The sequence below is a fragment of the Equus asinus genome, chromosome X, assembly GCF_041296235.1.
Source record: "Equus asinus isolate D_3611 breed Donkey chromosome X, EquAss-T2T_v2, whole genome shotgun sequence".
Lineage (NCBI taxonomy): Eukaryota > Metazoa > Chordata > Mammalia > Perissodactyla > Equidae > Equus > Equus asinus.
In genome coordinates, this window is record NC_091820.1 from 59,134,701 (window position 1) to 59,278,879 (window position 144,179).

General features: G+C 38.4%; 1 protein-coding gene and 1 long non-coding RNA gene across 45 annotated transcripts; one reads left to right on the forward strand and one right to left on the reverse strand.

Annotated features, from left to right (window-relative positions):
- Nucleotides 1-9,346: 9,346 nt before the first annotated feature.
- Nucleotides 9,347-88,203, reverse strand: LOC106846994 (uncharacterized). Of its 44 annotated transcripts, none has more exons than XR_011499826.1 (11): nt 87,995-88,202; nt 77,882-78,022; nt 77,273-77,426; nt 76,746-76,848; nt 53,264-53,377; nt 48,475-48,570; nt 36,668-36,781; nt 34,164-34,237; nt 33,879-34,069; nt 22,618-22,749; nt 9,347-20,330 (listed from the first exon to the last, which is right to left on the reverse strand). It is a non-coding gene; the product is annotated as an uncharacterized lncRNA (long non-coding RNA). The 44 variants fall into 44 exon arrangements; XR_011499847.1 differs by lacking the exons at nt 48,475-48,570; nt 53,264-53,377; nt 87,995-88,202 and adding exons at nt 80,310-82,416; nt 85,489-85,745; nt 87,038-87,199; XR_011499845.1 differs by lacking the exons at nt 48,475-48,570; nt 53,264-53,377 and adding an exon at nt 21,732-21,904 and having other exon boundaries at nt 87,995-88,203.
- Nucleotides 88,204-96,236: 8,033 nt separating this feature from the next.
- Nucleotides 96,237-96,749, forward strand: ZCCHC13 (zinc finger CCHC-type containing 13). The gene has a single exon (XM_044763798.2). It carries the CDS (start codon nt 96,237-96,239, stop codon nt 96,747-96,749), a length of 513 nt encoding a protein of 170 aa, XP_044619733.1.
- The last annotated feature ends 47,430 nt before the right edge of the window (nt 96,750-144,179 follow it).

Genomic DNA, 144,179 nt, shown 5'->3' on the forward strand with positions numbered 1-144,179 from the left:
TAAGCATAATTTCCTCCAGGTCCTTCCATGTTATTGCAAATGGGGTGAATTTGTCTTATTTTATGGCTGAGTAGTATTCCATTGTATATATATGCCACATCTTCTTTATCCAATCATCAGTCAATGGGCACTTGGATTGTCTCCATGAGAAGAACTTCTTTTAAAATTTCTTGCAAGGCTGGTCTACTAGTGACAAATTCCCTCAATTTTTTGCCTGTCTGTGGAATTATTTCTCCTGTACTTTGAAGCATAATTTCATTGGATTAAGAATTCTAAACTGATGGAGTTTTTTTCTTTCAATACTTTAAATATTTCGTCTCACTCTCTTCTTGCTTTTGTGGTTTCTGAAGAGAAGCCCAATATAATTCTTATCCTTGATCTTCTACAGGTAAGGTGGATTTTTCTCTCTGGGTTCTTTAAGATTTTCTTTTTGTCTTTGACTTTATGCAGTTTGAATATGATGTGTTTAAGTGTAGTTTTTTTTGTTATTTATCCTGCTTAGTGTTCTCCGAGGTTCCTGAATCTGTGGTTTTGTGTCTGTCACTAATTTGGGGACATTCTTAGTCATTATTGTTTCAAATATTTCTTCTGTTCTTTTTTCTCTTTCTTCTTCTGATATTTTGTAATTGTCCCACAGTTCTTGGATATTGTGTTTGTCTTTTTCTTTGCATTTATGTTTTGGGAGTTTCTATTGACATTTCTTCAAGTTCACTGATTCTTTGGCCATGTACATTGTATTGATGAACCTGTCAAAGGCATTCTTCATTTCTGTCACAGTGTTTTTGATTAGTATTTCCTTTTGATTCTGATTTATGGTTTTAATCTCTTTGCTTACATTATCCATCTGTTATTACATGTTGTCCACTTTTTCTATTAGAGCCCTTAGCATATTAATTCTGGTTGTTTTAAATTCCCTACCTGATAATTCCAACATTCCTGCCATATCTGTGTCTGGTTCTGATGCTTGCTCTGTTTCTTCAAATTATGTTGTCTTTTAATATACCACGTAATTTTTTGTCAAAAGCCAGAAATGATGTACTCTGTAAAAGTAACTGAAGTAACCAGGCCTTTAGTGTGAGCTTTTATGTTTATCTGGCTGGGGTTAGGCTGTGTACTGTTTGCTATAGCTGTAGCTGTCAGAGGCTAAAATTTCTCTAGTGTAGTTGGTTTTGCTCCCCCTGTTGTACAAGAGCATTTTGGTATGGTGGTAAGGTGTGTGGTGGAGGGTGGGGGTAATGAAATGTCCTATAATCCTGTGATTAATTCTCAGGCTTTTAGTGAGCCTCTGCCCCTGGTCTGTGACCTTCACAAGTGCCTGTCAGGTTTTCCCTCCTTTGGTGGGACAGAAATGCTATGGGGGTCTGGAGTTTATTTCCCTTACACCACATGGAAGGCTAGAGCAGGCTGGAGTTGGGTATTTCTCTTCCCCTGGACCACTTAGGCTTTTGTAAAACCCTAGTCAGTTATGCTCTGGTAAAATTTTCTTTTGAAGATCAGCCTTGTTAAGAACAGAATGCCCCTGGATTATTTAAAAATAGCTACTGTCCCCCTCTACCGACTGGAAGCAGGTGGGGATTTTTCTCTGATCTTCACTGTAAGAATCCTGGAGGTAAACTCACAAAAGTGTGGGTGTTTCCCTAAGACTACATCCCCTAGTGATTTTCACTCTCAAGCTAGTCCACATTGAGCCTCAACCCTTCTCCAATTACAGTTTCTCTTTTTACCCCAACACTGATTCCTGTGGGTTTTGCTCTTGGTCTTCTAATCTGATAATTGTGTTTCTTTGTATCTGCCTGTCTTTCTCATTTCAGGGGCAGTGATTTACTCTGTGACCTCAGTTTTCTGCTGGATCTAAGAAGAATTGTTGATTTTTAATTCAGTTTTTTTGTTGTTGTTAGGATAAGAGTCATGACTTGCAAGCTCCTTACATACTATACTGAAAACCAGAAGTCAAGCTTAGGACTTTATATCAGGCAAAACTTAATTTCAAGCATAAAGGATACATTGAAACTGTTATGAACTTGCAAGAAATCAGGGAATGTTTTTCCCTTGAACCACTCCTGAGGAATTGACTAGAGAATGAACTTCAGAAAAATAAAATGACTAGAGAGACATTGACATAATGACTGTGGTGATCAACATACCTGTAGCACTATGACTAAAGGAGGCCAGAAAGGCAGAGAGAATTGTATGTAATGGATATATGCCACTATGTAGATAAAGTGTAATTGAAATATGGGGGTTGGTTCAAGTTGTGGGCAAAATGAAGTAAATATACTCCACAATGTCTATTCCAGTGAATGCAGTTATAAAACTTAGATAGAATGCATTGAAAAGCTTTTTGAGGCCTTAAAAAAGTAAATAGCAGTTGAATTTGGAAAGAAGAACAGCATTTGAAGTAGCATGAACCTAGTTATGAGTTTACCAGTTACCACTCAGGTATCTCCTGCCTGGATTCAGTGCTGCCTGAAACCCGGAAATGAGCAACAGAATAGATAGAGAGAACTCCAAGAGAAGCCCTCTAATTCTGGCATGTGAAGAAAAGGGAATCTTCTAATTCTTAGAGAGAGTGAGAGGAAATTCCCTGTTTATTTTTTTTCTCTGTCATGTCCCAGGACCCAAGCAATGCCCTGATGGCAGAGCAAGTGGCAGCAACAGCTGTGGCAATGGGGGCTCTATAGAAGCCTTAAACTCTGAGAGAGAGGCCAGCCCAGTGGCACAGCACTTAAGTGCACATGTTCTGCTTTGGCTGCCCAGGATTTGCTGGTTTGCATCCCGGGTGCAGACACGGCACCACTTGGCAAGCCATGCTGTGGCAGGCATCCCACATATAAAGTAGAGGAAGATAGGTATGGATGTTAGCTCAGGGCCAGTCTTCCTCAGCAAAAAAGAGGAGGATTTGCAGTAGATGTTAGCTCAGGGCTAATCTTCCTCAAAAAAAAAAAATAAAATAAATAAAAAAACTCTGAGAGAGAGAAATCTGTGGAGCTGTGGTCCCAAGATGGTTGGTATATTAGATCTCTATTGCTATGTAACAAATTACTATAAACTTATCAGCTTAAAACAATACCCATTTATTATTTCATAGTTGGGTAGGTCAGAAGTCCAAGCAGACTAAATTTATTTCTCTGCTCAGGGTATCACAAGGTTGAAATTAAAATGTTGGCTGGGCTGGGCTCTTGTTTGGAAGTTCTGGGAAAGAATCTTCTTCTAGGGTCATACAGGTTGTTGGCAGAATTCAGTTCTTATAGCTGTAGGACTGAAGTCTCTGTTTCCTTGCTAGATGTTAGCTGGGGGTCACTCTCAGCTCCTTAGGGCCACTGGTATTCCTTTTCATGTAGACTTCTGAATCTTCAAAGCCAGCAATGGTGCATCAAGGTCTCATGCATAACATCTCTCTAATTTCCTATTCTGCTGCATTTCTCTGAATTCCTTTTCTGCCACCAATTGGAGAACAATCTATGCTTTTAAAGAATAATCTAATTACAATGGCCTCACCTGGATAACTCAGGATAATCTTACTATCTTAAGGTCAACTGTGCAATATAACAACATAATCATGAGAGTGATATCATATTTACAGACAAAGGAAATTAGGGTGAGACATGTTTGGGAGAACATATTAGAAATTCTGCTTACCACAGTGAGGTAAGCACCCATTGTTTTTTCTCTCTGTCAACCTGTTGCTTGGTTCCATTCATGGGTACAGTCAAAGGATGTGTAGGACATGTTGGGGTAAATAAGGCCCCATTTTTTGACCATAGGACTGAAAAAAAAAAAAGAGACACAAGAAACCAGAAAGTATTAGGAAGATTGTAAAGAGGAAGCAGGTCAGAAAAGTGATCCCCAAAAGTTCACCATGAATTCTTGGGTTCACCCCTGAGGTACCCATATGTGGATTTCACCTAAATACCATAGACTTTGATAGCCTATCTATGAAATAGAATAGTGTCCAGGTCCTAGACAAGCCACCATATAGCACACACGAATGACATATGTAAACAGCACAGCAAAGTCTCTGCTAACTGAACTGATATTGCCCAGAGAAGTTAGATTGTAACTTGAAGCCTGAATTTAACTATTTTGGACTATCTGCTTAAACAAAAGTGTATACATTTCACATGGAATTTAAAAAAAGAGCTAGTGTCCTATAAGTTACTATGTAAAATATCCATAATACACTACAAAATTACTCAGACTATGAAGAACTTGGAAGATCTCAACTTATATGGGAAAAGACAATCAAGTGATGCTAAAGCTGAGATTACATAGATGTTGGGATAATCTGAAAACTAATTCAAAGTAGCTATGTATACTTGAAATTTTCTAAGAGAATAGAACTTAAGTGTTGTCACCACACACACAAAAGAAAAAATGACATGATCTCAGCTAGAGAAGCTATCCCTAAGCTAGTGGGCTGGGAGGGATTCAGGTGGTTGGTGTCAGTGAATGCAAATACTTGTGGGTGAAAGCTGGTGAAATCTGCAGGGAGTCTGTGGTGGCTGTGCTTGTCATAGTTTCTTCAATGGCAAGAGCTGCTGGGTTTGTCTGCAGAGCAGGTCACTGGGAACCTCAATCACTCCCACTACACGGCTGCTATTGGTAGCCCCTACTTTTCTTCATGAATTCTAGCTATCTCTATACATCTCAGATTTGCTGGGTTCTGGGTGGGGTAAAAATGAAGCAGGCTTTTGCGTTTCCCCAAAAGGCTGGGAAAGGTGGTTGTTCACATCACTCTTCCTTTCCCTGTGAGAGGAACTCTTTCTAGCTGGGGAATTCCCTCTTGTCACTAAGCAATGCCAGCTTGGGGGATGATGCAGGCAAAATGAAGCTGACGTTTGTTTTCCTTTTTTGGAGTTATTCTCTAGTTTTTTGTTCTGCTGTCTTGCTGGTTTCTTAAGTGGACTCCAGAACACTCCCAGGGCTGTGTTTGTTCATGGAGAGCTGTCTGTTGATCTTTGTGGGGAGAATGGAACCTGGGAAATCTCCTACTCTGCCATCTTGATGATGTCACTCAAATTCTCTCAACATTTATTTATCTACAAAAGTCTTTATTTTGTCTTCATTTTTGAAAGACAATTTTGTTGGATACAAGAGTTTTGGTTGACAGTTTTATTCTTTCTGCACTTTGAATATGATGTCCCAGTGCCTTCTGGCCTTCATTGTTTCTGATGAGAAGTCAGTTGTTAATCTTATTTGAATTTCCTTGTAGGTGATGAGTCATTTGCTCTTGTTGCTTTCAATATTTTATCTTTGTCTTGGTTTTCAGCACATTTACTATGATGTATCTGTGTATAGATCCCTATCTTATTTGGAGTTTGTTGAGATTCTTGCATATGAACATTATTTTTTTCATCAAATTTGTGACATTTCATCTATGTCTTCAAATGTTTTTCTGCTCTTTTCTATTTTTTGTCTCCTTCTGGTATTTCTGTTAATGTGTGTTGGTGTGATTAAAGTTTTGCCACATTTCTCTGAGGCTCTCTTGATTTTTTTAAATTCTATTTTCTCTTCGTCATTTAGATTGTATAAATTTTATTGATCTATCTTTGAGTTTGCTGACTCTTTGTTCTGCCACTTGAAATCTCTGTTGATATTCTCTATTTGATGAGACATTGTCTTTATACCTTCCTTTATTTCTTTAAGCATAGTTTCCTGTAGTTTCTTAAATTTCTTTGAACTACTGGTTACTTTGAAGTCATTGTTAAATATGACATCTGGTCCCTCTCACAGGCAGTTTTGTTATGTACTTTGTTTCCTGTTTATGGGTCACATGTTCTTGTTTATTTGGATTTCTCAATTTTTTATTTCAGCAGATTTTATCAATGAATAAATCCAGAGGAACTGGGTGGCTACAACGAGAGGTGGGGTGGTTTATCACAGAGGCAATAAGTTCATCTTCTTAGAATGAAAATCAGAAGAAAGGACCATGGAACTTATTTCTTTTTATTTATTTATTTACTTATTTTTATTGTGGTAACATTGGTTTATATTATATAAATCTTAGGTGTACATCATTATATTTCAATTTCTGTGTAGATTACATCATGTTCACCATCCAAGGACTAATTACCATCATCACCACACACATGCTGTGTCACCCCTTTCACCCTTCTTCCTTGCACCTTCCCCTCTGGTAACCACCAGATTGGTAACCAATCTTGTCTCTATGTGTTTGTTTGTTGTCCTTATCTTCTACTTATGAGTGAGATCATACAGTATTTGACATTCTCCCTCTGACTTATTTCGCTTAGCATAATACACTCAAGGTCGATCCATGTTGTCACAAATGGCCAGATATCATCATTCCTTATGGCTGAGTAGTATTCCATTGTGTATATATACCACATCTTCTTTACCCATTCATCCCTTGATGGGCATCTAGGTTGCTTTCAAGTCTTGGCTATTGTGACTAATGCTGCAAGGAACATAGGGGTGCATAAGTCTCTTTGAATTGCTGATTTCAAGTTCTTTGGATAAATACCCAGTAGTAGGAAAGCTGAGTCATATCGTATTTCTATTTTATTTTGAGAAATCTCCATACTGTTTTCCATAGTGGCTGCACCAGTTTGTGCTCCCACCAGCAGTGTACGAGGGTTCCCTTTTTTCCACATCCTCTCCAACATTTGCTTCCTGTCTTGTTAATTATAGCCATTCTGATAGGAGTGAGGGGATACCTCATTGTAGTTTTTATTTGCATTTCCCTGATAGTTAATGATGTTGAACATCCTTTCATGTGCCTGTTGGCCATCTGCATGTCTTCCTTGGAGAAATGTCTGTTCAGATCTTTTGCCCATTTTTTAACTGGCTTGTTAAGTTTTTTGTTTTGAGATGTATGAGTTCTTTGCATATTTTGGGTATTAACTCCTTATCAGACATATGGTTTGCAAATGTCTTCTCCCAATTGTTAGGTTGTCTTTCACTTTGTTGATAGTTTCCTTTGCTGTGCAGAAGCTTTTTAGTTTGATGTAGTCCCATTTGTTTATTTTTTCTATTGTTTCCCTTGCCTGGTCAGACATGATACTTGAAAATATGCTGCTAAGACCAATGTTGAATAGCATACTGCTTATGTTTTCTTCTGGAAGTTTCATGGTTTCAGGTCTTACATTCAAGTCTTTAATGCATTTTGAGTTAATTTTTGTGTATGGTGTAAGATAATGGTCTATTTTCCTTCTTTTACATGTGGCTGTCCAGTTTTCCCAACACCATTTATTGAAGAGACTTTCCTTTCTCCACTGTATGTTCTTGGCATCCTTGTCAAAAATTAGCTGTCCATTGATGTGTGGGTTTATTTCTGGGCTCTTGATTCTGTTCCAGTGATCTGTGTGTCTATTTTTATGCCAGTATCATGCTGTTTTGGTTACTATGGCTTTGTAGTATATTTTGAAATCAGTGAGTGTGATACCTCCAGCTTTGTTCTTTTTTCTCAGGATTCCTTTGGCTATTCAGGGGTCTTTTGTTGTTCCACATAAATTTTAGGATTCTTTGTTCTACTTCTTTGAAAAATGTTGTTGGAGCTTTGATAGGGATTCCACTGAATCTGTAGATAGCCTTAGGAAGTATGGACATTTTAACTGTTAATTTTTCCCATCCAAGAGCATGAACTATCTTTCCATTTCTTTGTGTTTTATTCAATTTCTTTCAATGTCTTATAGGTTTCAGTGTACAGATCTTTCACCTCTTTGGTTAAGTTTATTCCTAGGTATTCTATTCTTTTTGTTGCAATTGTAAATGGGAGTGTATTCTTGATTTCTCTTTCTGCTACTTCATTGTTAGAGTATAGAAATGCAACTTATTTTTGTTTGTTGATTATTTATCAGAACAAACAATAACAACAATAAACCAATATGGATATCTCATAATTTTTTGTTGAAAACTAGATATTTTAAGTAATATGTTGAACACTTGATTCTAACCCCAGTCCTCTCCAAGACTCGTTTTCATTGGTCTTTGCTGTTGTTATTGTTTGTTTTGTGGCTAGGCTGTTTTACTGAAGTCTGTTTCCTTATAATGGGAAGCTTTTGCTATTGTCCTTCAGAGGGCAAAGCCTTGAGCATGCGCATAGTCACCTTGGGATCACAGAGGTTTTAGCAATGCTCTCTTTGACTATCTCTTTCTCTGACCACTCTTTTAAGCTGTCTGTTTCACATATTACTATATTTCACCTATTAGGCTCCACTAATTACCAGCTGACTGCTATGTTTTCAACAATGCTCTGAGGCATAAATTGCTCAGCAGTCTGGTCCAATTAAATTTATGAAGGGATGGTTTTTGAAGCCAGTCTTTGTAGTTTGTTCGACTTCCAGGAGGGCTTTTTAGCCGTATCTTTCCCTGGTTCTCTCTGGTGAACTAGCTGGCCTATGGTATAGCCTCTTTCTCTTAACTGAGAGGAACTAATGGTTTCAAGAGTCCCCTTAGACTTGAACTTGCCACACTGTTTCAAATAGTCATTTGCTTTGGGTAGAGCTTTGGAGCTCACTTTTTTAATGAACGGCCTCTGTCTCTGGGAAAAACTCTCAGAAAACCTATGGATACTGGGTGGAGTGACAGTCTCTTGACTTCTAGGTTTTTTTCTCTCCATGTGTGGAAACTTTGTCCTATGAGAAAGCTGGGGAAAGGAGAAGTCAGGGTCCCAGTAGTCTAAGTCTGGCACATCTGGAGTAGAATCTCCATCCTATCAATAGGGACTGGGTGAAGGAAAGGAGCCCTTGGACTCTAGGCTGCACTAACCAGGAATTTAATCTTTTCAACTTGAAATTGGCAAGGACAAGAAATACCAGCAGACTGCCATTCCAGGTGAGATGTGATAAGCCTTGATTGGAAACTATACACAGACCTTATATGCTTTAAAAAATTTATTTAAAATAGATCATACACCTAAATGTAAAGTGCAAAACTATAAAACTTCTTGAACATAACATAGAAGAAAATCTAAAAGACCTTGGGTTTGACAATGGCTCTTTAGATGCAACACCAAAAGCATGATCCATGAAAGAAAGAAGAGACAAATGGGACTTCATTAAAATTAAAAATTTCTGCTCTGCAAAAGATGCTGTCAAGAGAATGAGAAGAGCCACAGACTGGGAGAAAATATTTGCAAGAGCTATACCAATAAAGGACTTTTATCCAAAATATACAAGAACTCTTAAAACTCAATAAAAAAATGAACAATCTGATTTTAAAATGGGCAAAAATCTGAATAGACATCTCACCATAGAAGATATACATATGGAAAATAAGCATATGAAAAGATGCTCAATATCATATGTCATTAGGGAATTGCAAGTTAAAACAACAACGAGGTACCACTGCACATCTGTTAGTGTGGCTAAAAATTTAAATACTGACAACATCAGATGCCATCAAGAAGATGGAGCAGGAGAAACTCTCATTCATTGCTGGTGTGAATGCACAATGGTACACTTTGGAAAACAGTTTGGCAGTTTCTTAGAAAACTAAACATATTTACAGTATCATTCAGCAATTTCATTTCTAGGTATTTATCCAAATGAGTGAAAGCTTATGATCACAGAAAAACCTACACATGAATGTTTATAGCAGTTTTATTAATAATGGCCCATAATTGAAGGCAATCATTTTTTATTAGACACCCTTTATAAAGATGTCCTTTAATAGGTGAGTGGATAAATTGCGGTTCAACCATAAAATGGAACATTATTCCGGGATAAAAAGAAATGAGTTATCAAGCCATGAGAGACATGGATGAAATTTCACATTGCTAAGTGAGAGAAGCCAGTCTGTTTACTTTATGAATTAGGATACAGTTTATCTTGGCAAACATTCCATGTGCAATCGCAAGGAGTATTAATTCTACTGCTGCTGTGTATAGTATTCTACAAATATGTTAACAAGTTGAATGTAGTGTTGTTTAGATTTATTATTAACGTTCTAGCTAATCATTCTATTAATTCTTAAAAGTATTGAAATCTCCAAATATAATACCGGACTTGTCTGTTTCTCCTTGTAGTTCTAGCTATTTTTGCTTCAAGTTTTGTTATATCTTCTTGGTAAATTGCCATCTTTAACCTGAGAATATTGCTTCTTCTGAAAGCTACTTTTTGATATTAATATAGCCATTCCACCTTTCTTTTGATTAGTGTTTGCATAATATAACATCTATGTATTTTTATTTAAAGTCAGTTTCTGGTAGAAAGCATATATAGTTGGGTCTTGAAGAAGATTTGAATGACTTAAATTAGCATAATATTTTATGTGACTATTCAAGCTTTCTATTTTTTTCTTGAGTTAGTTTTAAGTTACACTTTTCGAGGAATTTGTCTATTTCCTCTTAAATTTTCAATCCTTTTGGCATAAATTAATAATATTCCCTAATCTCTAGGGTTTTTGTTCCCCCCTTCTTTCATATTACTTCAACGTATCTTTTCTTTTTATCTTGAAGAAACTGTCAAATGTTTATTAGTTTTGTAAAAGAAACAAACGTGGGATTTTATTATCTTTCTTGTGTCTTTGTTTTCTATTTCATAAACTGATGCTTTTACCTTTAACACTTCCTTCCTTCTACTGTCTTTTGACTTTTCCTGTTGTTCCTACTATACTCTTAGCTTGGAGACTTAGCTCATTAATTTTCATCCCCTCTTCTTTTCTAAGATAACTATTTAAGGATATAAACTTTCCTCAAAGCATAATTTCACCATGTTTCACAGGTTTTTTATATGTAGTATTTTCATTATTATTAAATTTTAAGTATTTTAAGATGCCTCTCATTTCTTCTTTGATCCACAAGATATTTAGAAATGTGTTTTAAATTAGGAAATATATGTAGATGTTTTATTTACCTTCTTTATTAATATATAACTTAATTGCAGTGTGGTAAGACAACATGATCCTATGATACCAATAATTTAAATTAGTAAATAATTTGTTATGGTCTAATGCAGAATCAATTCTTGTAACTGTTCCAAGTGTGCTTCAAATGAGTTATGCTTTCGGTAATTTTTTGAAGCAGAAGCATATATATTTCAATTTCTATTTCGTGAGGCTTATATGTTGTGTTGTTTAAATCTTCTGTATGCTGTTGATTTGTATATGTGATTTCTCAATAACTGAAAAGAACTGTTGAATTCTCTCACTCACTTGGTGGATTTTTCAACTTCTCCATAGACTTCTATCAATTAATGTTTTATCAACTTTGAGGCTATTTTTAAGTGTATATGTAATATTATGTACCATTTTCATGGAAATGATATCCCAACCCCTTTGCCATTATCCTATTGGTTAGAAGCAAGACACAAATCCTGCCTACATTTAAGGGGAGAAGATTACACAGTGTAAGGATCACAATGGATCTTTCTTTTAGATCTACCCCTAGAGTCATAATAAATATTTGTTATTATTAAATATCTCTGGGATAATATAAGTAGCTAAGAATATTTCAACTCCATTTATACCCATCCCAACTTATATTGTTCATCAAATTAAAAGGCACTGTTAATAGAATGACAAGCCACAGACTGAGAGAACCCATTTCAAAAAAATCTGACAAAGGACTTGTATCAAGAATATGTAAGGAAATCTAAACACTCAACAATAAGAAAAGGAAGAACCCAATAAAAAAGAGGGCAAAAGATTTGAATAGATTACTCAACAAAGAAGATATTCAGATGGCAAATAAGCATAAGAAAAGATGCTCAAACTCATCTACCATTAGAGAATTGCAAACTAAAACCAGAATGAAATATCACTACACGCCTAGTTGAATGGCTAACATTTAAACAAAATTATGGTAACACCAAGTGCTGATGAAGATGTGGAGCAACTGGAACTCATTTATTTGTGATGGGAATGCAAAGTGATAGAGAAACTTTGGAAAAGTTTGGCACTCATTCCCACTCCTAGGCATTGACCTTCTAGAAATGAACATTTAGGTTAACTCAAAACCAGTATCTGAAAGTTTATAGCAACTTTATTCATAATCACCAAAACTGGAAACATGTCACATGTTCATCAATTAGTGAATCGATAAAAAATTGTGCTACATCCATACAATGAAGTACAATAAAAAGGAATGAACTATTGACTGACATAACAAATGACATGGATGAATCTTAAATGCATATTACTAAGTGGAAGAAGCCAGACCAAAAGGTCTACATATTGCATGATTCCATTAATATGTTCCAGAAAAGGCAAAACCATAGGGATAAAGAACATATCAGTGGTTTCCAGGGGTTGGGAACGGGGAAAGGGGCTTACAACAAAAAGAGCAAACGAGAGGAATAATTAGTGATAGAACTGTTCTGTATGATACTGGAGTGGCAGAATACATGACTCTATATTTGTCAAAACCCATAGAACTATACACCATAAGAGTGAATTTTACTGTATGTAAATTAGAAATAAAAATCTCTAAACCAACAAACGTATATTTCTCTCGAATGAGCAGAGATTTTTAAAAGGTCATGTTTTGATGAATGTGTGGAGAAATACGCACATGTATACACCACTGATGGGAATGTAATTTGTACAACTATATTGAAGACAATTCAACAACCTTCCAGGTACCCTAATAATGCTCTCATCATTCAAACTCAGTAATTCTAATTCTAGAAATTTACTCTAAAGAAATCATTAGAGATGCACATAAAGATTAACGTACATTGATGTTCATTACTTCAATTTTATAGGCAAAACTGGTAATATCCAAAATGTCCAGCAGCATGGGATCATCTAAATAAATTGTTAGATCCATATGAAATACTATGTGAGAGCTAATACTGTGTTTTCAAAGAATGCCAATGACATGGAAATATGCTTATTTATTTTCAAATGAACAAAGTTGAAGAACAACATGATATGATGCCAATTTTGTTTTTATATTGTGTTATATGCATTTTTTCTAAAAGTGAAAAAGGAAACACTCTAATTTTATGAGTTACTATTTCCTGGGTTATAAGATTATAGGTATTCTTTACTTTTTAATCTATACCTTTCACTATTTTTTTTTTTAACAATCAGCAATTACTTTTATCATCAAGGAAAAAAACCTGTTCTTTATTTTGAAAAAACAAACAAGCCCAGCCCAATCCAGCCAAGCCCATGATCTTTTCAGTTGCTATCTTCACTCAGAAGGCTACTGTTGTCCCCTGGATGCTTGTTGTCCTCTTGCTCCTTCAGGTACTGGACTCATTGCAGATGAACACCTGTCAAAGTGAGAGAGATTGGGAGCATCTCTCCAAGAGCACAAAACCTCTAAGTTAAACTGGCCTAGTCAGCCACAGGCTGATACTGGTACCAATCTCCATGACCCATGTAGAGAACAGATGTCTTTGAAAACTATAATACCCATGTTACAAAGTTGAACATTTCCCCTCTTCTAAATCTCTTCTATGAAAGAATCCTTTATTATCCTTCTCCAAAGCAGCTCTTCCTTTTCTTTTAGATATTCCATCATGCTCTGAGGAATGACAAATAACAGCTAGAATCATTGACCTTTCATTGTACTGTTTCCTTATGCCATATCTGGTGTTTGGGGTTGCCTGTAGCCATTCTGCTTACTGCCTCTGGCCCAGCCAGCCTATTAAAAACAAAAAACTGAGCTGTTTGATACTACTTGTCCTACCTCCTCTGTCCTCACCCCCTTTAACACCCTGTCACTGAACCAGAGTTGTTCTAAGTTGCAAACCTTGTACTGGGATGCTTTTCAAGAAGGGTCAACAAAAATCTCCACAAATGCAGCCCTACCTGAGAAGAGTGGTTGGCAGTGACTCTTACAAGTAGCAACACAAGCAGTGCAGTGCAACAACTTATCTTCCATCCACCTTAAAAAATTATAGGTTTATGAAGCGAGTCTCACTGACTCCTCCACTGAAGTAAAGGATTTTATGACCCCCCCCCTCACTTTTCTCCCTCGTCCATTCCTAAGGGCAGTAAGGAGTTCACTCCCAGTTTCACTCACAAACACCAGGGATCTCAGGTTTGCTTCCTTCATTCAGGTAGGCTTCTAGGTCCAATATCCACTAAAATGTCAAGCATTTGTTATTCCATTATGAGATTTCATAGCCTTCCTCTCTTTCCTCTCTGCCCTCCACTCCTTCTCTCTCCTTATATGGAGAGAGAAAGATAGGTGTCACTTGCAACACTCACTGAGGCTTCATTCATTCATTCACAATAAGGTTCCTCCCAGATGTGGGCTGTCACAGACATGGCCTGGGGTAAGGAAAGGAAAAAACACCTGATGAAACCTATCAGGGTGGGGCAGGAAATGAAAACTGGTTAGTGAGAGCAAGGAGTGCACTAGAAGGACTCTGAAGAAAGGAGACAAAGCTCAGGATAAGGCATCAGAAGGTGTGACGAAGGGTGTCATGAGGAATCACCTTAGGAATGTATTTGAAAGGCACAAGACTTTCCACTTCCCCCATGCCCTATTCTGCCCATCCTCAAGAGAGACAAAAAGTAACCAAGACTCCTGATACTGTTACTATTAACCCATAAGATTTCTGTCCTTAAGACGAATGGATAAAGAAGATGTGGTATAGATATACAATGGACTACTACTCAGCTGCAAAACAGAACAAAATCATTCCATTTGCAATAACATGGATGGACCTTGAGGGAATTATGTTAAGTGAAATAAGCCAGAGAGAGAAGGATAATCTGTGTATGACTCCACTCATATGAGGAATTTAAAATTATGGACTAAGAACAGTTTAGTGGATACCAGGGGAAAGGTGGGGTGGGGGGTGGGCACAGAGGGTGAAGTGGTGCACCTACAACACGAATGACAAACATTAATGTACAACTGAAATTTCACAAGATTGTAACCTATCATTAACTCAATAAAAAAAAAAAGATTTCTGTCCTTATATATCATAAATCCTAAGACAAGTCCTAACCTCTGATGACTAAGTCAGAAGGGGGGTTGGGTTGGGGCAGCACTCTTACTGGTTATTTCATAATCAGTTGAGACATCAGGGATAAATCCTGGGGCTAGAGTCCATAGGGTTGCTGGCCTTGGCTACAGCTTCTCCAGTGGCTGCCATTAGATCAGGTAAGAGTAGGTATCAGGCTAATTAACATGAGTATCGCCCAATTGCAGAGGTAACTACGACAAATTCAACCCCAACCTTAGCATTCATGGCTCTCTGGGTCTTAAGAGATGGGAAGAAGGAGGTTCTAATAAAAGAGAGTGACTTCCAATGACATATACATGGGCCAGAAAAGTACCAGTGGAAGGAGAAAGTCATGGCTTTTGTTTGCTTCCATCAGTGATATTCATGTGGCTGAAGGAAAAAGAAAGAATATGAGCACAGGGGGTTACTTTCAAGTCAATTCACTGCCTTCCTTCCATGAAGCTGGGTTTCTTTGTTGCTGAAACCTAAACTCATCTCTGGTAGCCTGTATTCCAGCATTGGAGACCCAGCAATTTTCGACTGTTGGACACCTAACAGGGCAAGAATTATGCCATATTTTAGGGATTTTTTTTTTTGCTGTGAACATGGAACACTTTATGGGAAGTAATAGTTCGTATACATACATACAGTACAACTTCTGAAAAAAGAAAGGAGCTGAGAGGGCTAAGCATGAGATTGAAAAGAGCAACCTGTGGTCTGGAGAGTCTCAAGAAAGTGATCCCTCTGTTGAGTCATGCTTTGTGATGCTGAGATGAAAAGAGGCTGCAGTCATCCTCTGCTTCTTTCCTTTTCTTCTCCCTCACATGAAGTCTTCTACCAGCTCCTCCTGAGGAATAAATATAAAGCAGCCCCCACAGGAGGGGTTGGGATGTCTGAGGGCCTGATCACTTAACACGGTGGCTCTAAACCTTTACTGGAATATTGACTCATTTGAAGACATAACAGAAGAAAAATGACTATATGCAATGTCAGAGGGCTCACAGAGACTCTCTTCTAAATTTTACCTTCCGAGTCCAAGGGCCATCTCTCCACATCAATTTCCAGCCCTCCTTCCCAACAGCACAGGAAGCATCTACAATATGGCCAGTAAATTGGATGTATCCTGAACCTAGAATGGCTGACCAGTCTGGTGCTCTTTCAAAGACTTGGAGATGGCCACAGGATTCCATCAGTGCTAAGGGCCAGCAGCTCCCCTAGCTGTCCTTGCCTGGCATTGCTGCTCATTCTCTCACACCTGAAATGTGACAGACCCAAAAGGGATAAATGGCAAGGTGCCAGGCTAGAGCAAACACTCAATAAAGGAGGGAATCATTTCAGCTGGGCTTTCTGCCAGCCAACATCTCAGTGCAATGTACAAACTATAGTTTTTGTATCTCCTAATAATCCCCACCACTACTCTGAGGCTCATACTATCCCACTACATCCTCTTCTCTTGCATCTGCACAGCTGCCATGACCAACCTCCAGATCATTCCTCACTGAAGCCTATCGTACCTGGCCCAGTGTTCATTACCAGCCCAGCATTTGCTGTAATCCTGGGTCACCTCAATATCCATGTAAATGACCATCTGACATCCCAGGTTCCCAGGCATCTTGACCATTCCAGTTTTGAAATCTTAACATTCCCAAATTCACTCTCTGATTACAGGTCTCATCCTGTTTTCCAACTACTCAACACCCATCTTGATCGCACTAAGGCCTCTTTTTATTCACAGACTCTGGGCTCACTTCCAACTTTCTTCCATATAATCTGGATTCTCAAATCCATTTCTGTGTAATTCCTCTCTTGTTAGCTGCCCACTCCTCAATCAAGCTAAGTTACAGGCGACCAAATGTTACTTGTGACAATGGCCCAAGATCACTTCATATTTTCCTGAGTTTCTAATCAAGTTTCAAACTAGATTCTCATTATAAGCTCTCCTGTTAATGGCCCCACTCCAGCCTTTTGGCCTGGATATTCCTGAGAGACTCTGGTTTGTCTTCATAATCCTGTCCCTGGTCAGCTTCCTCTCCATCATCTACCTCTACAATTACAAATCTTCAATACTCTTATCAAGTACTCTCTCTTAACTCCTATCCCTATCTCTATGCTCCAATGAAGAGGTAATTCCTTTCATCTAAGGCTAATCCTCCACTCACGTTCTAGAGCCACAGGTTTCGCCTTCCCACCTCTACCTGCATCATCTTCCAGGATCTCATTTCATCTATCATCTCTCTCTCCCACATCTATAATGACTCCATTCTCAGTTCTTCCTGCCCCACAGCCTGCAAGTATACTCAATTTTCTCTCATATTAAAAGGGAACTTATCTGATTCATTGTAGGGCCCTGATGGAATGGTTAACTTGTATTTTAGTTGTCACATCTTCTGATGGAAAGAAGCTTTCTCATGGAGCAATAATGATTAATCACACTAAATAAGAAAAAGGAAATATGAGCCTTTTGAGTGGTAAACAGAAAGTGGAGGCCTACCTGTCATTGTAGTAAGGGAATATAGCTGAAGTAAAGTTGAAAGGGGAAAACTGTGAATACCAGCCACAGCAGCAAACCCGAGACAGTGAGGATGAAGTTTCTGACCAATGATCACTCTGGTCCTACCCAAGGAGCAACTGGCAGCAATTGTAGCAGCAGCAGCAGCCATGCAACATCTACAAGTAGCCAAGACTAAACTGCAGGCGTAGAGACAGAGTATTTCATGGAAAACACAACATTAAATGACATATACGTGGCACTTGTGCTGCTACTCCCCCTTCTCCCACCCTCAGCAAACATCACTAATTAGTTATAACCCTCTTTCACACTAAGCTGAGACCTAGCTTCAGAATCCTTTTTATAAGACATAATCAAGGCAGGCACTATTAATCAATTGGAGATGGTGTTTGAGATGAAATATATTTGCTATCCTTGCACTACACAGAAAAGTCCTCAGCAAAAGAATTAGAAGATAGGAGTAAGCTTCAGGAGGGAGCATACTGAAGACAGCTTGTTCGTTGTAGGCAACTGGCGGGGACAAGCTGAGCTCATGGAGATCACAGAGCAGGCGCCCAATTAATGTCTGTTGATGATTCATTTTTTCATTCAACAAACATTTAATGAGGCCTACAATGTGCACTGGATTAGGTACTGTGAATACAAAGATGAATAAGGCACCATCCTTGCCCGTAAGGAATTTAGAGTCTGGTAGACGAGAGCCATAGACACGGACAATGATAATACAACCTGATAAGTGCTAGGACACTTAGCAGGTTGTATTATATCCATCCGAGTAGCATTTCTTCAGAAGAGCACAACTCCAGGTTGCTGTTGGATCCATGATGTCCTCCCAGCCACCAGGGCCTGCTGTTGTTTCTGTCATGCGGTGAGTGTCCCAAGAACTAACAATGATAGCTGTAATTTAGAGTGCTTCTAACATACACTTTACAAACATCCTCATGGAAATTCTGAAAATTAATTACCATATTAGATGAGGAAAGTGAGGTTCAATGACGTTAAGTAACATGCCTTAGATCACACAGCTTAAGCAGTTGAGTCAGGTTTCAAATCCAGTTTTGACCAACTCAAAAGCATTTTTCTACGTTTTTAGGATAACCTTTATTCAGGTGTGACACAACTTTTCACAGCTTTCTATTTGGAAATAAGAGCAAAGGCAACAGATTAGTGACCAGGGCATGGACAAAATTCATCTGGTTTCCCAACCTATTTGGCAAAGAAAAAAAAGAAAGGCAGAGAAGTGAATTCACACTAGCATACCACTGAAAATCCTGAGATCAGTTAGTTTTTCTTTCTTTCTCAAGCTCCAACATCCTCATTGATGATGTAAAAGCACTTCTAGTTTACTATCTCCTTTTAATCCTTGTCATGGTCAATATCATTATCAGTAGCAACTACAGGTGATACAGCATTTAGCATAGTCCAGACCTGTTCTAAGCAATTTATGTAATCCCATTAAATCCTTACACGCCACGCCCCCCACTGCCCCTGCCAATCATTGCAAAAAGATACTATTCCTATTTTACATAAGAGGAAACAAAGTCCCAGAGAGGTGAAAAACCATGCTCAAGACCACACTGGCAAATGGGAGAGCAGATCTGAGCTCAGGGTATCTAGTCCCAAGGCCCAAACTCTCCCAATCTTTCTCCCTACTGCCCTCCAGGATGGCTAGTTACATAAGGTTCACAGAAAATACATAAGGTCAACTTAGAAATAATCTCCCATTAATCAGTCTAGTCAAAGAAAGCCATTTTCTGAATTCCCAGGGTCACTACTCTGAATCTTAAGTGAAGAATTTCCCAAAGAACATTGTGTTTATGTTGCTTTGAGAAAAGAGAAAATAAACAATGGATATGTTTAGATTTTTAATTATTGAATATATTTTTTACTTGGAGCCGTAACCATAGACATTTTTAAACCCCTAAGTAAAATAAAGCAGTTGAGACAATAACAACTAAGGCCATTTCTTCCCTGAGTGGGTTTCAGGTATAAAAGCCTCCACATTTGGAAAAAATACGTTGGGAGACATGACAGTGAGAGCAGGCCTGCTACTGATGAAGACCAGGAATTTAGTAGTACTATAAGAGGTCTGCAGCTATTCAGACGTCTTCCTGAGAATCAACATTTCTTAAACAGCTGCCACCCAAAAATAAACTTGCAAAATCTGTGCAGCCAAGCCCTGGCCAAGAAGGAAACAACAGCAACACCCATTTAAAGAACAAAAGAGGATCTTTCATCAAGGCCAGGGTGGGGTACGGGGAGGCACATTTGCCGAAGTCTGAAAGCCTTGATTTTTCCCTCTCCACTACCTTAATTTTCACGTTCTATTATTTCTGTTTTTATAACCTCTTATTTAAGAGGTTATCTCCTCTTCTCTACTCCCACTCCTTCTGGCCTTTGATCATTGATCATCTTAACTACTACGGTATCCTTCTAACTGATCTCCCTGTCTAGATTTGAGAATCTTCCAGAACAGATTCCACACTACTGCGAGAGACCATCAAAAGCATCCCCTTCTTAAAACACTCAAAATGAGATCCAAACTTCACGGCATAGTATATAAGGATCTATTCCCAGTCTACATTTCCAAGCTAATTTCATGAACTACTTGTAGCTCCAATTCAACATTCTGTCTCCAATGTCCATGCTTTTGCTTAGAAAGTCTTTCCCTTTGTTTTCTGCCTAGTCAAACTTTAAAATCAACATAAGTAAGTTCCTCCAACCTCTGGCATCTCCAGACTCAATCAAATGATTTTACTTCTGAACCCCATAGTGCCTGGTACATACCTCCATTGTAGCGCATACCATACTGTTGTAATTATCTGTGTACATGTCGAACTCTCTCACTAGACTGAGAACTCCTTGAGGGCAGGAACTGTGTCTAATTCGTCTCCATATTCCCATCACCCAGCACAGTGCCTGGCAGCTCAAAAGGCAGCACAGAGAAGAAGCTGAAGGTGCAGGAGAGAGAACAATAAAGCAATATTTTTGAGTTGGGGAACAACAAAGATATGCTGAATGAGTTGAAGCTGTAGAAAAACATATTTCAGCTCAATATTGCAGAGGTCTTGAAAGAAGAAACAAGCTGACGCTGGAAGGAGTTTCCCATCACTAAATGCAGCTACTCAGAGGCTAAAAGACCATTTGTTGGATATATTATAAAAGGACTTGAATTAGGGTCAACTTAAAATAAGCTGTTTTGGATATGAGACTGTTTTTTACTTTTCTGGTGAGGAAGACTGTCGCTTAGCTAACATCTGTGCCAATCTTCCTCTATTTTGTACGTGGGAGGCCACCTCAGCATGGCTTGATAAGCAGTGATAGGTCCACGCTGGGATCTGAACCTGAGAACCCTGGGTCAAGGAAACAGAGCGTGAACTTAACCACTACACCACTGGGCCAGCCCCAATATGAGACTTTTAAGGTCTTTCCATCTTTGAGGTTCTAAATCTACAACCTATGCTATAATGTGCTATAATCAAGATAGCCATCACTCTGAGCCTGTCACACTCATGAGCAAATGGTGGCTCCCAGAGTTGTGGGCAAGAGCTGAGGTCCCATTGCCATCCATACTAGACTGATAACAAACTTATAATATAACCCATTCTCCAGAGGCCTGCTTCCCAGGCCTGAGCCTGGAGCAGGAAATACTTTAAATGCTTTCAAAGACTCCAAGGACCTCCTTACCCACTATCTTCCACAGCCTGCTACCTGAAGCCTTAAATTTTACCTATAAAATAGACACACAGAATCTGTTCTTTCAATTTCACCAGATTTTCATAAGGATAAGAAATAAAACCATGTTTCTGAAAGGCTTCTAAATGATACAGTGCTACACAAATTTAAGGAATTACTATTGCAAATTAAAGTACATGGGAGGAGAGAGATAAACTAAGTATGCTCTGCCATTAATTAGATGAGTTACTTTAGCAAACTTATTCTACCTCTCTAGGATGTCTCAGAGGGTTGTGGTGACGATTAAATGGGAACATGTGAAATACGCACACAACAAAAAGCAGTTTTATTTGACCTGATTGAGACAGAATCTCAAGAATAAATGTGACCTTTAGGGGCCGGCTCCGTGGCCGGGTGGTTAAGTTCGCGCGCTCCTCTGTGGCAGCCCAGGGTTCGGATCCTGGGCGTGGACATGGCACTGCTCGTCAGGCCACGTTGAGGCGGCGTCCCCCATCCCACAACTAGAAGGACCTGCAACTAAGATATACAACTGTGTACAGGGGGGGTTGGGGAGATAAAGCAGAAAAAAAAAAAAAAAAAGATTGGCAACAGTTGTTAGCCCAGGTGCCAATCTTTAAAAAAAAAAAAATGTGACCTTCAAGTACATGTAATCCAACCTCTCGTTCCATGCAGGGAGATCCTCAAATTCCATGCCAAAGTGGTCATACAAGCCACCAGGTATCACTTCTGAGTATTTTCATCTTCAGATAGTTCTTAAATCTGCTTCTTTATTAACTAGAACTGCCTTCAAAAGCAGCAAAAAACAACTATCTCCGACTTCATAAGAGATCTGAAAACAGAACATCAAACCTTCCATTTTGGAGGAGTTGTCTCCCACAATCTAAACAGCTCTAATTCCTATGATGCTTCTCATAGGATCTAAGTTCAAATCCCTCTCTGTATCCTGAACATTCTCTTCTAGCTCTATCTCAGAGAGTTGCTCTTAAAATTGAAAAATCACCAAGTGGAACAGGATTCTTACCTCTCTGATTCTAAGCTTTTGTAGTAAGAACAAAAAGCTAGCTCTGTATTAGAGGGGTTGAAGGTCTTCAATGGGTACATATCCTGTGAACAACGAGCAGTGAGGCCCCAGAAGATTGCAGGATGGAGGAAGCACTTCTAAATGGGAAAGGGGAGGATCAAAGGGATGCTGACAGCACTAAAAATAAATGGCTTACTACGTAATTTCTCTAATATTAGCAATCACCTCTGTACTCACACTAAACAGGGATATGGAACATTATAAATAATGCAGGCTCCTAGGGCCATCTGGAAGAAATGGTAATATCATATCCAAAAACTGGATTTTGTATAACCTTCTATACTGAAGTCTAGTCCATGCAGATGACATCTTCTGTACTTTCCCCACCAGAATCTCAGTTCCTAAAACATTTGCCTATTTCTTTCAGAAACTATGAAAAAAATATTGAAGAAAATAAGTAGGATACAAACACACACACACATACACAAATACTGAAGACCTGAATAAAAGGAGAAACATACCACATTCATATGTATGAGAAGATTATAAAGATGACAGCTCTCCAAAAATTAATCTATACATTCAATGCCATTCCAATTGCAATTCCAATGGTATTTGTGGTGAGAACTTGACAAGTAGTTTCTAAAGGTCTCCTGGAAGAATAAGTACATGAAAATAAAGAAGTTTAAAAGAAAAAAAAAAGAATGACAGATTTATCTGACCAAAGTTGTTATTAAAAACTAGGCATGTAGGCAAGGACAGCACCCACATTGTCTAATTACAATGCAAAATCACATATATATATATATATATATATATATGTAGTTCAAACCAAAAACCTCAATATGAAGCATCACAATAAATAACTACTGGGTCAAAAAAACAAATGTAAATTATAATCAACCATATTTAGCAAACAACAAGACAACAACACTACTTATGAGATTCAGCCAATACAATATATAGCCTTAAGTTCTCTTATAAGACAATGATAAAGAATAACTCTCAATAAACATAACAAACATAATGAGTGTCAAACAGAGAAGAGAAGGAGACAGAAAGAATATGTGAATAAATAATGGCCCAAAACTTGCCAAATTCGATGAAAAAATATTAATCTATACATGCAAGAAGATCAATGTATGCCAAAAAGGATAAAATCAAAGACATTCAAATCTAGACTCATGATAATCAAACTGTCAAATTGACATCAGAATCTTGAATGCAGCAAGAGAAAAACAACTCATCATGTACAATGGATCATCAATAAGTCAAAGCTGACTTCTCATCATAAACCATAAAGACCAGAAAACAGTGAGATGGTATATTCAAACTACTAAAGGAAAAAGAACATCAACTGAGAATTCTGTATCCAGCAAAACTATCCTTGATAAATGGAGAAACGACATTCTCAGATAAACAAAAATTAAAAGAACTCAGTGCTAGCAGACACGCAAAAGATACAAAATGGAGCCCTTTAGGCGGAAATAAAAAGACACTAGACGATAACTTGTATACATGAAAAATAAAGAGCACCAGTAAAAGTAACTGCATAAATAAATATAAAGGACAGAGAAAATCTCTTTTTATTTGTAACACTTTTCTTCTCATTTCTTACTTTAAAACAGTAGCATAAAAGAATAACTAGAGAATTGTGTTGATGTGCTTACACTGTACACAGATGTAATTTATACAAGAAAAACAGTGGGAAGGAAACAAAGATATACTGGAGCAAATTTTGTACACAATTGATATTAAGTTCATATTAATTTGAAATCAATTATTTTAAGGTAAGGCTTTAATTGAAATACCAGAACCACCATGAAAAGAATAACTCAAAACAATATAGTAAAAGAAACAAGGAAATTAAAATGGTACTAGAAAATGTTTAACACAAAAAAAGGTAGTAATAGAGGAAGAAAGGAATAAAAAGACATAAGACACATGGAAAACAAACGGCAAAACAACAGACATCAGTCCTACCTTACCAGTAATTACATTAAACATAAATAACAAATAATCCATCAAAAGGCAGAGTTTGGCAAAACAGATTTAAAAAATACAATCTACCTATATGCTATCTACAAGACATATATTCTAGATTCAAAGACACAAAAAGTTTGTAAGTAAAGGATGGAAAAAGACATACCAAGCAAACAGTAAACAAAAGGCAACTGGGGTAGCTATACAAATAAGAAATAGAATTAAGAAAAGATTGTTACTAGAGATAAATAAGGATATTTTATTATAATCAAAGGATCAATCCATCAAGAAAATATTAAGAGCTGTAAATATATATGCACCCAACAAGTCCACCAAAAATAAGAAAAAATGGCAGAAAGAGAAAAAAATAGATAATCCAGCAATAATACAGTGATGCACCACTTAGCGATGGGGCTATGTTCTGAGAAATGCGTTGTTAGGTGATTTCATCGATGTACAAACATCAGAGTGTACTTACACAAAACCAGATGACATAGTCTCCTACAAACCTAAGCTATACAGAACTAATCTATTGGGACCACCATTGTATATGTGGTCCACCATAGACCAAAACCTCATTATGTGGTGCATGACTATAGTTGGAGACATTATGCTACACTTTCAATAACAGAACAACTAGGCACAAGATCAATAAGGAAATAGAAGAGGAACAACTCTATAAAACCACTTGACCTATTAAACATCTATAGCAACTGCAGAAAAACAACTATAGAATACATATTCTCAAATGCACATGGAACATTTTCCAGGATAGATCATATGCTAAGACACAAAACAAGTTTCAATAAAGAATTGAAATCATAAAGTATGTTCTCCTATAATGAAATGAAATTAGAAATCAGTAATGATGAAATCTGGGAAATTTGCAAATATGTGGAAATTAAACAACAAACTCCTAAATAACCAACAGGTCAAAAAAGAAATCACAAAGAGAATTAGAAAATACTTTGAATGAAAATGTAAACAGAACATATAAAATTTAGGGGATGCAACAAAAATGGTGCTTAGAAGGAGAATTGTAGCTGCAACTGTCTACATTAAAAATGAAGATCTCAAATCAATAAGCAAAATATCTACCCTAAGAAATTTGAAAAAGAGCAAACTAAACCCAAATGAATCAGGAAGAAGGAAATAATACAAGCTAGAATGGAAATGAGTGAAAGAAAGAATAGAAAAAAATAGAGAAAATCAAGGAAACGAAACTAGTTGTTTTGAAACAATCAAAAAAGAATAGACAAACCTGTAGCTAGACTGACCCAAGAAAAAAAGAGAAAACTCAAAGAAATATGACCAGGAATAAGAGAGGGGACACTATTATTAACCCTACAGGAACAAAAGGAATTACAAGGGAATACTATCAAAAAATGTATGCCACTTAGATATCTTGGATGAAATAGATACTTTACTAGAAAGACACAAACAATCAAATCTGACTCAAGAAGAAAAATCTGAATAGACATATAAAAACAAATTTAATAATTAATCTACAAAATTCCCACCAAGAAAAAGCCCATGAACAGATGATTTCAATGGTGATTCTGTGAAATGTTTAAAGAAGAATTAACACCAGTCCTTCACATAATGTTCCAAAAAATATTAGAGGAGGAAATGCTTTCCAACTCATTCTATGAGGACAGTATTAGCCTGATACCAAAACCAAAGATTGAAACAAGAAAACAACAGAGCAAGCTACATTATGAATATAGATGCAAAAATCTCCAATAAAACAATATAAACCAAATCCAGAAACAAATATAAAGAATTATACAACATAACCAAATGCGATTTATCTCAGCAAAGTTGGTTTAATATCTGAAAATCAATGAATTTAATACACCATATTTACAGAATAAAGATTAAACCTCATGATCATATCAACAAATGTAGAAAAATCATTTGACTAATTTCATGCCAACCATTCATGATAGAAAAACAAAAAGCCCTCAACAAATTAGGAACAGAGGGGAACTTTCCACACTTGAAATACAGCACCTATAAAAATTGTACAGCCAACATTGTAATTAACGGTCAAAAACTAAATGTATTTTCCTGAAGACCAGAAACAAGACAAAGAAAACTGCTCTTGCCAATACTGTAAAGGAGATTTTAGCCAGGCTACTTAGGCAGGAAAAAGAAATAAAAATCAATGAGTTTGGAAAGAAAGATATACAATGATCTGTAATAATAGGGGATATAATCTTATACATAAAAATCCTAAGTACTCCACCAAAAAAACACCCAAATATTAAAACTATTAGAACAAAAAGAAGCAATCTAATGAGTTGTGAAAGGTTGGAAGATACAAGATCAACAGAAAAATAATTTTATTTCTATACACTAGCAATGAATCAAAAATGAAATTGAGAACAATTCTATTTTCAATATCATGAGAAACAGTAAAATACTTGAAATAAATTTTTTAGAAGAAGTACAAGACTTTTTACACTGAAAATTACAAAACAATGTTGAAGGAAATTAAAGAAGACTGAATGGGAAGACAGTCCATGTTAATGGACTGGGAAAATTAATAGTTAAGTGTCAACACTCCACAAAATGATCTACAGATTAAATGTGATCCCTACCAAAATTCCCGATCTTTTTCATGGCAATTAACAAAATGATCCTAAAATTCATATGGAAATTTAAGGGTCTCAGAATAGCCAAAACAATGATGAAAAATAACCAAGTTGGAGGATTCTAGATTTCAAAATTTACTACAATACACACACACTTATTACTACAAAACTTACACACAAAATTTACTACAATACTACCACACAGTCCAAACATAAGGTATAGAGATAAATGAAATAGAATTTAAAGTCTAAAAATAAAACTCCTGCATTTAGAATCAATGAATATTCAATACGAGTGTCAAGATAATTCAATAGTAAGTAATCTTTTCAACAAATGGTGTTGGGACAACTGAAAATCTACCTGAAAAGGATAAAGTTGATCCTTTTATCTCACACCACATACAAAAAGAAATGCCAAACGGATCAGACCTCAATGTAAAAGCAACAACTTAGGTTAGATAATGGTTTCTTTATTACACCAAAATCAAAAGTGACAAAAGGAAAAAAACAGATAAACTGGATTTCAGCAATATTAAAAATGTCTGTGCTGTAAACAATGCCATCAAAAAAGTGAAAAAGCACACAGAATGGAAGAAAGTATTTGCAAATCACATATCCAATAAAGGTCTATTATCCAGTTATATAAAAAACTCTCACAACAAAATGACAAAAAGACATATAAGCCCAATTCTAATGAACAAAGGATTTGAATAGATATTTCTCCAAAGAAATACAAATGGCCAGTAAGCATATGAAAAGTTGCTTGACAGAAATACTAGTCAAAACCACAATGAGATACTTCACATCTACTAAAATGGCTAATATAAAAGACAAAAAATAACAAGTGAGAATGGGGTTAAATTGAAATCTTCATACGTTGTTGGTGAGGACATAAAATGGAGCAGCCACTTTCGTAAAGTTTGTCAATTACTCAAAACATTAAAGAGTTGTCATATTACAAAGCATTTCCAATGAGAAGCGTACACCCAAGGAAATGAAAATATGTCCACATGAAAACTTGTACACGAATGTTTATAGCACCACTCTTCATAATGGACAAAAGGTGGAAACCTAAATATCCTTCAACTGATGAATGGATAAACAAAATGAGATTAATCCATAAAGTAGAATATTATTCAGCCATAAAAGGAATGAAGTACTATATATTATAGTATGGATATACCACCCAAACATGCTAAGGGAAAGAAGCCAGACACAAAGGTCACATATTGTACTATCCCATTCATAAGAATGTCCAGAATAGACAAATTCACACTGACTGTTAGATTAGTGGTTTCCACGGTTGGCGTAAGGGGGAAATGAGGATTGATTGCTAGTGTGTGTGGGACTTCTTTCTGGGGTGATGAAAATGTTTTACAGTAAGACAGTAATTACAGTTGTACAACTCTATGAATTATACTAAAAACCACTGAACTTTAAAAGTGAACTTGATAGTATATGAATTAAATCACAATTGTTAAATAACAGTTGTTATTTTTTAAAAGAGAACTAACTTACCTTATTTAGAGTCACACTGATTAGCAGGGTTGCTAAGATAGGTGTTCTTGCTATAAAACATTTAATCTTATTATAGAATTGAGATAACACTTGTTAGCTATAAATCCATTGATAGGTTGCCCCCACATAATGGTTACCAGCATCTTGGCCATGAGTGAAGGTAAAATATTTGTACCAGCAAACTACCCATTATGTGTAGGTGTAACACATAAACATGTAAACAAAGGTAAGAGATAAAGGAATACCACAAGGAGATTAGCCCTACCACTGGCGTATGTTCATCTACTAGGAGATGGAAGTTTTCCAGTGACATCATTAAGTCCAAAGATGATCCTATAATACAGTTGGGCTAAATAAGGATCTAGCAGAGAAGCAGAAGAGGTAAGACTCTGCAATGAACAGCCATGAAAGAGCCTCAAAAACAGAAAGTAGGTACATTTGACCACAGGTAGTGAAAAATCTTAGAACCACATCTACACTACAGAGGGACTGCCTAGCCAACAACTAGACAAAATATAATTTTATTAACAGATAGGAAAATATGACAACTCATTACCAATACAAGGCAGTGAAAAGCCAAAATTTTCGTAATGGTAGAAAAAGTCTAAGATCTACAAAATACATTTGAATCACCTTGGTAACTATGGTGTAGACTAATAGTATTCAACAACAGCAAGAGAGAAGCAATGACAACTCACCATGATAAAATTATGGGATACACTTTTTTTTGGTGAGGAAGATTGGCTCTGAGCTAACACCTGTGCCAATCTTCCTCTATTTTGCACGTGGGACACCACCAGAGCATCGCCTGATGAATGGTGTGTAGGTCTGTGCCCGGGATCAAAACCCACGAACCCCAGGCCACCAAAGTGGAGCACACAAACTCAACCACTACACCACTGGGCCGGCCAACCCCTGAGATACACTTTTTGATCAAGTGATTAAGTCAACATGGGCAGTATAACAAATCATGGACCTATGGTTTCATAATATGGCAAGCAACAGTACCTTCAGAACCACTCAACCCATGGTTGGCAGATCCTAATACCTAATGTTCTGCTAACAGATGAAATTCCACGGAGTCAACTAGAGGGGCGATAGAAGGTTTAAATGGTTAATACCATTAGAATATAATCAATCTAAACAGCAACATTGAACTAAAAGTAAACAATGAACAGTTACGCACGTAAAGCAATATAATGTGCTGAGCAACCCAGGTGACAACACTCAAGTGGACCACCTAAAAAAGTTTTGCCATGAAAAGAAAAAATTAAAACCAAAAGTGAGATGCAGCTCAAAGTACTGTTAAGCAAGCAATATGGTTGCTTGAGAATATCAGCAAAATTAAAACACCACTTGTCACCGCATCGTAAGTATGGACAGTAGATAATTTAAGAAAATTAGAAAATAGGGCACAACTATAGCAATAGTATATTAACACATTCTACGCTTTATAGTACCCAGGTCAGCTTATCTTAGGGCACGCGCTTACTGGAGCAATACTACATTTAACAAAAATCAGCTGAAGTTATTGCAACAAAAGTATATAAAATAACAATACTTAGAAATTTTGGAATAGTACGTTAAGCCTTTAACAATATACTCCCTCAGACATTTTTCATATATGAAGTAACACACTCCTGTGAGATTGACTGTTTTTAGGAGAAACACGATCTTTGGTACTTGATGTAAATAAGTCACCTGTACAGTTTTAATTTGGTAGTGAAATTTTTAAATTGCTAGTGATAAACCAGAATGATGAAGCTAATAGGCAGGGATATCAAATTGTACATCGGCACTACACTACACGAAAACATCAGTTTATGAGCCAGAACCCGTAACAGGACAATATCAAGACATTAAACAAGCACCCTTGAAATTTTTCAAATGTATTTTTGGCTCACTAGCAGTCATCAGGTTACTGCAATAATATTCTATCAGAACCAAATTTGTGATGCAAGCAATGCAACATCATTCCAAAGGGGCAATGCGTTGTGGACTAATGCGGTACTACAGAATATCAGGAAGATTATTCTTTGTGTCCACAAGGCGGCAACAAACCTTAAAATACTTCCTCACAATGAAAGACAAAAAAAATCTCCAGAAATTTGGGGTCAGAAGCCTAAAATTACAGGACAGTAGCCACTATAATATACGTAATAACTAAACTGACCTCCTTTAAAAATGCCAGTCACCTCAGTGAATGTGGAGATAAAATTAACGTTAGAAGCAAATAATCAGCTTTTATCAAAACAAACATTTTTGGTTCTTTAGTAAGATCAGATTGTAACCTTGCTGTTTCCTCTGACCAAATTTCTGGTAAGAGTGGTAACAGAGAGAAAAGGCATCATATTTAGAGTAAACTGAGTAATGCAAGGTGTCCACTGTTTGCTTTTTGTCCACTAAACTGCAATCTGGAGGAACTTTTCTTGGAGTTTTTAAGAGTGAAAACCCCACTCTTAACGCTACTGAGGACCTACAGTAACTGGCAAGACTAGTTTACATATCACATAACCAAAGTGAGGTATAAACAAGGAAAGCATACTACCAACCACCTATACCTAAACCTACAACAGCTGAGAATCACAATGCCTTGAAGAACCTTATATTATTGTTGTCTTCCTACCACTGGAGCATCAAATTGGGAGTAATAATCCCTAAAGGGAAATATGCAACCCACACCACTAACTGAAAATTAAGTACTAGTGAATTTCCACAATCACTGCTTATTGTCCACAGGAATGCACAAAACTTAGAGGTACACTGTGAATGGATAAGACACTACACATACCAGTAAATAGCCTTATTAATACCTTTAACAACTGAAAAACACAAACTATTGGGCTTGAAAATCCTACCAGAGTACCATTAAAATTATTTAAATGTCTAGTAACAAAAGACGATCAAAAGTCCTACAATATATTAGTGACTCAGAATGGAGGGATCAGACGGTAATGCTACTGGAAAATTGGGGAGCAATTTCTATGTACTTATTTTGAAAGTGTGCTGCCATGTGGACAAATGAGGTACTACATAAAAGCTACTGTGATGGTTATCTTGTGTTCACAACTCAGTGTCAAATTCCTACCAATCTCAGTATTTCTGTTTATGTACCAGAAGAGTTAAAATGCACTGCAGGAGCCGGCCCAGTGGTGCAGTGGTTAAGTCCGTGCACTCTGCTTCAGGGGCCAGGGGTTCACAGGTTCGGATCCTGGGTGCAGACCTACACACTGCTCATCAAGCCATGCTGTGGCGGCATCCCACATACAAAATAGAGGAAGACTGGCACAGATGTTAGCTTAGGGACAATCTTCCTCAAGAAAAAAAAATAAATAAACAGGAAGATTGGCAACAGTTAGCTCAGAGCCAATCTTCCTCACCAAGAAAAAAGAAAATTGCACTACAGATGGCACTAATTTCCTAATTCATGTGAACTGCAAATCAATAAATTCCCAAAGGGCGATGATGCATGTACCGATTTGGTAACATACGATTTTGGATCAGCTCCAATTTGTCTGCAGTTCAGTAACAAATCTGAGAAGGCTCAATACATTCCAACCTATGAAAACTCCAGACTATTATACATATAGCTAATAAGCAGTGGCACTAAAGATGAAACACTGGTCATAAGACAATATTGGAGCCAGGAGAATCAGGCATACATTTATGACTAAATTTACCTATATACTTTGGCCCGTCAAAGGTCCTTCAAAACCAAACTTAGATTGCAAACTCTGCACTTGGTGAACAGCGATGCCATGTGGACAAACTTAGAACAAAATTACCAAATAATTACCTGAAACAGTGCCAAATCTAAAATTTAGAAATATGCCAGGATAAACACTACCAATACAGGGGAGGGAAGTGTTGTAAAACTACTTGCAAATGGCAGTGGTGATAAATACGTTCATGAAACATTCAGGATAAAAGCATATATATCCCTAAATTTAATGTAAAATTGTTACTCCATCAAATGCCTTTACTACTAAATTGCTGGTTTCCAATGCTTCAAGTAGTGCATTATTAGGACTTTTCTACTAATTCATCTAATAAAGGATGACGCCATGGGAACAAATGAAATACTACACAAGATCCGTGGTAATGGATCTTTTTCTCCAACACAGCACCAAAGTTGGTTAAGACACGTGAAAGATATGATGGGCAGTGGGATCCTACTGAACGTTGCCAAAAGTGCACATGCAAATGACTCCCCCAAAAAACTCCAGTCCCTAAGGATTTGCAAATAAATTACACCGAATTTTATTTTTAAAACCTTAAAAAAAGAATCAAGAATCAAGGGATCATAATGAAAATGCAATTGGAAAATATCAAGAAGTTGGCATGTAACGTCACCTCTAAAGGGGCAACGCAGAGTAGACAATTGGAAAATTCCATAAATCCGTAGTTATTTGTAAGCCACTAGGCAGCATCAATAAAAGGTAGGTGACCAAAATTCTAAGCATGACATTAGTAACAAGACAATGTGAAGACATAAATACGGACTAGTACAGCTATCGAGGTTTGCAGTATGTGTTCTATTGCCAGATCAAATTTCCCACAGAAAATTGGTATTTGATAGCAAATGGCTACTTTATCACACTACAGATTTGTCAGTGGCTCAGGATTTCAAAAATGGGTGCCAAATCTGTAATTTTATTGGGTAGCTGATTGTACTGCCTATTTGTACAGAATGGAAATAACTAGGAAATAGCTGGATTTCTACGTGAAATTAAACATTGCATCTAAAAACAGTGCAACTAGTGTTATCACTGCGTATGTGTATATGTGAGCATGAATAGATAGTTCCTTCAAAGGCCCTTAAGATGTATTTTTTTTGTTGTTAGTAAAACTTTAATAGGTCCAAACTTTGGAACAGAGAGCTCTGCACCAGAGATTTCCAAAAGACAAAGCCATGCAATTACATACGAAAGATTTCCTTGCTTCTCATTTGTCCATAGAGAAACCAAAACTGGAAATTCATTACAACCATACGCATGGAAAAATCATCCATTTGCTGAGTTTAGCTGCCATTTGAGTGTCAAATCTTATCTGAAGAACGAACTAAGCTAGAAAAACAGAGTAGAGCCATGTCTAAGATGTTTATCCTCCCCATTTCAGGACAGCAGGTCTCCAGCAGTGCCTGTCAGCAACACAACAACAAAGCAGTGTCTACAGGAGCATACTTAAGAGGGGCAGATGGACAATCAGAAGGCATCAACACACTTTAAAGAAACCAAATACTCCAAAGGCATTTATTGAAAAACTGCTAAGAAGGCTTAGCTGCACTAATGTATGGTATTGTCTGTAACATTAACTCTATGAAAATTTAAGCAATATGTCCTAGGCAGCAGAATGCTTGAAAGGAATAGTAACAGCTACTAATAGTAATAGACATGAACCAGGAAAATACAACCCAGCCCATCAAGGGATAGTTGAGAACCACAGCATTTAGAAGAACCCGAGCTGGGTAAGACAAACAAGTGCTAGCGCTATACTAACACAGGTTCTTGTCCACTTGCAGGGAAACTATCCTTAAAACCAACGGGTGGAGATTATATTGTAAATATATGGTTCCCAAAGAGCAGGGGCACCACACGTGACAAAACTATATCAGAACATTTTCAAATAGCAAATACATTGACGACAGGCACTAATACTAATTAGGCATTAAAGAATTTCACTACCTAAAAGATTGTGGCGTATTTGTTGATAGTGATGGCAAGCTCCCATCTGAATTTTGCCTCCTAGTTCACTTTAGGGTACACTTTATCAATGTTGTCATTAGGCAATCGACTTCTTAGTATTGGGCTGCTTGATGGAAGGTACTCCACAATGTGCTGAGAGGTCCTCGAAAGGGCCTTTGTATGGATGGTGTCTAGGACAGACCATAGAGAGACATATGTGTCTCTAGTTCACGAGCTCTAGTGCAAGGTGGGGGGAGGGGGGGGGAGCAAGGAAAGTGAACTAACCTTAACTTCCAAGGATGAGAAATCTTCTGTGCCAAGAAATCTTCTGTACTGTAGCATGAGGCTCCTTCGAATCACTGTAACAGCCACGCAGGAAGTGTATTCATGAAATTCATGAATCCCACCCATACTCCAAGGACACGGTAAAAAGTATTTATTCCTCCCCTCTTGTGGAAAGTTTGCCAGTTTGTAGTTCCCCACATAAAACCAGATGCTTTTCACTTAAAAATGTCATTTTTTTGTGCTGGAGTCTGAAACTGACAATTCAGAAGATGGTTTTATTCCCACCTCTGCCAGTATGTCACTTTTACAGCTTAAAATAAACCAAATCTTTCCTTTCTTGGCCACTTTTAACATGTGATTGATGGTGAGATGTGAACCAGAAAGGGCAAAGGAAGTCTTCAGGGCCCTTTTAAAAACTAAGCACCTCATCCAAAGGACAGATAACTCAATATAGGGTACTGAATACAAGGTACAGTGGCCTTTCTGGCTGGCAGTGATCAAAGATTACCTTTATCAATGTTTGTGGGTATCACACAGCTCTTTGGGCTAAGTGTACCACAAACAAAAGGCATCAGGCTCATTCCTCCTCCCGATGAAAGCAAGGGGTAGTCTTTCTTTTCTTCATGGCAAACCTGTCCTGGGTTACCCTTGAGGTCAATGTCTACAATCATCCTTCTGGCTACAAACCATCTCACTACACCCTTTACCAGAAGCTCTAGTCCTAACATAAGGCATGGGATTTCTTCAGTCTTTTATTTTGGAGTCTCATCCAAGACCTCCTAACTCTAGAGCACATGCCGCACTGCTGCACTTAGTTAAAAGGCAACAGGGCAGTGAGTCCCCAAGATGAACACCAAGAGTTCAGCACAGCAGAATCTGTCTGGACAGCTTTCTGGTCCTGATAAGCAGAAGCCAGTGAAAAGTACAGCTCAGCCAGAGACATCCCATCCCAAAGGACAGCTGGTATTTCACCAACACATATGATAGGAGACCCTTCAGGGGACCCAGGATCTTGCCTATATGGCATACTATTCCGTGGGGAACAAATGTTCGGTGTTGGTTCCTATCGTCTTACAGAGGCATTCTCATCTTCAAAGAAATCTGGCTTCCTGTATTAGGTGAACATAGTTCCAATATTAACTAAAATTTCTCAATAAATTAACTTCTCTTAACCTTATCCTCAAGTGTAAAACATGGAAACTAAGAAGCACTTAAAGTCAAGTTACTGAAGCAGATGGACTACAATCTAATGTTTGTAGTTATATTTATTACTTAAATGTCCTGTACTTACCAGACAGTAAGATTCTTTGAGGCATGTGAAATCCACAAAAAATCTTTTAAGACCTTAACACACCCAAATCCCCACTGCAGTCCCTCCCCCGTCAACCCTCCAATTGAACACAGCGGTAGGTACTCAGGAAACACTGGTAAGACACAGGCTGGTCCATCAATCCCATAAGGTATGAGAAGCCAGGGAAAGGGTGGAGAGGTCACTTAGATATAATAATGGAGGCATCTCAAGTTAGGACTTCTATATAAATATGATGGTCCATGAACTCAATTTTCAACATACTGAGTAGTCTGGGAGTGAAACAGAGAAATGGCAAAGGACTATTTTTCAAAGTCATTGCTAATAACTACAGTGCCTGCTGACAGGGCTGGGTAATAGAGCTGCAGCCAGCCCCGAATTTGGGGGTACTTGTTAGATGACAAAAATCTGTGTCCCCTGATTCCTACAGGATAAGCACCCTTCCCTCCACGAGGCCCCAAACACCTTCTCTGTTGCTCTCCATCAGTCTGACACCACATCCCCATACCACAAGAAACCACCCTTCCCCACTGCTTTGGTGGCCTAAATGACAGCCAGGAGTGGTCCCTCTCCCAGTGCTTGAACTCATCCAGAGCACACACAATCGCCGACCCTCAAAATACACAGAACCAGAGGCAGCATTAAGGGGACACAGGTGGGGCTGCGCCTTGCCCAGGAGATGGGGTGATGTGAAGAAGGCTGCTGAGACAACATTTCTTCTTGGACTGAGGCTTGATTTCTTCGAAATACTATGCAGTCTTTTCTTCCTTGAAACAGATTCCAAATGGATCCTCCATCCCTTTCCCTCTTGTCCCAAGCCCTCAGGCCCACATTCCCTACTCAGTAACTCTCAAACAGAATTCCTAGTAGCATCAACCTGTATGACAGGAAATGTTGAGCAGCTATCCAAAATCCCACACCTACCCCCTATTTCCCTCTTGTTTTTTTAATACATGAGAAGCCAAGACTCTAAAACCCCTAAATTATCAAAAGCAAAAGTACTGGAAGGGCTCATGTGGTTTGCTTGGGATTTCAATCTAGCCCGAGGAAAGCTGGACAAGTTGCCCCAAATCCAACTGCAGATCTCAGTGTTCACACGTAAAAACTGATGGGGCCTAAGGCAATTATCTATCCAATTCTAATACTCTATAGAATATGGACTTGTATTCCTTCTCTCAAACCACACACTCCTTACCTTCAGGCTAGGGAGGGGTACTGTCTAACCCAGAACAGCTCTGGTGGTAGCAGTGGCCTCAAAGGACTTGGATCAATTTCAACCATCTTCTGAGATGCACCAGTTCTTCTGAAGCTGCAGCAGGATATCGAATATGGGAAAGTCTAATTATGCCAAATGAGCCCTTGTCCTACCACCCTGCTCCTTGGAGCTGTAAGGCACCTCCCAGATTCCGCCAAAAGCTAACTTACAACCGGTTTGGTGTGAGGGGACATTGGGCATCCAGTGGCTGGGTAAATGTAAGTGATTATAGTTCCTGGTACTTGGTATTCCTCAGGGCCAGGGTGAGACAAGGTGACTTTCTGGACAAATTAACCTAATTCATAGGCACTGTGAAATGACAGATTACTGGAGATGTGGTGCGAGGCTAAAGACAAATGGAGGAAACCTACAAAGGGCTCCCTAAATCACTCTACTCATCTTCTCAGTAGGTCAGCTCAAAAATTCCTGCTGTTGTAAACAATTCACTTACTTAACAGCCAAGCTGCTATTAAACTACAGCTGAGTCACTTGGGGGTAAAGTCCCACAGGCAGAAGCAGGGAGGCAAGGCACAGAACACAAGCCAGCGTCTAAAAACAGAAGCCTTCAACAAGTAAGCCCACCACACTCAACCACCAGTTAAGAGATAAAAGAAGTCTTCAAATGAGACAGGTGAAAGGATGGACATAGACACCAAGGGACATATAAGTCATTCTTAAAAGACTCCATAAAACTCCTCAGTTGTCTAATTCCAGACATGGACCCCAAAAAGCCAGCACAAGAAGCACCTTGTACCATCTACAAACTATAGCTCAGTCACTGACACTCCCAAGATCCCAGGAAACCATGGTCCCCACTCCCAACACACTTATATTCATTCCAAAGATAAATGACCCCACACACTCACTCCCATCAATTTGCTGAGAATTTTATGAGGATTTATTGTATAAGTCTACCAGCTTTTCTAGGCAGGTGGTTAAACTCTAAATATGAAGGATTCGAGAAGGAGGAGGTGAGAAGGAAGATTATTTAAAAACAATAAAAACAAAAAGAGTATTAGACTCAAAGTAGATAGATGAAAGGGGGCAAGATGGGATAATAACTGCATGTGTCAGGCAAAGGAGAATAAAACAGGAATATATAAGGGGCCTTACATGTAAGGAAGGGGCTAAGAGTGTGGACCCTGCAGTACGATCACCTGGGTACAAATCCCTGCTCTGCAAATGACTTGCTGTGTGACTTTTGACAAGTCACGGAGACTGTCTAAGCTGCTTCAATCTTCCCATCTGTAAAATGTGGACAGTAATACTCACAGCACCTAAAGGAAAGGGTTACTGTCAGCACTAACTGCTTTAACACATGAACAGGGTGTGACACACAGTAACTCTCCAATAAATGTCAGCTGCTTCTGAATCTGAGGTCCAGCAATCTGGGCCTATTGGTCACTGTGCTTTGTTGTTTCAGCCCTGATAGAGGGATGCTATTCTCATAGGGCCACGTTGCCAGGTAAGAAACTGGATTCAGTATTGTGCCAGGTATAAGGACTTATGCACACTACAACTGAAGTGACTCGTGCATACATGAATTAAGTGCATTTAACTTAAACCTGAAAAAACTTAAGGAGCTAGAAATTCAGAAACTTCAAGACTAAGTCAAGGCAGAGAGCCAATAAACAGCAAAAAAAGCTTCCCAATTCCAAAGGAGTCCCTAGAAAAGGAGCAAAGCCTGATTTTCAAAAAGGCTGCAGTCAACACTGGAGATGCAGGTGTGACACCCAAAGCCCACTCCCTCCGACCCTGTCAAAGCAGGTCTCTGTCAGGGCAGCGAGCGCTAACAGCCCCAACCACTGCTGCAGGAGTAGCTCTGAAGAACAGATGCTGCTCAGTTCTCCCTCTGTGCACAGCCATTTTCTTTCCTATTAAAAAAATACATATATTTAGAAAAAAACTGTCCTGTTAGGGGAGGCTAACTGCACTTCAGTTGAATCGAATGCTTAACTGCTGAGGAACCACACATATGCCCCAGAGAAATATATAAGTGATTACGGGTCATCTGCTGCCAGGCAAGTATTGGAAAATTTTCATATGTGTGAAGGTCAGCCATGCTTTTCTTCCTTTGACATGTATGAGTTAAGTGAATCCTAAACAATGCAAAGCTTTCCTTGGAATGTAAAATGCCATGAATTGAGCCTTCCAATTTAAACTGCAACTTAAAAGCATTCTGATTTTGTTAAAATTATTTTCTTCCCAATTCACACTTTGATTATCTGCACAATGTAGATGACATTAACACCAATTATAATTAACTCATTAGAGGATGCAGGGAAGAGAATATCTGTAAGGCTCATGGTAGATAATAATTAATAGGAACACAGACATAAGACAGTTAGTCTTGGCACAGTAAAGCTATGTTATTAATGAGTTTTCTTTAAAATCAACCAATTGGACAATGCATTACAGTTTAGAACTTATTCTATAGTTTATATGAATACAATTTTTCCCCTCTTACAGAGACAGCCCTCTTCCCAGCAACATTACGGCCTATGTGATGGAATGATTCCCCACCTGACTTAACTCTACAATCATCAGTGGATGAGATTGGAAGTCAAACAGAGGCTGAAGACCTGAAGGTAGCAGGGCCTTAATTTCCAAAGCTGAACCTGGAAAGAAACATCTGTGGCAAGAGTTGACTTGGTGGCAGGTTGGCTCCCAGGAATCTCTCTGCCCCGGTAGCCAAAGAAATGTACCAAAAGGCAGTTCTCTACTTGGGAAGCCAATGCAGTACTTTGGAACAAGTCTCATTCTAAAGGGCTTCTTCCACGGAGTGTGGTTAAGTTGCAAAAACATGTGTATAACAAGGTTGTTAGGATGGAGACATCACAAGAGGAAATACCAGTGAGGTGAAGGGTAATTAGGAAAGTCCAAAGATGACACTATAGTATCCTGAGGCAATTAAGAGCTTAGGCTCGTGCATCATAACAGATGGGTTCAATAAGGAAGTCTACAATTTATTGGCTGGCCATTCTTGGGTGAGTTCTGAACTTCTATTGGTTTGATAACCTGTCTTTGAAACAAAATAAAAACAATACTAACATCAGAGTTGGTGAGATTATTATATCAAGTATAAGCGATTAAAACAATTCTACGTTTAGCGATCTCTAAAACGAAACAACCTTGGGAGGAAATGGCCTTTATTAAAAGTCATTTCTGTACAGCTCGTTGTGTCTGCCATGTTTGAAAACCATGAAGACGAGGGTCCCATCCAGGTGTTCTACTGGAAAGGCATCCCCATTCATCCTGACACACCTATCCTATAAAGTGTTCTGACTGTTTCTACTTTGCTGGTCCAGCATTCAAATTTTTTTTAAAAAAAGCAATTCTTAAAAAGTTCCTGATCTTCCTAGGAACACAGTCACCACTGGACATTGAAAAGGACCTCATTTATACCTCCAACTACAGCATCATTTATAAAGATAATTAGAGCCTACAGAGCAGAGACCCTGGGGCTGAATTGCTTGACTCACTCTGTGACATTTGGGGGCAATGGTACTGAGTGTAACTGACCTCAAATACCCCATCTAAAAAAAATAGGGGATAATATTAGAATTTACTTCCTGAGCACTAAAACTGAGTTAATGCTCATGCAGAACAGGGTGTAACACTTACTATATGCTCAGTTAATGTGAACTATTGTTATCAAAAGTTATAAAAAAAGGAATATTGTATAAAACAGACTGCTGTCTGCAATAGAACAAACAGGTAAGGGATGATTAAGAGGTATTTAAATGAGGAGGAATAGTTGTATTTGGTAGAAAAGTGCTGGGAAAACAGATTAAACGGGTAAAATAATCTTGCAACCGTTGAAAGTATATCATTTGGTGACAGAAAAAGTAACAGAGCCATTTCATAACATAGGGCTGGAAGAGGAAGGCTAAGAATGGTGAGTAACAGCTGGGCACAGGAAGATCATGTTTGTCAGACGTGAGAATGAACTAAGTGTGAAGAGGTATAGGGATATATAAACAATACCTGCATCTTAAATGTGGGTCTAATTACTTTACACTTGACTTTGATCATCAATTAATCAAGAGATGCAAAACAGACAAAAAACAATAATTGGGTCTCTAACAAGTTTATAATAAATCATCAGGGAGATATACATACAAAGATATTTCCATAAGTATATCTAATTTTATGTTCTAATTTTATTTTTTAAAACTTAAAATAATCCTAATGTTTAAAAAAGAGGTAAATGTTATACAAAATAATCATGGTCCAAATGAGAGATTTGTATGCATTCATATTTAATGATAGGAAAATGTTCCTGTTAACTTAAGAGCCATCTAAAAATATTACCAATATACATACACATACTAGAAAGAAATGTACCCAAAATCTGAGTGGTTTGTTCTTTTTTTAACTGTGCTATACTTTATTTCAAATTTTTTACAATGAATACCTATGCCTTTTATAATGTTTTTATACATTGTATAATGGGGGAAGAAAACAATTCTTTGAGTGATAGGTATCAATTTGAACTTATTCCTCCCTAAAGAAACTGACTAAAGGCCCTCAGAAAATACGAAGGGAATAGGAAGGAAAAAATGAAAAAGAACAGATGTTCAGGAAGCGGATAATAATTCTACACAACATCCTATGACCTACATTAAAAACAATAGCTAAAAGAGTATTTTTTAAATCACAGAGAACTATATACCCAATTAGTGTTATTGTTTAATTTTAACCTAGGAGAATAGACAGTGATGCCAAAGGTATTGCATCTAGAATAAGAAAACATTTTTGTTAATTTTTGGGTAGCTTTATGCTATTAATATGGATGCCTCATAATTCCAGTGACCAAAATTTTATCTTAATACTCCAGAGCCAATTTAAAGATTTTTATTGCAAGAGGTAAATAATTCTCTATAGTACAGTTTACTCTGACCAACTCAATTAGCTTAATAAAAGAGGAAACAATTAACCAAAAACATTACATGCATGTTCTAGATCAGTGCTATCTATTAGATAGCGGATAAACAAAATGTGGTATATAAACAAATATATGTGGTATATAAACAAAATGTGGCATATACATACAATGGAACATCATTTGGTCACAAAAAAAAAAAATGCAGTTCTGGCACATGCAACAACACTGATGAACCTTGAAGATAATGCTAAGCACAACAAGCCATACACAAAAGGACAAATAGTGTATTGCTCCAATTACATGAGGTACCTAGAATAGGCAAATTCACAGAGAAGAGACTGAAAGTAGATTAGACGTTACCAGGGCCTGGGGAGAGGGAGAATGTGACAAATGTACTAATCTAAGTACAATTATATTTTTATAATTATATAAGTACAATATATTACGTATAATTATATAAGTACAATGTATTACTACAAATGTAGTAATATAAGATGTTAATAGGGGAACCTGAGTGTGGGGTATATGAGAACTCTGTAAATTTTATGTAAATCTAAAACTGTACTAAAAACAAAAAGTTTACTTAAAAAAATTAATGAACAGAATGGCATACACCCCCAAAAAACTTTACTCTAAAAATAGGTTACCACGCATTTAGATGTTTCTATGTGCTGAAAATTAGATTTATTACAAATTCAATAAAGCAAATTGAATCAAGCTTATAATATCCTTGTGAAATGCCTGGTATGCAAGGAAAATTTTGGAAAACGTGTTTTGTGATATAGGGCTAAAATACAGGTTAAACAGTCCAGAATCTTGTATATTTCGAAGAAAAGTACTTAAGCAACCATAAAATGGTTAAATAATAACACTGTGGTATACATTAAAACATTTTTGGATGGGAAATTTGGGAAGAATGCTAATAAATAAAAACTTCATATTTTTTACCAACTTTGCAAGGATACCATATAGAAATACTCATACAACAACACATGGATCAAGTTTTCACTGCACCATTATTTTTGAAAGGGACAACCAAAAGCCTTATTAATAAGTAAACTGTGAAATAAATTATAGTATCCATGAATTTTTATTTCAAACTAAGTGCCAAGTATTCTGATGAATATAGTCCAGAGTCATGTGTTCAACGCTAAAACTGATGATTTTTAGAACATAAAATTGAATGACTTATATATGACAAAGGGCCCTACTATTTGAGCCATGCAAAGACATATGGCAAAGGCAGAGGATTCTCTATGAATATGAATATTAATTTTAAGATGTATATTTTTCTGTTATAAAGACCATATATGTATATATCATGTGACATCATTATGGGACACTTGGCAGAAAAAAAATATAACAGCAGCTGGCAAAATCAAAACTATGGGTAAAATTGACATAAAATACAATAATGAAAAAATTCAATATGGAGACTACTCTAGTAAATTGTTAAAGCAGAGTAGTCAAGAGCCATAATGAATAGTCACTGATGCAAATATTATGCAGAACCAAGAAACGTAGAGTATACAAAATGGCATCACATAAATGAATCTAAATGTGGACAGGCAGCAAGTGGGCATAGCAAACAGTAACATTTATAATATTCACACAATCAAAATAATTCCATACTGTCACAGGAAAAGACAGTTAATGACACAAACCAGTGAGTCCAGAAGCAGACTCAAATAAATTATGAGAATTTAATATTTGACAGATGTAATTTTAAATGAGGGAGCAAAAGATGGATTTTCAAGAAATAGTACTAGACAACTGGCTAGCCCTTTAAAATCAAATGTCAGATCATTATATGACTATGACATCAAAATAAGATCCAAATAGATCAATGATTTTAATTGAATTATAAAGGTGCTATAAAGAAGTATGACTTGTAGAGTCGCTCATGAGGATGCGATGTGGTTTTTTTTTGGCCTAAAATGTGGTGAATTATATTCACAGATTCCCTAAAACTGAACCATCCTTGCAAGGTTGGCATGAACACCTCTTGCTTGTCTACTAATCATGAATTTGCTCCTAGATTCTTCTCACCAAGTTTATATTCAGGCTATTTGCTTATATATCACTATCAGAGATTGGTCTACAAATTTATTTTTCAGTTAGTCTATTGTTTCTACAATATGCCGACTTTATAACAAGACTATTGACTTACACATGCAGAGACTATCTCTGAAAGGTTACACATGAAATTAGTAATAGTACTTGTATCTGGGAAGAAGGAAGCCTGAGGACTAAGAAATTAGGGGTGGGAAGAAAACTTCACCTAGATCAACTTTAGTACAAATTGAATTTTGTACTATTTACCATTTGCATATATTATTGTTTTTGAGAAAACTATTATAATCTGTGAACGACAGTAGAACTGGAACATTTTCAAAGGGCAATCTAGCAACCTAATGAATCAAATTATTAAATGTACAAACTCTTTACTCATAAATCATAAAGAATTACTAGTGCAAGTACCCAAAAACAACTGTGCAAGATACATAAAAATATAAACGAATGTTGCTCAACATCACTGATCATCAGGGAAGTGCAAATCAAAACTACACTAAGATATCACCTTACACCCATTCGAATGGCTATAAGCACCAAGACAAAAAATAACAAATGTTGGAGAGGTTGTGGAGAAAAGGGAACCCTCATACACTGCTGGTGGGAATCCAAACTGGTTCAGCCACTGTGGAAAACAGTATAGAGATTTCTCAAAAAACTAAAAATAGAAATACCATATGACCCAGCCATCCCACTACTGGCTATCTACCCAAAGAACTTGAAATCAGCAATTCAAAGAGACTTATGCATCCCTATGTTCAGTGCAGCATTATTCACAATAGTCAAGACATGGAAGCAACCTAAGTGCTCATCAACTGACTGGATAAAGAAGATACGGTGTGATACCATGGACTACTACTCAGCCATAAAAAATGACAAAACCGTCCCATTCACAACAACATGGATGGAACTTGAGGGTATGATGTTAACTGAAATAAGCCAGATAGAGAAAGCCAGATATGATTTCAGTCATATGTGGAATATAAACAAACACATGGACAAAGAGAACTATTTAGTGGTTACCAGGGGGAAGGGGAGTGGGGGGTGGGCACAAAGGGTGAAAGGGCACACCTATAAGGTGACTGGCAAATAATATGTACAACTGAAATTTCACAATGTTGTAAACTATCATAACCTCAATAAAAAAATATATAAACGAATGTGAAATATACTGTTTGCATTTAGGGGATGATACATATGTATCATATACATATTGGTATTACATTCATACCAATGTTTATTCAACGTTTAATGAGCATCTACTATGTGCCAGGCAGTTCTAAGATTTGGAAGCACAACATTCTAAAAGGACAAAAATCCTTTGTCTACAAAGACACAAATCCTTGTACATACCAGCAAGGAGCTTACATATCATCATCAGCAACCAAATTGCCACTAGGCTGCCAATCAATCAGGGTTATAGGAAAATATACTAACGCAAGACGGCAGGCCACTTTACATTATTCCAACATAAGCTGAGTCCCAAAAGTCTTAATGCTTAGTGGACTCCTACAAATTCTAAACCTCCACGAGTCTGGTAGAAATTCATTGGTTTTAAGAGGTACACATAATCTGTTCAAAGTGGCTATGTCTATATCTTACATTACATTACAGCAATGTAATTTCAGACCCAGGGTGCAATGCTTATATAATATGATACACTGATTGTATGATCCCAGGGACTAACAGACATATTGTGTAGTCTGAACTAGAAAATAATCGATCCAAAAGTATCAAATTACCAATTATAGATCAGTCACTAAAATTACTACAAGATATACTGACCCCTTGACTTCACTATATTTGGTTTAATGTCAGAGGGACCATTCTGAGAAAAACGAACCCCCAAGCAGAATTTAAGTCAGACACTTTATATTACTTCAACAGATTTTTAAGTTTCTACAAAATGAAAATAATCTGGAAATTACTCCAGGCTGCCTATCATGATTCCAAGAGAAAGGAATGGATGATGATCAACCCAAAATAAAAATGGACAAAATTTTATCTAGGGACATCATGAAAAAGGCTGCATTTATGACTGACATGATTAGCGCCCTAAAAGTACAGTAATTTTAGCAGGAACACCTAATGGACAAAATTAGGTCCCTTGGAACCTCTAATAATTGGAATTTATATTATTTGGTGGTAATATATATATAGTGGTAAGTGCACTGTCACAATACCAACAGTCGTTCAGAAAACAAGATCTCCCAATGTAAGCCCAGGTACCTGGCCTCAAAGTGGGGTTCTGCCTTAGTGTACAACTCAGGTGATAAAATTCCCTTGAGGTCCAATGTTGCAAAGTCCTCTTCTCCCTTCCTATCTTGGCTTCATATCACCTATACTGTTAGGTCACCATCCTATGTACCCTGTACTTAACTCTATTATACTTCTCCTAGCTTATTGATCTCCCTGAGAAAATCTAGAAACTACTGCATGCATAACTATATGTCCAGCGTCCATGGCACAGGAGGCATTTAAATTATATAAGTTGAATAAAAACCTAATCAAAAGGAATAAATGAGTGAGCATGGCTATGATTATTAAAAAAAAAAAAACTTATATTACAACAGAGTTTAAAGACCAGTGTGTAAAAGAAATCAACAGATAAGTGAACACAATATACCTTAGAAATATACAAAACATTACAGTAAAAATGAGGGACCGGCCCAGTGGTTAAGTTCGCACGCTCTGCTTCGGTGGCCCAGGGTTTTGCTGGTTCAGATTCCAGGCGCGGACATGGCACCGCTCATCAGGCCATGTTGAGGCAGCATCCCACACAGCACAACCAGAGGCACTCACAACTAGAATATACAACTATGCACTGGGGGGATTTGTGGAGAAAAAGCGATGAAAAAAAAAAAAAGATTGGCAACAGTTGTTAGCTCAGTTGCCAATCTTTTTTTTTTTTTTTTTTTTAAGATTTTATTTTTTTCTTTTTCTCCCCAAAGCCCCCCGGTACATAGCTGTGTATTCTTCGTTGTGGGTTCCTCTAGTTGTGGCATGTGGGACGCTGCCTCAGCGTGGTCTGACGAGCAGTGCCATGTCCGCGCCCAGGATTCGAACCGACGAAACACTGGGCCGCCTGCAGCGGAGCGCGCAAACTTAACCACTCGGCCACGGGGCCAGCCCCTCAGTTGCCAATCTTAAAAAAAAAAAATTAAAGGTGTATCTTGTCACTGGAACCTTCCAAACATATCAATTCTGCTACCCCTCCAAAAGGAAATTATACATAGAAAATTCTTGCTCTCATCCCTGGATGCACCTGCCCCATTCCCCTAGCACCTACAGATAATCATTTTTATATAAATCTCAGTGTTACTTTTTTTACCATATGTGAACATGTATATTTCACTTTTTCACTTAACAATGTATCATCGCAGAGACTGCTTCCTCGTTCATTTTTACAGCAACCTAGTATCCCCTTATGTGAATGTACCAGTTTGTCCAGTCCCACACTAATGGGCTCCTGGATTGTTTCCAATCTTTTGCTATTATAAAACACTCTGCAACGTGACATATGCAATTTGTTTCACATATTTCTAGAAGAGGGATCGCTAGATCAAAGAATAAAGGCAACTATAATTCTGATAAATATCTCCAAAGTGTCCTCCATAAGTATACTATTTTCCACTCTAACAAACATTCTGTAAATGCCAGTTTTTGCATAGTCTTTCCAACAAAGTTGCCAACTATTAACTTCCTATAGTTTTATTTTTCATTTCTCTTATAAATGAGCTTGAACTCATAAATTCTTTCATAGGTTTAAGTGTCATTTGTTTTTCTGTGAAGTGTCTGTTCATGCCCATTGCTCATTTTAAACTACAATCTTGATTTCATTTAGAAGCTTTTTATATATTAATGGAGATTAGCACTTACTAATATGTGTTGCAAATATTTTTTCCAAATTTCTCATTTTTGTTTTGACTTCTTTTTCTTTGGATTTACAGTGCTTTTTGACATGAAATATTTTATTTATGAAACTGCATTTATGAATCTTATTTTATGGCTTCTATATTTGAAGACACAGATAAAGGTGCATTTACAAATCAGTGGGCAAATGATTGATTAATTAAGAAATGGAATAATTAAACAATTGAGAGAAAAAAGTAAATCCTTTTCACTTAAAAAAACATTACGGATTAAAAGACTGGAAGAATAAGAAAAAATACATAAGCAAATATTTTGATTTGATCTCAGGATTTAGAATTTCTTTCTAAAAGTAAATCCAAAGTTAAACATTTATTTAAATACATTAAACTCAAATTTTATGTCATGACATTTATCAATCTTTTATATTAAGAATTTTGCTTTTGGTATTAGGAAAAGGACTGATATCCTTAACATTTTAAGCACTCAGAAATATTTTAATCTTGTTCTAGAAGCGCTTTCCATTGTAATAAGCCTGTCTTCCCTTTAGGCTTCTGAGCCTAAGACTACTACTCTCAATTTCCAACTGCCACCTGACTAGCCTAAGAAAGAGCCAGTAAGGATGACAGGCTGACACTTCATAAGCACTCAAGTTTTAAATATGCATAACCAAGTAAGAACTACAACTGGATCTCTAAGAATTCATGAGGAAGCAGAAACTATGAGGAAGCAGAAGCTCTAGGGTAGAGAAGGACACAGAAAGTCAAAAGGAGGAAAGAGGAAAACAATCAGAGGCAAAGTGATGATAGAGCAGAAATGCAGAGCAAACAAGGCCAATAAAAGAAACAGTGTTTCTCCAGATGTCTCCAATTCCTGATGGCTTTCTAGTTCCCATCCCAGAGGCATAGTCACTCACCCACGTCCAGTATTTTCTCATTAAGCATCTTTGCTGCAGACATCTTTGCTGCAAACATTCTCACTGCATAACTAATTGGACGTAAGGCAATTTTGCCTTAAAAAGAAAAATAACAGAAAATAAAAGAAAGACATTAAAAAGGACACAATGAAGCATGTAGTACATATCTGGACTACATTTAAATGTTCCATCACATGCCCACTCCTTATATTTCACTAAATCATCTAAGCCAGATTTTGTGCCAAATACCAGAATTCTGTCCACATCATGTTTGATGAGGATTATTTTAGGCTGGTTAATTTTAAAAGTGCAGATGAGAAGCAGACTCCCAGGACTGGAATTTGCTTGCCCTTTGATGAGAGACATTTGCATTTGTAAAGGAAGGCAGGATGGCCTTATCTCTGGAAACTCTTAATGGAGAAGGCAAGAACTTAAGTTGGTTACTGTCTGGCAACCTCATGTAACTGATTTAGAGTGGTGGCTTCTGGCCTTTACTTAATCCGATTTGATTCTTATCTAAAAGTTATGGGATCACCCAATAGCCAGACCCCACCTGCACATTTTAACTTTTTTTTCATATTCTTTCCTTTGTCTTGTAAAGAGATAACTCACATACCTATGCCTTAAAATTAGCCCTACCCTCAGCTCATTTTTGCATCAGCAGCTCTGACTGCCCATGGGTCCTGCCCCCATGCTATTCCACACTATTCTCTAAATAAGAGCACTACCGCCAGATCTTGAGTCCAAGAAATCTTTCTTTTCACTCCTCAGCTCACTGACCCTGCATCAATGTTCTCCACTATCAAATAGCAAAAACTTTTTACCATTTTCAAGAAAAATACTCATCAAGAATCATGTAATCATGTTTGGCGGGAGGGGGATAGGAGGAGGAGCTTGATTCTTTTGCCTCCAACTTCTAATATTACGTGATCAATTTGGTAAAGACAGTATTAGAGAACAAGCCGTTGTATCTAAATTTTAAGCTAAAGAATTGATAATTAATGCTTTTGAAGACTGCTGTGAATGACAAGCCACCTCTTCCATATTTGCCGTTTGGTTTTGATAGGTGGGGATGACAGTGCTCACTGAAAGATCTGCAAACTGGTATGTTATCATTTTCCAGTAGAGTATGCAATCTGGCCTTACACTCTCTTATTTTACACCTCCAGTAAGTTTTATCACCATATTTTCTAGTTGAAACCAAACTGTCAACCAGTTATTTCATCTTCTACGGCAAAATTGCCTCACAGCCAATTAGTTATATGGTGAAAATGCTCGTGGCAAAGATGTCTGCAGCAAAGATGGTTACAGCGGAAGTACCTAGAACCCCACTCACCAGTTCCTTTGGTGGGTTTCCAATAAAATCCCTATGTCCCTTACTGCTCCTCATCTCTTGTAGCCTTGCAAATTACCACCTCCTCATTGGATCTATCATTTGCGCTCCTCATAACAAGAACCTTACAAAACCAGAGGCAAAATATTAAAATGTATAATATAATAAACCTGGTCTTTATCCCCTGTTGGAGCACAGAGCTCCAAGAAGCCTGAGTGAAGGGAGTGTTCTTTTGTTATTCATAAGAAGCCCCTTTTGACCACACCTGACTTTATGCTAACAAGATGACTCAAGGTGGGCTCTCAGGTACTTACCAGAAACAGGGGATGGCCATACCAGAAAGACCAAGCATATGATTAGAAGGTTGGAACTTTCATTCCCAGCCCCTAGACCTCCAGGGAGAGGAGAGGGGCTGTAGACTGAACTTAAACAAGTGGCCAGTGACATAATAAGACCCCAATAAAACTCTGGACATCCAGAGCCTGAGGAGCTTCCTGGGTGGTGAACACTTTGATGTGCCAGTAGAGTAATGTGTCCTGAGTCTAAGGGGAGACAGCATGGAAGCTCCTTTTTCAGGATCCTCCCAGAGCTTGTCCTATGCATCTCCTTCAGTTGGCTGTTCCTGAGTTGTACCCTTTACAATAAAACTGTAATTGTCAATACAGCGCTTTTGGGAAGTTCTGGAACTAGTTCTAGCAAATTAACAAACCTGAGATAGTCATGGGAATCCCTGAATTTAGCCAGTCAGTCAGAAGGATGGGTGGTCCTAAGACTTGCTGAAGGGAAGGCAGTTTTCAGGAAGACTTTGCCCGTAACTTGTGGGATCTAGCATTAACTCGAGGTGATCAGCATCATAACTCAACAGAATTGCAGGACAGCCAGGTGACATCAGAGAACTGGTGTCAGAAAAGTATCAATCTCTCATTGTTAACCTACCAACTAACTAAATTATTAGCTTTTCTCCAACATAGTGTATTTTCATTATGAAAAAAAATAATAAAAGAAACCAAAACATCCCAGAAGAAATAACAATTACTTATGAAAACCTTTCTCAAAAGATACTCAATGTGAACACTTTGGTGTACAGACTTCGATATTTTTAACTTTACCAGGCAAATGCATTAAAGTGGTACAGCAATTCCTTCAATTTCACATAAGGGGGGAAAAAAAGTATCACCTGAATCAAATTATGCCCAGATAGCACAATCAATCCGTTTTTAAATCTTGTCAAATGGAGGGGCCAGCACCGTGGCAGAGTGGTTAAGTTTGCGTGCTCCGCTGCGGCGGGCCAGGATTTCGCTGGTTCAAATCCTGGGCGCCGACAGGGCACCGCTCATCTAGGCCATGCTGAGGCAGCATCCCACATGCCACAACTAGAAGGACCCACAACTAAGGATATACAACTATGTACCGGGGGGCTTTGGGGAGAAAAAGGAAAAAAAATAAAATCTTTAAATCTTATCAAATGGAGAGGTCTGTTATTTTAAACTAACTTTCAGTTTTCTAGTTAAATTCAAGCAAAACCATAGAACAAAAATTTAATATTCGGGGGCTGGCCCAGTGGCACAGCAGTTAAGTGTGCACGTCCCGCTACGGCGGCCCAGGGTCCGCCAGTTCAGATCCCAGGTGCAGACATGGCACCGCTTGGCAAGCCATGCTGAGTTAGGTGTCCCATATATAAAGTAGAGAAAGACGGGCACGCATGTTAGCTCAGAGCCAGTCTTCCTCAAAAAAATAAAAATTTAACATTCGCTTGGACTTCTTTCTTAAAGAATGGTTTAATGTCAATTTCTAAGTTAATGTGTAGGGAAGGAATGCCACCCAAATTTTAATATTAACACACTTCTCTCAGTTAACTATTTGCAACACTATGAGGAGAAAAAAGGAAGCAAAAGAAAAAATTAGTTAATATATCCAAGATTTTAAAAAATACCTTAGAAATAAGCTGTCACTCTTTGACATAACCTAAAAGGCTCCCCAAAGTTTTTTACATGCCCCCAAAAGAAATCATATATTTAAGGTTACTCTTATCAAAGTAGCCCACTTCCTCCCTTAGGCAGAGTCTGAATGTGATCAATTATAGAATGCTCTAATTTTGATCTATTATTATACATTCAACCCACATGCACAGAAAAGAGTTAACATGGCAGGCCTGAGACTATCCTCACAAAGGTCTGCTTGCAAGGTTGGCCTATGGCTGGCATCTGGGAACTTTATTCATAAAGAGTTCCCTACACTGATAGAAAACTTTCCCTAACTGATAAGAGTGGCTCACTGTGCCTGGCTTGGTTGTATAAACAACGTGGACCATGCTGAACACCTACTTTCCTTCTGGAAGTCTGGAATTTTGGTACGTGCTAAGCAGAAGGTGCTTACGTGACCAGCCCACAATAAAAACCTTGGCTGTTGAGTCTCTAACAGGCTTCCCTGGCAGAAACGTTGCACACATGTTGCGGCATTTTTATTGCTGGAGGATGCACTCAGTGTGACCGCTCATGGGAGGGAGAGAGCATAAGGAAGCCTGCAAAGGGATTTTTCCAGATTCCACCTGTATCTTTTCTCCTTATGCTAATTTTAGAAAGGCAGTGTACCTTTACTACATTGCTATGATAAATCTCAGCTGTGAGTCCAATTATACGCTGAGTCCTATATTCCAAGAACTCCCAACACATTATCTATTTTTTGATATTATGATGTCAGATCATATAGGCAACCTTTATTTTCCTCCAAGTTTCAAAATGCATTTCTACAACCACAATGAAATATAACACATATTGACATTATAACAATTAGATGATTTTGGTTCTAATTCTCCTCACCGTCACATTTTTTTTTAATCACTGGATTAGAACTGTCAATAAATGAGGTTACATCTACAGAACATAAACTCACAGCTTAGTAACTACTTCCGACTTCAAACAAAATGTCAAGCTGGTTTCTAAGCAAAACAATGCATTTCCCTAGCTAGACAAGTCATTTTTTTTCTGGAGAGGGTATCTTTCTCCAAAAAAAAAAAAAAAAAGAGTATTTGTTTCCTAAACTTGGTCCTAGCAAGGTATTTTTCTTCTTTAGTGATACAGAAATTCTTTTTAGATATTAAGCTGTTTTGCTCAGTTAAAATATATCATATCCTTGCTTTCAGTTAAGGACATTATTACCAAGTTCTGGGCTACTAAAAGCAGGTAGTCATACTTTTCAATTACAAATACTTCATGCAGTTCTCTCTACTTGAATGACTTCAAGGACTGTAAAAATCCTTTGGTGGCCCACTGTAGCTAATTTCCAGCAACCATGACTCGGGAGCAAGACAAAGCACATACACGCTGCTATCTCTAAACTGACTAAAGTAATTCTCTAGGTACAATTAGAAAATGAGGGAGTTTCTCCTAACAAGCTACAACTATTGATTTTATTATCTCTTTTATATTCTCTTCTCTAATACTTCCAAATGCATACTTAGGGCTCAAGCCTGCTGCCAGGAACATGTGGACATCAATCTTCAATAAGCTCTTTTTCATGGGAACAAACCATGCTTCAGGGCCCTGACAGAATTCACTGCAGCTTCTGTAACTAAAACATATGGTTGGTAAGGAAATGATGAGTCAACTGTGCAAAGATAAATTACAAGGGTATTCATCATACTGATACCGACCCTGATATCAGTTTCCCCACATTAAACACAGCATATATGGGGTTAAAACCAAAACACTCATTCCTTGCTTACTCTCTGGCTTCCTGGCTCCAGAATCCGCTATCCTCCATAGAGATAGACACCGTCAAGGACAAGCACCTGGACTACCTCCTCCCGCAAAGAGATACGGGCTGGTGGGAAAGCTGCTGACCAGCAAGGTCACAGGCTTCCTCCTCTCCGCAAGTAGTCTCAAGGCCGAAGACAGGCTGGTGGGAAAGCTCTGACCAGTAAGGCCATATGCTCCCCCTCCCCTACCTAAAACCCCAAATAAAAACCCTTCCTTTTAGCTTTTCGGGGAGTTTGGGATTTGAGCATTAGCTGCCCTCTCTCCTTCCTCAGCGCTGTGCAAAAATAAAATTCGTACTTTCTTCCACCACACCCATTGTCAGAGATTGGCTTGCTGCGGAACGGGTGAGCAAACTCACTTCAGGTTTGGTAACAATACCTGACATATAATGAGAGATAAATAATCTATAACGTGCCAATTTCTTAATTTACTACAAGAAACATACCCATCAATGTAACCAGAATACTTGTTTCCACATGAAGAGCATATTCTTTTCCTATTGCCAAATTATAATCATAAAATTGCTTAATCAGCACAGAATCTGAACAAGTGGTCTAATTAGATAAAATAAATACTCAATAACAACAGACAAAGACAGCCCAACATTCAAGAAGTCTATACACCAAGTTTAACAGTGGTTTTAGCTGAATGATGGGATTACAGCTTATCTTGACTGTATTCTTGTGCTACCTGAATTATTCATAATGTAAGGGACCTGGAAATGGCCACCCCCAGATATGTCTCTTCGGCACCAGGATGATTTGAGGCTGATTGCTTTTGATAAACTGGGACAGGGAAGGAGGCTCTGAGGAATGGAACTTGCCCTTTGTTAGCACACATTTACAAAATATTTGTAAGGTAAATCTCTATCTGTAAAAGGTGCCTCCCTCTCTGTACCAGGAAGAAAGGAGATGACCTTCTCTCTAGAAACTCTTAATCAATACCAAAGGCAAGGACTTAAATCTGCATTTTATTGTGCTTGTCTGGTAACCTCCTGTAACTGACTTCCCTCCCCGTCCCAATGTTGGCATTTCTTTAAGGATTAAGCATCTTTCCTTAAGCTGGGAACTGACTGCTGAGCTCACCTGTGACCACCCAGCTCAAGACAATAGACTTGCCTCCTGCTACTCCCTCCGAGATAGCAGACCACTACCTGCTGTGTCCATCAAGCTCTGTGCAGAGGGCAATCTCGTGACTATTGTAAAAGGGACATTTCAATCACATGTGAAACACCCTGTTTGGGGGTATATAACCACTCTGTGCACCTCACTTCTTCGGTGCCCTTTCTTCCTTTGGGAAGAAAGGCCCTGGGCCATGGTTCCTCATAAAGCTTTGTTTAATTTTCTCTTGCTATTCTGTCTCATGTGAATTTAATTCGTGCTCTGGCCAAACGAACCCACATTTGGGAAGAGGAAATGTCTTCCTCCCCTACAGTTTGGTGCAGTCGGCAGGATAAAATTTCACTGGCTGGACACTGCTTGCTCCTGGACTGCTGCGGCCAAGAGATCCTGGACCCCTGATGAGAGCCAGCAAGAGGTGACAGTTCTTACCACGTCAGTCTCCCGGATCTCTGCCAGCAGAGTCCAATGGAAGCAAGAGTGGTGAGTTCTTTTTGCTCTTTTAAATTTAGATTAGCAGGAGAAAATGTTGGTGAGGCTAGCTTTTTGTATTCAGAGACTCTAGGATTTGAGTACTCACTGGTTGTAGATCCTTTTCCTCCCAGAGATAGACTTTTCCTTGTCTCTGTCTTTCTGTTTGTCATAAGATACAGGCGTCTCTAGAAGCCTGTTGTCTGGGCCTTTTGTCTTCTTCTACGTCTTGAGAGCTTAGTTTTGTGACCTTTCTGGTCTCCGCCATCGGAGGATGCATGTACTGGCATGCATCTTGGCAGCCAGTCGAGTAGACTGGGCTTCTGGGACACACTCTTTGTCTGGTTGTATAAGCTCTCGGAGAAGTTTGTCATAAGAGGTCCCAACTGCTTTCATAAGGGGCCTTTGTCATCTCAACCTTTGTTGCTTGCTGTGCAATGAAGGCCTTTACTTTCTTGGGCTATTTTTGGGAGTGAATTTTCTGGATCTCTTTTGGGGACGCCTCTTTAAGTCCTTGGTTAAGCTTTGGTCGAGTCGCTGTTAAGGTCCTACTCGTTGGGGCTGGCCCCGTGGCCGAGTGGTTAAGTTCGCACACTCCGCTACAGGCGGCCCAGTGTTTCGTTGGTTCGAATCCTGGGCACGGACATGGCACTGCTCATCAAACCACACTGACGCAGTGTTCCACATGCCACAACCAGAAGGACCCACAATGAAGAATACACAACTATGTACTGGGGGGCTTTGGGGAGAAAAAGGAAAAAATAAAATCTTTAAAAAAAAAAAAAAAAGATCCTACTCGTCAATTCGGCCAGACGATGGATCATTCAAATTCGGAAAACTTCTAAATTGGGGAAAAAATTGTGAGAGCTCTCATAATTTTTATTGGTATTTATGAAAAAAAGCCAAATTAGAAAGGAAACACAGAAAATGATGACTAGGTTTAAACCCTGACTCAGCTTATAATTGAATTGGTGAAATATAAAGGTCTAAGTGTAGATAAGATTATAAAGGTTGGAATGCTTGAGCTGATTTTCTTTATGAAGAGGTTACATCAACTTTGCCTGAGTATGTTTTAAAATGTCTGGCTGGGAATACTTCCCTATCCAATAATAGAAGACTAAGACCTGTTGGGTCCTGTCGCCATGCTGCAGCTCTTCACTGCCCATGGGCCCTGTCCCCACGCCATTTGAATAGAGCAGCGCTACTTCCAGGCCTTGAGTCCAGGAAGTCTTCCTTTTGACGCCTTGGCTTGCTGAGCCCGCTTGCTTCACCTTATGAGCTAAAGTTCTAGTCTTCCTTGTGCCTTTCTCTTTTTCAAGGATGGACCTAAATTCACTGCTCCATCGGGAACCTTCTCGGACAGCTGTATGAATCCATGTTTGCTGCCCATGGCTACTCTATGGGGCAAATCGTGACATTCAGCCTGAAGAGAATCAGTACCTTAAGCCTGACGGTGATGGAGAATGAATTAATCCATTCCTTCCTGACTCTATCTCTAATAGACAAATTTCACATGGGCGCAGGTCGACCACTTAAGTCATTAGGATGGTCACCAATCTCCAAGACTCCCGTGACAGGTTTCTTTTCCTAAGGCTGGATTGCTATCCCTCCCTCTGGCACCTGACCACTCTCCGAACTGCGGGAAAGTCTCAAACTCTAACCTTTGGTTGAGTATGGGAACCCCTTCTTGGGAGAATGGCTCCAGGACGCAATTGGGTAGAATGTCCCCCAGACCGGCAGAAAATTCTTCACTGTTTTTGTCTGCTCTTTTATCTTTGGGACAATTCACCTGGCACTCATGACTGCCAGGCATAATAGGGAAGGTGTACAAGGGATGCAATGCACAGGGACGGCCCCATCGCCCCTTGCTATAGGAACCCCACAGGCAGAACCTAGGTTCAGGGGAGATTTTCAAGGTAATGGACCCCTTTCTTTCCTCTCTCTTAAAGTTACAGTGACTATTTTGGGCTCCTTTTGAGCTTTGCAATAGAGAAACAAGGAAATCTTTAAAGTGTCAAAGGCTCCACCCCCGGGAGCCCTCACTCTGGTTTCCGGGCCTGATCACCCCGGAAACCACGTGGGGAGCCCTCTCTTGGCGATCAACTCGTTAAGCATTTTAGGTGGCCTACTGAATTGGTTATGAGGATAGGAGACCTGTGATTTATTCTGTGAACTGTCCTGATGGTGTTGTGTGCCCCGGCACGGAAACTGCTGTGTGACCTCTATCTCAATAACCCTTGGGGGAAAGGCCATGAGGGTGAGGCCTGATCTCTTTTCCTTTCTGTTTGTCACCTCCTCTCATCACCAAGTTGAGGTTAAGTTCAGGCTGGACCTGAGTAGAACCTGGACCTTCTGTACTTAACTCTCAGCCCCAGACACAGGGAGCCCCAGCCCCCAATCAGCTCCAGGCCTTTGCCTCCTGCCTCCCTGCCTCGCCTTGTGCTGGCTCAGGGACTAAGTGCCCGGGCTAAGTGGGATTTGACAAGATCTTATAACTATGTTGATGCCTGCACTCAGGCGCCTTTGCACCCTTTCTCTGGCTGCTGTCAGTCAGACACCAGCTTTACTGCCATGGGGAATGCCTCAACCATCCCCAGAGACTCACCCCTGGGTGCATTTTAACTAGTTGGAAACGCTTTCAGTTGGATAGGTTATGCCCCAGAAACTCCAGCTTGGAGAAAACTTGAGGGGTTTCTCTGTGCCCTTGTGATGTAGTTAGACAGGTAGGTCAATCTAGAATGTCATTTACAACCCAGTAACTTCCAACTGTCCTTGGAAAAACCTTGCAAGACTGGAAATACAGCTCTAGAGGCAGTTCAGATTCCACCCAGTTCCTTTATCTCAAAAAGGATTATCATCTCCCCTCTCCAGGAACTACTATCTAGCCCATCACTAATTCCTAAGACTGAAGAAAAAAAAAAAGAGGGGAAAGGTCATAAGCATGCCCTTGCAGAGAAAAAAATCTAGCATCTTGAGTGTCTTCTCCACAAATATTAGTAAAAAGGCTCAGAACAAAATTTGGATTCATAACTAGGGAGCTTTGTATTATACCTGATTCATGGCAGTGACTTTTTAAACAATAGCTGTGGAAACTCTGTCTGTGTGTCTATATGTGTATAGTTATATATGTGTGACTTTACTTCCAGATGGTATGGCCAAAACTAAGAGCTCTGTTTAACTGGATTAAAGTAAGCACTTACATAAATTCTAAATGCAATAGAAATTAACCCATTGTCCTTTAAGTTAAGATGATATGGATTAATCTTTGGTTAATGAAAATTTAAGTTTGTTGGTTTGATTAAAATGTTTGGATATGTCCTCCAGAATTAGCAGTGGAGATGCAAACATGCAGCCTGGGTTTATCAGTCAAAGAAGTTCATGTTGTCTGTTAGAAATTTCTCAGCATAATAGCTTTAAATGCTAGCTGTTTGTCTAATGTCTCAAAGTTTTTGTGGGTAACCTAAACATCATTATTGGGAACAAATGATTTAGATAGAAATGAAATAAGAGTTTATAGGTAACATTTTTTAGCAATAATTATAGTTTATAGTATGTGTATTTAAAATAACTTCCAAAATCTTTTTGGTAACTTGAAATTTTGAAGTTTTGCTAGGTTAATTTAAATGATAAAATTCGTTGAGTAACTAGATCATTTCCAAATAAGATATTAGACATTAATTATTAAATGTAAGGTTATCTACTTTTGGCTTCTTATTGCAAAGAGGCTAAAAGCATTTGGGTCTATTAGAAAGTGTGCCTTGTTTTACTGTAAAGTGGCATGTTTCTAGAAATTAGGAAAAGTGTTTAGAATGTTCATATAAAAGACAGTTCATAATTGCTTAGGTTTTAGTTTTTTACTAGGGTCTGTAAGGGTTAAAAGTTCTAGTTAACATGTAATTAAAGCCACTGGAAATTAATAGGGAAAACGGCTCTGTATTCAAGCAGAGTAAAATGTATGTTTTCAGTAAAGAGGGTATAAAGAATGGAAATATTTTGTTTGATTGGTTAAGAAAGATAAATTTGTCCTAATATACTAGAAAGTAAGAAAGCAAGCATGGGACAAATTCTGAATGTAACAAGAAAGTTGTAGAAGGTTTGTGTAAGAGAAATTTTGAAGAGTTTTGTACCTGGTCAAGTTGGTTAAGATTGAAATGAATCTAACTAATTAAGTAAATGGGTTTTAATATGAAAAAGTAAACTGGTACAAAAATTAGAATTTGGTTTTCTCTCAAAGGATGATTATCCTGAACTTTTTGGCTGGCTCTAAGTCTACCTAAAAGACAGAATCTGTTTTGTTAAAATAATTTATGTTCAGAAAAAAAAAAAAGGCCTCTCTATTAAGGTTTTTTTTGCTGTTGTCACTTTGGTTAACTATTATGAAGCATTATTTCATTGACCCTTGTTTTACAATGACAAGATCAGCAATCTCTTGATCTTGTTTACTTTAAGTAAGTGTTTTAAAACCTTTTGATATTTTTGACAAGCTTCTCCCTAAAAAAAACAACCTTCAAATCCTGAATAAAAGCTTTCTTTTGACCTGGATGAAGGAGGAGGATTTCTCTAGGGATTTTCAGAGGGCCCCTGGGACTTCATAGAGAAATTTGCGCTCTCTTCCAGGTGGAAGATTCTAAACTAATTAGGCTTATTTGGTCTGTTAAATTACATTGGAAGCATTGTCAGATAAAGTGATGATAATCTTTCTTAGTTGGTATTATGTGGATAAATGTTACTGATATAAATGTTCTGAAATTATATAACATTCCTAAAATTCTGATCTGTCCTGGCTATCAGCCATAATTCTAAATATTATTTTAAGGTGTTGTGTATCACAGAAATAGCCAAGTTTCTCTCAATTGTCATTTTTAAGACTTTTGTTATTTACAGTTAGTTGTTTTACTCTGATGCTTTTTGCTTTTGCAAATATGTCTCATCTTCAGAGGGATTCATGGAAAGGACTCTGACACTCTGCAATACAGGTTTCTGATAAACTTTCAGATCACAGAACTGAACTGGGTAAGAAATTACAGAAATCTAATGGAGAAACTGATGACCCCATAAAACTACTAACAGAAGATTAAGATCAAGAACCGGTTATACAGGACTGAATGAACTGAGGATGATTATAATTTTTGTGACTTTTATTGTTGATTTTTTGATGTTTTGTTTTGTTTTCTCAGATTCAAGAAAATCTTTTTCTCTTATGCTAACTATGACTTATAGCAATTTAGTGAAATTGAGTGAAATTATACCTTTGTGAGCAAAACTGAAACATTTATCTTTTTCTCCCTACCTGATCCCTCGAGAATTTGGAAACTCTTTGTGAGTATGGTTATTCTGTGGCAATATAGTTATTTGCATAAGTTCAGTAAGAATCTGTTCTCCTTATAACAGGATACAATTGGAAACATTGGTTATCTTGCCAAAGCTTTGACTGGAATGTCATATTTGAGAGAAACACACAGACTTGGATATGACAATACTGTCTTTGAGGAATAAGGTTGACTTTGTGGAAATAAGCCACTTGGAAATACGGGCCTGGTACCTTGTTTACAGAGATTCCAGCAATCTTACCTGGTAAGTAAGGAAGCTTGCTTATCTGGCAGGTGCAAGGAACCTCAAAATATTTTGGGGAATCTCAAGAAAGGAGAGAAATCCACCCAAACCTGTAGGTATTGCAGGCAAGGCCTGATGGCACAAATCCTTGGCGTGGCTTTCCTGGCCTTGAGAAGTCTTTAAGGTTCAATCTGAGATTCCTCATAAAAAGTTCCAGCAAAGCAGATTTAAGAGCCTATATGATCAATTGCTATTCTTGCTGCACTTATGTAAATAATTGGGCCAAGTTTCTTGAAACTAAACTTATTTTGCAAACCAATTAGTCTTAATTTGGCTATCTTTGGCAAAAATGAGGGTGATTTTAGAGAGAAGAATTATGTTTCAGTGAAAAACTATTTGTGGATGTTGGATCCTAGTTCTGTTAATTGTCTTTGAGGTTTTTTTTTTCTACCTGTGAACTGGACTGGATCCTGAATTTTTCTACTGAAATACCTGGTTACAAATCTCCAAACTAATGTTTTCAATTTTTTTTACCTCATTTTCATTTGGAATCATTGAGAATTGAACATGCTCTTTTTCCTGAAGCCTTGCTAACTAAAGCTGAACAACTTGATAGAAACTTGAGAGATTCCTGTCCGTTGCTGTGTAAGCTGTAAGCCACTCCGAAAGATACCTGAATGCCTGATGACATCATCAGAGATGTTTCAAGCTACAAAAGATGCTTTGACTCTAACATCTAGAAGTCTTATTGACTGGCTGCCTCCTGGACTCAGGAACTAGTTTATAATTTGCTCCAACCATTAACCTCGTTTTTCTTTTTATTTCCATAGAAATACTTGTTAAATACCTGATTGCTTGTTTCCAAATTATAGGCCTAACTTTGGGAGCCCACCTGCATCATTGCCTTCTAAAATGACTTTAACTGGACTGACCTATTACCAGAACTAAGAAATGTGTTCAGTGAGATGAAACAATCTACCACTCAGCTTCTGGACTGTGAAACTTCTTAAAGTTTCAAAGGCGGGACTGTAGGGGACCTGGAAATGGCCACCCCCAGATATGTCTCTTTGGCACCAGGATGATTTGAGGCTGATTGCTTTTGATAAACTGGGACAGGGAAGGAGGCTCTGAGGAATGGAACTTGCCCTTTGTTAGCACACATTTACATTTGTAAGGTAAATCTCTATCTGTAAAAGGTGCCTCCCTCTCTGTACCAGGAAGAAGAAAGGAGATGACCTTCTCTCTAGAAACTCTTAATCAATACCAAAGGCAAGGACTTAAATCTGCATTTTATTGTGCTTGTCTGGTAACCTCCTGTAACTGACTTCCCTCTTCCTCCCAATGTTGGCATTTCTTTAAGGATTAAGCATCTTTCCTTAGGCTAGGAACTGACTGCTGTGCTCACCTGTGACCACCCAGCTCAAGACAATAGACTTGCCTCCTGCTACTCCCTCCGAGATAGCAGACCACTACCTGCTGTGTCCATCAAGCGCTGTGGCAAGGACACTTCAATCATATGTGAAACACCCTGTTTGGGGGTATACAACTACTCTGTGTACCCCACTTCTTCGGTGCCCTTTCTTCCTTCGGGAAGAAAGGCCCCGAGCCATGGTCCTCATAAAGCTTTGTTTAATTTTCTCTTGGTATTCTGTCTCATGTGAATTTAATTCGTTCTCCGGCCAGACGAACCCACATTTGGGAAGAGGAAATGTCTTCGTCCCCTACAATAACAAGCACCTTTTTACTTTATAACCAGGAAAAACAGCACTTCAATTTTGAAATAAGCTAGGAAAAATAACCAGTTACTAAAATTAACAGAAAAAAAAATCTAATTAATTGTGGCTCCATATGGCATAAAACACCTAAGGAATAACATAAGAAATACTGGGGATCCACATGATGAAAATTATGATTAGGACATAAAAAGACTTGAATAAATGTCTCTAGAAGGGGAGAAGAAATGTTGCAAACATATTAATTCTAGCCAAATTAATTTATAAATCAAATGCTATTACAACATCCCCACGTGAATTTTTTTAGATGAAGCAGAATTTTACAAAACAATTCTTAAATTGAAGTTAATGATGAATTGGAGAACAGTAGCTAAGAAAGTATTGAGAAAGAATTAACAAGAAGTTTTATTATTAACAAAGAGGGAATAGACCAGGGGTCAGCAAACTACAGTCAATGGGTCAAATCTGCCTGCAGACATTATGCATTCATTATCTATGGTTGATTCTCAGAGTGAATAGTTGCAACAGAGCTATGTGGCCCACAAGCCTAAAGTATTTACCATGCAGACTTTCACAGAAAATGTTTACCAACCTTTGCAATAGACACTTCAATTATGCTGTCATGCCCACAGTGTCTTCTCTAAGGGAATTCATGAAGGCCAAGAGAAGGCAAATTTACAAGGTACTATAATCCATGAGTACAAGTAAGCAGAAGCTAGAAGGTAGAGAAATAAAGGTCGGGCAAGCCAGTTAATAACAAAAGAAGCATGAATAGTGGTCAGGAGCTTTAAAAATACTGATGCCTGGGGCCACTCCAGACCAATTAAATCACAATATCCAGCTCTGGTTTATTTTTAAGGCTTCCCAGTTGATTCTAACGTACAGCTCTGACAGAGAACCACTGAACTAGCAGGAACACAAATGCAGAGTGGCTGAGTGATGTCAATGATGTAGTACGAGTAATGATCCAAAAATACCTGCCATTAAGGTGCCCAGAGCTGCTGGAATCCAGTTCCCATACTCAATATTGTTCTTATATTTAGATTCCCATTAAATCCCCATCTGCCACATTGCTTCACGTTTACGTATAATGAAACCCTACTAACAAGGTAGGCTGAGTGATTCATTTCTTGAGACCAAAAGAGGCAAGTACAGAAATCTGTATCAGATATGTAATTGCATGAAACAGACCCTCAGCAGAAATAGAAAACATGTGGAATTGTTAGGGTGTGACTGTAGAGTGAAAATTACACACAATCCCCTCCACATGCCAGGATGAAACAGTTTTTAGAAGTTATGTTGTGGTGTAGTCACTAATTATACAATTGCCTTTGTGACTCATACATGCATCCATTTAGGGTGAAGCTTTGAAGCAACTGGTAGTAGTTACAGCAACTTCAAAGAAATAAGCAAAGCAGGGTTTGACGGTTGTTTCTCTTCTGACAATGATGTGGGAATTCTGATATAACTGTGAGGCGCTAGCCCTGGAAAACATGATTTTGTCTCTGCTATAACTAGACATGGTCCTCAGTTACCATTCCAACAGGCATGGAATAACATGGATAAGACCGTAGGTTCCAAAGTTTGAGAACCAGTGGACTAAACACATCAGTTCAGGCTCCTACCAAACATAGACCCACTTCCTTCTTCTAAAGACCACTACCCTGTCTACTGTCACAACTGTGGCACAGCCTTTGATGACCAGGTTTTGTTTCACATTATCCAGTATTACATCCTCTCCAATGAGAACAATTAATGGGACCAATCCATACATTGTCAGCAACCTATGACATGTCTAAGCATGAAAAAGTGCTGTACTAACAAAGATAAACTAGGTCAATTAGATTCTGTTTGGCATCTGAGTAGAAACAATGAGAATTAGGTAATCAGCAGTGAAAGCTGAAGCTGAAAGCCTCACTAAAGACAGGGTAATGGCAAAGCCAGTCATGAGGAAGAAAAGCGAGAAAAAACACAGATGATAAGGCAGAATAAAGAGCTAAATCAAGTCAACAGGACAGAGGAAAAGGTCCACCAACTCCACGCACTTAAGTCCCTAGAGCCGCCACAGATGCAGTTCCACGCCACGGTTCTTCTGATTCTTATGAAATCCCTATCTTCCTTACTGTATTTCACTATGTGCATCTATATGATAAATATCAATTTCTTGAGCTAAGCCTCTGTCTTCTCTCTTGAAACTAGACATCCTTTATAATTTAGAAAATAGTATAAGGTTAGGCTACATGAACAGAACTTCAGCAGGAATGTGAAACCCAGACCTGGTTATTACTTGGTGGTGGAGTAGAGAGCAGATGCATCCTACCACAAGCCAGGCTGGAATGTTAAGAGCTTACAGGAATCGTAGCAAAGTTATTGTTGCAGGACCACCCATCCAACGAAGGTAAGTTTTGTTTGCTTTTTTTGTTTTCTTTTAAGATTTTGTTTTTCCTTTTTCTCCCAAAGCCCCCTGGTACATAGTTGTGTATTTTTAGTTGTGGGTCCTTCTAGTTGTGACATGTGGGATGCTGCCCCAGCATGGCTTGATGAGCAGTGCCATGTCCGCTCCCAGGATGCGAACTGGCAAAACCCTGGGTCTCTGAAACGGACTGTGCAAGCTTAACCACTTGGCCACAGGGCCAGCCCCTCAACGAAGGTATGTTTTGGCACAATCAACAACAACGGAAAAAATTCAAGTGGCCAAGGAAGACCAAAGATAGATGGGTGCTTCTGAAATTGGCAGATAAATTTCTAAAATGGCCCCATGGCATTACTTCAGACTATAGCATCTGGCTGTGACTTGGTTACTCTCCAACATTTCTGCTTAAGTAAGAACTGGAAACATGTAGACAAAAGCATCTTTAGAAATGAATATATGAGATGAGGGGCATATGTGCTTAGTGGTCAAGATGTAGAAATGCAATATGAACACAGCTGAATCAAGTGCTGGCCACAGTACCATCTGAGGTAAATTGTCTCACCCATAGTTCTGGAGAAGAGGCAGTTCTAGATAGCAATGAATTTTAGAATATGACCTGTCCCGTCGTCCAAAGCAGAAGGTACCTGGTGTGGGACACACCACTGAAGTGCTGTGTCATTACATGACTCAGAAAGTCAACACCCAAGCAGAAGTGAGTTAAGCCACTGAAATTCTTGCACTGAGGAATAAAGTTTGTGAAATGCAAAAGGAATGAGGCCCACAGCAGAGGGAGTTGAACCTTCAAGGACAGAACTGGGAAACATGAGATACAGCCAAGAACATTGGAGCAATAAGCAAGGTTTAGTGATGAGTAATAAAAAATGTATGAGGAAACAATACAAACAAAGCTAGGAGGTAAACTAAAGCTTGAGAAGACAATGAGGAAAGCAAAAAAGCAGAGACAAGGAGGAATGAAAACACGTGATAGACTACGTGATGTCTATAAGTTAATAATACTGTATTGAATAATAAAAATTTGCTAAGAGAGTAGATTTCTGGTGCTCTCATCACATACAAAAGAAATAACTAGTAAAGAAGTTCATTAGTTTGACATCTGACTATAGTAATTACTCCACTATATATATCAAATCATGTTGTATACCTTAAATATATACAATTTTTATTTAAAAAAATGTTAAAGGTGGCATACCGGATGAATGATACAAACCCCTGTTGCCAACATTCCCAGATCAGTCTTGGAATCATTTCCAATCCTCAAACCATTTTCCTCAGAGAGGAAACAGAACTTTATTTTCTTTATTTTTTTTTGTCATTATTCAAATATAGAATTTTCTTTATTTAGACCCTTCCCAGATCCTTACTTACCTTAGAGGCTGGCTATGCATAGCCGTGGGTGGTCCAAATTGCCTGGTTGGCCCAAGAGAAGTCTGTTTCTTGAAAATAAAAGCCTACAATACCAGAAATTGCTAACAGGATTTCAGCCACAACTGAAGCTCACCAAGAATGTGAGTTTTCTGAAACTCGTTAGGGTGTCACAGTAGGGAATAAGGAAGTGAGGATCCTGCTGCATATTAGAATAGAATGACAATAACCACTAGTAGTACAGGACAAAGCTGCTAATTAGGCATTTAAAGCCATCAAAGATGATGCTGTGAAGGATCTGGCAACTGTTACAATAGAGCGACTTCAAAGTTTTTCTGTTAATGGCCAGGTAGTGAATATTTTAGACTTTGCAGGCCATATGGTCTCTGTCACAACTACTCTACTTTGCTACTGCAGCATAAAAGCAGCTACAGCCAATACAGAAATGAACGTGTGGCTGTGTTCCAATAAAACTGAAACCTGAATTTTGTATAATCTTCACATCATGAAATATTATTTTCCCTTTGACTTTTTTAACCATTAAAAAATGTAAACACCATTCTTCACCCATAGGCTGTAAAAAAAAAACAAGCGGTGAGCCACATTTGGCCCATGGGCCACAGTTTTTTGATTTTTGATATATGGAAATAGAAGGTTGCATCAAAGATGGTCATGCAACTGTTTTTTAATTTGAAGATGTTATATTTAATATAACCAGGGATATTCTGATAGCTGTGTTAACTTTTCTGTTTAACAGACTACTCTTGTTCTATTTTTTTTAACCATCTTAACCATTTTTAAGCACAGTTCAGTAGTGTTAAGTATATTCACATTGTTGAGCAACCAATCTCCAGAACTTTTTCATCTTGCAAAACCGAAACTCTATACCCATTAAACAACTCCCCATTTTCCCCCTCCTCCCAGCCCCTGGCAACCACCAGATTTTTAAGAAACACTGCGTGGGCCAAAGAAGACCTGTCTACAGAAGGGATCTAGTCCAAAGGATGCCAGTTTGCTCACAATATTTCATTCAGTGTCTTGGAAAGTTGTTTAACCCACAGTAAGAATTACAATTACCTTGGACCGAAGGCATACTTACAAATAGCTAGAACAAAACCTTCACAAAGTACTTACCCTTTGCCAGATGGAGGCTAGTATTTTTCAATTTTATTTATATCCTATCTTAATCTGCTCTTTCCTAATCTATTCTATTCTAATCTATACAATTCCATTCAAAACTGTGACCTAGTTTTAAACACTACCCAAGGGAAACTGCCAACCTCCGGGCTGAGCTGAATGGGTAGTGCTGTACACCTATGTTTCGTACCACATGGGAAAACGGTAACTACAAATAAGCAAAATTATGAAGAAGCAGAAGCTATGAGGTTATAAAAGCATGTATAAGCACACTGTGTTGGCCTGCGGCATTTAAAAAAAACATTTAAGCTAAGAGCTCAAAATCAGGCACCTTGTAGAGAGCTGGAAATCCTGTTGATATTGGGCCACATTTCCACTGGGCAACAATCAGCAAGAGCCAAGGGGTAACAGCCTTCTCTTTTGGATGAAAGATGCATGTTCCAGTAGACCACAATCCCAAACACTCCCTATTATAGCCTCTTAGAAGCAGCAGCCGCTCTTTACCATCACGTTTGCATGCATTTTTATTTTTAGAGAAATCTCTCTTTTCCAATGACTCTATCCAAAGTAGATACACACACACAAACCACCAAAGTAGTGTTTCAAGTAAAAGAAAGAAAAAATCAGAACCATCTGGACCCTGTAGACATTTGCAATTGCGATCCCTGAAATAAAGGATGGAGAAGCCACTTGTTAACAGATGCATTAGAAGCTAGAAGAGAGGAAGCAGAATAAAAGAAGTGTAATAATCATATTAATTGCAGAACATGATTGTGAAGACCCACAAACTGCTGCTATTGGTATATAAATACCTAATTAAACTGGAATAAGTCAGGCCTAGTAAATTTGTGTTCTTAGGAATTAGAATTGAACTATCAAAAGTAATCACAGTTAGCAAAAGGACCTCACACTGGAAGAATACACAGCAAGCCAACACAATGAGAGGAGGCCATGAAGGCCACAAGCAAGCAAAACTTATGACAATGGTGAAGCCCTAAGTAAGCAGAACCTATGAATAAGCTAACAATATGAGGTGGAGAAGAAAAGATAAAGTGGATAGGTAAGCCAATAGATATTGGGAGAAATGAGACACAAAAGATCAGCAGAAAGACAGAGTAGTTCAGTTACATAAATGGCACAATCCGAACATGAAGATCCACAAACTCCTGCTGCTGAGTTTCCTGGACCTTCCTAGAACCAGGCCTCATCCCTAAGGGGCATACACCATATTAAGGTACCCCTCTATTTGGAATTTCATGTGATCCCGGTCACCATTATCTCCACACTAGCGGCCAGCCAATAATATGTCATCAGCTTACCAGAGAATTTGTTTCTAGCAATCAGAAGTGCCTAACCAATAGTAAGAAGCAGAACAGCCCCCCAGAAGGAATGCAATTCAGGGAATTGGCTACAATCTGTGGAGAATCCCCTTTGTTTTAAAGACGTTATGTGCAAACCAGCTTGCGATATCATGGAATTTAGATTTTATACTCACTAGAAGGTGAGACTTTGAGAGACTTGGTAGATGCTGCTTGATTGCAGCATTAGAGAGCTAACCCAGAGAGAATAAAGTAGACATGTCCTGGAGTTACCCACGCCCAGAATCTTTCTAAAGGGAACTATATTGCAAGCAAGCCTGGCTGAGAAAGCATTCTTGTGACCAACCATCCCTCCTCCGAATCCACGGCTGGTCAGATCAAGGGTAAGTAAGGATCAGACTCCGAGGATAGACAGACATCCACAAGCTGGTCAACAGCCTATGACTTATGGTAACATGAAAGCTGTCCCCAAACAAGGAGGAGGTGAGAAAACTAGATTCAATTTACAATTGGGGGAAACACAGAGGAACAGAAACTCAGCAGCTGAAATGAATAGATACACAATGAAAGAACATACCACAGCCTATGCAAGAATCATGAAGGATTTCAGTAAAATCAACGTAAGTAAAAGTAAGTAATCAAAGTAAGTAAAATCAATGAGTAAGCACAGGAATCAGAAGCTAAAAATAAGCAGAAACTATCCATCAGCAATAGGATAAAGAACAAAGGATGAAGAAGCCAGTTAGCAGCAGAAAGAGACTCAAAGATGTAAGGAAAGTAGGGATGTGTAGTTATTTGTGAGACTGTCACTTTCAATGATGGTCAGGTATCTTTCTGGATGTCCCATGACTGGGTTGACTTCTAGTTTAGAGCAATTAAATGATTCTGGATATACTTGTGATAGCTGAGTTCTATTAGTCTAAAGAATTTGGGGATTATATAAAAAGAAAGGAAAACATTTGCACACAGCAATCAATAGGAGAAAATGTCCTAGACCAGCCAAACAGCAAGTGCTAACCTCTACAGTCTCAGGAAACTTAACCCACAGGCAATCAGGTTCTCAAATGAATGACAACTGGGCAGCATGGAGGACAAGAGCTGAAGCAGACAGTCTGCAGAGAGAAAGATGAGATAGAATGAAGACCATGCCTATAGAGGTTACAAAGCTCAGTTATGAAAAAGAAAAATACATAAGTATTCAGTAGCTAGGAGGCAGAGGAAGACAGAGTATGAAGAAACCAGTTGGTAGTAGAAGCAAGATGACATGCAGAAAACCAGAGAAATACGCTGAATCTCATTAACAATAGTACAACAGAGCCGAGTTCCGCAAATTTCTTAAACTGATCCAAATGAGCCCACTTCTTACAATTAAATTTAGATTTCAAGGAACAGACTGTCAAAAGGAATGTAACTATTTGGGGGTTGGCCCTGGGGCCGAGTGGTTAAGTTCACGCGCTCCGCCGCAGGCGGCCCAGTGTTTCATTGGTTCGAATCCTGGACGCGGACATGACACTGCTCATCAAACCACGCTGGGGAGGCGTCCCACATGCCACAACTAGAAGGACCCACAACAAAAAATATACAACTATGTACCGGGGGGCTTTGGGGAGAAAAAGGAAAAAATAAAATCTTTAAAAAAAAAAAAAAGGAATGTAACTATTTGGAATTGGTTATATTGAAGCAACAAGGTAGACAGCCAGGCAAATCACTTTCGTGTCCCAGGACATACTAATGACATGTAAGGCATCCAGTCTGGGTACCACCTGTGCTCACGGAAACTTAAAATTGTGAAATATGAACAGAAACAGGTAATTAGTAGTAGAGACATGAAGTGAAAGAGTGCTCAAAGAGGTTATGAGGGGAGATGAGAGGCATTAACATGAGGAAGCTCACCATGACTAAGCAGAAACTATGAAAGCAGAAGTTGTAAGTGTTGACAAACTACAGTCTATGGGCCAAATCCAGCCACCATCTTTTTTTTTTATAAATACAGTTTTGTTGGAAGACAGACATGCTCATTCATTTATGGATTGACTATGGCTGCCTTCATGCTACAATGGCAGAAACAATATATGGCCTACAAAGCATAAAATATTTATTATCAGGCCCTTTACAGAGAAGGCTTGCTAACCCCTGTTATAGAGGACAGCATAGGCCAGTGGTAGCAAAACTAAGACACACAGAGAAACAGAGGCAGAGAGAATATTTAGGTCTCATTAAAAACAGGGCACTGAAGGGGCCTGCCCCGTGGCGCAGCGGTTAAGGGTGCACATTCCACTTCGGCGGCCCGGGGTTCGCCGGTTCGGATCCCAGGTGCGGACATGGCACCACTTGGCAAGCCATGCTGTGGCAGGTGTCCTACATATAAAGCGGAGAAAGATGGGCACGGATGTTAGCTCAGGACTGGTCTTCCTCAGCAGAAAGAGGAGGATTGGCAGATGTTAGCTCAGGGCTAATCTTCCTCAAAAAAAAAAAAAATTAGGACACTGGAGAAAAGACTCTGAAACTCTGCTGCGATCCTCACGAGTACCCTTACTATAACCCCCTAAACCCTGAATGCACTGGACATTTAGAAAAATTAGTTACATATAACATTCTGAAGAGATCCCCGCTGGAAAAGATTTGTATTTAAAAGTAAATAAATAAATTATGAACTGTAAGAAAATATATTTATCTTCACTATGAAATGCAAGTGAAGAATAAACCAGAAAAAAAAGATATCTGAACTACATAAAAATTAACAATTTCTATGCCAAATTGAGAAAAATATCTGCAACATATGGTAGATTAAAAATCAGTGTAAAAAAGAAACTCAAAACTAAGACCCAAGCAAGATTTTTAACTTTTTTTTTAAAGATTTTATTTTTTTCCTTTTCCTTCCCAAAGCCCCCCAGTACGTAGTTGTATATTCTTCGTTGTGGGTCCTTCCAGTTGTGGCATGCGGGATGCTGCCTCAGCATGGCTTGATGAGCAGTGCCATGTCCGTGCCCAGGATTCAAACCAACGAAACACTGGGCCGCCTGCAGTGGAGTGCGCGAACTTAACCACTCGGCCACGGGGCCAGCCCCTTAACTGTCTTATCCCATTAGGAATCAAAGAAATAAAACTAAAACATCAAGGGAGACCATTTTTCACCCTTGCAATTGCCAGATTTTTTAAAAATCATAATATAGGGGCTGGCCCTGTGGCCAAGTGGTTAAGTTCGCGTGCTCTGCTGCAGGCGGCCCAGTGTTTCATTGGTTCGAATCCTGGGCACGGACATGGCACTGCTCATCAAGCCATGCTGAGGCAGCGTCCCACATGCCACAACTAGAAGGACCCACAACGAAGAATATACAACTATGTACTGGGGGGCTTTGGGGAGAAAAAGGAAAAACATAAAATCTTTAAAAAAAAAAATCATAATATAGTGTACTGGTGAGGATATGAAAAAACGGGCATTCTCATACACTACTAAAGGGATTGTACATTTAATTCAACCTTAGGAAACAAACATGGAGACGTGCAAAGATTTATCTACAGGGATGTCCACGTTAGTATTATTTACACAAAATTAAAACGACAGTAATTGAACAAGGGCCTTGTGGGGACCTGGAAGTGGCCACCCCAAGATATGTCTCTTTGGCATCAGGATGATTTGAGGCTGATTGCTTTTGATAAACTGGGACAGGGAAGGAGGCTCTGAGGAATGGAACTTGCCCTTTGTTAGCACACATTTACATTTGTAAGGTAAATCTCTATCTGTAAAAGGTGCCTCCCTCTCTGTACCAGGAAGAAGAAAGGAGATGACCTTCTCTCCAAAAACTCTTAATCAATACCAAAGGCAAGGACTTAAATCTGCATTTTATTGTGCTAGTCTGGTAACCTCCTGTAACTGACTTCCCTCTTCCTCCCAATGTTGGCATTCCTTAAGGATTAAGCATCTTTCCTTAGGCTAGGAACCTATTGCTGCTGCGCTCACCTGTGACCGCCCAGCTCCAGACATAGACTTGCCTCCTGCTACGCCCACCGAGATAGCAGACCATTACCTGCTGTGTCCATCAAGCGCTGTGCGGACAGGGCAATCTTGTGACTATTGTGGGAGGGACGTTTCAGTCACATGTGAAACACCCCGTTTAGGGGTATATAACCACTATGTGCACCCCACTTCTTCGGTGCCTTTTCTTCCTTTGGGAAGAAAGGCCCCGGGCCATGGTTCCTCATAAAGCTTTGTTTAATTTTCTCTTGCTATTCTGTCTCATGTGAATTTAATTCATTCTCTGGCCAGACGAACCCACATTTGGGGAGAGGAAATGTCCTCCTCCCCTACAGCCTAAACATCAGATACAAATCAAATTTTTACATTCATGCAGTGGTATGTTATGTGCCAATTTAAAAGAGATGTTATTAAAGTATATTTAAGGGCATGGGACACACTTGAGATCTGCTTAATTTAAAAGAATCAGGCAAAAAGATTTCATTAATGACCCCAACGTCAACAACTGACAAAGACTGCTATCTCAACCAAAAACTCACTCTTGACCACAGAAACAAAACAGGAAAAAAAATCAAATAAAATAGAAAATAAAGTTTAAAATAGGAAATTTAGCAAACCTAATTCAAAATCATTGCAAAGTAAGAAATTTTCTTCTAGAAATGCAAGGTAGGTTCATTATAAGGGAAGCTATTAAATATAAACAAATACAACAAAATGGCCAAAGAAAAATACTTCCACGTTCAACAATCATTCACTTGATGAAATACCTGTTCCTTTGTCCAGATCCCATTTTGAGGTATCAACGGAACAATTAATTCCTCCTAATCCTGAAAGCCAAATTTAAGATTTGACATAGCAAATTACCAAAACCAGCCCCCTACCTTGACTTAAGGTAGTGATTATATCCAAAGTAACTTCCGTATTAGATTCACTTATAGGCATGGGTGGTGTAGAAGACATATGCTGGTGTAGAAAGTAAACACTAGAACTGACACTGTAAGGATAAAAACAACATAAATATAAAGACAAAGTCACTACTAAGTCATGCAAAGAAAGACCTATGGCAAAGAAGAGGATTCTTCTAAGGGATGGTAATAACATGGCCCATGAAGATTCTATCACTCTATCAAGCACCCAAGCCAACATCTAGATGACTATTAAGTCATGCACATGATGCACAGACCACAAGACACTTTCCGGTGCTGATTCAAGTATAGCTGTGTTATTGTATTACACACATTGTGAGTAAAAATCACTCTGAATGCTTGCTTGAAGTATCACCGCAAGTCTTTCTGTTCTAGTCTTCACGTATGTATACCGTAGAATGGGGATGGCATGCTACAGCCCATGGGCTGAACTGGGCTGCTATCTGTTTTTATAAATGAAGTTTTATTGGAAGACGGTCCTGCCCATTTGTTTCCATATTGTCTACGGCTGCTTTCATGCTACAGAGGGGGGAGATGTATTAAAATTAGGATAAAGTCATAATTAGGAAACATAAGTTGCAATTTTTTGGATACTTGAGAACCGCTACATTTAAAATACATTTTAAAATTTATCCCTGAGAAGGGAAGAAACTGAGGGAACCACATAGGATAAACGCAGAACTGCAACGAGGCACATAAAGCATAGTTCTTTCTGTATATATGACCCAATTTGTGAATGTGCTTTCTTTGCGAGCTTCATTTTACTGGGAAGAAATTCAGAGGCAAACTGACTACTTTGAGATTCCATACTTTCTAAGATCAGCTATAAATCCAAGTCCCACAGAAAACAAAATGGATTGGCGGGGGCGGGGGGGGGGGGGCGCTGAGGATTTGTAGACATAATACATTTAATCTACGTCAGAAGTTGGCAAACTTTCTGCAAAGGGCCAGATGGTAATGCTTCAGGCTCTGTGGACCATATGGTCCCTGTCGCAACTACTCAACTCTATTATAGTGTCAAAGGCAGCCATGAACAATCCTGAATGAGCAGGAGTGTGTTCCAACAAAACTTTATTTACAACAACAGGCAACTGGCATGTGGGCCATACTTTGCCAACCCCTAGAGTATGGTAACTGTCTGGACATTATTACATTACCAGCAACAAAATTTGTGAAAGTATTTATTGACAGGTATTCTTGTTGTTTTCCACTTGATACGAACAGAAAGTAACGTTATCAGTATTGTCTGCTAACGGAATTCCAGCGGGAGATGCTGATCTGTACAGCAGGCTGTTCCAGCCCCTGATGCACCTGGCACCTGAATTAACATCCTGCCAGTGATGGGATTTTCAGTTGTGACTCTGACTCTTGCGATTCCTTTCGGTTTGGTACAGAATAAAGGATAACCTCACAGAAATTGTCCAACATAGATATCATGCAGGAGGGTGGGCATAATAATAAAAGGCATGAAGAAAAAGATAAACAAATGGTAAGAGGCTGTGTGGGAGAGAAATAAATGCCAACCTATCCAGAGTAGTCATCTCTAAAAGTTAGAGGGACCTACACATCCTTCGTACCATCATTCTTGGGCATCTGAATCTTCCTTTGAGAATGAACCCCTCACATGTGCTCCTGTGTCTGGGCAGAAGACAGTAACGAGGACCCCACAAGGCAAGAAGTCCCAATGACTAAGAATGCGCTTGCCACATTCTAGTGCTTCAGGTATAGTGAGGTGGTTAAGATCTTTGGAGTGTGACACACACAGCTCCACTACTGGCTCCCTGTGTTACACTGGTGACATCACCTCTCTGATCCTCAGTTTTATTATCTGTAAAATAGGAACAAATCCTACTTCTCAGAGTTACTGTTAAGCTAAAATGAGATAATATGTGGAAAGCACTTGCCTAAAACATAAAAGGCAATTATAACTGATAAGTGCTACTATTAATATACATTACTTTAGAAAGGAAATTTTCAAAAGTTATGTGTGGGTGCTAGATGACTAGCCTAAAGAGAAAGAAAAAGAAAAAACAGCAGACCTGCTGTCAAAAAAGGAAAAGAGGATGGATAATGGGGATAGGAAAGTCTTAGGGAAAGAACTGTGGTTCAGACAGCAAAAGCCGGATTTATACAACCTATTTTGGCCGATACAGAGAAAGAGATAGGGAGACTTTTTTTAACAGCATGTTAACATTCATATCCTTACATGTGAACAATATCATTTTGAAATAAGTTGTGGTGGCGGACACAGAATGCAGGAATTCCCTTTGTATCAGTGATTATTCCAGGCTTCTCCTCAGCGAAAAGCCAACTTTTCTATCACTCAGGTTCCCTGTGCAGGCTAATCTACCTAATTCTGCCAATAGAAACTACCCAAACACTCCAGAGCCTATACCAGGAACATTATGCTATGAAGACACCATCTCAAGAGTATCCTCATGGGAAAAGGTGACCTTTATTACTTCCATGAAAAATGACAGATACCAAGGACTGATCTGGCCCTCAGGTATTAACTCTGGATGGAGGCACTATTAGCCTAAGATAGGGAAGGCCTCTGCAGAGATCTCCCAAGAAGAGCCATAGTATAGATGTTGCCTAGTTTAATATGAACCATTTCGTGGCTTCCTAAAGCCTATGAGGGGACTGACCCCTGAGGAACCAAAAATGAATGCCAGTCCAATTGGTTTAAGAGCAGTGCAATCTGGAAGACCATGCTGCCTCTGAAATTACTGATCCAAAATGCCATACACTTGGCTGCCACCGAAACAATGAGCCTCTGCTATTTGCTGGCTTTTGACAGGACGTATACAGCTCTACAGTCTGATTAAGAAAAAACTCTCAACAAGTCTTGTTTGAAAGAACAGACACTCCCGTTAAAAGGAGTGAATTATTGTCACATTGATGTTATTTGTGACACGCAGTTTACGCCACCTAGTTTACCTAGGAACCATTTCAGTTCTTCTGCAAGGGGTGATCATAGACTTGGTAAGCATATAATCCATCCCAACCGTTTTGAGAAAGATGTACTATAGAATAGACTGCAGGCTTTAAAAGTATTGGCCCCTGGAAATGACATTTCTAAGAGCCTCCGTGACAGGAGTCAGGGCAGAGCCAGCCTTTCCTACCCTACTTACCTTAATCACTGTGTTACCTTAATCGCTGAGAGGCACCCCTCTTCTGTTGCACATTCACTCACATGGCAGATCTGGTGGACTCTCTAAAATGCTTTTCAAACATATCTTTCATAATTCATCCTAGTGAGGGGTTACAAAAAGGAAAAAGATTGCTTTCATCATGTATGACCCTCCCATATTCAGCCTGGTCAGCCTCCACTGCACTGAGAGACAGTGGCAGGTATTAAAAGGGAGAATGGGAAGTGGGGGGAAAAACGGAAGGTGTTGCTTAGTCTAACCCAACCATTTTTAATGCGATTTTTCACACCATAATGGAAAAACTTTTGATGTAACATTTACAATACATTATGCATTTACTGGTAATTTATTCCTTTGTCTACTCTTACAAGAATGAAAGTTCCGTGATGGCAGAACTTTCTCAATATCTAAAATAGTCTCTGGCACTTAGCTATCTGTTGAAGGAAGGGGGAAAGTGCTGCATTCCAATCATCACTTCCATACCACCAACTGGGGACTCCCCTCCCCCAAACCACCACCAACTTACCAAGGCTTCCCGGCTGCCTCACAAGGATATCCATGGCAACAGTGATTCATTCTGGCTCACTGGTGAACCCACTGGGCAGGAAGCCTCAATATAAGTGACAGGTAGTCTTAGTGTTGCTCTTGACCAACGACAAGGTTTCTGGCTGCCCAAGAATCTGCATTTTTAACAAGCATCCCAGGTGATTTTATGCTTAATAAAATTTTACACCATGGAAATTTCCTTCATCAGGGGAGCACAATCTCAGAGGCTATTATAAAAATCGTTCAGTATGGAATAAAAACATTTCTGTCTCATATGGCCTCCTTGGGCTTAGATGGAATCTAGAGGATGCAGTGGTAGAAAACACATTACTGGCTTGGATTCAAGTTCATTTTCTACACCAACTAGCTATAATCTTGGGCAAGAAATCCAATTCCCCCCACCTGCAAAAATGGGAGAATGGAGAAAGCAGAGGTTAGGCTCATTACTCTGTAGTGTAGTCTGAATATTTTAAGACCTTTTTTCATATAATGCAAAAATATCAGTAATTGCCTAGTGCCTATTAAGACTATCTCCCCCGCTCCTTCCCACTAACTGGGCCACTGACCACCAAAGCCTCTGACCACTTACCGAGACTTCACAATGGTTTGATAACCATGTGTAGGATGCTGATTTGAGCCTCTCCCAATTCTCTAGTAGCCTCACTGGGCCAGGCAGCACTCAATATACCTCTTCACCACTGGCATGATTTCTGATCACATTTGGTGTCACCTGTAGGATAGAGAGAAGGACGAAGAAACAAATTTAAGATAGAACTGTCAAGGTTTGAGATCTAGCTTTAATTTTACTTTTACCACCTTAGTCAAGTCATCCAGCCCACACCATGGACCTCAGATTTCATTCTTGCATCACAATTATGTTCTTTATCTGGTAAAGGCTGTTGCAATGCCTACAATTAAGGATTCTTGTCCCCATTTTAAATGAGATAACTTGGGTACAGACACCCTAAGCAATTATACCAAAATGTTACAACTCAGATATAAACTCTGATGCTGATCTCCCCAGCTGCCTGCAAGTCCTTCTTCCCCTCTTTAGATCTCAACATCCCTATCTTTGAATGGCGGTAAACCTGATCTCTCAGGGGCCCTTCTATGTCTGGCAGTTATGACCCTCCATTTCATACTCCTGACTAAAAGAGCCCCCTAAAAGTGAATGAAACCTCTATCTAGTCATCAGATGGCATTTGGTTCACACTGATGAGGAAAGGTAACAAAACCCTGGGCTCTGGACCAAGGTCTATCATTTACAATCTCAACTTCTACCAGGAATCACCTTACTCAAATGTGAAAAGGAAGTGAACATATCTCTTCCCTTACCAGCTGCCTGGGTTACCAAAAGGATCACAGGAGCTAGGCAGGCCCTTGGCTAGTCCCCTACCTCCAAGACTCAACCACTAGGAGAAATGGGGCTGAGACCTGAGACCCACGTAGGACAAGCCAAAGACCCCCAAAAGTCCTTTCTTTTTAAGGAAGCATCAGACTGCCTCTAAATTTCCCAATCCCTAGCTGCTTAGCATGAAAAGCAACCCAGAAATCTGGCAATTCAGCGATGGCACAAAGCCCGGGCTATTAATTATTATCATTAGATGCTGGCAGCACAAGCTAGTGTAACTAGGTTTCCTGTTATTCACTGAGATGCAGGCAACCTTCAAACCCTAGGAAGATCCAAGAAGCAGTTTCTCAGGGCTCATTTGTAACTGTTTCATCTACCACCAGCAAAAAAGTATGTCTTATAATCTACTAGTGATATGAGATCCAGGCAGAAAGCTCTCTCACCATATGTGGGCGATATTCATGCTGCCAAGAGTGTATGTGGGAGGAAGCAGGAGCCTTGATGGGTTTGGGCCATCTCTTTATTGGATAAAGTAAAGCAGCCATTATTAGAGCAAGATCTGCACATCCACAAGCAGCTGCTGCTATTAGCAAGTATTTAGCTTATTAAAGCCTAGAGGGACAAGGGTGGGAAATGAATGTGTACAGGGCCTAACTGGGAAATGGTAATATAAACCCTAGTAAATAAATGGTATTTATAAACGGTAAAATAAATGGTAAGTATAAACCCTAATGTGTGAAATGTCTGCACTAAAGAGCCAAGAATAGAGTAGCTGGTAGTTAATGCCTTTCTCTGAAGACGGAGATCTATTTCTACCACTCCCTTCTTCCACCCCACTCAGCTCTTTTCCAAACTAAACTGCTCCAGGTTCCAGCCCCCTCACCACCCCACTAAAATTCCACTTCTGTTCAGGTCAACAAATTTCAAAATGGAAACAGTTTCAATGTTTGCCTAACTTTGAAAGTCACATGTACACTCTTGAAAAAAATTCCAGAAATACATTAAGGATAGAAAGTAAAAACCACAGAATCCCAGAAAGTTTAACACTCGGGGTATGTTCTTCCATCTACTTTCATGTATATTTAAGAACATGAATTTTTATTTTACAACAATTGGATGAAACTATACTACTCTTCTGTAGCCTTTTTTTCAACTAATATACTGGGTACATCTTTCCAAATCAAATATTCATCTGCAAGACTATTTTTATTTTTAATGCCTATGTTGTACATGAATAGGCTAAAATTTATCCCAATTCCTATTTATGATAGGTAAGTTTTTCCATTTTTTACTGCTATGAACATTTTGATCCTTCCCATGCCTAAACCTTTTAGAAAATCCTTAAAATATTTTAGAATTTATTTAGAACATTTGGGGGTATATCCCTAGATATGAAATTGCTAGGTCAATGGACATGCAAGATTTATTCTGCCAACTAATATATTGCCACAGTGATGCTACAAAGGATCACACTCAAAGTGGACATATCCCACTAACACTAGTATGACATTTTTTAATCTTGGCCCATGTGATAGGTATTAAATGCAATAATGCATTTTTATAAATACAAGCATTTATTACTAAGAGAATTACAAAGATGAGCAACATACAGCCTCTGTCCTCAAGCTTGAATGAAGGGAGATAGATACAAAGAGGTAACATTTACCATGATCATATTCATGATAAAGATGAATTACATTTCAGTTGGTGGTGCTTCCTAATTGACTCTGTGGCTAGTGCTAACAGAAAAGATCCAATTGGGGCTGGCCCGGTGGTGCAGCGGTTAAGTTTGCACGTTCCGCTTTGGTGGCCCGGGGTTCGTCGGTTTGGATCCCAGGTGTGGACATGGCACTGCTTGACAAGCCATGCTATGGTAGGCATCCCACATATAAAGTAGAGGAAGATGGGCACGGATGTTAGCTCAGGGCCAGTCTTCCTCAGCAAAAAGAGGAGGACTGGCAGCAGATGTTAGCTCAAGGCTAATCTTCCTCAAAAAAAAAAAAAAAAAAAAGAGATCTGAGAGAATATTATTAGACAGTAGTCCAAATTAAAAATCCGTTTGCTAAAATTCCAAGGAGTTGTGCTAATGCTGAATATCATCAGTGGCATTTCAATGTGACTTTACTATTTCTCCTTCAAGTCTTAAAGGAAAGAACCAAGTGGAAGCCACTCAGAAAATCACCTGCACCGCAAGCCGGTTAAGTGAATGAAGTGGAGGACAGTCTATTATTAGAAGGATTCACACTGGACTTGGTCTTCCTTCTTTCCTTCTCCTACTACTTCCAGTAAACAACAGTGAGCTAAAGCCATTTTCTCCCAGAAACAAAATGGCTTCTCTCCCTGGGACTCTCATTCCCAGGCAGATCTGCTTATACACAGCTAGGCTGCAGTGGCATCCATGCCAACTTGGAAAATACAGATAAGGATCAAAAGAAACTATTTTTTGGCACCATGATGGGTCAGATACAGATGAGATCAAAATGAATGACAACATGAATATTTTAAAAACCTATCCAACAAAGACATATGAATGTGCAGTAAAGCAAATATAGCAAAATGTTAATTGCACCATCTAGGTGGTGGGTATATGGGTTTTCACTGTACAATTCTTTCAACTTTTCTGCATGTATGTTTGAAAATTTTCATAATAAAATGCTGGGAAAAATCCACCAAGCAGCTTGAACAACAACGCTGTAAGGCCTTTCCCTTCATTTTACTCCTAGAATGAGAATATCCAATATTCTCTCCAGTTTGTTTTCTCAGATCTAGCTTTCTTGCATTGGACTTGGAGCTCTGCAACTTTTTAATGAAGTGAAATGAACCACAATATACTCACAGGCAGGTTACCAAGACAATGTGGTAGATTAGGGATGGTAGAGGGGAGGACCCTAAAATCTTGGAAGTCCATGCTTGCTATCTGTAGAAGTCTGAGTAAGTCAAGATTTCAGAAACACCACTTCTTCGGACCTTCTAAACATTTGCCTCAGCCTACCTTTCTGCCTTATCTCAGATTAATTCCTTATTTTCCATATTTTCACTGCAAAGAGCTGTGTAGGAAAGAGGGAGGCAAGTAATAAGGCACTAAGGCATGGTATGTCCACGTGCTTCAAGTTAGGATATAACAAAAGGAATTTCGAGAGTTGAAGCTTGAAACTTGATGTTGAAGGACACAGTGTAACTGACTGACTGCAGGACCCTGGGGGAGGTCTTATAATCAATCTCCTAGTTTGAAGTGTGTCCTAGCTTGCCCATCTGTAAAATAAGAAAAAGACTTGTCATAATCAATAAAGAATGAGGTAAATAAATGAGTTTCTGAGATACTACAAGTATCTCTGGTGAGTGGAGAGGGGAATAGAACCATCACTGTTGAGTGATGATCCAAAACAGGGTAGGCAATCTTTTTCTGTAAAGGGCCAGGCTTTGTGGGCCACCATGTCTCTGATGTAGCTATAGCTACTCAACTCTGCCATTGCAAAAAGGCCACAGACAAAACAACAACAAATGAGCATGGCTGTGTTCCAGAAGAACTTTAATTGCAAATCCAGGCGGTCCATGGGCTGTACTTGTGCACCCCTGATCTAGAACGTGAACCCTACCTAGGAATACCATTTGGAGGATGACCTGAGGAGGAGTGAAAAGGGGATGAGTCTACATGTAGGAACCATTTATCAAACACTGGGCAGTGAGGATGAGGCTCCCGATCTGGCAGCTATCACCCAGGTCCCACCAAGGAAGAAACTGTCAGCAGTAGCAACATCTGTAAGCACCAAGGACTGAAATCCAAACACAAAAATAGCATTATCTCAGCAGAAACACTTAAGAAGGTATATACAAAACTAGAAACAAATACCAAGTTTCTGACCACGTGCATTTTGAAGAAATAGTTGACAGTCCAGAGCCTGTGGAGATCACGTTAGCAGGCACACAATAAATGTTTGTTGATGAGTCATTCATTTATTCATCCAATAAACATTTACTGAGGCCTACTAATGTGCCAGGCTGGGCTCTGGAGGTGAAGACACTGTCCCTGCCCTCAAGGAGCTCACAGTCTAACTGAATACATAGGAAGGGAGACACGCATATACACAGACAATTACAATACAACCTGATAAGTGCTGTAACACTTATCAGGTTGTATTATAATGGCCGATGTAAAATTTCTTTCCAGGGGGTGCTGCTCCAGGCTGCTGCCGGCTGTAACATCAAAAGAGGGGAGGAAGAAATTGTAGAAATCCAAGGTTAAATGCTTTTAGGCTACTTCAAATATCCAGGCTCTCCCTAACTCCTGATCATAGGCGGTTTGGGGATCTCGACATTGGCATTATGTAAAATGGGTCTGTCACACTTAAGATATAAGCACAGGCCTCCAGTAAAGGGCCATCTCAACCACCTCCTCTACAACACAAGCTTTGCTGTTGTTTGGCTTCATTTTGTTTTGCTTATTATACATCTGTCAACTTCCCCACCACACACATAAGCCTAGTTGAACATTTGCGACTAACTAGCAAATGCTGAAAAATGGGAGCTTACAACTAACTGGATTAACCCAGTGTTACTGGATGGCAAAAAACAGTAAGTAACAGCTTGCTTGCTGCCTCTAAAGCCAATAATCCCCATCCTTCACTGAAAAAATTAAAATTGGACTGTTGTTAAATATAAAAGAGATAGTATATAGCTCACGGAGTGGGAATAATAATTTAGAAAGGTTTACTTAATAAATATAATTAAACAGATTCTCTGAATCACAAATAACAGATCCAGTTTGAGGAAACCAGAATGAGATGGCCCATCCCTCCCAAGATCTTTGAGAACATCTAATCTAAATCACCCATATATTATAAGTAAAAAAAATGAAACAGAGAGGTAACACACTCTTCCCACCTCCTTTTCAAAATTCAGTGAGTGGTATAGTAAGAGATTCCTTGAGGAGATTACTAATGTCAACTAGACATTTGGTTCAAATGGTTTTGTACAAAGATAGCATGTCCCATACCCTTCTTAGTAAGGCCTAGGTTTTTAATGGCTCTTTTGTCCCTCTACCAGCAAATTGAGCTGATGACATCAATAAACTGTTGCCATTTACACCAGGATCTCTGTCTTAGGACCCAAAGTCTCTAAGGTCACTCTTTTATATGCTTAACATACTATTTTCCCCTAAAGTCATTTCAATGCTGTTACCTACACTGTTCTATTCCGCCAATTGTCAGCCCACACTCACAATGTCTTCTCAGTTATTAGTTTGTTCCCGTTAGCATTTTACATCCCCAAAGAGCTTAGTGTTATTTATAAATGTGGACATTACACTTTGTCCACAGCCTCCCCCAGGTCACTCATATTCAAAACAAGATCAGCCCCTGAATGGATGAGGGAGAGGGGACTACTGTTTTGTGTTTTGCGAAGGTTGGTTTCTTATTAGGGACAAAACGTTGCCATGTCTTCTCCACACCCACAGCCAGGGAGCACCACTGCTGTGCAGCACTCAAGAGTGCTTTGCTTTTAAGATAAAAAGAAATGGCTATCTATTTAAAGGACAGACAACTGTTATCTCAAAATGGCTACCAAGAATCTGACATGTATTCTATGTAGCAGTTGTCTTTGGAATCACAAACATTTCTTCAGACTCAATGGCAACAAACATTAGCCAGGAGTGTATGTGCAACAAATGACATTTGTCATTTGCAACAAATAACAAGGGATAATAGATCCTTATACAGAACACAAAATACAGAGTTCTCACAGATAGATAACATTCAGACCCAAATTGAATAGTTCACAAAAGGAAATCAGAGCTAATAATTAACATCTGAGAGTCCAGTCTCACTAATAATCAGAGAAATGTCTCAGAAAGACGCCATTCTTTTACATATAAACTTAACAACAACAAAAAAATTTAACTATTTAAATGACTGGGTACAAAAACTGACAATTTTTTAGAACTCTATGATGGCAAGTCTTTATAATGTTCAAACTTTCTGATGAATAATTCCAATTCTGGAACTCTATTCTATAAAGAAAGAACTCAAAATAGGTAAACAATAAAAATTAAATGAAAAGACATTCATTACATAATTTAAAATCATGAAAATTTTAAAATACTTCCATAAAATACTTTCCACAACAAAATATCATGAAACCATTAAATGACAATTACAAAGAATGTTTAACACGGAAACAATGCATGTTATAACATTAACCACAAAACACGATATAAAATGGTACAAATATATATGATCAACTGTACAGAAATGCAGAGAGAATGAATAGAAGTGACGCATTTATTAACACTGGTTATCTCTGGGTGGTGAAATTATGGATCTTTTTTCCCATAGCCGATGGTTATCCTCAGACAAAGCAACAATGAATATCTGCAAAAATTCTAGATTGATGGAACTATTCAAACTTAAACAATGGAAGAAAAATCACAAAACACAAGACAGATTTGACCACAATTTCAAACTTCTATTAATCAAAAATTTAAAAACAAGAATTAAAAGGCAAACAATAACCTGGAGTATATAACAATACAGAAATCTGAATAATACCTTTCATTTACAGAACACATTCAAATAAATAATAAACGTTAAACTAAAATTCCAACAGATAAATCAGTATGACATGAACTAACATCACATGAAAGAAAATAAAACTGCTAAGAAACATATGGAGGAAAAAAGAATCCAAACTCATCAATAACCAAAGAAATGCAAAATTAAAATAATACTGGTTTTTATCCACAAAATAATTTTTTAAACAAACACTACTCAGTGTGTTAGTAAAAATGGGTACAACCTTTTGGGGAAGAAATTTGGCAAAATACATAGTGTTAAAAATGTTCATATTCATACCCTTTGACGTAGTAATTCCACTTCGACGAATCTATCCTAACCAAATAATTTTAAAAATCCATGCATTTTCAGTCTTTTATCATAAGAAAAAAAGAAATAACCTTTCCTTTACCATTGGACATCTGTATTATTAACACACCAAAATATTAATAATAGGTAAGAAAAAAATCTCTACTGCTGCAAATGACCGGTTGTCTCAAATCAGGCAAAACAAGAAGGGTGTGTCCAGCGTGCCGCAGTCGGCCATTTTAAACCCTCTGCAGAACAAAAAGCACAGAAGACAAGAGTAAGAGTAGATAAGGATGGCCACCCTACTAGGCTCCATATTAATTCTTGACTTTCTGTCTCCACATACATAACCCTGTACAATGCACTAAATAAGAAACAGCAAACAGGTCTTTCCTAAACAACACAGGTAAGTTATAAACAAAATTTGCAATCATAAACAAGGGTCCTTTAAATTTGCCCCCTCATTTTAGGGGATAAAGCCTAATGTTTAAGAGCACAGGATTCTGGAGCCATACCACTTGGATAAAAATCCAGTCTCAGCCATTCAACTGGATGTAAGGCCTTGGACAAATTACTTGATCTGTATCCCTCAAATTTCTCATTTGTAAAAAGGATGAACAACGGTACTGCTATAAGACTGTCGAGAGTACTAAATGAGTTAAGGCATGTGTAAAAGCACGTAGACCAGTATCTGGCAGGTAGTTTAAGCGCTATAGACCGCTTAAGTATAATTATTATTATAGATAGGTAAATAGGCCCAGAGAATGAAAAAGACCAGCACGAGATAACAGCTAAGATTATTGGAAAAGACCTGTCTCCCCAGTTTTGGGTCCAGTGCCTTTTCTACATATCTAAGTGCTAAATTATTAGTTTCAGCGACTAACAATAGCTCCTCACTGACAGCCATGACAGTACGGCTATCCAAAAAAAATCTTCCCCCTAGACGAAACCGTGCTCAAAGTTTTACAGAAAAAATAATTTAGAGGAAAGGGTATGGGCCCAGGTCACCTTCATGCCACCACTGCCATTTGCCCAAATCCAAGGTTTAAAGCCAAGTGTAACAAGCATGCGGAAACAGCCAAATCCTCACCCCTATATTCTCAAGGGGAGAAAATCAAGGGCTTCTGACCAACATAACAGCAGATTCTTACAATACAGCAACCACTGTGTTGCTCCTCTGATGGGATGAAAGAATGTGTCCAGAGCCACGTAGAGCGGCCCAAGATCTGCAAGTCCGACAGAGAGCCCTCCAAATGTGTACTGTCCGAATATGGCCTATCTCCAAGTACTCTAGTTTTACGCATTTCCTACACACAGCCAGCTGCCGCAACCTTTTATAGAGTCACCATCGCCTCCGCATTTTTAAGCCCACATTACCGACAGGCTAGTGAGAGACTAAGATTCTGGGTTAATTTTTGGAGAACTTGGCCACAGCCTAGGACAACTTCAACTCGAGCTGATCCCTTCACCCAGCGAGAAAGGTAGATCTGCTTCTCTGCAGGCCCTCCTAGCCCAAAATGGCCAAGCAAGGACAACTTACCTCCCCCCTCGCCATTTTGCAATCTTAATTACACGTACACTGCGCGCCTCCCCTCTCCGTCATTCCGTCTGAAATACGCATGCGCCCCTCTTCCCTCCTGCCGTTTAAAGCCAACCGTCACAATGTTGTCGCAAATACGCATGCGCACCTTCACGCTCCCTCCCAACCGCTGACGCCAACTACTTACTAGCAACTTTGCTTTCTTGAATGCGCATTCGACCCCCTCTCCTCCCCGAGCCTTGCGCGCGCGCGTCCCTCCCGCTCTCCCCCACTGGAGGCCCCTCCCCCTCACGTCAGGCCTCCTCAGATGTACCTGCGCGCCGCCGCGCCGCGCCGCGCCTCCCCAGCCATTCAAATGCACATGCGCACTGCGCCTGTCCTCCCCCTCCGTTTTTTATATACACATGCCTGATGACATCGGGACGTGTTTCTCGCTACAGTTGTGCCCCCATGCTCAAGGAGAGCCATTACCAGCCTTCCCTAATGGGGGTAGGTTTGATAAACTAGGGAAGTGCAGTACGGGAAAGACGGCTTTGCAGGTGATCCGAGCCGCTGCCAAGTCTAGATGGAATCCACCGCGAGTACCCTCGGACTCCGTAATAAGACCCTCCACCCTGAACAAAGGCAAAGAAAGTTCTCATAATCGGATGAGCCTGGTCCTATGGCCCCGCCCTTTACACCTTCTGCTACATACGAAGAACTCCAAAATTGTTAAAACAGGGAACGTTTGGAGAAAGACCGACGCTCAGGTGCCTCAACCTTGGTTAGAGGAAAGGAGTCTGTATTCATTCCTTTCACAATGAGAAGTAAATGCTCAACATCCTCTGGAAGGTCTGAGGCCCGTTCTGTCCCCCATTTTTTCCTCTCGTGAACCGGGAGAACACACAAATTAAGGATCTCCCTGGCACGAGTTCCCTCCGCCGCCCTCTATGTTCTTCCCCTACGTCGTTCCTTTACCTCCTGGCTGAATCGACTGTCGTAGCGAGAATTCTTAGCGCCGGCCGTCCCAAGACAGGGTGGAGGCACAGCGGCACAGAGTTCGCGTCGCCAGGGTGGCAGCAGCAGGCCAAGGTGGCAACGGACAGATGACCAGCCGCGCTTGCAACTGCACCGCTGAAGCCAGTAAAGGACTGCCTCTCCAGGATCGCCGCAGTGTGCTTCCAGCGCATGCGCTGAGCACGCCCTCTTCTCTCCACCGCCACCCACCACCACCTTTCCGAGGCTAGCCCTCCGGCCTTATTCGCCTCTTCCGCAGTGACCAGGTCCTTTGCCTGTCCTGCTTCTTCCTTCTTTCCTCCCCTTGGTTACACCGGCTTCCACCACCATCCCTCCCTCATCCCATCCTTCCTTCGTCAATCCCTCTCCCATTCATCTTAGCCCAACATTTCATTACCGTCTTCCTGTTGTCTGCCTTTATTCGCTGTTATCCTAGTGGACTACCCTTCCATTCTTGGCCTTCCCTGCCAGTCTGCAGCCCTACTGGGCCTCTTACTCCTCTCCTTGTGTGCCTGATGTTGCAAATTGTAAAAAATACTGCAAAAAAATGTAAAAAAGGTATTACATCCACACAATCTTCTCCAAAGCAGTTCTCAAGCTGGGCTCAACCAGCTCGTGTTGGGCAAACAGTACACTTGATTGATGATGAACCCGCTGAGAAGACCCAGAGACAGGGAACCAAAAGACCCCTTGCACAGAGCAGAAAGGGCAGGAGTGTTCAATCAGTTTGGAGGCAAGAAGCAGGATGCAATGCCTTTTTCTTTCTCTTCACAACCCTGGTATTGCCCAGACATTAAAAATACTGTTCAGTGTCCTTCACTGCTAAATACAAGGCTTGTTCCTATCTTCTGAGAGAAATTCACATATTAATTTTAAGAGCGTGGCATCATTTATTCAATGGGCTCTGAAATAGATTCCTCTTTGGATGTGAGGAGGAGAGAATACAAAATAATATTTTGTTTCTCTTTATAATATTTTACTTTGGTGGCTGGTTCTTCTTGCTCTCTAAGAAAGCCAGTTTGGAAATATCAAAAACTGAGACCCACAAATCCATAAATCCTGAGACCCATAAAATGTGTACATCATCATCCTCTCTAATTAAGAATGTCATACATTATTCAGAGAAACAATGGAAGTTTGTGTTTTTTACATAATATGCACAAAAAGATTATGCAACAATGTGCAATATGCAGAAAGAAAAAAAGAAATAGGGATGACTAAAGTTATAGTAGTACAAAGAACCTCTCCCCTAGATTAAAAGAATCATTTGTTATTGCACAAAAGTTAAAAGAAAATTTTCCCCAGAATTTTACAACATTACTATAACAAACTTTTTTATTTCTTTGTGTTCTCTTTTTTGTTGTGTTTTATTGAGATATAATTCCCGTGTCTTACAATTTACCAACTTAAAGTGTACAATGCAATGGATTTTAGTATATTCACAGAGTTGTACAGCCATGACCACAATTTTAGAATTTTTCGTCACCCCAAAAAGAAATCTCATGCTCATTAGCATATCTTTGTGTTCTTTCAATTTTTGTTTAAATATGTAATGTTTTAACATCAGCATTTTTATAGATGTGATAATGTGTTGTTTTAACTATTTTTCCAAGTTCCTAATTATCATCTTTATTATTTTTAATAAAGAGACAGCATACCATTTTTTTAAAGTATTGCAAAATTGAGGTCAGCACAGAGTAATTCTTGCAGATGGAGTTACTTGCTCTTTCCACTTCTCTTCCTTTTGACAAAACTTACCTAATCTACTATGGTCCCATCTGAAGAGAAATTCAAGAAGGAGGCACAGCTTGTAAATCTTGAGCCTTAGAAAATGCTTGGCGCCCTGCGCCTACCTATTTGTCTGAACTTCCCTGTTCACAAGCAGTTCCTCAGGAGGGGTCAAAGAGAAATTTGAGGAAGTCTACTGTATCCACTCATCTTAAGCTAACATTCTGAGGCTCTATTTCTCTTTTCCCCACCCTATACATTTTGTAGGAGAATGACCCACTTTTAGAGGATGTGATAGTTAATTTTATATGCCAACTGGCTAGGCCATGGTGCCCAGATATATGGTCAAATACCATTCCGGATGTTTCTGTGAGGATGTTTTTGGATGAGATTAGCATTTAAATTGTTGGACTTTCAGTAAACCAGATAGCCCTCCATAGTGTGGGTAGGCTTCATCCATCAGTCGAAGGCCTGAAAAGGACAAAAGACTTACCTCCCTTGAGCAAGAGAGAATTCTGCCAGCAGTCAGTCTTTGGACTTGGAGTGCAACATGAGTTTTTCCTTGGGTCCTCAGCCTGACAGCCTTTGGACTTGAACTGCAACATTGTCTCTTCCTTGGATCTCCAGCCTTCTAGCCTACCCTGCAGATTTTTCACTTCCCAGCCTCCATAATCATGTGAACAAATTCCTTAAAATAAATCCAGAAATCCATATATATATGTGAAAAACCACTGCTGTAGCTGTCACCACCATAGCTGATTATTGGCATACAAAGCTGGTGAATGAACACCAAAATGTTATTTTATTTGTGTGGCAAGTCTGCACAACCCATTTTCCAACAAGAAGAGAAAAAATGTGGCTTGAAGATATCACATTTGCCTTCCAAATCTCGAGGAGTTGATCCTAATTGATGGACCTATTTTGCCTTCAGAACTATGGCTGCAAGGGAGTATAGAAAATGGACTTTTTGACTTTCCAACTTCTCAAACAAGAAGGAGAATTAAATGAAGATTGAATGGGCCAATCCAGAGTACCCAGCTCAGTGGTACCTACAGTAAAGGGAGTATTCAAACAGGAGTTGGCAAACCTGGGATGTAGTCCTAGCTCTGGTCACTGTCTTTATTTGATCTTGGTAAGATTACTTCTCTTGGGCCTAACAGAGTTTATCTAGTAGTTATTGGAGAGAAAGATTTTAAGCAAGGGAGTGATGTGGTTGACTTTGCATTTTAGAAAAATCACTTAGTCAAGAATTGATGTAGGCCTGCTTTAGAGTATTAGTGGAATGGAAAGAAATATGACACGTCTGAGAAATATTTAAAGGGTTGAAGCATTTTAGAATGATAAAAGGTTTGATTCATTAAGACACCATAACAATTATAAACATATTATGCACCTAACAAAAGAGCCCAAAAATACATGGGAACAAACTGACAAAATTGAATGGATAAATGGATAATCTAACCATAATAGTTGGACACTTGAATACTCCACTCTCAATAATGGATACTACACATTGACAGAAAATCAGCAATGATATGGAAAACTGGAATAACACTATCAACCAATTGATCTAATTGATGTCTATAGAATGTTCGAACCAATAGCAGCAGAATAAACATTCCTCTCAAGCACTCATGAAACATTCTCCAAGACAGACAATATGCTAGGCCATAAAATAAGTCTCAATAAATGTAAAATTATTGAAATTATATAAAGTATGTCCTCCAATCACAATGGAATGAAATTACAAATTAATAACAGAAGGAAATTCACACATATGTAGAAATTGAACATTACATTCCTGAATAACCAATATGTCAAAGAATTAATTACAAAGAAAATTAGGAAATACTTTGAGATAAATGAGAAAGAAAACACAGCATACCAAAATTTATAGGATGCAGCCTAAGGTGGTCCTCAGAGGTAAATTTATTGCTGTAAACACCTATATTATAAATAAAGATCTCAAATCAATAACCTAATCCACCACCTTAAGAAACTGAAAAAAGAAAAGCAAACTAGCTTAAAGCAAGTAGAAGGAAGTAATAAAGATTAGCATGAAAATAAGTGAAATAGAGAATAGAAAAACAATAGAGAAAATCAACAAAACCAAAGCTTGGTTCCTTGAAAAGATCAGCAAAATTGAGAAAAATCTTTAGCTGGACTGACCAAGAAAAAGAGAAAAAAGACTCAAATTTCTAAAATTAGGAATGAAAGAGGGTGCATCACTACTGACTTTACAGAAATAAAAGGAATATAGGGAATACTATGAACAGCTGTATGCCAATAAACTAGATAACCTAGATGAAATTGACAAATTCTTAGAAAGACACAAACTACCAAAACTGCCTCAAGAAGAAATGGAAAATCTGAATAGACCTATAACAAGTAAAGAGACTAAATTAGTAATTTAAAAACTTCCCACAAGAAAAGCCCAGGCTGAGATGGCTTCACTACTGAAATCTTCCAAACATTTAAAGGAGAAATAGTATCAATTCTTTACAAACTATTCCAAACAAACAAAACAGAAAAGGTGGGAAGACCTCTAAAGTCATTCTTTGAGGTCAGTATTACCTTGAAATGACAACCAAACAGAGATATCGCAAGAATAAAAAAAACTACAGATTGATTGATATTCCTTATCAATATGAATGCAAAAATCCTCAATAAAATGGGGCTAGCCTGGTGTCATAGTGGTTAAATTTGCATGCTCTGCTTCAGCGGTAGGGGGTTCACAGGTTCAGATTCCGGGCACAGACCTAGCACCACTCATCAAGCCATGCTGTGGGGGTGTCCCATATAAAATAGAGGAAGACTGGCACAGGTGTTAGCCACAATCTTCCTTAAACAAAAAGAGGAAGATTGGCAACAGATGTTAGCTCAGGGCCAATCTTCCTCTCTCACACACAAAAAATCCTCAACAAAATACTAGCAAACCAAGTCCAGCAGCATATAAACAGGATTATATCCCTTGAACACGTGGTTAGATGAACATGTAAAAATCCATGTTGTGCACCACATTAATAGAATAACGAAAAAGCCACATGGTCATCTCAATAGCCACAGAAGAATTTGACAAAATCCAATGCACTTTCATGATAAAAAATGCTTAATAAGCTAGGACTAGGAGGGAATTTCCTCAACCTGATACAGGGCATCTAACAAAAGCCCGAAGCTAACATAATACTTGATAGTGAGACTGAAAGCTTTCCCCTTAAGATCAGGAACAAAACAAGGATATCCACTCTCACAATTTCTGTTCAACAATATATTGGTGGTTCTAGCAAATGCAAAAAGTCAAGGCAAACACAAGAGAGGAAGAAAAATCGTTTGACAAAATCCAACACCCTTTCATGATAAGAACATTCAACAAACTAGGAATAGAAAAGAACCTCATCATCTGATACAGAGTATCTATAAAAAACCATAGCTAACATCATAATTAATGGTCTTAAAGACTGAAATCTTTCCTCCTAAGATCAAGAACAAGACAAGGAAGTCCACTGTCACGACTTCTATTCAACATTGTACTGGAAGTTCTAGCCAGGGTAATTAAGCAAGAAAATGAAATAAAAGGCACCCAAATTGAAAAGGAAGAATTCAAACTATCCTCTACTTGCCAATGACATAATCTCCATAATCTTATCTATAGAAAATCTTAAGAAAGCTATTAAAAAACTATTGGGACTATTAAGTCAATTCAGTTCAGCAAGGTTGCAGGGTAAAAGGTCAACATACAAAAATCACTGTATTTCTATACACCAGCAATGAACAACCCAAAAATGAAATTAGCAAAATATTTCAATTTACAATAGCATCAAAAATAATGAAATACTAAGAAAAAATTTAACAAAAGATGTGTGAGACTTATACACTGAAAACTACAAAACATTGTTGAATGAAAATAAAAACCTAAATAAATGAGACAGTATTCTGTGCTCATGTGTTAGATGATTTAATATTGTTAAGATAATACTTCCCAAGTTAGTCTGCAGATTCTACAATCCATATCAAAATCCTGGTTGCCTTTTTTGCAGAAATTACCAAGCTGACACTAAAATTCATATGGAAATGCAAGGGACTCAGAATAGTCACAACAATCTTAGAAAAGAAGAACAAAGTTGAAGGCCTCACTCTTCCCAATTTCAAAACAAAATACAAAGCTACAGTAATGAAGACTGTACGGCACTGGTATAGAGATAGCCATATAGATCTATGAAGTAGAATTGAGATAAGTATATGAGAAACTAAGGAAATGAAGAATGACAGTAATTAACTCCAGGAGTCAAAAGGCTGGGCATGTAATGAAAAGTGATCAGAGGATTTATGGCTCAGCCACAAGTAGTATTTACATAGTTACAATTATGTAATCCCTGGATATTGATCGAACCATATTAGAGAAAGGTAAAGGAGGGCGTGGGTGGAGTGGAGAATTCAAAGTGTGCAAGTGCATGAGGTGGACCAAAAGATGGTGTAGGTAAAAGAGGGCTAAATGTTCATTCTCTGAAATGAAAAATCACAGATGTCTAAAGTTGAAATATCAGGAGATCATAATATAAGCATTATTCATAGTTATGGCTCTTTAACTCGGTGTGCTTCAAACTGTGAATTACAATCATTTAGTGAATTGAGATCTCAGTTTAATGGGTCACCACCAGCATTTTTTACAACATGAATAGAAAACTTCAAAAGTACATCGCACACTTAAGGGTAAATTTTTCTTCTTAAACTTATTTGAGTTATAGGACACATATATGCATATGTATATCCTCTATTGTGATCTAATATGTATTTCTTCCTCATGTCTCAATGTTGTTTGAAAATCAATGCTTTAAACTATGGGCATGTATTACTTTAATAAAAACATAAACCTAAAGAGGGATTTAAACATGATAATTAATAAGGTTAATTTAATAAACATACATCAAATTTTGGACCACAGAGAGAATTTTGGCATTTTGAAACCATTTATGCAGCACCATTTAATTGTTTAGGAACAAAACTCATTTCATTACTCTATATGTGGCAACTGCTCATGCTCTTTGGCTCTAAGCTTTTATTAGTTTTTGAAAACATTTTTCTTTGTGGTTGCATTTAAAGAAGCAGTTGCACATTCCAATCAAGTCATGTTAAAAATAAAGACCAAAAGGGGCCGGCCCGGTGGCGCAGCGGTCAAGTTCGCACGTTCCGCTTCTCGGCGGCCCGGGGTTCGCTGGTTCGGATCCCGGGTGCCGACATGGCACTGCTTGGCAGCCATGCTGTGGTAGGCGTCCCACGTATAAACTAGAGGAAGATGGGCACGGATGTTAGCTCAGAGCCAGGCTTCCTCAGCAAAAAGAGGAGGACTGGCAGTAGTTAGCTGAGGGCTAATCTTCCTCCAAAAAAAAAACCAAAAAACAAACAAACAAACAAAAAATAAAGACCAACTGCTACATTCACTATTCTTATGTCTGTGTTTCACCAAATACTTTTGTACTGGCTGCCGGAAAAAAATTCACACACAAAACATATGGCTAACTAGTAACTTAAAGACAAGTCTTTATTGTGGATTTTTTAAATTACATAACCTAAAATCATTTCAAAAATTTTAAAGCACAGAGAAGGAAAATAAGGAGAAAAAAGTCATATTCAATCATATAACCCCAAAAAGGCTACTGTTGATATTTCAGTGTCTAGTTTTCCATACTTGTTTCTATATCTATATTAATGAACATGTCCATAAATCCTTATGAAGTTTATATAAGATATAAACAATCTGAAAAACAACAGAGAGGAAATCTGTCCAATATTTAAATTATGGCTTTGCAATTTATTTTCCAAATTATATCATCTTCTTCTTACTGAATGCTTCACTCGTGTTATGTTTTACAACTTAAATGGCAGTGATTATGCTGAAAACTCAGATTCCTACAATAAAATAGGCTAAATTGTAAGTAAATCTCACTGTGGCATTTCACAGACTTTTTTTCTGTCTTATGTATCTCATATCTTTACGGACATTTGTATTTTTTTAAACAAAAATAATGAATTATTTTAATTTGTTATAATTTGTTTCTTTCATTTACTGGATTAGATACATCTCACACATACTTTTCCTAACTCCATAGCGGATATATAAAAACTGGTCATCTACTAGACTGCAAAGAAGGCCTAAGTCTTTATACGAAATCCTACGGGGCCCGTAATCTGAACAGGGAGGGATTCGAACTGGATTTAACGACCCAAGTGTTTATTTTTTAACAAATGGAAAACACCACCTCTCAGCCGTGCTTTCACCTTTAAGGATAAGAGGAAAACCAGGCGAGAGAGGCAGCTGGACCGCCTGTGACACGTGAATGAGGCCGTGTGCAAACCTGTGTGACGTCGCTGAGGCCCCTAGAGAAAAACGGCCACTTCTCTCTCAGCCACCTATGGGAGTAGCGCCGGGGCCTCCGGGCAGCGGTAGACCCGCACACCTGAAGATCTCACCGCAGCCATGAGCAGTAAGGACTGCTTCAAGGGTGGACGCTCTGGCCACTGGGCCCGGGGATGCCCTAGAGGAGGAGCTCAAGGGCGCGGAGCTAGAGGCCGTGGCAGAGGTTCTCAGGGCACTTCCACCACCCTACCTGACATCTGTTACCGCTGCGGTGAGTCTGGTCATCATGCTAGGGACTGTCACCTTCTTGAGAACATCTGCTACAACTGTGGGAGAAGTGGCCACATTGCCAAAGACTGTACGGAGCCTAAGCGAGAGAGGGAGCAGTGCTGTTACACTTGTGGCAGACGAGGCCATCTGGCTCGCGATTGTGACCGTCAGGAACAGCAAAAGTGTTACTCTTGCGGCGAATTAGGCCACTTTCAGAAAGACTGTACCCAAGTCAAGTGCTACCGGTGTGGCGAGACCGGCCACGTGGCCATCAACTGTAGCAAGAAGAACAAGGTCAATTGCTACCGCTGTGGCAAGTCCGGACATCTAGCCCGGGAATGCCCCACTGAGGCTACCGCTTAGTTTTTTTCCTTTGTCCTCCCCTCCTTTTGCTGATTGATAATTATATTATTTTCTCTGAAACCTCTTCACTGACCAGAGGTTCACAGATAGAGGCTACTCCCAGGCTAGTGAGCATTAATTACCGTGTTAAAGGAGAAAACAGCTGGAAAAAAATCTCAAAAAAAGTTATTCACTTTTAGATGTCTTATAATTAATGTGTTTCTGTGCCACTGGAGAATCTGGTTATTGAACAGTCATTCTGAACATTAGGCAGCTTCTAGGTCTTTGGACGTCTTTTGATTTAACATTTAACAGCTACTGTGTTCCAGCCACTATTGGAGGATTTGGGACTACGTCAGTGAACAAATCAGACCAAGTTTGAGAACACAGGCCTAGAATCTATTAACAAGTAAAACAGCGTGTCAGATGAAGATAAATTGCTATGGAGAAAAACAACACCAGGGAAAAGCATAGTGAGTGTGTACGGAGGGGACAAATGGTTCTGTCTTAGATACAAAAGGCACCCTGAGGAGGTGGCAGTTCCTCAGAGACTCATCACCCAAATAAAGCTGATTCTAGAAATGTCTATGACCTTGCCAAAGTGACTTTAATTTTATTATATGTCGATTGCTTTGAATTATCTGACCACATCAGCTTTTAAATAACACCGAAAGACATCACTATCTGGCCCTACATAAAGTGTATAGTTTAATGAAAATAAACCAGAAAAATATGTATAATGTGTGTAAGTAGCTTTGAGAGAGAGAGCAATGAGGAAAAATTGACCAAACAAAAAACCTTAGGAGCAAACTGTGGACATAAAGATATCAGCGACAAAGTTTGGACTTACATATTTTTAACAATCTAAGAAAACAGGTATAACCACTAAGATTAAACATAGATTGGGGCTTTGGTAATTTCAATAATACACATTTTCACAGATACAAAAATCATATTTATATTTAGGAGTTTGTGAAAAATGTATTTTCACAGATATAAAAATGTTCAGTTTTATATGCTGGCATTTTAAAATATCAGATCTGGAAAACAAGTGAAGTTCTATAAAATAGAAAAGGCACTTTTAAACTCTAAAACTTGGTATGGGGAGGTAGCTATTGTGGCAAGCAAAATTTGAAGTTGTAATGAAAAATGATTTAGAAAATGACAATACTACACATCAAACCTAGGATGTGATAGAATTTATAACAGAAAGGATAGTGTAGAGGGTACAATTTTTGGTCCATAAACTCAAATGGTCAAAGAAATGTAACTGATCTTATAACTGAAGCCACATTCTTTTATGAACCTCCATAAGAATTGACGTGTAATCCTTCATTCCCATCTGAACGATCCTTTCAATTTAGCTGAGTTTCAACATCTGTGACCCTCTTGGGCTCCTAAAAATTGATTTGGTTACTTGCTGTGCTGTGTCAACAAGACACTCCCAGCCCCTAAACAAATTCTCGAGTCTTGTCAGAGTGCTGAACTCTATTTAGGAAAGGACAAACACAGGACTCTGCTTTTGAATCCTCCCAAACCATCTGGAGTTTCGTTTCCCATGCCCTCAAGAATTTGGCCCAGAATTGGAGGGGGAAATGAGGCTACATCTCTGTATTAAGGATACACCTAGCATTTAAGTTCTCCTTACATTCCCTCTAGGCAACCTTTTCTAGTCTCAGACAAAGCGAAGTCTTATTTTGATTCATCAGTATTCCTGTGCCAGAAGTTACAAAATGGTGTTGCTGCCCAAGGTGGGAGTCGTCTGCTCACGGCAAGACATGCCAATAGTGGAGAGGCAAGTTGGTAGCAGAGAATTTTATTACAGCTTGCCAGCAAGGGGGAAGATGGCTGACTAATGTCCGAAAGAAACATCTTCCAGAACAAAGACTACAGGCCAGTTTTTTTTTTTATTATTATTGCAGTAGCATTGGTTTATAACATTATATAAATTTTGGGTGTACATCATTATATTTTGATTTCTGTGTAGATTACATCAAGTTCACCACCCAAAGACTAATTACACTCCATCACCATACACATGTGGGTGATTACTCCTACAGGCCAGTTATATAGGGGGCTGGTCTTTGGGTGGGGGAGGTATCTGGTCTCCAAGTAGAAGCAGCCATCTGATCTCTGGGTGGGGCCAGACATCTGGTCTTAGTTCCTGATAGTCTTTTGTTTTACTGAATGTACATCAGAGACAAGAGCAACACCCTGTACCCAGATCTTTCAGTTGTCATTGATGATGGCTATCAGCATAGACTCTCTGCCTGGGGGTCATCACATTCCTAATGAACTCAAAAGAACAAAGTTATCAAAATTATCAACTTATTGCAGCTGGGAGAGGCCATAAAATCTACAGAGCATATATTTCTCCTGGAGGGTGCGTATCTAGCTGGGTTAGTTAATCAGAGGTCATTCAAAATTACAATATCAGTTTTTTTCTACAATATGGCTTCCCTTATGTCAACCTTGTGTTGAGCCAGTATCAATGGTAGCCTTCTTACTGAATCAGGTCCACAATACATTTAGTTTGACCCACACATTGTTTAACAATATTCATCAATTAGATGCCATTGGAACATTTCCCATAGAAATTCTTATTTTCAGTCTCTCTGTAACAAAAACAAAGATAGGGAAGCACTAGGCACCCATTTCTATGTGGATACTTTCAGCTGGAGGTGAGTAGTACTTTCTCCCTACAGACAAGTCACAAGTCCCCGCTTTGACCCCAGCACCCACTATTCCTCATAGTCTTGCAAAAGTCCCAGCCAGAATTTCTCTTACTTTACCTACCAGGCCCCTCTAGCTACTTGAGTCTATAACCTCTGCTATATGCTTGGGGACAGGGGTACATAACTATATAACATTCACCACACAATTTTAGTTAAAATTGATTCTATAATCCTCATATTAATAGATACAAACAGGAAAGCACGTTATATCAAGAGAGGCTAAAAAGGCATTTTATAAAATTCAAGCTTCTTCCTGATTTAAAAACAAAATAACAAAACATCTCTTAGAAAATAACTGAAAATCCAGCTAATGGGGCTTCTCCTTCCAAGAAGATGGCATAGATATGTGTTTACCTATTCTTTCCATTCAGTGCAACTAAAAACCCTAAACATTATATATAAAACAAGCATATAAAGACTCCAAAAGGTGGACAGAAAAAGATAGATGGGCAAAGGGCTCCTGGATCAAAGGAACTACATGATAGTGAGTTCCTTGGGTTTTCTTTTTGCCTCATATATCTGTGGACTAAAAAATAACTGTTGCCAAACCAGGTTCGTTTTGCCCACCACATGATTATGCCAATCACCAAGACAATGAGTTTTCAAAGAGAAAGGATTTAATCACAAGGCAGCCAAGTGAGGAGGCAGGAGAATCAATCTCAGATCTACCTCCCTGAAAATGGGGAGTCAGGGATATTTAAGGGGGAGGGGGCAGGGTGGTCTGAAGTGTGGGAATAGATGATTGGAGGTCAGGAGAAGTGAGATAATTGATAATCTGCACAAGCATAGTTAAGCTTCATACCTCTTCATAGGATACATGTTCATAAAATGGCAGCATTACCATTATCTGAGGGTGGAGTTTTTAGTTCCTTGACATCAAAAAAGTCTCTTGTCGAGCATTTGTGCAGGCCCAATTGATGAGTTGGTGGTCTCAGCCGGCCTGAACTGGACAAGTGGTCTCAGTTCCTGGAAAAGCTACTCTTAATTACTCTGTTGATAAGATGAGGTCAGTTGAACTGGGTCAACTGGGTCAACCGTGGGTTCTGGAGGGCCCACAGTTACGTAACTAATAACTATTCTATAGATAAGAGAAGTAAGATGAGTTTTACTTAAGCCACAGTGAGGATCATAACCCAGGAAGGCCTTTTCCAGAAAGGAAGAAAGTGTTCTGGAGAAGCATGATTTTCAGTACAGTCTCATATCTTTTTATTACAAAGAACATACATTAAACATACCCAGGATATATTTTCATCAAAGTTTCAAAGAGATGTTTAGTTTCAAATTAGCAGGTCAACATGACCCTGATGTTGGGAAAGGGAACTTATTTTAGGAGTACTAATAGGGGCATTACCAGTAGGGTGTTACCAGTAGGGCATAAGAGGGGAAATATGCATTCTTATCTTAAGAAAGTGCATTCTTTATTTTAATAGTTAAAGCAGATGTACAATGTATGTTTGATAGGCTGTAAGTCAGACTTTTTATTTTAAGCCAAATCAGTTTTGAATGTGAACAGTTACCCCATATACCTCAGTGTGTAAAAATCCCTTGTCATATTGTCACTCACCAGTTGCCCCAAGAAACTCAAGGGTGGGTTTGGAAGCATTTAACTGTTGTTCCAAATTATTTTTTCTTTTGTTATGTTAAGGAGATGCAATTGCCAACCACCCTGAACCAGACCAAGCCTCACCACAAAAGCTATACCTATGACCTTTGCTTTATTTTGAATGCTAAGATCTCTCCAGGAGGCTCTTAGGCCTTATTACCATAACCTACAGTGTATGTGGAAGCATGTTTTCCAGCTGAGCCTGTGCAAGCAAATACCCATCTCTCCCTTTTGAATATTCATTCCCCATCCAAAATAAAAGGTTCTTGCTTCCCTTTGTTTGGGGATGCCATGGCTTTGGAAGTGATTCCTCATGGTCTCCTATTTGCTGGAAATATACTTTGTGAGACAGCTACTTCTGGCGGAGAGTCCGATTTAACTCACCAGGAGGGAACCCACTTTGATTTCGGTAACAATATCCCAGACTTGAAGCTGAAGAAGCCAGCAACCCAGAAATTTCAATAGGCATAGACATAAAAAGCCCTAACAAAAGCCTGCTCTCACTAGCCAAAGGGCCAGGAGAGAGGCAGCCTAGAAACATAGAAAACTTTTAGACAGTAGCCACTCTACTTCAGCCAAACATCACAAGTAAAACTATAGCCCCATCCCCAGCAGCAAATGCTTAGTGAGGAAGCTGAACTTAAACTCTCATAAAGCTGCAACAAGGTGCTCCAGCAGCCCAGTTGGAGTACTATCCAAAGAAGGCCCAGCAGTAACAAAGTGGCTTCCTGAAAAGATTTTAAAAATCGACAAATTTCCAGCAAGACTAACAAAGGGAAAAAAAGAGGGGGGGGGGCCAGCCAGTTGGTGTAGCAGTTAAGTTCACACACTCCACTTCAGCCGCCCAGGGATTGCCGGTTCAGATCTTGGGCGCAGACCTGTGCACCACTTAGCAAGCCATGCTGCAGTGGGCATCCCACATATAAAATAGCGGAAGATGGGCACAGACGTTAGCTCAGGGCTAATCTTCCTCAAAAAAATAGAGGAGAGATAAATTACCAATATCAGGAATAAAATAAAGGATACCTCTACAGACCTTGCAGACATCAAAGGAATAATAAAGGATTACAATGAATAACTCTACACACATAAATTGGACAACTTAAATGAAATGGACCAATTCTTTGAAAAACGCAAACTACCATAACTTACCCAATATAAAATGAACAATGTGAATAGCTCTATATTAAGGAAATTGAATTAGTAATTAAATATTCCTCCTCAAAAAATCTCCAGGTTCATATGGTTTCCCTGGAAAATTCTACCAAACTTTTAAGGAAGAATTCATGCCAATTCTATGCACTCTCTTCCAAAAAATAGAAGAGAAGGACCATTTCTCAATACATTTTATGAAGCTAGAATTACCTCGATAGCAAAATTAGACAAAGACAGTACATAAGAAAACTACAGACTAATATCCCTTATGAACATAGATGAAAAAATCCTTGGCAAACTATTAGCAAGGAAAATTCAGCAACATAAAAGAATTAAACATCATAACCAAATGAGATTTTTTTCAAGGATGCAAAGATGGTTTGATATTCAAAAACCAGTAAGTGTAAGCTAATATATTAACATACTAAAAAAGAAAAATCATATGGTCATGTAAGTTGATGCAGAAAAAGCATTTGACAAAATCCAGCACATATTCATGATAAAAACTCTCAGAAAAATAGGAAGAAAAGGGGAACTTCCTCAACATGATAAAGAACATCTACAAAAAACCTACAGTTAACATTCTATTTAACAGTGAAAGACAGAATACTTTTCTCTGAAGATCAAGAAAAAGGCAATGATGTCAGCTCTCATCATTCTTGTTCATATAGTGAGGGAAATTCAAGTTAGTGCAATAAGGTAAAATGGGAAATGGAAATGAAAGGCATATAGATTGGAGAGGAAGAAATAAAACTGCTCCTATTTGCCGGTGACATGATTGTCTACATAGAAAATCCCAAGTAGGGGCCCACCTGGTAGCATAGCAGTTAACTTCGTGTGCTTGCTTCAGTGGCCTGGGGTTCACCAGTTTGGATCCCAGGTGTGACCTACACACTGCTCATCAAGCCATGCTGTGGTGGCATCCCACATAGAAGAACTAGAAGGACCTACAACTAGGATATACAACTATGTACTGGGGCTTTGGGGAGAAAAAATAAAGAAAGAAAGATTTAAGTCTGAAAATCCCAAATAATCACCAAAAAACCTCCTAGAACTAGGAAGTGATTTCAACAAGGTTGCAGGACACAAGAGAAACACACAGAAATCTATTGTATTTCCATATTCTAGCAATGAATACATTAACACTGAAGTTAAAAATGCAATACCAGTTATAATCACTCAAAAAAAAATACCTACCTACCTATAAATTTAGTGAACCATGTACAGCAATTGTATGCTGAAAGGTACAAAATGCTGATGAAAGAAATCAAAGATCTAAATACATGGAGAGACATCATGTACATAGATTAGAATACTGAACATAGAAGTGATGTCAATTATTCCCAAATTGATACGTAAGTTTAACGCAATTCCCATCAAAATCTCAGCAAGATATTTTTGTATATATAGATTATTCGACAATCTGTAGGCAAAGACAAAGGAAGTAGAATAGCTAAAGCAATTTTGAAAAACAAGAATAAAGTGGGAGGAATCAGTCTATCCAATTTCAAGACATTAATTAGCCATAGTAATCAAGACTGAGTGGTATAGGCAGAGATATAGACATGTAGATTAATGTAAAGAATAGAGAACACAGAAGTAAACCCAGAGAAAATGCCCAACTTAATTGTGATAAAGATGTGAAATCAATTCAATAGAGGTAAGAAAGGTTTTTTGACAAATGATACTGGAGCAATTGGACTTCAATAAGCAAAACAAAAATGAACCTCAATCTAAGTCTCACATCTTACAAAAAAATTAACTCAAAATCAATCACATACTTAATTATAAGATGTAAATTATAAAACTTTTAGGAAAAAAATTGGAGAAAACCTTTGGGATCCATGGGCAGGTAGTGAGTTCTTAGATATGACAACAAAAACATGATCCACATTGGGGCTGGCCCCGTGGCTGAGTGGTTAAGTTCGCGCACTCCGCAGCAGGCGGCCCAGTGTTTCGTTGGTTCGAATCCTGGGTGCGGACATAGCACTGCTCATCAGACCACGCTGAGGCAGCGTCCCACATGCCATAACTAGAAGAACCCACAACGAAGAATACACAACTATGTACCGGGGGGCTTTGGGGAGAAAAAGGAAAAAAATAAAATCTTTAAAAAAAAAAAAAAAAAAACATGATCCACAAAAGGAAAAATTGATAAATTGGACCTCATCAAATTTCAAAACTTTTGCTCTGAAATACCCAAATAATAGGATGAAGAGACAAGATGCAGAATGGGAGAAAATATGTATAAACCACACATCCAGCGAGGGCTAGTATCTAGAATATATTTTAAAAAAACTTTCAAAACTCAATGGTTACAAATTCAAACAACTCACTGAGAAAATGGGCAAAACACACAAAAAGACATTTCACTGAAGAAGATATACAGCTGTCAAATGAACAAAAAGCAAGATGTTCAACAGCATTACCCACCAGGGAAATGCAAATTAAAATACAGTAAGATATCAGACACACATCAGAATTGCTAAAATAAAAAATAATGATAACACCAAACTTGGTAAGAATGCAGAGAAATTGGATTATTTGCACATTGCTGGTAAGAACATAAAATGATACAGCCACTCTTGAAAACAGTTTGGCAGTTTCATTAAAAAGTAAACACGCAACCACTATACAACCCAGAAATTGCACTCTTGGGTGTGTACTCAGAATAATGAATACTTATATTCACACAAAAGGTTTTAAACAAATTTTTATAGCAGCTTTATTTGCCAAAAACTGGAAACAATGCAGGCGTCCTTTAATGGGTGAATGGTTTGACTGTGGTATATCCATACAATGGAATATTACTCAACAATAAAAAATAATGAATTATCAGTTCATACAAAAATGAAGGTGAATCTCCAGAGAATTATGTTGAGTGAAAAATGCCAATCCCCAAAGGTCACATACTGTATGATGCCATTTATACAACATTCTTGAAATAATAAAATTACAGAAATGGAGAACAGATTAGTGATCATCAGGGGTGAAAGAGTGAGTGAGAGTGACAGGGAAGTGAGTCTGGCTATAGAAGACTAACATGAGGGATGCTAATGGTGATGGAAATGTCTGCGTCTTGACTATATCAATGTCACTTTCTTGGTTGTGGTATTGTACTATTGTATTACAAGATGTTACCATTGGGGAAAACTGGCACATGTGATGTTTATGTATTACTTCTTACAATTGTATGTAAAGCTATGATTGTCTCAAAATAAAAAATTTCATTAAAAAATAGGGCTTTACAGTGGAGAAACCTGACAAACATTGCCTAAGACAGGTGATCAAGGTCAACATCAATAGTCACAAATAATGTGATAATGTAGGGGAGGAAGACAATTCCTCTACCCTCTAGGTCCTTCTGGCTAGTCTAAGAATTAAATTGACATGAGACAGGAGAAAAATCAAACAAAGCTCTAGAACATGTATACATGGGAGAAACCTAGGAAAGTTGAGTAACTCGCAGAATGACCAAGGCCACCACTATTATACAATTTTCAGCTAAAGGCAAAGGAGGATGTTGGGGGTAGTGGTTTGGGACTTCAAGGGGGAAGAAGGAAATTTACACGGAGATGGAAATGCAAGTGGACCAACCATAGACAATGTGATCTGAGAGACACATTGTATATTACATTACAGTTGTGGTATTAACTCCTTCTTGGAATAAGCCCTTCTATTTTAAATTCTTTTAGGCAGTTATGGAGAAAGTCAAAGTTTCCTTCAGAGTCTTTTGTTCTTAAAAATAATCAAGACAAAGAGACACATTTTGGAGTGGCCAGTTCTGATCCGCTAACAATAGCATGTACTCTTGATACAATGGGATTAAAATGACACTTTACCTTTGATTATTCTCCCCCAAATCTGTAACCCTAGTCTAATGATGAGAAAAACACTAGACAAATTCTGTGAGAGAAGAATCCTACAAGATACCTGACCAGTACTCCCAAAACTGTCAAGGTCATAAAAAATAAGGGAAGTATCAAAACTGTCACCACCAAGAGGAGCCTAAGGAGACATGACAACTAAATGTAATATACCATTCTGGATGAAATCCTAGAACAGAAAAAAGACACTAGTTTAAACCTAGGAAATCTGAGGGAACTATGGACATTTGTTAATAATTATGTATCAATATTGGTTCATTAAGTTAACAAATGTACCATAGTGATGTAAACTGTTAATAATAGGGGAAACTGGGTGCAAGTATATGGTAACTCCCCATACTATCTTATCAATTTTTCTGTAAATCTAAAACTGTCCTAAGAAATAAAGTGTAACAAAAATTAGGGCTATTGGGTGAAAGGATTCTGGGAAGATGGTGGAGTAGGAGGCATCAGGAATCTGTCTCCCCACCTAAGACAATTGCACTGGCAGAAACTGTCTTAAGCATTTTGGAACTCTGGAGTGTATTAAAGATTGAAACTTTCAGGGGAAGGCTTGGAAGGTAAATTGTAGTTAATTTTGGTCAATTTCATCTCTTAGCACAGTAGCAACTACCCATCCCCCATCCCCCATCCCCAGCCACGTGGCAGGCAGCTGTACATGTGTTCCTGGAGCAGCTTACATACAGCTGCAGGAGCCAGAGAGGGCAAAAAGAATCCTATCCTCCAAGTATCAGGGATTTGTCTTCTGATCACTGATTACTGCTTTTGATCAAAGAGGTGCAGGCAAAGAGGCAGTGGTCATTGTTGTTGTACCTCCTCACATTGTTGCAAACTTCCCCCACTTCAGCTAAAGTGACTTCCAGGGGATTTAAAGGGCTGATGCCCTTTATCTCCCTCACCGCCCCCCCCCCCCCCCGCCGATTTCCCTCTTTTTCCCCTTTTGAGAGCCAGACACTAGAGATTAGGACATTCAAAAACAACTGCATAGATGGGGAAAATTAGAAAGTGACTACACATGCCCAGAGAAAGTCTCAGAGAAGACCTGAAAAGATCTTAAGTATATACCAAAGGCTGATTCTCAGCATAGAGACAGCCTACAGTAATCAAGAAAACAAAAAACAGCCAACCCTGAGGAAGGAGGAAAATATGATGTCCAGAGTTACCAGATTATTAGATTCAAATGTCCAATTCTCAAAAAAAATCACAAGGTACACAAAGAAACAGGAGTTATGGCCTATTCAAAGGAAAAATAAATAAATCAATATATACAGTCCCTGAAAAAGAATTAATGGCAGACCTACTAGACAAATATTTAAACAACTGTTTTAAAGATGTTCAATTAACTACAGGAATATGTGGATACATTCAAGAAAACAATGTATGGACAAAATGGAAATATCAATAAAGAGATAGAAAATCTAAAAAGAATCCAAGAAGAAATTCTGGAGCTGAAATTAAATAACTAAAATGAAAACTTCACTAGAAAGGTTCAAAAGAAGATTTAAGCAGGCATAAGAAAGAATAAGTGAGAGACAGTGTCAAAATAGCAGTGTAGGTGGACTCTGAACTCACCTCCTCCCACAGACACAACAAATTTACAACTACTCTTGGAACAATTACTCCTGAGAGAGAACTGAAAACTGGATAAAAAGAACCCTCACAACAAGGGACAGTGCTGATTGAAGTGGAAGAGGCAGAAAAGAGAAAAAAAGCCACCTCGTAGCTGTGGTGCTTCACGGCTGGCCTGGAACTATCCTAAGGTATGCAGTCTTCCCTGGAGGAGTGGGGGATCTGACTGGGGTAGTGTTACCACTGTAAGCAGCTTTTGGACTCAGCACAACTGAGACAAGTGTCATAATATTTGGCTTTGCTGGCTATTAATGACAATGCGAAATACCCTCAGAAAATCTATCAGACATGAGGGAAAGAAAAGCCTGCTCTTAAAGGGCCCACACACAAATTCACCCATTTTGGAAAGGAACCTAAAATCACCATAAAGACAGGTGCACAGTCCTTTGGTGAAAAGAGACTCACTTGATAGGCTCTGGGTGCATCTCAGTGAGAGGTGAGACACCCCCCAGCAGACCACCTCCCCAGGGACTGAGACATTGGCAGCAGCCATTATTGTGACCTAGTTCAGGCATGCTAACACAGATGCTGGCAGACGCCATCAGAGTTCTTCTCCTAGCCTGTTAGCACAGGGGTCTGCCCCACCCACTAAAGCACCAATTTAATCCACTCAGCCACAGCAAGCAGCCTGCCCTGGGGACTGGCTCAACCCAACAGCAAGCCCTTGGGGAACTTGTGGGCCTGCATAGGTGGGGTACCTGGAACCTCTGCAGCTGGGCAAGAAGGTCCACCTCTATGGGGCAGGGCTTGCATGAGGGGTGGGCCTGCATTGGTGTAGTGTGTGGGGCTTCTGCAGTGGGGCAACTGAGTCAGCTTCAGGGGGTTGGGGAATGCACACTGGGCAGGACTATGTTGGTGGGGTGTGTGGCAATGTAGGTGGTGGGGCTAGTCAACTGCAGCAGATGTATGCCTCTCAAACAGTCACATAGGAGATCAGCCCCATCTTCCAAAGACTGAAAAAATGGGGTGCTCCCATCCCTGGGGCCAGTCCCACTCAGCTATAATCCTGACATAGCTGATGACAGCCTTGCAGGCCAGAGGCCTACAGCAATTTTAAACCCCTGAGCCTAGCAACCAGCCATGCTGGGGACCTACTCAACAGAAAAACTGTAACAAGAATGTGCTATTAGACCTTGCAGCCATCTGTGTTGGGGCTCCACAAACCTGATAAAGTGACTGAAGGGACATGGCAACCACATGAAGCTGAACGTTACAACCAGCTAGCCAGGTGGACAGTCTAGCCTCCCCAGGCACCTACAGCAAAAGCAACCATCCCACAACAGAAGGACACATGTAGCCCAAACAAGGGACACTACTGGAACATTTGGAACTGGTGACAAGAGGAAGCACACTGCGGGGTGTTGTAAGGCATCTCTTACATAAGGCCACCTCTCAAGATCAGGAGACATAGCTGACTTACATAACACACAGATATAAGCACAGAGACAGAGGCAAAATGGGGAGACAAGCAATATGTTCCAAGTAAGGGAACAGGACAAAATCCCAGAAAAAGAACTAAATGAAACAGAGATAAACAGTTACCTGACAAAGAGTACAAATTGAGAGTCATAAGGGGGCTGGCCCTGTGGCTGAGTGATTAAGTTTGCACATTCCACTTTGGCGACCCAGGGTTTCACTGGTTTGGATCCTGGGCATGGACATGGCACCACTCATCAGGCCATGCTGAGGTGGTGTCCCACATAGCACAACCAGAGGCACTCACAACTAGAATATGCAACTATGTACTGGGGGGCTTTGGGGAGAAGAAGAAGAAGAAGAAAAAGAAGATTGGCAACAGGTGTTAGCTCAGGTGCCAATCTTTAAAAAAACAGTCATAAGGATGCTCACTCATCTTGGGAGAAGAGTGGATGAAGTCAGTGAGAATGTCAGTAAAGAATTGGAAAATATAAAAAAGAACCAAGCAGAAAAGAAGAATACAATACTGGAAATGAAAAATTCACTAGAGGGACTCAGCAGAGTAGTTGATACAGAAGAAGGGATCAGCAAGCTGGACGAAAGACTAGAGGAAATCACCCAAGCTGAACAGATAAAAGAAAAAAGAACTAAAAAGAACCAGAATAGTCTAAGGGATAGCTGGGACAACATCAAGTGCACCAGCATTTGTATTATAGGTGTCCCAGAAGGAGAAGAGGGAGACAAAGCAGCAGAGAATCTATTTGAAGAAATAATAGCTGAAAACTTTCCTAACCCAAGGAAGGAAACAGACATCCAAGTATAGGAAGCACAGAGAGTACCAAACAAGATAAACCCAAAGAGGCTTACACCAAGACACGTTATAATTAAAATGCCAAGAATTAAAGAGAAAGAGAGAATCCTAAAAGTTGCAAGAGAAAGGCGACAAGTTAAATACGAAGGAAACTCCATAAGGCTGCTACCTGACTTCTCAGCAGAAACCTTACAGGCTAGAAGGGAGTGGCACAATATATTAAAACTGCTGAAAGGAAAAAACCTACAGCCAAGAATACTCTACCAGGCAAGGTTATTATTCAGAATGGAAGGAGAGATAAAGAGTTTCCCAGACAAGCAAAAACTAAAGGAGTTGATCACCAAGAAACCAGTCTTACAAAAATGCTAAACAAACTTATTTAAGTGGAAAAGAGAAGACTACAAATAGGAATAAGAAAATTATCAAAAAACCCCCCAAACAATAAAATCACTGGTAAAGGCAAATGTACAGTAAAGGTAGTAGATCAACCAGCTATGAAGCTAACATGAAGGTCAAAAGACAAAAGGACTGGGGCTGGCCTGGTGGAATAGTGCTTAAGATCACATGCCCTGCTTCAGTGGCCTGTGGGTTTGCTGGTTCGGATCCTGAGTGTGAACCTACACACCACTCATCAAGCCATGTTGTGGCAGCATCCCACATACAAAATAGAGGAAGATTGCCGCAGATGTTAGCTCAGTGACAATCTTCCTCAAGCCAAAAGAGGAAGATTGGCAACAGATGTTAGCTCAGAGCCAATCTTCCTCACCAATAAAAAAAAGGCAAATGTACTAAAATGATCTAGTTCCATGAGAAGAGGGTAATGGATACACATACACAAAAAAAGAGGTCAGATATGATATCAAAAACATAAAATGTGGGAGGAGAGGAGTAAAAGAGTAGAGCTTTTAGCAAGGGGTCAAACTTAAGAGACCATCAACTTAATATAGATTGCTATATAAGCAGATTATTATCTATGAACCTCATGGTAATCACAAACCAGAAACCTATAATGAATACACAAATAATTAAGAGAAAGGAACCCAAACATAATACTAATGAAAACCATCAAACCACAAGGGAAGAGAGCAAGAGAAGAAGAAAGGAACAGAGAAAAAGTACTAAAACACCTAGAAAAGGTAACAAAATGGTAATAAGTAAATTTTAATCAATAGCTACTTTAAATGTCAATGGGCTAAATGCTACAATTAAAGGGCATAAGATGGCCAATTGGATAAAAAAAAAGACCCGTATATATGCTGCATACAAGAGACACACTTCAGACCTAAAGACACTCACAAACTGAAAGTGAAGGGATAGAAAAGGATACTCCATGTAAATGGCCAAGAAAAGAAATCTGAGTTAGCAACACCTATATTGGACAAAACAGACTTTAAAACAAAAACTGTAACAAGAGACAAAGAAGTGCACTACATAATGATAAAGGGTACAATCCAACAAGAGTATATAACACTTGAAAATATCTATGTACCCAACATAGGAACACCTAAATGTACAAAGCAATTATTAACAAGCATAAAAGGAGAAATAGTAACACAATAATAGTAGGGGATTTTGACCCTCCTATTACATCAATGGATAGATCATCCAAACAGAAGATCAATAAAGAAACATTGGCCTTAAACGAAACATTAGGCCAGAGTGACTTAGTAGATATATAGAGAAATTCCATTCAAAAACTGCAGAATACACATTCTTTTCAAATGCATATGGAGCATTCTCCAGGAGAGATCACATGTTAGGCCACAAAACAAGTCTCAATAAATTTAAGAAGATTGAAATAATACCAAGCATCTTTTCTGACCACATGGTATGAAACTAGAAATCAACTACAGGAAGAAAATTGGAAAAGCCACAAATATGTGGAGACTACAAAAAATGCTCCTGAACAATGACTGAGTCGATGAAAAAATCAAAGGAGATATCAAAAAATACCTGGAGACAATTGAAAATGAAAATATGACATGACAAAATTAATGGGATAAGCAAAAGCAGTTCTAAGAGGGAAGTTTATAGCAATGCAGGCCTAGCTCAACAAACAAGAAAAATCTCAAATAAACAATCTAACAGTGCACCTAAAGGAACTGGAAAAAGAAGAACAAACAAAGCCCCAAACCAGTAGAAGGAAGGAAATAATAAAAATCACAGCAGAAATAAGTGAAATAGAGACTAAAACAAAAATAGAAAAAAAATTGAAACTAAGACCTGGTTCTTTGAAAACATGAACAAATTAGACAAACCTTTAGCTAGACTCACCAAGAAAAAAGAGAGAAGGCTCAAATCAATAAAATAAGAAATGAAAGAGGAGAAATGACAAAGGACTGCTCAGAAATACAAAAGAATATAGGAGAATACTACAAAAAGCTATATGCAAACAAATTGGATAATCTAGAATAAATGGATAAATTCTTAGAATCATAAAACCTTCCAAAACTGTATCAAGAAGAAATAGAGAATTTGAATAGACAAACCACCAGCAAGGAGATCAAAAAAGTAATCAAAAATCTCCCCCAAAATAAAAGTCCAGGACCAGATGGCTTCCCTGGTGAATTCTACCAAATATTCAAAAAAGACCTAATACCTATCCTTGTCAAACTCTTCCAAAAAATTGAAGAGTAAGGGAAGCTTCCTAACTCATTCGGAAGCCAACATTACCCTGACACCAAAACCAGACAAGGACAACACAAAAAAAGAAAATTACGGGCTAATATCTCTGATGAACGTCAATGCAAAAATCCTCAACAAAATACTAGCAAATCGAATACAACAATACATTAAAAAGCTCATATATCATGATCAAGTGGGATTTATTCCAGGTATGCAGGAATGGTTCAACATCTGCAATTCAATCAGTGTGATACACCACATTAACAACATGAAGAATAATAATCACATGATCATCTCTATAGATGCAGAGAAAGCATTGGACAAGATACAGTATTCATTTTTGACAAAAACTCTGAATCAAATGAGTATAGAAGGAAAGTACCTCAACATAATAAATGCCATATATGACAAACCCACAGCTAATAGCATACTCAACGGAGAAAAACTGAAAGCTATCCTGCTAAGAACAGGAATCAGATGAGGATGTCCACTTTCGCCACTCTTATTTAACATAGTAGTGGAAGTTCTAGCAAGAGAAGTCAGGCAAGAAAAAGAAATAAAAGGGATCCAAACTGGAAAGGAAGAAGTGAAACTGTCATTATTTATAGATGACATGATTTTATATATAGAAAACCATAAAGAATGCACCAAATGACTTTTATAAATAACAAATGAGTACAGTCAAATTGCAGGATACAAAATCAACATAGAAAAACCAGTTGCATTTCTATACACTAACAACAAAGGAGCAGAAAGAGAAATTAAAGAATACAATCTCATTTTCAATTGCAAAAAAAGAATGAAATACCTAGGAATAAACTTAATCCAAGAAGTAAAAGACTTGTACACTGAAAACTATAAAACATGGTTTAAAGAAATTGAAGAAGACACAAAGAAATGGAAATATATTCCATGCTATTGGACTGGAAGAATTACCATTGTTAAAATGTCTATACTTCCTAAAGCAGTCTACAGATTGAGTGCAATACCTATGAAAGTTTCAATGACATTTTTCACAGAAATAGAACAAAGAATCCTAAAATTTATATGGAACAAAAGACCCTGAATAGCCAAAGCAATCCTGAGAAAAAAGAACAAAGCTGGAGGTATTACACTCCCTGATTTCAAAATATACTACAAAGTTATAGTAATTGAAACAGCATGCTATTGGCACAAAAACAGACACACAGATCAATGGAACAGAATTGAAAGCCCAGAAATAAAACTACCCATCTTTGGACAGGTAATCTTCAATAAGTGAGCCAAGAACATGCAATGGAGAAAGGAAAGTTTCTTCAGTAACCAGTGTTGGGAAAATTGGGCAGCCACATGCAAGAATGAAAGTAGACCATTATCTTACATCATACACAAAAATTAACTCAAAATGGATTAAAGACTTGAGTATAGGACCTGAAAATGTGAAACTTCTAGATGAAAACATAGGCAGTACGCTCCTCAACATCAGTCTTAGCAGCATATTTTCAAGCACCATGTGTGACAAGGTAAGAGAAACAAAAGAGAAAATAAAGAAATGGGACTGCATCACTCTAAAAATTCTGCACAGCAAAGGAAACCATCAACAAAATGAAAAGACAACCTAACAATTGGGAGAAGATATTTGCAAACCATATATCTGATAAGGGGTTAATATCCAAAATATACAAAGTACTTATACATCTCAACAACAAGAAAACTAACAACCCAATTAAAAAATGGGCAAAAGATCTGAATGGACATTTCTCCAAAGAAGATATACATATGTCCAACAGGCACATGAAGAGATGTTCAACATCACTAATTATCAGGAAAATGCAAATCAAAACTACGATGAGATATCACCTCACGCCCATCAGAATGGCTATAATTAACAAGATAAGAAATAAATGTTGGAGAGGATGTGGAGAAAAAAGAACTCTCATACACTACTGGTGGGAATGCAAACTGGTGCAGCCACTATGGAAAACAGTATGGAAATTCCTCAAAAAATTAAGAATAGAACTACCAAATGATCCAGCTATTCCACTGCTGGGTATTTATCCAAAGAACATGGAAACATGAGTGCATAAAGATACATGCACCCCCATGTTCATTGTGGCATTATTCATGATAGCCAAGATCTGTAAGCAACCTAGGTACCCACCCAGGGACTAATGGATAAAGAAGATGTGGTATATATACACAATGGAATACTACTCAGCCATAAGAAATGATAAAATCTGGCCATTTGTGATAACATGGATGGACCTTGAGGGTATTATGCTAAGCAGAATAAGTCAGAGTGAGAATGCCAAATACTGTATGATCTTGCTCATAAATAGAAGATAAAAACAACAACAAACAATCACATAGAAGGAGAGATTGGATTGGTGGTTACCAGAGGGGATGGGTGGACAGAAGAAGGCAAAAGGGGTGATTATGCACGTGTGTAGTGATATATTGTAATTAGTCTTTGGGTGGTGAGCATGATGTAATCTAAACACAAATCAAAATATAATAATATACACCTGAAATTTATATAATTTTATAAACCAATGTTCCTGCAATAAAAAACATATAAACTATAAAATGTGTTGTGTGGCAAAAAAAAGAATCAGTGAACATTATGATATGACTATGGAAGTTACTGAGTCTGAGGAACAGAAAGAAAAATGATTGACGAAAAGTGAACAAAGCCTAAGGGACCTGTGGGACACCATCAAGAGGACAAACACACAGAATGTGGGAGTCCCAGATGTAGAAGATAGAGGAAAAGGGAAGAGAGAATATTTGAAGAAGTAATGGCTGAAAACGTCCCAAATTTGATGAAACACATGAATGTAAAGATGCAAGAAGCTCAATGAACTGCAAAAAAGATGAACTCAAAGGGACTTACAGTGAGACAAATAATCAAACTTTCAAATGCCAAAGAAAAGGGAATCTTGAAAGCAGCAAGAGAGAAGCAGCTCATCACATACAAGGGATCCTCAATAAGATTGTTAGTACATTTCTCATCAGAAACTTTGGAGGTCAAAGGCAGTGGGCTGATATATTGAAAGTGCTAAAAAAACCCCGTGAACCAATAATCCTGTGTCCAGCAAAACTGTCCTTCAAAAGTGAGGGAGAAATTAAGACATTCCCAGAAAAACAAAAGCTGAGGGAGTTCTCACCACTAGATGCCCTGTAAGAGATGCTCAAGGGTCCTCTAGACACTAGATAGTAACTTGAGGCCATATGGAGAAATAAAGATCTCAATAAAAGTAAATAGGCATCTATAAAAGTTTGTATTATTGTAATAACTGTTTGTAACTCTACTTTGTTTTCTACATGATTCAAGAGACTAATAGATTTTTTAAAAAAATAATTATTAGTCTAAAAGCTAGTATTATTGTAACTTTGGTTGTAACCCCAAATTTTGTTTTCTACATAATTTAAGAGACTCATGCATTTAAGAGAATTATTAGTTTACGTTTTGGAACACACAATGTGTAAAGATGTAATTTTGTGATACCAACAACAGAAAGGGGTGGAGACAGAGTTGTAAAGGAGCAGAGTTTTTAATTGAAGTTAAACTGCTATAAATCGAAATTAGAGTGTTATAACTTTAGGATGTTAAATGTAATCCCCATGTGTTGCCCGCAGCCGCAAAGGGCAAGGAATGACAGGTACCAGGTTGCTTGATTGCTTGGTTATTTAAGCAATCAAAGTTTATTGATAAAGGGAAAAAGAGTGAGGAGCAGGGATAAAGGGGAACAACAAATCGGTACTTACAACATCCACACCACAATCAGCCAGGGAAGTCCCAAAAGTTTGTATGGCGGGTGGAAGTGCCGATTGTCCGGGTCTGAGGCAAAGCATCCTTACCTCAGCAAGACTCCCTTTTATCCTAAGATTTCTCTGGGTTCTCACTCAGGTTTTCAGACATTTGGATACTTTGAGTTATTTCTTCTTGTTCCCATGGATGGGGTGCTTCTGTCTTTTTTGTTCCCACAGATGGGATGTTTCTAAAGTCCAGTCAGGTGCCCATCAGCGTGGCCAGCCCAGATGAGGAACATGATGCAGGACATACTCTTTGTAACTTGTGCCTTAGAGTCGGGGCCGAAGTGGCCATCTTTGCCCCCAAGCCCAGACGCATTCCTTCGTGTAGGGCCCAGGCCCAGTGTCCTTGGAAGGCGGGGAGGTCAATGAACTCTGTACACCATGGTAACCACAGAGAAAATAGCTAGAGAGCATACATAAAAAGAAATGGGGAAAGACTTTAAACATCTCACTACAAAAAATCAACTCAACACAAAAGAAGACAGTAATGCAGGAAATGAGGGACAAAAAAGGTATAACGCATATAGAAAACAGATTGCAAAAGGACAGAAGGTCCCTCCTTACCAGTAATTATTTTAAACGTAAATGTATTAAACTCTCCAATCAAAAGACAGAGATTGAAAGAATTGCTAAAAACACATGATTCAACTTTATACTCTCTACAAGAGACTTAATTTAGATCAAAAGACACAAATACATTGAAAGTGAAAGGATGAAAAAAGATAGTCCATGCAAATTATAACCAAAAGAGAGCAGGATAGCTATACTAACATCAGCCAAAATAGACTTTAAATCAAAAAAGTTTACAAGAGACAAAGATGAACATTATATGTTAACAAAGGTTCAATATAATTATATCTTATTGGTCAGGGTATAGAGAAATGAGAACTCACATACACTGCCACTGGAAGTAGAAATTGGTATAACATTTCTGGAAGGTAATTTGGTGTTATAGATCAAAGACCTTTAAAAAGTGCTTATCCTTTGAAATAGTAATTATACTTCCAGAAATTTATCCTACGAAAATGATCATGAATATATACTCAAAACGTATGTTTAAAATAATGATCACCCCAGCATTATTTATTACAGTGATAAATAAAAAAATTTATTGTCAGATGGTAGGAAATTTAAAATATGACTCATGTATAAGATGAAATACATTGCTGGCACTAAAAATCATGGTATAGCAGAATGTCTACTGACATAAAGAAGTGGTCATACTACAAAATGAAGTGATCATGCTACAAAATGCAGTATTACATGCAGTATAGCATACTGTGATAGATAATTCTTCCTATCATAAAAGCTCTGGGCACATTGTAGCTTCTTAAACAAGAGCAGAAGCCAAAAATAAATAAGTAAACATTTTAAAACTATTTTAAAATTTATAAATCGCTTACTAAATAGCTGTAGTTTGAAAAAGATAATTATAATTAAAATTGCCAAGAACTTAGAAGATGAAAACAAAACTTGTGGACTCTGGCCAAAAATAGTATTTAGTAGCCAAATGTTTTGTTACATTATAATTCAGGAAGATTTAAAAAGAACTAGAAAACAAAGCTGCAGAAATTAGAAAAATGAAAAAAGATCGAAACAAAAAATATGAGCCAGCCCGGTGGTGCAGAGGTTAAGTTTGCACTTTCCGCTTATTGGCGGCCCGGGCTTCGCCGGTTCAGATCCCAGGTGTGGACATGACACCGCTTGGCAAAAGCCATGCTGTGGTAGGCATCCCACATATAAAGTAGAGGAAGATGGGCACGGATGTTAGCTCAGGGCCAGTCTTCCTCAGCAAAGAGGAGGATTGGCAGCATATGTTAGCTCAGGGCTAATCTTCCTCAAAAAAAATAAAATTAAATTAAAAAACAAGTAAATTAGACAAAAACAGAATTGATAAACACAAATCAAATGACTTCTTTGAACAAAATAAATATATTTAAAATAGAAAAACCTCAGATAGGTGCATTTTTTTAAAGGAAAGGAATGCATTAATATACACATTAGGAATGTGAAAGGGTATCTGAAAAAAACGCCAAAGCCAGAGAAGTAGTTTATCATAATTATAAAACAGTGTAGACTTTGGAATCATACAGACCTGAATTTAAATCCTTGCTCTACTGTGTGACCTTAGGCACGTCTCAATCCCTGTGAGACTATTTTCTTAAGTGTAAAATAAATAATAACACCCCAAAGCATCATTATTAGAATTACTTGAGATAATATATGTCAATTGCTTGGCAAAATATCTGGTACATGATAAAAACTCAACACAGAGGAGCTGCTATTATATATACGGCAGACTGCTTTTAAAATTATAAGAGAGCCGTGATTACAATTTTACACGTAATGCACTTTTTAAAATATTAATGAAAATATACATTACCAAAAATGGCACAATTATGCAAATAGTGTGAATGTTTTGTTGCTAATGTCATTGAGTTGATTCCAACTCCTAGCAACCCTCTGCACAGTAAAGTGGAACCCTGCCTAGTCTTTTTTTTTCTGCCATCCTCTTGTCTTCCTGCACTTTATCAGACAATGCTCCACTGCCAATAATAGGATTTTCCTGGCCATTTTTTTCAGAAGTGGGTGGCCAAGTCCTTCTTCCTAGTCTGTCTTAATCTGGAAACCTTGTTGAAACCTGTCCACCATGGATGACCCTGCTGCTATTTGAAATATCTGTGGCATAGCTTTCAGCATCACAGCAACATGTCGCTGCCATGGTATGACAACAGACAGACAGGTACTGTGGTTCCCTGACCAGAAAACAAACTGGGCCATGGTGGTGGAGAGTGCCAAATCTTAGCCACTAGACCGTTAGGGCTGGCATGAATATTACCACTAAGTTGATTATTGCCACTATTAAAATGGTATAACCCAGATGGTTTTAGGGTTATTTCAAAAGAACAAATAATTCTCATATTTTTTGACTATTCCAGAGCATAAGGAAAGAGAGCACCTTAATTTTCTATATAGCCAGCATATCACTGATAGAAAATTTTACGAAATGCTATCAGAAAAATAAAAAAACTATAAACTAATCTCATCTATGAATACTAGTACAAAAATCCTAAATAAAACTGCTAGAGTATAAATTAGAAATTTCTTAGTTGCAAGTGGCAGACACCTCAACAAAACCTGGCTTCAGCAAAAAAGGGATCCAGGGTTGCATGCAATGAAAGTAGGGGTAGGTGAGATTCCAGGCAGGACTGAAAACAAGTGTTCAGTGTCCTCAGGATCAGTTTTTCTCTTTCTCCATCTCTCAGTTCTACCTCTGCATACAGTAAGGGCAGAATAGGTAATTCAGACCAAGCTAGCCATTAAGGACAACTTAAAAAGCTGGTCAAAATAGAAAGCACAATCTCTGTAAAAGTATCACACAGCTAACAAGATAGTGAGGAATTGCTGGAATGAGATTCTGGAAAAAGACAGTAATCCTGAGAAGTGGAGGTGGCCCTGTCAATCAAGTTTACCTCTGTTCTGCTTACATTTGCCAAAGCAAAGAGGTACCCCAGAGGCTGGACTGTGCCTTTTGAGGTTGGGGGACCAATGCTGCAGTTCAGGGCATGCTGAGGGTGAGAACTCTGGTAAACTATGGCCCATTTGTGTTGGACCTAACCAGGAAGGCAGAAACCACTTCATATATTTACGGCCGGAGAAATGTATTGCAGGGAACTGGTCACATAGGTGATGGAGGACCTGAAATTCAAATGAGATGCCACAGATTAATAAAAACGAGATGCCACAGTCACTCTTGGGTTGGAGAGACAAACATAAGAGATAATGTCAATGGAGCTTAGGGGTCACCCAGTGGAAGCTAGAAGTGTAGCAGTCCTGTGCAGCTGGAACCACAGAGAAAATGGAGCCACTTCCAGAGAGGCTGCCCGAAGTAAAGAGGAATGCCCTGGCGTCTTTCTTCCTTCTAACTATGGAGGCTTTTCCCCAAGAGGCTGGGAAGAAGGGAAAGTAAAAATACAGTTTGGGGGGTAAACACGGCCAGGAGCAGCACAGATCCCCAAAAAGCTGCATTCCAAGGATGAGAGCAAACCAGAAGTAAAACATCCCCTTCCGTTATAGCTTATTAGACCACTGCTGCATTTTAAATGCAGATGACTCAAGGCATCAGGCCACTATATTTATAGCAGAGCACAGATTAGACCATCTGGAACTATGAGAGAAGACCTAACTTTGTGACTGATAAGATGACTAGCCCAGTATCATATTTCTTTCACCACTCTTTCTCCTTACTGTATATCTGTAGAGCCATGTATTTGCTATATTGCACCTTAGATATCCACAGAAAAAAACTTCCCAGAGTTTTTAAAAATTGTGAGAAAAAACACGTAACGTAGAATTTACCATCTTAATCATTTTTACGTGTATAATTCAGTAGTAAGTATATTCACATTGTTGTGCAATTGATATCCAGAACTTCATCTTACAAAACTGAAATTCCATATCCATTAAATAAGAACTCTTCATTTCCCCCTTCCCCTCAGTCCCTGGTAACTACCATTTTACTTTCTGTTTCTATTAATTCCCCAGGGATTTTATGTGTACATACAAACACACACACACACTTGAATGAAGATATTAGACCACAAATGACAAGATGTTAACATTTTTTGAATCCACGTGGTGTGTATATAGAGTACATTGTATTAATCTTTCAACTTTTCCATGTTTGAAATTTTTTATAATGAAATGATGAATAAAAAGTAATTAGATGATTGGGCAAGACGGAAATAGAAATAAGGTAAAACAGGACATTTTCAGGCAAACAAAAACTGAAAGATTTTACCACCAGAATACTGGAACCAGAATACTGGACATTCTAATTCTAAAGAATGTTCTTCAAGAAGAGGGAAAATAATACCAGATGCTAGATCAGATATGCAGAAAGTAATGAAGAGCAGTGAAAATGATGTGTGCTGTTGCGAAAATAATAATGTCATCGACACTAGAGATGAGAATGATGTATTATTTGAGGGTGGCGATGACTCAATTTTTAATTCAGTGAATGCCTAAAATTAAGAAAGTTCTCTACATATACTGGTGATGAAAAATCTTCCTGCTTTAAAGGTAGTGATTTTCTGGGCCTTGAGAATAAAGATGAAAACTTTTCAATGCTAAAAATAAAAGTATAGTATGGCAGTTCTTCAAAAAATTAAAAATAATATTACTATATGATCCAATAATTCCACTTTTGGGTGTATTCCCAAAAAAATATGAAAGTAGGGTCCTGAAGAGATATTCGTACATAGCGTATATAATTCATAGCAAAATTATTCACTTTAGCTAAAAGGTGGAAGCAATCAAAGTGTCTATTGACAGATGAATGGATAAACAAAACGTGGTATATACATACTATGGAATATTATTCAGCTTAAGGCTTAAAGGAAGGAAATTGAAATTCTGACGTATACTATAACATGGATGAACCTTCAAGACATTATGCTAAGTGAAATGTTAGACACATAAGAACAAATATTGTATGATTCCACAAAATGAAAAGGCAACCTACAGAATGGGAGAAAATATCTGCAAACTGTCTATCTGATAAGGGGTTAATATCCAAAATATATGGGAAATTTATATAGGGACCAGCCCAGTGGCACAGTGGTTAAGTTTACATGTTCCACTTTGGCAGCCTGGGGTTTGCTGGTTTGGATCCCAGGTGTGGACCCACGTACTGATTGTCAAGCCATGCTGTGGCAGGCATCCCACATATAAAGTAGAGGAAGATGAGCATGGATGTTATCTCAGGGCCAGTCTTCCTCAGCAAAAAAGAGGAGGATTGGTGGCAGATGTTAGCTCAGGGCTAATCTTCCTCAAAATAAATAAATAAATAATAAAAAAATTTAAAAGAAACATACAATTAATTCAATAGAAGAAGAAAATAATGATTAAAAAATGGATGAAGGACCTGAATAGACATTTTTCCAAAGAAGAAATACAAATGGCTAATAGGTATATGAAAAAGTGCTCAACATCACTAATCCGCAGAGAAATGCAAATCAAAATCACAATGAGATATCACCTCACATCTGTTAGAATGGGTAATATAAAAAAGACAAAATGTAGCAAGCATTGATGGGGATGTGGAGAAAGTAGAACCTTTGTACACTGGTGGAAATGTAAATTGGTGTAGCCATTATGGATAAGGGTATGGAGTTTCCTTAAAAAAAGAATTACCATATGACCCAGCAATCCTACTTCTGGGTAAATATGCAAGGGAAATGCAAACAAGATCTCAAAGAGATATCTGCACCCCCATGTTCATTGCAGCATTATTTACAATACCCAAGACATGGAAACAATCTAAGTGTAGCATGGATAAGGAAAATGTGGTGTGTGTGTGTGTGTGTGTGTATATGTATGTATATATATGTGTATATATATATGTATTTATATATATATAATGGAATATTACTCATGAAAAGAAGGAAATCCTGCTATTTGTGACAACATGGATAAATCCGGAGGGCACTATGTTAAGTGAAAAAAGCCAAATACAGAAAGACAAACACTGTATAGTATCACCTATATGTGGAACCTCAAAAAAAAAAGTTGAACTCATAGAAATGGAGAGTAGAACAGTTGAGAGATGGGGGATATGGGGAGATATTGGTCGAAGGGTACAAACATTCAGTTATAAGATGCATAAGTTCTGAGGATCCAACGTACAGCATGGTGAATATAGTTAATAATATTGTATCATATACTTAAAATTTGCTGAGAGTAAGCAATTCCAAAAGTCCCATGCACCCCTATGTTCATCGCAGCATTATTTACAACAGCTGAGATGTGGAAGCAACCTAAGTGCCCATCAACTGATGACTGGATAAAGAAGATATGGTATATATACACAATGGAATACTACTCAGCCATAAAAAGGATAAAATCGTCCCATTCACAACAACATGGATGGATCTTGAGGGTATTATGTTAAGTGAAATAAGCCAGATAGGGAAAGACGAACTCTGTATGACTCCACTCATTGGTGGAAGTTAACATTTAGACAAAGAGAACTGATTGGTGGTTACCAGGGGAAAGGGGGGGTGGGGAGAGGGCACAAAGGGTGTAGGCGGGTACCTAAATCATGACTAACAATCATGTACAACTGAAATTTCACAAGGTTGTAAACTGTCATAATCTTAATAAAAAATATATTTAAAAAAAATTTGCTGAGAGTAAATCTGAAACATTCTCACCAAAAAAGAAAAGGTGACTGTGAGATGATGTGTTAATTAACTTGATTGTGGTAATCATTTTACAAATATACATATATCAAATTGTCAAATTGTACATTTTAAATATATGTAATCTTATTCGTCTGTTATACCCCAATAAGGCTGGGAAAAATGGTTAAGATGGTCAATATTATGTTATATGCATCTTACCACAAATAAAAATAAATAAATAATAATAACAAAAGCAATACTTCTAGTTGTACCTCTAGTAGTGAATAAATGAGTGATAATTTGTTATTGTTTAAACTGTACATGTTAAAAATATGTTCTATGCATGATATATTTCATGGTAATTTTCTTTTCTTTTTCTTTTCTTTTTTTTTTTTTAAAGATTGGCACCTGGGCTAACAACCGTTGCCAATCTTTTTTTTTTTTTTTCCTGCTTTATCTCCCCAACCCCTCCCTGTACATAGTTGTATATCTTAGTTGCAGGTCCTTCTAATTGTGGGATGTGGGATGCCGCCTCAACGTGGCCTGATGAATGGTGCCATGTCCGCGCCCAGGATCTGAACCTTGGGCTGCGGCAGTGGAGCGCACGAACTTAACCACTCCACCACGGAGCCGGCCCCCAGTAATTTTCAGAAAACAAATAATTTATAAAGATGTCAATTTCCCCTAATTTAGAAATTCAACAGGATCCCAACAAACATACCTACATAGTTTCTTTATTTGATTGTTTTTTGAACTAGACAACCTGATTCCTTAGTTCATGTGGAAAATTATACATATAACAAGATGCAGAAAATCTCTGAAAAAGAAAAGCAAGTTAGAGGAACTCATTTGATCAGTTCTTTTTTTTTTTGGAATCTAAACCCATGTTCTTTTTTTTTTTCTGATCGGTTCTTTTAATGTGAAAGGGTGTTGGACTTTGTCAAATGTTTTTTCTGCATCAATTCAGATAATCATGGGATTTTTTTCCCCTTAATTCTCTTAATATAGATTATATTAATTTATTTTTGCATGTTGAACAATCCTTGCATTTCTGGGATGTTTATCACTTAGTCATAAGTATAATCATTTTAATATGCTACTGGATTAGCTTGCTGTTATTTCACTGAGGATTTCTGCATCTATATTCATAAGGGATATCAACCGGTTGTTTCTTGCAATGTCTGTTCTGTCTTTGGTGTTGGGGTAATGCTAGCCTCATAGAACATTCCCTCTTGTTTTTTGGAAGGGTTTGAAAAGGATTGGTGTTAATTCTGTCTTAAATGTTTGATAGAATTCACTAGTGAAGCTATCTGGTCCTGTACTTTTCTTTGTCAGCAGGTTTTTATTACAAATTCTATGTATTGTTATAGGTCTGTTCAGATATTTTAGTCTTTTAAAGTCAGTATCAGTAGTTTGTGTATTTATCTATTTCATCTATGTTATCTATTTTGTTGGCATACCATTATTGATAGTATTCCCCTATAATCCTTTTTATTTCTGAAATGTCAGTAGTAATGTCCCCATTTTCATTTCTGATTTTAGGATGTCAGCATCATGGTGGAGTAAGCTCTCCCTGTAAACTCTCCCCTCTAAGATACAATGAAAAGAGCATTCATTTTCCAACAGAGGACATCCATGCAACACAAAAGATGTCTGAGAGGCCCATGCAGCCATATTTTGGAAGGTGGAGGTACTGGAGACCCTCTCCCTGAGGAAGTGTAATGAGGTAAGAGAAAGCTTCTCTTCCTCCCTGAAGGGAAGCCACCCAGGGATTGCACATGGCTTCTGAGAGGAAAGGGGGGAGGGAGTGGCAGCCCTCCATGAGAACACCATAGATCTCCAAGGTCCCTCACAGCCCAGGGGAAAGCTCCACACAGAGGTAACTAGCTGTGTGGGAATGTCTTCATGAAGCCAGCACCCCAGGAAAGCAGATAGCGAAGGCAGAGCAAGAAGCCCCCTAGATCATGCAGGAGAAAGAAAGCGCCCCTCCCCACTGACACTTCAGCCCAGCACCTGGGAGCTGTCCCATTGATCCTGGTGGGCTCATAATAAGCAGCTCTTGACTCCCACACAGTGGTGACAGGTGGAAGTGGTAATCAAATCCTACCACAATGCAGAAGCACAAATCCATGCCATCTAGCAGTATGAAAAAATATTAAATCTCCAGACCAGAAGGGAAATGACAATTACCCAGAAATCAGTCCTGAAGATGCAGAAATCTATAACCTAAAGACAGAGAATTCAAAATAGCTATCACTAAAAAAATTAGTTAAAAGAGAATGCAAATAGACAGTTCAATGAATTCAGGAACTACTTCACAAAAGAGATTCAAACTGTAAAGAAGAACCAATCAGAAATATTGGAGATGAAGAACACAATGGATGAGATAAAGCAGAATATGGATTCCCTGAACAATAGAGCTGATATCATAGAGGAATGAATCAGCAATATTGAGGACAGAAATATAGAAATGCTTCAGATGGGGGAGAAGAGAAAATTAAGACTAAAAAGAAATGAAGAAAGTCTCCAAAAAATACCCTACTCAATTGGGAAATGCAACATAAGAATTATAGGTATTCAAGAGGGAGAAGAGAAGGAGAATGGAGAAGAAAGCTTGTTCAAGAAATAATAGTGGAGAACTTCCCAAACCTTGGGAATGAGATGGAAATCCATGTGAAAGAGGCAAATAGATCTCCTATGTCAATATAAAAAGACCTACTGCAAGGCACATAGTAGTGAAGCTGGAAAAAGTCAGTGACAAAGTAAAAATACTAAGGGCAGCAAGGCAGAAGAAAATAATTTACAAAGGAACCCCTATCAGGCTTTCAGTGGATTTCTCTGCAGAAACCTAACAAGCTAGGAGAGAGTGGAATGACATATTCAAATCTTTGAAAGACAAAAACTTTCAGCCACAAATACTCTATCCAGTGAAAATATCCTTCAGATATGCTGGTGAAACAAAAATTTTCCCAGATAAACAAAAGCCAAGGGAGTTCATTGCCACAAGATGCCTCCCCAAAAGAAATCCTCAAGAAGGCCCTCATACTTGAAAAAAAGAAGAAGAAAGAAGTTACAAAGCCCTGAGTAAGGAGATAAATAGGCAGACAAAATCACAAAATTGTAGCTACATATCAGAAAAGGTTAGCAAATACTCAGGTAAAACATTAAAGATAAAGAGAACGAAAACATCAAAAATAAAGATAATCTTGTCATTTTAACCACAAACTCACAACACAAGATAGAATAAGATGTGATGAAAACAACTTAGGAGGGGAAGAGGAAAGGGACTGAATCAGGTCTAGTCTAAGAAAATAAGAGGTCCTCAGAAAATGGACTATCTTGTCTACGAGATTCTGCATACAAACCTCATGGTAATCACTAAACAAAAAAGCAGAAGAGAGACACAAATAATAAATAAGGAGAAAACTAAGAAAACTAGCATAAAAAACTACCTAACAGAATTGGTAGTCTGAAACACCTGGGAGGAGAAACAAAGGAAATGCAGGAGAACTGGAAAATGAGCAATAAAATGGCAGCATTAAGTCCTCATATATCAATAATCACTCTAAATGTAAATGGATCGAATTCTCCAATAAGACACAGAGTGGTGAGATGGATTAGAGAACAAGACCTAGCAATATGCTGCCTCCAGGAAACAAATCTCAGCTCCAACAACAAATGCGGGCTCAGAGTGAAGGGATGGAAGATGATATTCTAAGCTAACGGCAAACAAAAGAAAGCAGGTATTGCCCTACTTACATCAGACATAGTGGTCTTCAAGATAAGACAGGTAAAGAGAGACAAAGAGGGACAGTATATAATGATCAAAGGGACACTCCACCAAGAAGTCATTTCTGATTTTAGTAATTTGAGTATGCTTTCATTTTTCATAGTCAGTTTACCTAAAGTTTTGTCAATTTTACTGATTCTTTTCAAAGAACACACTTTAACGTCTGTTGACTTTCTCTTTTTTTCTATTCTCTCTTTCATTTATCTATACTCTAATCTTTATTATTTACTTCCTTCTGCTATTTTTACATTTAGTTTTCTCTTCTTTTTCTACTTCTCTAAAATTGTTATACATTTGAGATCTTCCTTCTTTTTTAATGTAGGCATTTACAGCTATAAATTTCACCCTGAGCACTACTTTCACTGCATCTCATAAGTTTTGCTATGTTGTTTTCATTCATCAAAGTATTTTCTAATTTCTTCTTTGACCCCTTGGTTGTTTCAGTGCTATGTTAATTTCCAAATATTTGTGAATTTCCAGTTTTACTTCTGTTACGGATTTCTAGCTTCATACTATCATGCTTAGAGAAGATATTTTGTATGATTTCAATCTTTATAAATTTATGACTTGTTTTGTAGCCTAACATGTCTATCCTGGAGAATGTTCCATGTACAGTTGGGAAGAATGTGTATTCTGGTGTTGTTTGGAGGGATGTTCTTTATGTCTTTTAGGTCTAGTTGGTCATAGTGTTGTTAAAGCCCTCTACCTCCTTCTTGATATTTTATCAGTTGTTCTATCCATTATTGAGAATAAATTAGTGAATTCTCCAACTATTTTTGTAGAACTGTTTATTTCTCCTTTCAATTTTGTCAGTTTTTGCTTCATATTTTGGGGGCTCTATTATTTGGTGTATACAACTGGCCCTCTCTATCCATGGGTTCCACATCCATGAAATCAATTAACCACTAATCAAAAGGCCTCTGATGGTTGAGTCTATACTGAACATGTACAGACGTTTTTTCTTGTCATCATTCCCTAAACAATATAGCATAACAACTATAGCATAGTTTTTACATTGCATTTACATTGTATTAGGTATTATAAGTAATCTAGAGATGATTTAAAGTATACGGGAGGATGTGCATAGGTTATGTGCAAATACTATGCTATTTTATATAAGGGACTTGAGCATCCATAGATTTTGGGATTCATGCGGGGTCCTGGAACCAATCCTCTGCTGATACTGAGGGACAATTGCATGCATTTATCATGGTTATATCTTCTCAATACATTGATTATTTTATCAGTATATAATGACCTTTTTTGACTTTTGTAAGGATTCTTTCTTAAAGTTTACTTTGTTTTATCTTCCTAAACTGAAACTCTGTCCCTATTAAATAATAACTCCCTAGTGTCCCTTTCATCAGCTCCTGGTAACAACTATTCTACTTTCTGTCTCTATGAATTTGATTATTCTAGGTACCTTGTATAAATGAAATAATACACTATTTTTCCTTTTTTGTCCAGTTTATTTTGCTTAGCATAATATAGTCAAAGTTTATCTATTATGCAGTATGTATCAGAATTTAATTCCTTTTTAGGGCTGAATAATATTTCTCCATATGTGTATACCACATTTTGTTTATTCATCGTTCGATGGAAATTTGAGCTGTTTCCACCTTTTGGCTATTGTGAATAATGCTACTATGAACATTGGTATACAAATATCTGAATCTCTGCTTTCAATACTTTCAGATATATATCTAGAAGTGGAATTGCTAGATCATATGATCATTCTATGATTTTTTCAGGAATTTCCATACTGTTTTCTACAGTGGCTGCACTTGTTTACATTCCCACAAGCAATGCACAAGGGTGCCAATATCTCCACATCCTCACTAACACTTGTCATTTTCTGATTTTATTTATTTATTTGTTTATTTGTTTATTTTTCAGTAAGATTAGCCATGAGCTAACATCTGCAACCAATCCTCTTCTTTTTGCTGAGGAAGACTGGCCCTGAATGAACATCCATGCCCATCTTCCTCTACTTTATATGTGGGATGCCTGCCACAGCATGGCCTAACAAGCAGTGCATAGGTCCGTGCCCAGTATCCAAACCGTTGAACCTCGAGCTGCTGAAGTGGAATGTGCAAACTTAACCACTGCACCACCCGGCCGGCTCCTTATTATTTTTCAATAATACCTATACTAGTTGGTATGAAGTGGTATCTCATCATGTTTTGATTTGCATTTCTCTAATGATTAGTGATGTTGAGCATCTCACCCAGTTGTGACCTACGTCATTGTTTTGTTCAACATCTAATGATGTTGAGTTCATGTGTTTATTGGCCATTAGTATATATTCTTTGGAGAAATGTCTAATCAAATTATTTGCTCTACACATTTATTTTTTAGATGATATAGAAAAAATGATAAGACCCAAACAAAAAATACAATTAATACTGACTTTCATATTTACCTATATAGTACCTTTACAGGATTCTTCACCTCTTTGCATTGTCTCAGGATACTATCTTATGTTGTTTTATTTCAGACTGCATGACTCCCCTTAGCATTTCTTGTAGTGCAAGTGTGCGAGTGACAACTCTCTTAGCTTTGGTTTATCTAGGACTGTTTTATTTTCTCCTTTGTTTTTGAAGGATAGTTTTGTTGGATATAGAATTCTTGGTGGGCAGTTTTTTCCATTCCGCACTTTAAATATGTCATCCCACTGCCTTTTGGAGACCATGATTTCTGATGAGAAATGAGAGGTTAATCTTAGTGAGGATACATTGTACCTGATGAGTCTCTTCTCTCTTGCTGTTTTCAGTATTCTCTTTGTCTTTCAACAGTTTGATTATAATGTGTCTCAGTGTGGGTCTCTTTGAGTTTGTCTTACTTGGATATCTTTGAGGTTCTTGGGTGTGTAAATCCATGTCGTTCATCAAATTTGCAAGTTTATAACCATTATTTCTTCAAATATTCTTTCTTCCCTTTCACTTTCTCCTTTCCTTCTGTTAATCTTGTAATTCACATTTTAGTGTGTTTGATGATGTCCCACTGATCTCTTAGACGCTATTCATTTTTGCTCATTTTTTCTTTCTGTTCTTCACACTATATCATTTCAATTGTCCTACCTTCAAGTTTTCTGATGTTTCTCCCACCTGCTCAAACCTGCTTTGAAACTTTCTAGTGAATTTTTCATTTTAGGTATTGTACTTTTCAGCTCCAGATTTCTATTTGGTTAATTTCTAAAAATTTCTCTCTTTCTATTGATATTCTCTATTTGATGAGACATTATTCTCTTGAGTTTCTCTACTTCTTTGTCCACGGTTTCCTTTAGCTAGTTGAGCATAAATAAAACAGTTAATTTAGAATCTTTGTCTAGTAAGTCCAAAGTATGTGCTTCCTCAGTGACAGTTTCTGTTAATTTCTTTTTTTCCCCTATGAATGTGACCTTCTTTGTTGTTTCTTTCCATATTTTGTAATTTTTTGTTGAATACTGGATATTTTGAATATTATAATGTGGTAGCTCTGGAAATCAGAATATTTCCCTTCTCAGGATTGGTTTTTGCTGCTTTCTGTATATTCTTTGTTGAGTGTGGTCTCTGAAATCTCTCTCCTGTTACCTTGTGGTCAGCTAGTGAGTTGACAGAGAGTTCCTCAAACTCCTGAAGTCAAAAAAAGAAATAAATAGTGATTGGAGGTGGAGCAAAATGGCAGGGTGAGCTGACCCGGGACTCTCTCCCCTCCAAAGTACAACAAAGGACTGAAAAAAAACCCTGAATTTCAGCTAATGAACCTAATGCCAGGACTCAGAGACCTACAGTATCAAAAGACAGAGGACAGAGCCCCTGCTGCCTGCCTTGGAGGAGCTGGAACCGGGTAGGAGAGAACATCGCTCCATCGTGTAGAAACTGGGATCGCCGCATGGGTCTGGGAAGGAGTGGGGGAGGGACTGTGCAACCAGGGGATCATCTAGGACTCCCGCCGCCGGTACAGTGGAAACCCGCTGACGGGAGAAAGCTTCTGTGTGCAGGGACCCCATAAACCCAGGGCCCCGGGAGACCAGAGAACAGAACTGATCGAATCCAGATCAGTGCGCAAGAGAAATCGCCTACACCCCTGCCCCGGCAAAGCGCACTGGGCACCGCCATCTTGCCCAAAGGCAGAGAGTTCAGAACGTGCGGCACTTGACCCCCATCTAGTGGCGACAGGCTGTAACTGCAACTGAATTCTACCACCTTGCGAAAAAACTGTTCCTGTACCATCCAGCAATTTATAAACGCCCCAGACCAGAAGGAAAACAATAAAAACATAGAATTAAGTCCTGAGGACTTGGAATTAGGTAAACTAAATGAAAATGAGTTCACAGCAGCTATAATAAAAAAACTCAATGAGATAGAGAGAAAGATAGAGAAACAAGCCGAGTTCTGGAGTTACTTCACAAAAGAGATTGAAATTATAAAGAAGAATCAAACCAAATTACTAGAGATGAAAAACACAATGGACAGATAAAACAGAATACAGATTACCTGAATGCCCGGGTAGATGCCATAGAAGAGCAAATTAGCATAATCGAAGATAGACAGGCTGAATGGTTCCAGACAGAGGAAGAAAGAGAACTAAGGATTAAAAGGAATAAGGAAAGTATTAGAGAGATAGCGGATTCAATGAGGAGAAAGAATTTAAGGATCATAGGAATTCCCGAGAACGTGGAAAAGGAAAATGGAGCAGAAAGTGTGCTTAATGAAATTATAGAAGAGAACTTCCCAAATCTAGGGATTCAGGGAGAAATGTGTGTAGAGGAAGCTTTCAGATCTCCTAGATTTGTCAATGTAAAAAGACCTACTGCAAGGCATATAGTAGTACAAATGGCAAAAATGAATGACAAAGAGAATACTCAGGGCTGCAAGACAAAAGCGAATTACCTACAAAGGAGCTCCTATCAGACTTTCAGTGGATTTCTCTGCAGAAATCTTACAAGCTAGGAGAGAATGGAGTGACATATTCAAAGCTTTAAAAGATAAAAATCTTCAGCCAAGAATACTCTATCCAGCAAGAATATCCTTCAGATATGAGGGAGAAATTAAATCTTTTCCAGACAAACAAAAGTTAAGGGAATTTGTAACCAAAAGTCCTCCACTACAAGAAATCCTCAAGAAGGCTCTCATACCTGAAAAAAGAAAAAAGGGAGAAAGGGGTCACAAACCACAGAGTAGGGAGACAGAAAAATAGAACCAGAATAGGATAGCAAATATTCAACTATAGCATTAGGATAAAGGTAAGGAAACTACCAAAGCAAAGACGATCTTATCACTCTAACTACAAACTCATAACACAAGTTGGAACAAGAAGTGAAAATAATAATTTAGGAGGGGAAGAGCAAAGGGACTAAATTAGTCTAGGCCAAGTAAGTAAGAGACCACCAGAGAGTAGACTATATTATACACGAGATTCTAAATACAAACTTCAGGGTAGCCACTAAACTAAAAAACAGAACAGAGACACAAAACATAAATAAGCAAAAATCTAAGAAACCCAGCATAAGAAATTGCAGTATCAAATGGATAGGATAAAGCACACAGGAAGAGAAAAGCAGGAAAGCCAGATAATGAGCAACAGATTGACAGCTTTAAGTCCACATGCATCAATAATCACTCTCAATGTAAACGGATTAAACTCTCCAATAAAAAGACACAGAGTGGCAAAATGGATTAAAGAACAAGATCCAACAATTTGTGGCCTCCAGGAAACACACCTTGGCCCCAAGGACAAACACAGGCTCAGAGTGAAGGGGTGGAGGACAGTACTTCAAGCTAATAACAAGGAAAAAAAAGCAGGTGTTGCAATTCTTATATCAGACAAAATGGATTTCAAAATAAGACAGGCAAAGAGAGACACAGAGGGACAATATATAATGATCAAAGGGACACTTCATCAAGAAGAAATAACTCTTATAAATATCTATGCACCCAACATAGGAGCACCAAGGTTCATAAAGCAACTATTAACAGACCTAAAGGAAGATGTTAAAAACAACACAATAATAGTAGGGGACCTCAACACCCCACTCACATCAATGGACAGATCATCCAGACAGAAAATCAACAAAGAAATAGTGGAGCTAAATGAAAAGCTAAAACAATTGGACTTAATAGACATATATAGATCACTTCATCCTAGAAAAGCAGAATACACGCTCTTCTCAAGTGAACATGGAACATTCTCAAGGATAGACCATATGTTAGGAAACAAGGCAAACCTCTACAAATTTAAAAAAATTGAAATAATAACAAGCATCTTCTCTGATCATAATGCTATAAGGCTTGAAATTAATTACAAGAAAAAAGCTGAGAAAGACACAAAGATGTGGAGACTAAACAATACACTACTGAACAAGCAATGGATCATGGAAGAAATTAAATAAGAAATAAAAAAATACCTGGAAACCAATGAAAATGATAACATGCCATACCAACTCATATGGGATACAGCAAAAGCTGTATTAAGAGGAAAATTCATCGCAATACAGGCACATCTTAACAAACAAGAAAAATCCCAAATAAGCAATCTTAAACTACACCTAACTGAACTAGAGAAAGAAGAACAAATAAAGCCCAAAGTCAGCAGAAGGAGAGAAATAATAAAAATCAGAGCAGAAATAAATACTATTGAAACAATATAGGTGGTAGAAAGGATCAATGAAACAAAGAGCTGGTTCTTTGAGAAGATAAATAAAATTGACAAACCCCTAGCCAGACTTACAGAGAAAAAAAGGGAGAAAGCTCAAACAAAATCAGAAATGAAAGAGGAGAAATAACAACAGACTCTGCAGAAATACAACGGATTATAAGAGAATACTATGAAAAACTCTATGCTAACAGAATGGATTACCTAGGGGAAATGGATAAATTCTTGGACTCCTACAATCTTCCAAAGTTCACTCAAGAAGAAGCAGACAATTTGAACAGACCAATCACAAGGAAAGAGATTGAAACAGCAATCAAAAACATCCCAAAGAATAAAACCCCAGGACCAGATGGCTTCCCTGGGGAATTCTACCAAACTTTCAGAGAGGATTTAATACCTGTCTTTTTCAAGCTATTGCAAAAAATTAGGGAGGATGGAACACTTCCTAACACATTCTATGAGGCCAACATCATGCTGATACCAAAGCCTGACAAGGACACGATGAAAAAAGAGAACTACAGGCCAATATCACTGATGAACATAGATGCAAAAATTCTAAACAAAATTTTTGCGACCAGAATTCAGCAATTCATCAAAAGGATCATACATCATGATCAAGTGGGATTCATACCAGGGACACAGGGATGGTTCAACATCTGCAAATCACTCAATGTGATACACCACATCAACAAACTGAGGAATAAAAACCACATGATTATCTCAATAGATGCAGAGAAAGCATTTGACAAGATCCAACAGCCATTTATGATAAAAACTCTGAACAAAATGGGCATAGAAGGAAACTACCTCAACATAATAAAGGCCATCTATGACAAGCCCACAACCAACATCATACTCAATGGGCAAAAACTGAGTGCCATCCCCCTGAAAACAGGAATGAGACAAGGATGCCCTCTATCACCACTCTTATTTAACATAGTACTGGAGGTCCTGGCCAGAGCAATTAGGCAAGAAAAAGGAATAAAAGGAATCCAAATAGGGAGGGAAGGAGTGAAACTCTCGCTGTTTGCAGACGACATGATCTTATATATAGAAAACCCCAAAGAATCCATTGGAAAACTGTTAGAAGTAATCAACAACTACAGCAAAGTTGCAGGGTATAAAATCAATTTGCATAAATCAGTAGCATTTCTATATTCTAATAATGAACTAACAGACAAAGAGCTCAAGAACACAATACCATTCACAATTGCAACAAAAAGAATAAAATACCTTGGGGTAAATTTAACTAAGGAAGTGAAGGACCTATATAATGAAAATTACAAGGCCTTTCTGAGAGAATTGGATGATGACATAAGGAGATGGAAAGACATTCCATGTACATGGATTGGAAGAATAAACATAGTTAAAATGTCCGTTCTACCTAAAGCAATCTACAGATTCAATGCCATCCCAGTCAGAATCCCAATGACATTCTTTACAGAATTAGAACAAAGAATCCTAAAATTCATATGAGGCAACAAAAGACCCTGAATTGCTAAAGCAATCCTGAGAAAAAAGAACAAAACGGGAGGCATCACAATCCCTGACTTCAAAACTTACTACAAAGCTACAGTAATCAAAACAGCATGGTACTGGTACAAAAACAGGTGCACAGATCAATGGAACAGAATTGAAAGCCCAGAAATAAAGACCACACATCTATGGACAGCCTATCTTCGACAAAGGAGCTGAGTGCATACAATGGAGAAAAGAAAGTCTTTTGAACAAATGGTGCTGGGAAAACTGGAAAGCCATATGTAAAAGAATGAAAATTGACCATTCTTTTTCACCATTCACCAAAATAAACTCAAAATGGATCAAAGACCTAAAGGTGAGACCTGAAACCATAAGGTTTCTAGAAGAAAACGTAGGCAGTACACTCTTTGACATCAGTATTAAACGGACCTTTTCGGACACTAAGTCTTCTCAGAGAAGGGAAACAATAGAAAGAATAAACAAATGGGACTTCATCAGACTAAAGAGCTTCTTCAAGGCAAATGAAAACAGGATTGAAACAAAAAACAACCCACTAACTGGGAAAAAATATTTTCAAGTCATATATCTGACAAAGGCTTAATATCCATAATATATAAAGAACTCTCAAACTCAACAACAAAAAAATCAAACAACCCGATCAAAAAATGGGCAGGAGACATGAACAGACATTTCTCCAAAGAAGATATATGGATGGCCAATAGGCACATGAAAAGATGCTCATCATCGCTGATGCAGGGAAATGCAAATCAAAACTACACTAAGATATCACCTTACACCCATTAGAATGACAAAAATATCTAAATCTAATAGTAACAAATGTTGGAGAGGTTGTGGAGAGAATGGAACCCTCATACACTGCTGGTGGGAATGCAAACTAGTGCAGCCACTATGGAAAACAGTATGGAGATTCCTCAAAAAATTAAAAATAGAACTACCATATGATCCAGCCATTCCACTACTGGGTATCTATCCAAAGAGCTTGAAGTCAGCAATCCCAAAAGTCCTATGCACCCCAATGTTTATTGCAGCATTATTTACAATGCCAAGACATGGAAGCAACCCAAGTGCCCATCAACAGATGAATGGATAAAGAAGTTGTGGTACATATATACAATGGAATACTACTCAGCTGCAAAACAGAATAAATTCATCCCATTTGCAACAACATGGATGGACCTTGAGGGAATTATGTTAAGTGAAATAAGCCAGTTAGAGAAGGATAATCTCTGTATGACTCCACTCATATGAGGAATTTAAATTTAAAATTAAAATTTAAAAATGTGGACAAAGAGAACAGATTAGTGGCTACCAGGGGAAAGGTGGGGTGGGGGGTGGGCACAAAGGGTGAAATGGTGCACCTACAACACGAATGACAAACATTAATGTACAACTGAAATCACACAAAATTGTAACCTATCATTAACTCAAAAAAAAAAAGAAAGAAAGAGGGAAAAAATCTATCTTGATTTTTGCAGACGGGTTCTGTGTTGGGGCACTCCTTCAATGCTTAGCCAGTCCGTGTACAACTTTGACTTAGTCTTTCTTCCTGCTTGCGCTAAGCCTAAATTTCAGCAGGAAGTAAAAGCTCAGGGCTTTCTCAGGTCTTTATTGAGCATGCAACCAGCCCTGGGCATGTACATGTCTCTCTATATTCCCTGTTACAGTGGGTGCTTTTTAAAGCCCTATTTCCCAAAGTAATTCTCTCCTCAGCTTTTCCTCACATGCTTTTAGCATGCCTACTGTTTGCTGAAACTGTAATCTTTTGCCACAGACAGTAGTAACTTGTTCATTTGCCTTCAATATTTTCCAGAAATGCCCTCCCTTTAGCCACTTTTCCAATCTGAAAGTGTTCTGAGTTAGGTGAAATAAAGGCAAGTGTGATGCATTAGTCCTTCAGAGTGCCTTCAACAGATCAAAAGAGAGAAACACAATTCCTTGAGAACAAGGTCTGCTCTGTTCCTTCTTGAACCAGATACCCATAACAAGAACACAGGTTGCCATCTTTCAGGCTGACACTGCACTGGGGAGGGTTTTGAGGCAAGGCTAAGTTAAAACTCCACAAAGTTCTCCTACCATGTTAGTGTGGACTTTTTCTTGATTCATCTCTCACTTGGTTACTGTAAACTTTTGATTATTTTCCAGAGTTCTGACAAATTTGATTCAAACAGCTTTTTTTCTCAGTTTTCGTTTGGTGTTTCTGAGAAGTAATGGGCCCTTGGAGCTTCCTACTCTTCCGTTTTCACTAACATCTGAAACTTTTAATAATTTTTGAACAATGAGTCTCCCATCTTCACTTTGCACTGGGCCATGAATATTATGTAGCCAGCCCTGCCTCTAAAAATTTTTAACCATCTCTGTAATTTTTCTGCCTCTGATACTTGTCACTCTTGAGCATTCCTATAAGTAAGCCCGTGCAGGCCTCTTTCTCTGGTTCGGGGATGGCACTGAACTAAAAATCATCACAACTCTGAGAATGCATGCCCTCAGTAATGGTGTGGATAATATAAACAATATTCTCATGTCCAAGATCAATTTTTTGCAATTTCTGAGGTAGCTTTTGAAACTAAGAAATAACCCACAACTAAATTTGCTAAATCCAACTAGGATCCTGGCCATTGCCTCAAAGAATGTGGATTTTCAGTTCACTGTTGTTGTATTAGAAATGAGCTTATAGATCAGTTTACATGGGCCTCCCTCCTTAGCAACTTCCCAGGGAACTCTTATGTAGTTAATGATCCTGGACACCTCAAATAAAATAGTCTCACTCTCGTTATTGTTCATGAAACCCCACACCATACATTTCTTCCTCCTCTTCCTAAAAATATGCAAAGGCTCTAATTCTTCCTAGGGTGGCTCCAGGCTTTTCCTAGTCTTAATTGTAGCCAGTAAGTACTACCACCACCGAGAACAAATTATAGTATAAGATGGGTTAATTTCTACTCCACTTTGTATCAGTTAAGATGCTTTCAACTGCAAATAGCAGAAGACAAACACAAATGGCTTAAATTATGAGGAAATTTATTATCTCACATATCAAGAACTTCTGAGATAGGATGGTTTCAAGTATTGTTAATTAAGTGATTCATAGCACCATCAAAGACCCCAAATTCTTTCCATGTTTCTACTATGTTATCTTTACTGTGTTGATTTGTCTTCTAAAACCAACTTTCATCATGATACCATAATAGTTGCTACCATAGGCATAGCATGTAGATGGCAATATTCCAAAGTAGAAAAAGGTCTTTCTCCTCAATCTTTGTAAAGATAGAGCAATTATACTCAGAAGGCACTTTTGTAAACCAATAACTGACTAAGGAAATGGAGTTGCCATGACTAGTTTAGACTAAGCAAGACTATCCCTCCCTACCACTACATCCATAGCTGGGAAGGGACCCAACCTCTCCTGAGGCATATAGCCACTGATAACATGTACAAAATAGGGGTTATGTTACCAAAGAAGAAGGTGTGTTGGAGAAGGAATGCCTTTGAGTAACTATTCTAGTGATTTAGCAGCCACCTGAAGTAATATGAAGGGAAATAGTAGACAAAGGCTTGAATCTTATCTAAGGGTACTAATATGACTATTATACAAATGGGTTGTACCAAGATTCACAAATTACTGTATGCTAGATGACGCCTGAAATGTAACTTTACATTTTAGGATGCAAATAGCATCAGCCAAGTGGTGTCCCACAGTATAAAACTTGTAAGTTTTCCGAGAGTGATGTCAGCATCATGGCAGGGTGAGTTCTCCTGGCGATCTCTCCACTCCAGCATACAATGAAAAAGACATTGATACTCCAACAGAGGACATCCACACTTTGGAGGGTGGAGAGGATGGAGCCCCACCTTGGAGGAGGTGGAATGGGGTAAGCAAAAACTTCACTCCCTCCCCAAAAGACTGTGATCTGGGACTGCATGCAGCATCCAAGAGGGAAGGAAGATGGGAGGGGACTCATGTTTGTGGGAACATCAAAGATCCCTTGCAGCCTAGGGGAAAGACTCTACTGAGGTGAAAGCTAATGCAGGGGTGACCTCATCAAGCCAACACCCCAGGAGAGCAGATAGTGAGAGCAGAGTGAGTAAGCCCACAAGGGCATGCAGAAGAAAGCACCCCTCCTCCCCACCCACCCAGCACTGGCTCCAGTGCCTGGGATCCCAGCAGAATGCAGAGGGCTCAGAATACATGGCTCTTGACCCCCACCCAGTGAGAATAATTGGTAACTGCAACCAAACAATACCAGGATGCGGCAGAACAAAACCACTCCCTCTAGCAGTATCAAAAATTATATCTCCAGACCAGAAAGAAAAAGACAAGTACCCAGAAATCAGTCCTGAAGACAGAGAAATATGTAATCTAAATGACAGAGAATTCAAAATAGCTATCATCAAAAAACTCAAGTTAAAAGAGAATGTAGAGAAAAAATTAAAGGAGTTCAGGAGCTACTTCACAAAAGAGATTGAAACTATAAAGAAGAATCAATCAGAAATATTGGAGATGAAAGACATAATTAATGAGATAAAACAAAAGCATTCCCTGAATGCTTGAGCAGACATCATAGAGGAGTGAATCAGCATAATCAAGGATAGACATATTGAAATACTCCAGATAGAGGAGGAGAGAGAACTAAGACTAAAAAGAACTGAAGAAAGTCTCTGAGAAATATCCAACTCAATTAGGAAATGCAGCATAAGAATTATAGGTGTTCCAGAGGGAGAAGAGGAGAATGGAGCAGAAAGCTTGTTCAAAGAAATAATAGTGGAGAACTTCCCAAACCTAGGGAAATAGATGGAAATCCATGCGGAAAACGCTACCAGACTTCCTGAATATGTCAATGTAAAAAGACCTACTGCAAGGCATATAGCAGTGAAACTGTCAAAAGTGAATGACAAAGAAAGAATACTGAGGGCAGCAAGACAGAAGAAAATAACTTACAAAGGAATCCCTACCAGGCTTTCAGTGGATTTCTCTGCATAAACCTTACAGGCCAGGAGAGACTGGAATGACATATTCAAATCTTTGAAGGACAAAAACTTTCACCTGAGAATACTCTATCAAGAGAAAATATCCTTCAAATATGATGGAGAAATAAAAACATTCCTAGGTAACAAAATCTAAGGGAGTTCATAGCCACAAGACCCCTCCTACAAGAAATCCTCAAGAAGGCTCTCGTACCTGAAATAAAAAGGGATAAAGGGGTTACAAAGCATGGAAAAAAGAGATAAAAAAGTAGACAAAATCACAAAATTGTAGCTATATATTAGAACAGGTTAGCAAATACTCAAGTATAACATTAAAGATAAAGGGAAGAAAAACACCAAACACAAAGAGAATCTTGTCATTTTAACCACAAACTCACAATACAAGATAGAATAAGATGTAATGAAAACAACTTAGGAGGGGAAGAGGAAAGGCACTGAATCAGTTTAGTCTAAGGAAATAAGAGGTCATCAGAAAATGGACTGTCTTATCTACGAGATTTCTGCATACAAACTTAATGGTAACCACTAAACAAAGAAGCAAAACAGAGACAAATAATAAATAAGGAGAAAACAAAGAAACACAACATAAAAAACTACATAACTTAATTGTTAGACCAAAACACCTGGGATAAGAAACAAAGGAAATGCAAGAGAACCAGAAAATGAGTGATAAAATGGAAGCATTAAGCCCTCATATATCTTTTTTTTTATTGAGTTAATGATAGGTTACAATCTTGTGAAATTTCAGTTGTACTTTAATGTTTGTCATTCGTGTTGTAGGTGCACCACCTCACCCCCCTGTGCCCACCCCCCACCCCACCTTTCCCCTGGTATCCACTAAACTATTCTTAGTCCATAATTTTAAATTCCTCATATGAGTGGAGTCATACACAGATTATCCTTCTCTCGCTGGCTTATTTCACTTAGCATAATTCTCTCAAGGTCCATCCATGTTATTGCAAATGGAATGATTTTGTTCCGTTTTGCAGCTGAGTAGTATTCCATTGTATATATGTACCACATCTTCTTTATCCATTCATCTGTTGCTGGGCACTTAGGTTGCTTCCATGTCTTGGCTATTGTAAATAATGCTGCAATGAACATTGGGGTGCATAGGACTTTTGGGATTGCTGACTTCAAGCTCTTTGGATAAATACCCAGTAGTGGGATGGCTGGATCGTATGGTAGTTCTATTTTTAGTTTTTTGAGGAATCTCCATACTGTTTTCCATAGTGGCTGCACCAGTTTGCATTCCCACCAGCAGTGTATGAGGGTTCCTTTTTCTCCACAACCTCTCCAACATTTGTTACTATTGGTTTTAGATATTTTTGTCATTCTAACGGGTGTAAGGTGATATCTTAGTGTAGTTTTGATTTGCATTTCCCTGATGATCAGCGATGATGAGCATCTTTTCATGTGCCTATTAAGCCCTCGTATATCTTTAATCACTCTAAATGTAAATGGATCGAATTCTTCAATAAAAAGACACAGAGTGGCAAGATGGATTAAAGAACAAGACCCAACAATATGCTACCTCCAGGAAACACATCTCAGCTCCAATGACAAACACAGGCTCAGAGTGAAGGGGTAAAAGATGACACTCCAAAGGAATGGCAAACAAAGGAAAACAGGTGTTGCCATACTTATATCAGACAAAGTGCCCTTCAAGATAAGACAGGTTAAGAGAGAGAAAGAGGGGCAGTATATAATGATCAAAGGGACACTCCACCAAGAAGACATAACAATTATAAATATCTAGGCACCCAACACAGGAGTACCAAAGTACATAAAGTGACCATTAACAAACCTAAAAGGAGATATTAATAACACAACAATAATAGTAGGGGACCTCAACACTCCACTCACATCAATGGATAGATCATCCAGACAGAAAATCAAGAAGGAAACAAGGGCATTAAATGAAAAGCTAGACCAGTTGGACTTAATAGACATGGATAGAACACTCCATCCAAAAACAGCAGAATACACATTCTTGTTAAGTGCACACGCAACATTCTCAAGGATAGACCATACGTTGGGAAACAAGGCAGGCCTCAACAAAGTTAAGAAGATTAAAATAATAACAAGCATCTTTTCTGATCACAATGCTATGAAGCTAGAAATTAATTACAAGAATAAAGCTGAGAAAGGGACAAAGATGTGGAGACTAAACAACACGCTACTTAACAACCATTGGATCAATGAAGAAATTAAAGGAGAAATAAAAAAATATCTGGAGACAAATGAAAATGAAAACATACCATACCAACTCATACAGGATGCAGAAAAAGTGGTACTAAGAGGGAAATCCATTGTGATACAGGCTTACCTTAACAAACAAGAAAAATCCCAAATAAGCAATCTCAAACTACACCTCCCTGAATTAGAAAAAGAAGAACAAACAAAGCCCAAAGTCAGCAGAAGGAGAGAAATAAAACTGAGAGCAGAAATAAATGCACTTGAAACAAAAATGGCAGTAGAAAATATCAATGGAACAAAGAGCTGGTTCTTTGAGAAGGTAAACAAAATTGACAAACCCCCTAGCCAGACTTACAAAGAAAAAAAGAGAGAAAGCTCAGATAAATAAAATTAGAAATGAAAGAGGAGAAATAACAACAGATACCACAGAAATACAAAGGATTATAAGAGAATACCACGAAAAGCTATATGCCAATAAAGTAGACAATCTAGAAGAAATGTATCAATCCTTATACTCTTGCAACCTCTGAAAGCTGAATCAATAAGAAATACATAATCGGAATAGACCAATCTCAAGTAAAGAGATTGAAAGAGTAATCAAAAGAACCCAAAAAAATAAAAGCCCAGGACAAGACAGCTTCCCTGGAGAATTCTACCAAACATTCAGAGAGAGTTTAATACCTATCCTTCTCAAGCTATTCCAAAAAATCAGGGAAGCTGGAATGCTTCCTAACACATTCCACAAGGCCAAAATCACTCTGATCCCAAAGCCTGACAAGGACAACCCCAAAAAAGGAAAACTACAGGCCAATATTGCTGATGAACATAGATGCAAAATTCCTCAACAAAATATTGGCAACTCGAAAACAGCAATACATCAAAAAGATCACACATCATGATCCAGTGGGATTTATACCAGGGACACAGGGATCTTTCAACATCCACTAATCAATCAATGTGATATACCACATTAACAAAATGAGGAATAAAAACCACATGACCATCTCATAGACGTAGACAAAGCATTTGACAAGATCCAACAGCCATTTATGATAAAAACTCTTAACAAAATGGGGATAGAAGGAAATCACAACATAGTAAAGGACATATATGACAAACTCACAGCCAACATCATACTCAATGGGGAAAAACTGAGCGCCATCCCTTTGACAACAGGAACAAGATAAGGATACCCACTATCATCACTCTTATTCAACATAGTACTGGAGGTTTTGGCCAGAGCAATTAGGCAAGAGAAAGGTGTAAAAGGAATCCAAAGATGGAGGGAAGAAGTTAAACTCTCGCTGTTTGCAGACAATATAATCTTACATATAGAAAACCATAAAGAATCCATCAGAAAACTATTAGAAATAATTAACAACTACAATAAAGTTGCAGGGTACAAAATCAACTTACAAAAGTCAGTTGCATTTCTATACTCTAATAAGGAGCTTACAGAAAGAGAACTCAAAAATACAATTCCATTTACAATCGCAACAGAAA

Bases quoted from the DNA above. Each gene is read 5' to 3' on its own strand.
- ZCCHC13 (XM_044763798.2), top strand. From the start codon at position 96,237: ATGAGCAGTAAGGACTGCTTCAAGGGTGGACGCTCTGGCCACTGGGCC.